The sequence below is a fragment of the Lampris incognitus genome, chromosome 1 (genome assembly GCF_029633865.1).
Source record: "Lampris incognitus isolate fLamInc1 chromosome 1, fLamInc1.hap2, whole genome shotgun sequence".
NCBI classification, from domain to species: Eukaryota; Metazoa; Chordata; class Actinopteri; order Lampriformes; family Lampridae; genus Lampris; species Lampris incognitus.
In genome coordinates, this window is record NC_079211.1 from 141868530 (window position 1) to 142012015 (window position 143486).

The window sequence follows — 143486 nt, forward strand, 5'->3', positions numbered from 1 at the left end:
GTATCTGCTCGACTTCATGTGCCAGAGTTTATATCAGATCAAACGTTTTGGATCACAGTCAGAAATGAAAATAATTCTAGATGTCTGGTTATGTGAATACGTAAAAGTAGACTTGTCTTTTTTCCATTATCATGATGGTCAGTAAGTGTCACGCTTTGCTGACAAAATTAGCTGTGTGCATGGTTATGGGTTGTGTTTCCATTGTGTTGGACCTGAAATGAGGACTAGGAAGTCCCACAACAATGCTAAAATGATGACAACAACAGGTGCCAGACCATATTTCGATCAACACCAGCTACTCCTCCACTGACCAAGACAGATTCAGATGTTTTTGTCGCAATTGAACAAATAAAACATGGCCTCATTGCGATTTCATTATGCGCCATAGGATCAGTGCAGGATGTAGGAATCGTACACTGTACCAGGTGTGACGTGAATTGAATACTGATTGATAGGGCTGCACGATATATCGTTTCAGCATCATCACAATGTGCACATGCGCAATAGTCACATCGCAGGACATGCGATGTGAAGCCAAATTAACTCAAGCACCTCATGCTACAACTTTTTGCTGCTTGATACAAAAAGAAAACTCGCACAGGTCTCATTTTCCAGGACTAATCTACAACAGAAGTCTGTCTGATATAAAATAATAATTCACTCAGTTTTAATGCTTGGAAATTCGTCCTTTCTCGCTCTGTTTGGACAAATGCCACATCGACGTGTTCTTCTACTTCTTGGCTAGTGATTCGCGGATCGCAGTTATATCCGCGAGCACTGCAGTTTATCCGTGGATCAGGTGGATCGAATCATAAAAATTAACATTCTGATGGGTTGGGTGAAATAATACATCATTAATGAGGAAAATATTAATTACATTCTCTAAAATGTGAACATATTTTAAGCTTCATTTTTTTGTCTGGCACGAATTAGCTGACTAGAGTCGTTGCGCCAATTGCGGCATCCATTTGTCTTAAACAGCAATGGAGGCAAAATAGATTCAAGAGAAAATGAAAGGAAAATGAAAAAAAGAAAAAAGGGAAAGGCAATAAATTTCCGTGTGGGAGTGATTTAGTGAAATACTTGAAGAGTCAAGTGCTGGGTATGTCCTATGCAACAGCTGCGCAGTGCTGTATGTATATGATAGCCACAAAACTGGTACCTCAAACATGGTATAATATGTTACCATATCATCACACTTACATATATTGATTATACCATTGAGAAATAATGGTAATGTGTGACCGGGTGCGGGTCTCTAAATCAGAAAAAATAATTTGTTTGGTTGGGTGGCGGGTGGATGATTTATGTGTACATGCAGATTCAGATGGCGTCCAAGCCGACCCAGGCATCACTATTCTTGGCCGTAGCTCTGCGTCGTCTAACTGGCTCCATCTCTGCCTCCTCCTATACGAATTGTGAATAAAGTTACTGCTCACTTTTCACAACAACTCCCCTACAAAATCACCCTAGTTCTACAAGAGTGGTGCCCAACCCTGCTCCCGGAGAGCTACCCTCCTGCCGATTTTCACTCCAACCCTGATTTAACACATCTGATTCAATTAATCAAGGTCTTGGTCAGTAGGTAATTAGTAGAATCAGCTATGTTAAATTAGGGTTGGGGTGAAAAACGGCAGGATGGTAGCACTCCAGGAGCAGGGTTGGGCACCACTGTTCTAGAATGATTAATTCTTTCCAAATACAGCTATTCAAATCATCTGGTGAATTTCTTTATTTTTTCATATCTCAGGAAAAGATATCACAATGTGAGTTTTTTCCAATATTGTGCAGCCCTACTGGTTAAGCCGCCCCACCGGGACGTTCTGGCTGTGTTGAGCAGTTATCAAATGGTTCCGAAAATCCAGAAACGAGCACAGCTCCACTTCCCCTCTCCAGTGGTGGAATTGAGTACATTTACTCAAGTACTGCACTTAAGTACAAATTTGAGGTACTTGTACTTAACTTGAGTCTTTCTAAGAGTCTAGACCAGTGGTGGCTAACCATGTGCCACAGAGAGCCATGTGTATGCAGGTTTTCATTCCTACCCAACTCCACACCAGCTGATTTCACTGATACAATCTTCCTCTTTGGTTGAAGGGTTGCTAATCAGTCAAATCACCTGGTGTGGAGTCCGGCTGGAATGAAAACCTGCATACACATTGCTCTCCATGGCACATGGTTAGCCACCCCGGGTCTAGACTCCACTACATTTTGGATGGAAATATTTTACTGTTTACTTCGATACATTTATCTGAAAGCTTTAGTTACTTTACATTAAGAATTTCGCCTGGTGTGTGAGAGAAGTACCAGCACGTTGCCGCAGCCACTAAAGCATGAGGTAGTCTGCAGCCCTCCCGGATTGGCAGAGGGGGTGGAGCAGTGACCGGGACAGCTCGGAAGAGTAGGGTAATTGGCCAGATACAATTGGGGAGGAAAAAAAAAGTGGATGCTCTAAGGGGTAGTTAAGTTACTTTTGTCAGCCATGGTAAGCGTAATAGTTAACTGAAAGGCCGTGTATTGTGTTAGCTGTCACGGAAGAGAAATAAAAAGTCCCTGTTCACGCAACATTACTACAGTGTCTGTCTTCCCACATTCTTCACAGCAGATTTGTGTGAAAAGCTACTTCTCGGCTATAAGACAGGCTAAAGTAAATTATAATAACCTATATTATAATATAAAAACCAGAGATGTCCCAACTACAGTTTTCTTATGTGATTTTGTTGTGCTGTGGCGGCAAATGTTTTTCTGTGGCAGCTCGCCACGGAAAAACATCACAAACGACAACACTGATGTACCTTGTTGACAAGAATGGACAGCCCCTGGCTCTCAGCCTCCTCATTGACACTTGAGCCTTGCCACAGTATGGATAATACAACACTGCCTGGAGATATCAGACACTTACGGAATGTGGAAAAGAACAAGTTTTGTTATCTGTTTTGACAATGGCTCAGTAAAAGGCCTATTTCACACCGGCATTTGGCTTTGGCAAATCTTTGAGCTTACTGAAGTGAGCACACAAAGATGGTGCCATACTCTATGTCGCTTTTGTTGCACAAAATGCATCTTGTACAATTACCTATGATTGCCATACTTCACTGGACAGAAGATTAGAAGTTCCCAACAGCTAGAAGTTGTGGGACTTGCCGAGAGAGATTACCTACAACAAACAGGTACCGCCATGGAGTAATGGCCGCAGACAGCGCTGCCGAGATGGAGTAAATGAGGCGGCATCCTACCTAGCCCCCGATTCCCAGCATACTGCTGTCTGATGTCCAGTCCCTTGACAACAAGCTGGCAAACTTCATTGCTGAATAAGCTCTCAAAGGGACATGAAGAACTGTTGTGTGTTCTGCTGTACAGAGACTTGGCTGGGCCCTAATACACTTGATAGGGCTGTACAACCCGAGTGTTTTTCTATGCACCGCATGGACTGTTCCATGACGACTACTGGCAAGATAAAGGGAGATGGTGTATGCTTCTTTGTTAACAATTCATGGTGCACTGACGTGGAAATAGTATCTCAGTCCTGTTCACCAGTGTTGGAACAATTAATAATAAGGTGCAGACCATTCTATCATCCAACTTCTCAACCACTGTTACTCTACTGTCAAGGCAGCTTACAGGTCTATCCTACGACCTCACTTTGGGAAAACCAACCACCTGTCCATGCTCTTGCTTACTGCCTACAAGCAGGAAGGGAAGTGTGTGCAGCCCACTGTGAGGACAGTACAGTTTTGGAATACAGAACACGAATCCAAACTTCAAGAATCTTTTGAATCAACCGACTGATCAGTCTTCAAGGATTCAGCCTTGAGTTTGGATGAGTATGCTGAATCAGTCATTGAATATTGTAGGTTCTGTGTGGTTAACTGTATCCCAGTGCTGTCTATTTGCTCCTACCCGAATCAGAAACCCTGGATTAACCATCAACATTCGCCTAAGGTTGAGGGAGTGTTCCACTGCTTTTAAATCAGAGGACAAGGAAAGCTACAAAAAAAAATCCAGCTATGAATTAAGGAGAGCCATCAAAGCCGCTAAAAGACAATATTGGGACAAACTGGAAAATGACTACAGTGGCTGTGACTCGCAGTGCATCTGCAGGGGTCTACGTGTGGTACGGACTATCTAAACCTAGTGTGGGCGTCTGGGTGGTGTAGCGGTCTATTCCGTTGCCTACCAACACAGGGATTGCCGGTTCGAATCCTGGTGTTGCCTTTGGGCGTCCCTACAGACACAATTGGCCGTGTCTGCGGGTGGGAAGCCGGATGTGGGTATGTGTCCTGGTCACTGCACTAGCGCCTCCTCTGGTCGGTCGGGGCGCCTGTTCAGGGGGAAGGGGGAACTGGGGGGAGTAGCGTTATCCTCCCACGTGCTATGTCCCCCTGGTGAAACTCCTCACTATCAGGTGAAAAGAAGCGGCTGGCGACTCCACATGTATTGGAGGAGGCATGTGGTAGTCTGCAGCCCTCTCCAGATTGGCAGAGGGGGTGGAGCAGCCACCAGGACAGCTCAGAAAATAAGGTAATTGGCCAAGTACAACTAGGGAGAAGAAAAAAAAAATCTAAACCTAGTGTGGTTATCAACACCTCTGCCTCTCTCCCGGATGAGTTTAACAACTTTTATGCCCGCTTTGAAACTCACAACTTGGATCCGGTGACAGCAGCACAGTACCCACCCGATGAAATTGATCTACAGAAATCTTTAAATTTTAAAAGGGTTAAGGCTTGTAACACTGCTGGCCCAGATGGCATCCCTTCCTGTGTCCTCAAGGCATGTTACACTCGGCTATCTCAAGTTTTTACAGACATTTTTAGCCTGTCCCTGTCACAGTGTGTGGTTCCACTGTGTTTTAAGAAAACCTCCATTGTGCCTGTACCTAAGAAAACACCTGTCTCTTGCCTTAATGATTACTGACCTGTTGCTTTGACCTCTGTTATTATGAAGTGTCTGGAAAGATTGGTATCATATATAAAATGTAACATTCCCGTTACCCGTGAACCATTACGGTTTGCCTACTGTTCCAGTAGATCGGTGCATGACGCTATCTCACTTGCTCTGCATACTGCTCTAGTACACCTTGAAAAGAAAAATACCTTTGTCAGAATTTTGTTTACTGATTACAGCTCTGCTTTTTAATATAATTGTACCATTCAAACTGATGTTAAAACTTGGTATTGGTGTGGGCAACTCTGTCTGTAATTGGCTATTTGATTTCCTGACAGGCAGGCCCCAAACTGTAAGAATAGGTAGAACATACTCAATCACATTAGTTCTTAGGACCGGAGCACCTCAGGGCTGCTGTCTCAGTCCCCTATTGTACATGACGTTTACACAAGACTTTGTTGCCAAATATGAAAACGGCAGCATCATTAAATTCATAGATGACGCCACAGTGATTGGACTAATAAATGACAGTGATGAGTGGGCCTATAGTAGGGAAGTGGAAAATGTAACCATATGGTGCCATCATAACAACCTCTCTGAATGTCAATAAGACAAAAGAAATCCATTGTTGACACTACTACTATTATTTTCGGCTGCTCCCGTTAGGGGTCGCCACAGCAGATCATCCGTTTCCATCTCTTCCTATCCTCTGCATCTTCCTCTGTCACACCAGCCACCTGCATGTCCTCCCTCACCACATCCACAAACCTCTTTGGCCTTCCTCTTTTCCTCTTCCCTGGCAGCTCCATATTCAGCATCCTTCTCCCAATATCGGCCAGCTCTCTCCCTTTACCAGTCATACTGCCGACATCCAAAGTTCCGACTTTCACCTCCACCCTCCTACCCTTCCTCCTTTCCTGCTGCCTCTGCACATACCTCCCCCCTATCTTTCTCCTTCGCCCAACAGTAGCATAGTTTCCACTGGCACCCTGCTGGCCAAAAGTAGCGGTGGCAGTCGTTGGTCAGCGGGGCGTCGACGGATCTGGTATGGAAATCTGATTTATGATCCGCATATTTGATTTGGCAAAGATTTTACGCTGGATGCCCTTCCTGACGCAAATCCATTATTAACATTAGTCATTATGAATCGTTATCATTAAAGATCAGAAGAAATCACATTTCTATTTCCATCAATGGTTCATCTGTTAAAATTGTGGACGGTTTTAAATTTCTTGGTTTGCACATCAGACACCCTCACGTGGCCTCAACACCAATTGCATCCTCAAGAAGGCACAGCAGAGACTGTATTTTCTGAGGCATCTCAAGACCAAAACCCTTACGAACTTCTCTCACAGCACCATCAAGAGTGTCTTACCACTGGCTGCAAAAGAAGCGCCCAAAACACCAGCCCCCCCCGCTCATGTTCTGTTCTCGCTCCTAAAGAAACGTTACCAGAGCATCAAATCCCACACCACCCGTCTCAGTAAGTTTCTCTCCACAGGCAGTCAGGTCGCTGAACAGCTGACGCACCTATATGTACCTAACATTGTGTTATCGTGTACTGTATACTGTGTAAATAATGTTTGAATTCACTGTGTACATGGGCCTTTTTTTTTCTTTCTGGGATGGCGTGTCCTCGCGTCCCTTGTGATAAGGCAGGGCGAGCCAGAGCACAAGAATTCCATTGTCTTCTAAATATATATGACATAAAATTTGAACTTGAATATGCATCCATCCAGTCACTCACAATGGTCCATTTGTGTATAGATGAGACACGTGAAAGTCATGTTTCTTCCAAAGTAATTGCAATTTAGTTTCAACGATTCGGTACTTTAGCCCGTAAAAAAAGTTTTTGTACCCTGTTCTGGAAAAAATCGGCCCTGTCAGCAAAGCTGTCAAGTCAACATCTGCAATGTGCGACTCGACTAATTATGAAATAAATGTGAAACGTTATCAGTGTTAGCCAAGTGGGCAAAACATGTTAAATGATTACAACATTTGCCCACCAAATATGTTGGCTTGTTGCGAAAGTTGGTCGTGGCCTAGTGGTAATTTTATTTTATTTTTCAAATATTTCAAATCCAGATGAAAATCAGGGCACTAAACGCAGCTCTGTATTCTTTATGGCTTTATGACGAAGCTTGAAGGATAAAGTTAAATGCTGCTAAGTGCTTCTTTTTCCAGTGAGAAGGAGACACGCTCTGACTCACATAATCGATAAACACAGACACCCACCCCCCCCTACACACACACACAGACTGAGTAATTCAGGGATAAGAGTTGGTTGAAAGACACACAAGGTCAGTGACTCAGTACGAAGCTAGCCTGGCGTCACTCCAGTAACCAGTGGGGAGACATCAGGCCACCGCTGCACACATACATTCTGAACTTATCTGTGTAGCACCATCTTTAAACATTTACTCCATACTCATCCACTTAAACCTTGGTGTGTCTAACCCTTTGCCCAATACCCTCACCTCATCGAGAATGTCTCTTGATCTAATACTTCCTCAATATAATCTGATCCTTCTCCAACCTTGTATGATTGGTTCAGGCAGGTTAAGGGTGCCCAGGGTTATCCGGAAGTGTATAGGGTATGGGATTGCCTGGTGCGTGGATTAATGGCAGGATTCCCCCTCAGCTGGATAGCATTACTTGTTGTTTCTCCGCTGTTAATAGTTCAGTCCTGAAACAGTTCATTCTGGTTAAACATCAGTTAGGGTGTCCGGGTAGCGTAGCGGTCTATTCCGTTGCCTACCAACATGGGGATCGCCGGTTCGAATCCCGATGTTACCTCCAGCTTGGTCGGACGTCCCTACAGACACAATTGGCCGTGTCTGCGGGTGGGAAGCCGGATGTGGGTATGCGTCCTGGTCGCTGCACTAGCGCCTCCTCTGGTCGGTCGGGGCACCTGTTCAGGGGGGAGGGGGAACTGGGGGGAATAGCGTGATCCTCCCATGTGCTACATCCCCCTGGTGAAACTCCTCACTGTCAGGTGAAAAGAAACGGCTGGCGACTCCACATGTATCGGAGGAGGCATGTGGTAATCTGCAGCCCTCCCCGGATCGGCAGAGGGGGTGGTGCAGCGACCAGGACGGCTCGGAAGATTGGGGTAATTGGCCAAGTACAATTGTGGAGAAAAGGGGGGGGGGTGTTAGATTTCGTGTGGATGTCTTGGTTTAGTGGTGTGTGTATGTAACCCGTTTGTTTGTTTGACAGGGTAACTCTTGCCTTCACTGGGGTAGGCCTCCTCGTCTTCCTCACCTCTATTATCGGGCTGCTGCCGAACGGCAGGTAAGGCACATCTTTTAATTTCATCAGTTAATTTTGTGTAAACTCGGCTCCTACTCGAGTCGGTAGGTCTGATAATCTGAGGCATTATTTTTCTTCAGTGAATCATCACTGTTCCCTTCTTTTTCCTGTAGGATGAAGAACTTCCTGAGCGAGCAAGTTCACCTGATGTGTTACAGGATATGCGTCCGTGCCCTCACTGCCATCATCACCTACCATGACAGGTAAACTCGCCATCACTTCAGATGCTTTTGACTTCAGCTTCGTGGGAAACAGTACCTGCTTGATTTTAGCTTGCACTCTGCCCACGCTCACATGCAGCGGAAAGAATGTCACTTTAGTTTTCTTTGCACTGAAAACGCTCATTATCCAGTCCAGTACGCTTCCAGGGGGACTAGTCGAGCAGTGGGCACATCACCTTACCCACAGAGACACGCACAAAGACCTGATTCAGGTGTCATGGATCGGTGCGCTGCCGTTTGCTTCAGCTTTTACAGTCAAACACAAAGGAAGTCATTCATGCCTTACAAAATGGTTGACAAACCTCTTTGGTGGTGGTAAACGATGGGGGTCATCAGTTGTTACGCAAGCATTCTGGGTTAAGTGTGAGTGAGCTGTTGCTCAAGGCTAGTCACTAACAGTTTATATTCTTTTCTACTGCATGAGACACTGTAAGCCTAAGCGAAGCAGCAAGTCCTAGTGTTACTGCTTTCTCATACAGAAAGCCAGGTCGGGCAGCGGTCTTCCACAGTGGGGAGGGTAGCCTTCAGAGCCACTGAATCCAAAAAGCCACGACAGAAACTTGAGTATTGGTGTGATAAGTTAAATGGGGTTGTCACTAGATAGATTACAAGCAATCGATAGATGACTTGATTACAAGTCATCTATCGATTATTCTGACTAGAGTTAATCGGTTGAGCAAAAAGTACTTTTAAGTGTTTTATTTAAGATTAACAATATAGGCGTCCGGGTAGCGTAGTGGTCTATTCCGTTGCCTACCGACACGGGGATCGCCGGTTCGAATCCCCATGTTACCTCCGGCTTGGTCGGGCGTCCCTACAGACACAATTGGCCGTGTCTGCGGGTGGGAAGCCGGATGTGGGTATGCGTCCTGGTCGCTGCACTTGCGCCTCCTCTGGTCCATCGGGGCGCCTGTTCTGGGGGGAGGGAGAACTGGGGGGAATAGCGTGACCCTCCCACGCGCTACGTCCCCCTGGTGAAACTCCTCACTGTCAGGGGAAAAGAAGCGGCTGACGACTCCACGTGTATCGGAGGAGGCATGTGGTAGTCTGCAGCCCTCCCCGGATCAGCAGAGGGGGTGGAGCAGCGACCGGGGCGGCTCGGAAGAGTGGGGTAATTGGCCGGATACAATTGGGGAGGAAAAAAAGGATAACATTGTAACGTAAGATTCACTAGAGCCTACAATTTACACTCTGGTTGGCCACTGTCATGTATTGTCATGTTTATTTGTCGTCCACGATCCGGTTTTGCCCCAGTTTTATTACATCTTTGAATGTAAGGTGACCCTGAGTGTAGAGAGATGCACAGTCAGATGAAATTATGTAATTGTAGGCAGGATCCTTTCTGTTAGGTTGCTGCAGTGTGGACTTGGGGCTGTTGTGGTAAAGCAAGTTCAGCCTCGCAATGCTTGCAGACCACTGCGTTTTCTTATAGTCAAAAAATGGCTCCAAACATTGTGGTTATTTTCAGTAATATTTTGGCCCCTGCCTCTTCTTGCACTTCGCTCTACATATCCTGACCTGTTTAGACATGCAGGAAGGCAGGAAACGAAGCTTCGAGGCAGTAAATTTTAATCGAGGATTTTATTTGTATTCGGTTTACTTGATTACTTGTGACAGTCCTGTGGTGGAAACAGAGTGATGCAAACGTAGGATGACTTTCCTCTGTTAGTCCCTGGTACAACTGGATAGCGATGGGGGAGCATTTGAATTAGCAGAGACTTTTTATAGCAATAGGGCGACGTGAGAAACTGATGAAGGCGAGATGTCAGTAGGTGGGATGGCACAACCATCAGGAAGTAGAACAGAATGTTTAGTTTTTTAGAAAATAATCGCCTATCAGTGATCATCCGTACCAACAAACTGATATGGTGGTCAGGACTGACTGTATTTTTGATTGAGTTTGAAGTCGGATTGAATGGGATGTGCCGTCTAATCTTTTTGTTTTTTCCATCAGGGCACATTGTAAGTAAGATTAGGCTGCTCTTTATAAAGCCTGCGTGAAACCTAAAGATCAATGTTATTGATACCGCTGCTGTTAATGTCATGGTGTGTGTTCAAATGTCATGCTGCGTGTTATAACCAGACACCGCCCCGAGCGGGGGTCTGATCTGGAGCACAAAAAACATTTTGCCTTTGTGTTTAGCCCACTTGTTTGATGGTGGAGCTCTTTAAACATTAGAGAAGAACTGGGAAAACATGCAGATAATGGACGACATTTACAAAGTAACTGACTCGCCTCAGTAATCAGAGAACAAGCTTCATTCATGTAGGTCGAGGTCAAGCACTACAAGGCTGTGTCGTCTTCTTGATCCTCGGCTACTAAAAAGTGAAACCATAACCTACGTTATCTGGCATGGAACCGTGACTTCCAGAGCACGGGGCTCAGAGTGGAACTTGTGGCCTGATCCATCATACCTCTTCCTGTTATGAAGTACCGGGCGTGTTGTAGCTTGTGTCCCTCTCTGCTCTGGGAGGGGATAAAAATACACAAGTTTTCGAGGCCCCGTTGCTGCTTCTGTTTTGAGAGCGGTAACTATCTATGGAACTTTAACTGAGCGATAAGTCCTTGCATGCTCAAGGAGTCAAACTTAACGCGGTGGTGGTGGTGGTGGTGGGGGGGGTGTTGTTTCATAAGTACTTCCACTGACTGTCTGTGGCTATTGACCATAGTGTCACCATCTTAACACATGCTGAAGTTTTTTGTTTTTTAGTCCTGTTTGGCCTGGTATCAGCTCTGCGATGCTGTTGTGTCGTTGTGTGTGTTTGCCCGTATACAGTGCCTATAAGAAGTATTCACCCCCTTGGAAGTTTGCATGTTTTATTGCTTTACAACATTGAATCTCAGCGGATTTAATTTGGCTTTTTTTAACACTGATCAACAAAAAACGACTCTTTCATGTCAAAGTGATCTAAATTAATTGCACATTTAAACACAAAATAACTGATTGCACAAGTATTCACCCCCTTAAATATGATTCACCTAAAAAATAAGACACAATTAGTTAAATAGAGATTGCCTGAGTGTGCACTCAAGGTGTTTGAAGCGATTGTAGTATAAATACACCTGTATCTGGAAGGTCCAATTACTCGTGAGTTGGTATCCTGACAAAAACTACACGATGAAGACAAAAGAAGACTCCGAGCAACTCTGAGAAAACATTATTGAAAAGCACAAGTCAGGGATGGATAGGGAAGGTCACTGAAAATCCCTTGGAGTCAGTTAAAGAGGTACTTGACACTTAAATTGTGTTTTTTGAGCAGTAAACTGAATGATACGACTGTACGGTGATGAAACACACAAATGCTGGTGTTAATATTGACATTTCTTACCAAATTTGTAAAAATTGGCATTTCGTGGGTTGAAAATGGCTCAACACGCCATCTACTGTTTTGAATCAGCCTTGAACTTGCGAGGTCAGTACTGATGTGGAGTCGACCAGTTGGACTTATCTACGTAATGAAATAAAAAAGTGTTAACGCCCTTTAATCCATGGTGGGTGACTGACCTCCCCCAGCCCCTGCCCTTGAGCGTGAGTCTGTGAAACCGTGCTCATTTTCAAATATTTGCTGATCGGGACTCATCATTCACAGGAGTTTACTCGCTAGCCTTGCGCATTTATTGAATTTTCTACCAAAGTTAAAGTTATATTATTTCATCATTTTCAATCTTGGCTCAATGGTAAGGACGGCTGTAGATGCACCACTGGACAACTGGGTCAGTCGAGCTGGGCTCGCACCACGGCTGCAGGAGCAGTCGACACGTCACTGGAAAGCTGCAGCCTGTCTCGCGGGGGCCCCTTCCGTCTGGCACATCCGCGTCCCGGTAGTCGGGGCGGTGTTTGATGCTGTGCCGAAGGTGGCTGGTGGAGTGGACTGGGTACAGCAGTGTGTGGCGGTGAGCCGGTGACTTGCACCAAGCCCTTCTCATGGATCTCCCCAGTTGCTCCTGCCTCACACATCCTCAGCCCCTCCCCAACCCCCCTTGCCCATTTTTTAGTATTTTTCAAAATTATGCAATGGGAGCTAGTCTCAGACCTGGGGGAGAAGTTACACTTTAAGTCAATTATTAAGACACAGAAAGAACATGGCACAGCCGTAAATCTGCCGAGAGCAGGCCATCCTCCAAAACGGAGTGATCATACAAGAAGGGGATTAGTGAGAGAGGCCACCAACAGACCTATGACTCCTCTGAAGGAGTTACAAGTTTCAGTGGCTGAGGTGGGAGAGACTGTGCATACAACTGTTGCTCGAGTTCTTCACCAGTGACAGCTTTATGGGAGAGTGGCAAAGAGAAAACCACTGTGGGGGGGGGGGGGGGGGAACTTGCATGCATGCATGTGGGTGACTTTGAAATCAGCTGAAAGAAGGTTCTGTGGTCTGATGAGCCCAAAATTGAGCTTTTTGGCCATCAAACTAGATGCTATGTTTGGAGTAAACCAAAACCACTGCACATCATCACAAATGCACAATCTCCACGGTGAAGAATGGTGCTGGCAGCCTCATGCTGTGGGGCTGCTTTGCTGCAGCAGGTCCTGGAAGGTTTGTGAAGGCAGAGGGTAAAATGAAGGCAGCAAAATACAGGGAAATCCTGGAGAAAAACCTGATGCATTCGGCAAGACAACTGCGACTTGGGAGAAGATTTGTTTTCCAGCAAGACAATGACTACAAGCATACAGCCAAAGATGCGAACGAACAGTTTAAAAAAAAATGTTTTAATGCCCTGGAGTGGTGCAGTCAGAGTCCAGACCTCAATCCAATTGAAAGTTTGTGGCTGGACTTGGAAGAAGACTTCACTCATGATCACCATGCAACCTGACAGCTTGGGTAGTTTAGCAAAGAAGAATGGGGTGGAGGGTGGGGGGAGTTACAGTGTCCAGATGTGCAGTTTTCCTGCCAAAGGTGCATATTCTAAATACTGACTTGAAGGGGGCGAATACGTGTGCACTCAATTATTTTGTTTAATAATTGTAACAAATTTAGACTAATTCGTAGAAATGTTTTCACTTTGACATGAGTCTTTTTCTGTTGAACAGTCAAAAAAAGCCGAATTAAATCCACCGCGATTCAGTGTCGTAAAACATAACATAAAGGGGGTGAATACTTTGTATAGACTGTGTGTGTGTGTGTGCAGCCCGTTTTGGAGGTTTACCCCTCCTTGCTCGCTGTCTTTGTAAAGTGTATTTGAGTCAGTGGTATTCCCAGTCTGTGTATATAGTGTGCAGGTGCCAATCAAAACTTTGTTTTCTCCATCTTTTCAGTGAGAATAAACCCAAGAATGGAGGGATCTGTGTTGCAAATCATACGTCACCCATCGACGTCATCATCCTGGCCAGTGACGGGTGCTATGCGATGGTAACGCCGCCATAGTCCAGCAGAGCCTACCAGAACACTGGCACACATCACTTTTTCCAGAGCAGCTGCTTGACTTGTGTGACAGCATTTCTCTTGATATAGTTGTGCTATTATCTGGACGTGTCTCTGTCAGGTTGGCCAAATCCACGGGGGTTTGATGGGGGTCATTCAGAGGGCCATGGTCAAGGCCTGCCCACATATTTGGTTTGAGCGCTCAGAAGTCAAAGACCGACATCTAGTGGCCAAAAGGTAAACCTACACTTGGGATTCTTATTTCTTCTATTTTCTTTTTGTTCTTTTGCAGGAATGTTGATAGATGACTTTAATGACCTTAATTGACTCGTTTGCCTTGGTGTTCTGGCATGTCCAGAGTAAAACTTGTAGTCAGCGTTTGTCATAAGTCATACACGAGGACCGATGTCTTCAGTGTTGAAGTAGAGCTGCGTGATACTGGGTAAAAGTGAACAGCACTATTACATTAACATGAACTCATTTAGCAGATGCTTTTATCCAAAGCGGCTTGGAAGAGAACCAGCAATTGGCAAATTAAATTTTAGTGTTGCCATAGTGATCGCATCAGTATGTGTGGTGAAATACCATCAATGTAATATTTGTGGTAAAAACAAATTCTGGTATGCTTACTTTCACTAGATACAGACAGTCATCACTAATTTCTGGATTATAAGATACTCACATATCTGTTCCTGAACAATATTATTTTTGTGAACCCATAAGCTCCAACAGCATGTTCCCAAAGCCAAAATAAGTTATGTTTCGTTGACTTTTTAAAAATAAATTAAAAACTAAAATATAGTGCTTGCGTAAGTATTCAACCCCCATGTATCAATACTTTGTTGAGTACCCTATTGCTGCAATAACAGCCACGATTCTCTTGGGGTAAGTATGTACAAGCTTTGCACATTATTCTGGAGTAATTTTTGCCCGTTCTTCTTGGCAGAATTTGTACAGGTCTTGCAGGTTGGTGGGATGGCGCCTCTGGACTACGATTTTCAGTCTGTCCCACAGATTTTCAGTGGGGTTGAGGTCCGGACTTTGACTTGGCCACTCCAAAACGTTCACTTTTTTGTTGCTGAGCCATGCCATTGTTGCTTTAGCCTTGTGCTTAGGATCATTGTCCTGCTGGAAGGTGAACCTTTTCTCAAGCTTCAGTTTTATGGCAGACCTGGAACAGGTTTTCTTCCAATTTCCCTGTATTTAGCTCCATCCATTCTTCCCTCAGTTTGAACAAGGTTCCCAGTGCCTGCAGATAAAAAGCAACCCCATAGCATTATGCTGCCGCCGCCATGCTTCACTGTGTGTGTGTGTGTGTGTGGGGGGGGGTTATGGCATGAGCAGTGTTAGGTTTGCGCCACACATAATGCTTTGAGTTTTGGCCAGAAAGTTCAACTTTTGTCTCATCTGACCATAAAACCTTTACCCACATCCTAACTGGGTCTCTCTCATGCTCGGTAGCAAACTTCAAGCATGCTTTTGTATGCATAGTTTTGAGCAACGGCTTCTTTCATGCCACCCTCCCATACAGGCCAGATTTATGGAGAGCTCGTGACATGGTTGACTCATGCACATTTACTCCAGTTTCAGCCACTGACCTCTGGAGCTCCTTCAGAGTGATTGCAGGATCATCTGTGGCTTTCCTCGCCAGCCCATGTCTTGCTGGGATGCTTAGCTTTGAGGGACAGTGTGTCCTACAAAGCGTCTAGGTGGTGTGAGACAGCTTCCACTTTCTGACGATGGATCCAACAGTGTTCCGTGGGACATCCACACACTTGGATGCTGTTTTGTGTCCCTTTCCCGCCTTCTGCATTTTAATCACTTTGTTTCTTACTTCAGTATTACGCTCCTTTGTCATCATTTCAGATGGAGTTAACGCCCGGCTAATGAACATTACAGAGAGTGCTTTTTATACCCATAAACGAGACCGTTACTTTAATATCTTACAGGTGCACACTAATTATGCCCAGTTGTGTTAACCTGAGTTTGTTTTAGGAATAATCTGTCATTTATGTAAACTTGGAGCTTTCAGAGCAAGGGGTTGAATACTTACGCAAGCGCTATATTTTAGTTTTTAATTTATTTACAAAAATTCCGCGAAACATAACTTATTTTGGCTTTGGGAACATGCTGTTAGAGCTTATGGGTTCACAAAAATAATATTGTTCAGGGGCAGATGTGTGAGTATCTTATAATCCAGAAAGTAGTGATGACTGTCAAGGGGGTTGAACACTTGTGCAAGGCGCTGTAGCAGTGATAGGAGGTTTGAATGGAAGTAAATGCTCAGAATAAGAAATGGAACACACAACATATTCTGAGGATTTCGTTTAATTCCAGCTGGGTGAATGGTGGTTTTTACATTCAGTGAAAGTGAATGAGAAAATATTTGATTGATTATGACAAGACTTAATTTTTGTAACTTGAATTAATTTGACTCACCATAGTATGATGGTAAATATTGAGCTTTCATAGATATTTATATTTCTGTTAGCCATTGACATCTACATACTGCAGATAGGTTTGGCTTGATATGTGCAGTGGTGGGTAGAGTAAACAAAAGCTGTACTCAAGTAAAAGTATAGTAACTGTTTACTCAAGTAGAAGTAAAAGTACTCATAAAAGTAACGAATTGAGTAAGAGTAAAAAAGTATCTCACAAAACTACTCAAGTAGGGGTAGCGTAGCGGTCTATTCCATTGTCTACTGTCGTGGCAATTATTTAATTCCACTCTGACATTACATGAGGAACGAGACAAAAATCTCTTGCAGTATTGTCACACGATTTTTAATATATGTTCAATGAACAGACGCATCCAAGCCCAGGTGCTTGAATGCGTACCGATCAATACAGTACAATCTCTCTTATAGGGCAGTTGTCTATTCTTCCCCTCCTTATCTCATGTCTTCCAGTTCTCATCCACCAAGGCCACTTCTCAAATTAGTGTGTACAGACTTGCTACACTCAGTGAGTCTCCCATACAGCCAACAATTAACAATAGGCCCTTATTTGTGCACCTGGAGAAGACACTTTATAAGACTACACATGGACTTTAAGCATCTATCTAAGCAATGTAAGGTCATGGTAAAAGATTAAAGTAAGCAAACATCAAATATGAAATGCCCTCACACCTACCAACACAGGGATCCCGGTTCAAATCCCCGTGTTGCCTCTGGCTTGGTCGGGCGTCCCTACAGACACAATTGGCCGTGTCTGCGGGTGGGAAGCCGGATGTGGGTATGTGTCCTGATCGCTGCACTGGCGCCTTCTCTGGTCAGTTGGGGCGCCTGTTCGGGGGGGAGGGGGAACTGGGGGGAATAGCATGATCCTCCCACACGCTATGTCCCCCTGGCGAAACTCCTCACTGTCAGGTGAAAAGAAGCGGCTGGCGACATGTATTGGAGGAGGCATGTGGTAGTCTGCAGCCCTCCCCGGATCGGCAGAGGGAATGGAGCAGCGACCGGGACGGCTCGGAAAATAGGGTAATTGGCCAAGTACAACTGGGGAGAAAAAGGGGGAAAGATCCAAAAAAAAAAAAACATTGACTAAGTGGTGATCTGTAAAACCAACTGGAAATAAGTTGCTCCTGACTAACCTGGTATTAAGGTGTCTGGTGATATACACCCTGTCTAGACTGACAGCACTGACCCTGTTCTCTGAAACCTTTACCCATGTGTACTGTCTGGTGTTTGAATTTTTTATTCTCCAAGCATCAATTAAATCAAATTTTGACCATGACCTGGATAAAGTGATGAAAGATTGATTCTACATTTGTCCTGTCCTATCAGTTGTCGTCACTGAGAGCCAGGAGGACGATAGCATCCTCCTGGCTCTTGGTGATAGGCAGGTCCGCTGCCGCCTCCTCCCCGTCACTCTGCACCTCCTTGCCAGCCTTGGCTGCAGCAGCAGCGCCACTAACTCCATGCACAACTTGGTCCCTCTGATACAATCCCCCCTCCCCCCCCCCAATCTGAACCGTCCCCCCTCCCCCACTCTGAACCGTCCTGGACATGCTCCACCCCCTCTGCCGAGCTGGAGAGGGCCGCAGACTACCACATGCCTCCTCCGATACATGTGAAGTCACCAGCCGTGTCTTTTCAGCTGACAGTGAGGAGTTTCACCAGGGGGACGTAGTGCGTGGGAGGATCACGCTTTTCCCCCCAGTTCCCCTCCCCCCTGAACAGGTGCCCCGACCAACCAGAGGAGGTGCTAGTGCAGTGACCAGGACACATAGCCACATCCGGCTTTCCACCCGCAAACACGGCCAGTTGTGTCTGTAGGGACGCCCAACCAAGCCAGAGGTAACACGGGGGATTCGAACCCGAGATCCACGTGTTGGTAATCAACAGAATAGACCGCTATGCTACCCGGGTGCCCCCGATACAGTTTCTACACCATCCACGGCCATTTTGTCTTTCTCCGAATTACTATGGCGTTTAGGAGACTCCAGGTTTACATTTTGTGGGGTTTCACTTGTTTCCCAATGGCCATCGACTTCGTCCCCCCGCTTCAGCCACCTGGTTGGCAGTTTCTGCATCCTCCACTTCCCGCTCTCTATGCGAGGCGCTTGTGTCCCACCTCTCCACACTCAAAACACTTCCTACTACCTGAACTTACATGTACCATTTTGGCTATGAGCTTAAAATGACATTGTTAGCTACACATTTATAAATCATAAAAATATCAGACTATGGAATCAGAATCAGAATATCTGGATCAGTACGTCATGAATTGGTAATGTCAGTCTGATATCTGATGAGTGAATTATACGTCAGCATCGGATCGGTCCCAACTCTAATAAAAGTAGTGAGAAGTGTGTAGTCCAATGTAATGAAGTAGAGGTATATATATTTTATTGCACATGTACCCCAATAAGAGTCGAAACTATTCTGCAAAACAACTACTCTAAGAAGTACGTACAATTTATCAAAAAAATTACTCAAGTACATGTAATAGAGAAATGTAACAAGTTATTACCCACCTCTGGGTTTGTGAATCTATCTTGAACTACTACTTGAATTTACACATTTATTTCTTTTTCACATTTATGTCTTTGATGTGAATTAGGAATTATCAGTATTATGAATATGTTGGTTTGAATTGTGGCTTTTCAAAATTGAAGTATTAGCATAACTAATATTGGATTTGGCTAGGGGGTCGGCTATCATCTAATTTTTAAAATGTATTGTGTGTTGCAGATTGAGTGACCATGCAGAAGACAAATCAAAACTGCCCATTCTCATTTTCCCAGAAGGTGAGTTTATTATTTGAACTACTTAAAATGGAAAGACCTTATATGTTTGAACAGTCCTGAGAACATGTGGCAGAAAGCCCACGAATCTCCACCTTATTCTTGTGCTTTTAACACCCAGGTACCTGCATCAATAATACCTCAGTTATGATGTTCAAGAAGGGCAGCTTCGAGATCGGCTCCAAAGTGTACCCTGTAGCTATTAAGGTGAGGGTGGTGTGTGATTGACGATAGTTTTTCATCTTTTGTTGGTTTGTTTTTGAGTTGGCAGTGATTCTAAGCCATTACCATTCTGGCCCATTGCAGTATGACCCACGGTTTGGAGATGCCTTCTGGAACAGCAGCAAATTTGGAATGGTCAACTACCTGTTACGTATGATGAGCAGCTGGGCTATAGTCTGCAGTGTGTGGTACCTTCCTCCCATGTGCAAAGAGGTGAGTCTTCCTGGTTTAGCTCGGACATGCCTCAAATAGGATCCATGTGGGAAAACAAGTGTTTTGATGCTGTAGATTAATATTTTAGGAGAGATTTGGAGACGTCTTTCTTATTCCGGGCCAGATAAACAAATGCCGTAATGGGAATGCCAGCGGGCTTCCTTGGTAGAACCGGCAATTAGATTTGATTTTAATGTGCGCGGTACCTGTCTTGTTCATAGACATCACAGTGTTTATCTGGTTAACTTAAGTAATCCATGTGATTCGCGTTTGGAGATGCAAATTATACTTGCCTTGAGGTGAGTATTAAACAGGATTTGGATTAATAGGTTAGAGGTCCTGGATCTAAGACAAACCTCTTCAGAGGAGTAAAATGAGATCAAAATCTTGAAACTACACTGACTGTTTTTAACTCGTTACATCTTATCTGTCCAACTGAGTCCAGCTGGTCATTTTACGATTAATAACCACAGGATTTTTCAGGAAAATGCACCGGTGAGTCTTTGTGTGTCTGTATTCAGTTATCCGTGATGGTCAATTGGGTAACTACAACCTGATCAGGGAAAGGGATAAGCGCAACTGTCCTTTTCCACAAAGAGCCTGTGTGATGCTTGGCAGCAGGCAGCCTCAGAGCCGTGGTCATTTCCCCCCTTTTGGATGGCTGAAGCAGACAGAAAGGGAGTTATTCACCTTTTAAATGTCAGAGCTGGATGAATGCGTTGGGCTGTGATCCAGTCGGTCTTCAGAGATGCTGCACCCTTTTGATCCCAATTTCCACTTGGTGGATGGAAATACCATGTGAACCGGAGATGGCTGAAAGGTTGTTTTGCTGTTCACTCTGGTACCAGTGGTTTGTTGATTTTGCTGTGTGTGTGTGGGGGGGATTAATTTTTCATGAGCAGAGTACAAGTGACATGGCAAACAACATTGCTCGCAAAAAAGCAACAGGATACACCAGTGGCATGGGCAGGAATAATGGTCAGCCTCCATACAAAGAGGAAACGTTACTGGGTCAAGCACAACTTCACTGTTCTCTTCACTGTGCTCATTTACACAAGGAAAAAATGACCATCTCTCACCCCTGTATTTGACTATGTAGCAGTGGCGGCTGGTGCTAAGTTTTTTTTTTTTGAGGGGGGGGGGCGCGCAATTTACCTTGGCACAGCACACCTGACAATGTCCACACAGTCATTAAAAAGGACCTCTTAATAACTCTGTGACTGTGGACATTAAAGCAGCTGTCCGGTGTGCTGTGCCAAGGTAAATTGCGCCCCCCCCCAAAAAATTTGTTAGCACCAGCTGCCACTACTATGTACACGTTTTTCTCCTCTTCGTTGAAGTGCTTTTCTTTTTAGCCATCCATTTGTCATTGACTTGATTTTCTCACAGATGTGAATCTGTCAATCTGTGTCAATCTGTGTGAACAGGAGGGGGAGGATGCTGTACAGTTTGCCAACCGTGTAAAGGCAGCCATTGCCAGGCAAGGAGGACTGGTTGACCTGCTGTGGTAAGGCATACCAACCATACAGTTCAGAACAATACTGTCAGTATGCCTCTGAGCTATCTGAAGCATTATCTATGACTTGCACACTGTTTCTCTGCATTTCGTTTTGATGCTTGTCTTGAAAGTGGACCATGGCTTGGCTGCTAAACAGACCCAATATTTGCTACATGAAAAAAGCTTTTTTTTTTTTCTTTTCATAGGGATGGAGGTTTGAAACGCGGCAAGGTAAAGGATACCTTTAAAGAAGAACAGCAGAAGCTGTACAGCAAAATGCTGGTGGGAACCCAAGAGGACCGCAGTCGCTCCTGAAGAAGTTGAATGGAGACTTGACTGATGCGGTTGAACGTCTTGGGGGGACCACTGAAATGACAGCACTGCTCCCTCACCTAGTGGAGTTCCTTGGCAGGAAAACTCCTTTTCTGATGTCAATGATACCCATTTGGCTTCCTCAGTCACTGCCTAAGCCTGGCATGTCCAGTTCTCATCGCTGTTACAGACTGTCGTGAGTCTCCTGTCCTTGGTTGGAATGGTTTGACAGAGGCCTGGCTTGTTACTTAGACTGACAGGCATAAATGGGCATAAAGTTGTTGGCAGTCTTTTAATTAAGGGAAAAAATGTATCAGTCCTTTGTCATTAAGTTCCTGTGTTTGTTTGGTAGTTTAACCTTTTGAGTTCAGTTTAACTGTAATGTCTGTATTGTATTTCTTAAAAGTTAAACATATTTTGACCTGGGAGGTAGGCCAGAGCTATTGTAGATACAACTAGTTTGTTCGGAAGACAAACCTTGTTGACAGAGTTGGGAGTCGCACGACTGGCTTGCACCCAACACGACTTAGGGCACAGTGCCGCAATCTGTTACATTTCAACTTATGGATATTTTTTTTTTGGGTCTCTTTTTCCAAAGGAAAAAAAAAATCCCTACATTTTAAGCTTTGCGTTTTACAATAAGAGTTATATCTGCACATGTCGTTGGTATAGAAGTTACTCTACAGATGACCTGTTGTCTTTATTTCTATGCTATTTTCCATTGAATGTGTAATATCACGTCATGAAGTGGAAAATAAGCCTGTCTACAGTCACCGCGACGGGGGTTGTGGAAATGTAGTTGTTAATCTTGTCCTTGCTTATATGCAACACAACCTCAATTTACCATCCCATCCTTGTCGAGCACTAATTTAGGAGGATCTCTAAGCGTTTAACCCTTCAACACTAGGGCACACATTTAGACGAGTAGGGTCATTTTCATCACATTTGGACTCCACGCGAAGACATTTCCAAACTGCTAATAACTCATCCTCTCACAAACATCATGGAAATGCTTCCTAGAAGGCTGATAATCATGTTTTCATCAGATACGTCCTCAATGCAGGGACATTCTTGCCAAATTTGCTCAAAGTGACCTCTAAGTTATCTACCCCCCCCCCCCCCCAATCATTATCTTCCTCCCACTGGTCAGCTTCCTCAAGGAGGCACCAAGGAGAAACAGAATGCAGCTGTAGTTTTGGCAGACAGCCTTTTTGCTCCTCCCGAATTTAGGGGTTGTCATCCCTCTGGACTTTGCTTTATCAGGGATATTCCTTTAGGTCAAGTGTCATTTCTGTTCACAAAAATAAAAGTTCCAAGTATGTGACCTGATCCATGACGGATGTTTTTTTGTTTTTTTTCCCAGTATTGTTCCGTCGAGTTTGTGGTAAGGCCACCACACACCCGCGCAAGCTAACGTGAATCAAGGAGACTCGAGTCATTTCTATATAATGCCCCACGCTGGCTGCATCTAACCTTTAGTCGATGTGCGTTTACTTGACAAGCTGTGAATTCTCAGGACACTGCTCTCTATTTCCAGGCATCAGTGCTCCTACAGAAGATTTTTTTATTCTTTTTTTTTGCAGAGCAGTCAGATCCAAACCACTTATCCCGCTCTCAGGGTTGTGGGGATGCTGGAGCCTATCCCAGCAGTCGTTGGGCGGCAGGCCATCACAGGGCCGACACACACACACACACACACACACACAAACACACATTTACACTTAGGGACAATTTAGTACAGCCGATTCACCTGACCTACTTGTCTTTGGACTGTGGGAAGGAAGCCGAGCACCTGGAGGAAACCCATGCAGACATGGGGAGAACATGCAAGCCACACAGAGGACAACCCCCAAGGTTGGACCACCCCGGCGCTCGAACCCAGGACCCTCTTGCTGTGACTGTGAGGTGACCATGCTAACCACTGCGCCACCGTGCTTCTCTGTTCAGTGGCGCTTGAAAGTTTGTGAAGCTTTTAGAATTTTCTATATTTCTGCATAAATGCGACCTAAAACATCATCAGATTTTCACACAAGTCCTAAAAGTAGATAAAGAGAACCCAATTAAACAAATGAGACAAAAATATTATACTTGGTCATTTATTTATTGAGGAAAATGATCCAATAATAATAATAATATTAAACTTATATAGCGCTTTTCTAACACTCAAAGTCACTTTACAATAAACGGCTGTGAAACAAGTCAACAGATAAACATAGACATACAGGGGTGGATGGGAAGGGGGGGTTACGAGAGGGAGAAGCAGCAGCCACACACAACGCCAGCAGTACTCTCCCACTCAAACAGATACAAAAGGGCAAGGGGGAAAAAAAACCCAGCACTGTGGACGTTGATTTTCCGTAGGGGTTTACTCCCGTAGCCTATTCTTCTCCCGAGGTATCCACTAGGCAGTGGCACTATTTAACCCATAGCTGGGTTAGCCAATGTGAGCGAGGCCTTTAGTTGCTTAGAAGTTACCCTGGGTTCCTTTGTGACCTGGCCGACTATTACACGCCTTGCTCTTGGAGCGATCTTTGATGGTCGACCACTCTCCTGGGGAGGCTAACAATGGTCTTGAATTTCCTCCATTTGTACACAGTCTGTCTGCCTGTGGAAGGGTGGAGTCCAGACTCTTAGAGATGGTTTTGTAACCTTTTCCAGCCTGACGAGCATCAACAACGCTTTTTCTGAGGTCCTCGGAAATCTCCTTTGTTGTTGCCATGATACACTTCCACAAACATGTGTTGTGAAGACCAGACTTTGATGGATCCCTGCTCTCCGCGCTTCAGCATATCAACTCCCTCACGCCTCCGGGCGCTGGTGCTTCCGATGGCCTCACGGTCTCAACCATCCCACTTCTGACATCAACATACATACATTCAACTGAAAACGGGCTCTAGTAGTTACTTATGAGGAATCCGTGTAGTGTGCAACACAGTTTAAGCATTGATTTCCCTCTTAGGTTACTTGAAGAGTAAGTAGTCACAATAATCAGACCCAAGCCACTTAACCCTGAGGTCTGCGGGGGATTACTGCGTCGTGAATGAAAATTTCAATATTTGACGTGGTTTTAAGTGTGTAATTCCTAAGTAGGAGTGATGTCAAAAACTCATTTAGCACAGTTGTGAATGGATAGCCCTTCATAACTCGGCAAACAGTTCTTCAGAACTCCAGCACCAATGCAAATATCTGGAAAGCTGTTGATGCCAAAGTAGAACTCAACAACCTCCAGAAATAACAATAACTTCACAAAGGTTTAATGTGTGCAAGGGGTTCCTTTGCTTCGAAGCCCAGGACTTTGAGCCTGGTGGGCACAGCGCCTTCGTATTCAATTTATCAGTCAGTGGGCGCAAAAGTCTCCAGAGCAAAAGTCAGGGTGGGCATGGAGAACTCACTTTAGGGCATTCTGTATATTCTGATTTGATCTGAATGACCACACACATCCAGGAACAGTCTGTCCTCCCTCGGCGTCTTTCAGCGAATGTCATTCTGCTTAGACGTCCTCCAAAACACAAGTTAATCCCGGCTGTGACAAACTCTTGCTCACCTTTTCTGAGGGCTTTTCCTTTGAGGCGGTTTTATTTTTCCAACTTGTGGTTGGACAGGGTGACCTTTCTCTACGCTGTTTCGCAATGGACCTATTGACAAGGGTGGATAAAGCACACAATGCCTAAAAGGAAGAGTAAGAGGAAGCAGGGAGTAACCTCAAAAGGTTGGTTGTGTAAATGGTGCCATGGTTGAGCAGCTCTCCACCAGTACTATGGAGAGACACAGTTGGGCCTTTGGCCATCCCCACCTTGGCCCGGGCAAAGCCGGGGGAGGGCGGCCTGCAGAACCACTGAATGCAAACAAGGGAGGGCGGCCTGCAGAACCACTGAATGCAAACAGCCACTTCACAGACTTGGATGTTGGTATAAGTGAAACCTAAGCGGTGCAAATCTAAGATGACCCTCTGCTGTTCGTCCCTGATGCAACTGGATGGTGATAGGGAGGGCGTTGATAAGGGAAGAGACTTTATCGGCCCTGTGCGTCAGCAGGGCTCCAGACAAGACCCCAACCACCTCTTAAGAAGTATATTGTCGAACACATTAAGATATGGAATCTCCTATGCACAGTGGGCAAAGTATGTAAAAAGCATTATTGTGAAATACTGGGTGGATTTATTGTTTTGCAGTTTTTAAGGATTGGAGATTAGGTACTTGTGCCATCTGTACTGTATAGCCATCAGGAATGCTGGGAAGTCGGGATTTTATGCGTTACTGAAGCAGGACAAGGTCCGTTTTACGTAGGAAACCCCCCCCAACAAATTTAAGTGATAATAAATGGGCAGTGGTGTTCTGTCGTAAAGATAAGGCGGTGGGCACATATTTTAACAATTATTCCACAAATGTGGATTTGCAGGTTCGAGTGCAATGCCCCCACCTCAGCTGGAATTTCTTGGCCTGTTTATATATATATATATATATATATATATATATATATATATAGGAAAAAGTTCAGCGTCTAATTCAGCGATACCTAAAATAAGCGGGTACGTTTTCCTTCCTATAAACATTTCTGTGGAACTCGAGCGACAAGCAACAAAGTCAATTACGCCGCGTTGGCAACGAGGAAGAGTTGGTAATAAAACCTGTCAAGATGCGCTTCCCCCCCCCTTTTTTTTTTCTTCTTTTTACTCGCACGGCAGAGGGGCGGAGCTCCCGGTTCACAACATAACATGACTATAAACTGCCCTAGCTGGCTCCGCGGCGTTTCCTTCGCGCGGCAGATGTAAAGGTCCAGGCGTTAAGTCCGCTTAGAGCCCGTAGTCCAATTACCGCCATGAGGGCGCAGGGGAGATCCGCGCCAGCGCCGCCGTGCCGACGGTGGAGGTGAACGCCGCGCCACAACATGCCCGCGCCGTGAAACGACAACCCGCCATCAGCGAACCAGCCGCGCCGCGCCGAGACGCGTAACCGAGAAATAACAAGGCCGGTGTGTTGAGTTCATTTTATACCTTTTATTTATTTTTTTGGCGGGGAGCCGTCCTGGTGTACACTTGGGGCTTAGTACACACGGCAAGGCCCCGGGAGCGGACCAGCCCTCCCCCGGTAAGCCTTTGAAGAGTATATAAGACCTAGACGCGCGCGCGCGCGCGCGCTCACACGCGCGTTCGCGTCATCGGGTGACAGACGGGAGTGTGTGCGGAGCTCCTGCGAGGAGGCCGGCGGTTATTATGGAAACCTACACCGATGTGTTGCTCGTCACCGCCAACGTCGGATCGCTGTTTGACAACGTAAGTAAACCCACGCGTCTCGACCGCTCTCCTCGCCCGTGTCGTTGTCGTCGTCGTTGTTGTTGTTGACGATAACGTTTCGAAATGATGGCAACGGAGGATGGGGGGTAGGGGGGTAGGGGGGGTAGCCCCCCACATGAGTCAACTTCGCTCACAGGATTCACTCAAGATAGTGAGAACAGTGAACCAACGGTTCCAGTCAGACGGCTGATGAGCTTTACGTGGGGGGGCGGGGGGGGGCAAGAGAGTTGAGTTCCTTTACTGAAATCACACTGACCAGATTGGCGCCATGTGAGTGGTGGCCGAACTGGCGAGGTTAATTCCTGCGTTAGCGGCGCTACTTATAGATGAGCTCTATAGTGCGGGTCCCTAAGGGGGCCACACTGTTAAATGCCGCTCTCAGACCTCTTAGTTTCAGATGTCTTTGGCACACGGGGTCGTGGAAGCTACGAGCAGGAGTTGGACTGTAAGAAGCTGCAGCGCTGCCCAACAGGCGCGTTCAAGTCTAGCGGCCGCAAGAACGCAATACTATAGGTATCTCCATTTAGCCCACGGCTCCTTTAATCGTCGCCACATGACAATGGAGCACTGTTTTGTGATCACAGTTGAATTGGCGGCACGTGCCACATTTTTGGACTTTCTTCACCTTCCTGGACTAAGTCATGTGGGGCCTTATCAGATGTGGGTCTACTCAGTGTGGAGCTCGGTGACTTGGCTTGTAAATCGTGGAGTTTTTGACATTAGTAAACTTACAGTGGCACGGGTTATGATGTAAACGGAGCTTTTGAAATGACTTTGGGCCCCATTTCTAAATGAACACCAGGTTTCTCAACTAGTTTTTTTGGACGAAGCCCGGCAGTCGTGAAACTTTCAGGCATTGTGTTGGGGGGAGGAGGGAGCATATACTCATGGAAATTTGGCTCGGGACCATGTTTCCGCTCACCATAGCTGGCACCAGTAAAGACATGTTGGATCCCATTGTGGGAAAAATCTGTAAACAGATGAATATCTTCCCTAGGAGACCAAAGCTTTTCTACTTATTTGGGCCCCCCGGATTTACATAAACAAACACTTGTAAACATTCACCCAGTCTTCAGGATAAGGGCAAGACCTTACAGTACATCACTGTACGAATCCAATTGCTTCACAGTACTGACTCCCTGAGTCTCTTTTATCCCCTACGGGCAAGTTTGACCCATCCAAGATGGCTAATTTTACCCAAATGAGAAAGCTGACCTCTGTTAGAAGTATAGCATATTCTTGAAGACAATATTCTTGCTGATATTAAAGACCTGTAAAATGTATAAAATCGTGCAAGAGCTTCGCCTGCTTCGTCAAGTTACACAAAATTAGTTTACACCATCTTAAGCTTGAGATGGAGAGTACTTGTGTATTTGACAGACCTTTGCCATTACTACGTAGCTAATGCAGCCTAGTACAATCGGCAATGATAGATATTGTGCTTGCCTCCTCAAAAAGAAGGAGGACATTTTCACGTTGTTTAATTTTATTCAAACAAGTTGTGTTCTTTAAAAAATAAACTTAATATGAAAAGTGAGATCGTTATTGGAACAGCTCATTGGCAAACTTATTACGCTGTTATTACAGTTCAGCCAGTTTTGCATTGAATTTGAAATACTGAAGGAAAAGCCCAAACTTAATCACATTTCTGCATCCGGAGGATGGAGCCAGCTTTTACCAAGGCCTCTCTCAAAGGGCATGGTAGAACAGTGTCAGGCATGCTAAGCCAAACATGCCTGGTCTTGCTACTTTAAACAGCAAGCATTGTTTGTGTCTGAGGAAAAAAAAAGAAAGAAAGCACGTTACAAAAACAGAACATATTTTGATTTCAGGCATCACACGATTATGAGGGACACCAGAGGTTTGCAGGTTATGTACTTTCCAAATCTAATGTCACTGTGACTTTTTGAATGGCCAAACATGCAGCATCATGTCTCCAAGTGGGATGTTGATGGAATTTCTTTACGCATGCGGCATGTCACTGTGTGCAGTTATGAATACCACTCCCCCCTAAAAAACCTTGTTTTACTATATACCTTTTGGTCCTTGTTAGAATTGAATTATTCTGTCCCAACAAATGAGATTCAGTTTGACAGGGCTGATATTTTTGTGCATGAAATATTCAAGCACACACATATCATTTTTTTTGTCTTTCATTTTTTGGACACTAGAATAATGCACGAGCTGCCCTTTAGGCCACAGTGGTGGACCTAGCCCTTCCCAACCATACCGTCATGCAAATACATTATGCAAAGCCTCTAGTCCCGTGGGAACCACAGGACTCTGCATGCCCAAGCTTCAAGGATATGACGTGTTCAAATGCCACAGCTTTTCTCAAGGACAACTTGCCGACTTCACGGACAACAGTATGGGACTTGTAATGCTCGGTCAGAAAAAAAGCTTGCTGCAGTATAAGTGAAACATTTTTTTGTAGCAGCGTCAGAATCCACTGACGTTAATTCAGTCAGAAATCACACGGAAAACACTTTGAATGCGCAATAAACCAATGACACAACGCTTTTAGTTGCATGTCCACTGAATCTAGCCACACTCGAGAGAAATGCGGGCATGTTTAATTTTTTTCACAACAGACCTTTGATTGACAAGTTGAGGGTAAATCAAACTGGAGGGGATATGCAAGTTGTGAACAAAGCGCAACCTAAGTGAGAAAAGACGATAGCAAATATTTAACTTATAAAAGCTGGCAGGCCAAATCACGTAATGTTAGCTAAAGAATGGCATGGACAAGAGTTGCTCCATGCTAATGCTTGTTCCATGAATGAACAAAGTATAGGTTGAGCTTTGCAAGATTCAAAGTTTAATCACAGTGAATAAAGTGTTTGTGACTTGCTGATTGTGGCTCACTATCATTAAGAGTTTGAATCTCAATTGCACATACTTGACTCTCACATAATAAAAACCAGAATGCGCTGTTCTCTGGAAATTGAGCCTTATCCAAAATTGCATGGATATTGCATTGTTTTCCTCCCGTAGGGTTTTTGAGTAGGAGTATGCTGTGGAGTTGATGTGGCCTGCGCTGATGGGTGCACCAGGGTCGCTTGTGACCAGACTTTCAGAATGAGAAAAAGGATCCTTTAAGTGATACTGACATGAAAATCTAAAAAGTCTTATTGATAGGCTATGTTCTGAGTTGGAATGTGACCACGGAGAAATTCCGTGGCCAAAACAGCGCATCTGCGGCCACTCGAGAGAGATCTGTGATTGACTGTAGATGGTGTCCAATGTCAAATTGTGCCGGTGGATACGTAATACCAGTTAATTTGCATATAGGGTGTGTCCGTAGCGTAGCGAGATGCTATAAAACCATGGAAAAGCCGTTCTTTCACCCCTTCCTGCTAGCTACTTGGCTCGAGTTTGTGCTATTTTGCTGAAACTTTATTATCGATCTTGCTACGACGTATTGTTATCTATCCATCTATCTAACAGTTATTTGTATCACCGAATCCTCCTCTTCGAAACTGTAATCCTCGCAGAGGATCTCCCTCTCACCCTCCGACATTTTTTGTAAATAACAAGTGACGAGCAGTACCGAGCCCCACCCACCCAGGAAGACAGTAGCCAATAGCTTTGAATTCTTAAAACCACACCTATTTTCGGCTGTGATTCAAACTCCCAATGTTAAAAAATGTGTTCAGATGGGGCATGTCAGTCTCTCTTTAAATCCCCGGTCCTTTGCAGACATGCACAACTGAAGCGTAGGAGACTGCAAAGGCACATACTGGGACGGGGCCCAAGTGGCACTAAACCAAAACCAGTTAAACCACTGATTTATATCAAAATTTGTGTACCACTTAACAATAAGACTACCCTTATAAAGGGTTTATGAATGCTTTATAATTTGTTTACTAATTATGTTTTGAAGCATTTATAAATCATCAATAAGCTCTTATAACAGATTAAGATTTAAAAAAAAGCAAGGGACCTGTTGCTTGCCAAATAGTGAGCCGACATTAACTGTAGTTAAGCCTCTGATCTCATTGCTTCGCTAGCAACTAGCAAGATGAGATTTAACAGAATAGATAAAAAGTGCAGCAGTAACTTGATCTTGCCAAATAGTGATCCTGCATTGATGTATGATAACTGTTTAAAAGTGTTTACAACCTAATTATAAACCATTTATAAACCCTTTATAAGGGTAGTCTTATTGTAAAGTGGCACCAAAATGTGTGATGTAAAAATAACATAAAATTTTACCCATTTCAAAGATAACAATCTACTTCTGCATTGTGGAGATTTTGTCTATACAATGTTTTAGGACGATATCTGAAACGCCAAGACTGTTTTATGACACTAATTTACTTAGCAAATGCCTCCAAACCATCCTGATGGCTGGGAATGGTATTTCTCACAACACTCGCAGTCAGTAAGATGTAACTATGTGTGGGATTTTACTATTAGCACCTTGTCATGTATACCGTTAGTAATTATAGTTTGTTCTCCATATGCATTCATTACATGTCACTCTGGTTTACAATGTCAGCTAAATGCCTAAGGTGTAAATGGAAATATACCTAACAGGATAGGCGTAGTTGGTAAATTTCAACCATGACTGACTTATAGTGGTGTGTAAAGTTTATCTGTCCACTTTCCTTATGCATGTTTTATATGCTGTGCTGCCAAGTGGTCGTGCATTATTAAACTCACTGAGACTGTAAATGAAATTCAGAGCTACACAAATTAACTTGACTAAACCTACTTTTGTGAATGCTAAATTCAAGGGTGGTTGGATTAGAAAATGTAACGCTTCACTTATGTAGATGATTATACCTCAAGTAGAGTCATCCTCTGTCATTAGTGTGCAGAAATGATGGCAGGGCAGTAATCAAAATGTTTGTTTGGAGCTGGGAATGGATGAGGTTTGTGACATTTGACAATGCAATGAGTACTAAAAAGTTTACACAGACAGTCATTAATATAGAATAGAGTGGAATGGAACTTTATGGTCCAATAAAGGCTGGATTTTTTTTCCTTTTGTCTCTCCTCAGACACACTAGATAAAAACAGCAGAAGGACATACATAAAAACCCAGAATACAACACATACTTTACAAAAGCAATCATATACAAGCCACATAAGGTCAAAGGTAATCTAGTTTTGATCAGTTGACTGACTGCCATTGGGGCAATAGATTTCTTATTTAGGTTCTTTTTTTTTGGCTACTGGCACTCTAAAGTGTCAGCCAGAGGGATATGGAAATATATTTTTTCAAGTTTTTTGTGATACCCTATAGACATTATCAGAATTATGTTGGGGTACTCAGCAGGTTGAGATAAAGGCTCACCAGATTGTGTTTCTCAGTATTTCACGATTGATGCTTGAGTGTCATAGCAAGGAGCATTCTTGAAGTAATAAGGTGTGTTTGTCACTTTGCAGGTGGGCGAAATTCAAAATGAATGGCTACGAGAATTTTATAAGGTAAGTTTGGGCTTTGCTTGTCGTCAGCAGTGAGCCTGTGTAGACACAGCCTTTTTTGTAACTATTGCTGAAATGCTTAAAGCTATGCACACAGTGTAAGAGACAGCATACCATTGCGTTTTTTTCCGTTCATTATGGCAGAGTATGATTTATCTTCCCAGTTTGTCTGGTTTACATACACTTAGAAGTATGTTTAGTTACGTGTGATGTGTGTTGTTGAAGCACCCAAACACATTTATCTTGTGCTGGTCCACTCTCTCAAGTTGCTGGCAGGGACGATATTACATTGGCAGGAGGCTCGCATTTCACTCAGCTACTCAGTATTCCACAGCAAGACCAAACGTTGCTGCTACTTCTCAACTTCTGATTTGATACTAGCACGGCGCCATTTTTACCACTCTCTTAGTGTGGAAAAAAAAGCTTATCATGGCTTAATGTACCAAATCCTCAACCAAAGACGGACAAATTTCTCTCATACATTTCTTGTCATAAACACTTCCACCTGTCAAAAAAAAAATCAAAACTGAAATTCTGTCAGAATCATGGTTATCAGCCAAGTAGGTTTGCACATACATGAATTTTGACCCCTGTTTCTTGGTGTACTTAAGACGAATAACACAACAACAACACACAGTATGGATGGATGGAGGGAGTATGGATGTCATCCCAACATTGAGCATTTTCCTCTCCATTATAAGGAAAAAGCTTAACGTGGGTTAATGTTCCAAACCTACTATCAAAGATCACCAAATGTCTCTCAGACGTCTCTTGTTAAAAGCTCTCCCCCATCCTTAAAAAAAAAATCTAATTTAAGTGCATAAAGATTTCTTCTAATGTTCTGAATTAATAATGGGCGTCCATAAAGAGGAAAAAGCTTAAGCTAGCTAACGTCCATACTCATAGGATCTCGGTATTGATTTTTTGACACGTGAAAGTGTTTATTACAAGACACGTGTGAGAGAAATTTGATCGTCTTTGATTGATGTTTTGGTACATTAAGCTACGTTACCGCCTGTTGGTTTGGCACGCTCTTCACAACGCGTTCGTTGTGTAGAGTAGTGTAACGTGCGTGGATAAGAAGACACGTTGGCCGCTGGCTGGCGGGTCTGACCCTTTAGTCGAGCGGTTAGCGATGTCTTCTGCGGTGCGGGCGGTACGGGTTCACTTCCCGGCCGCGGCAGTTCCTGTGGTTGCGTTGTCCCCCGAATTCGCTATATTGGTGTCAGAAGTGGGATGGGTCCGACCGTAAGGCCATCGGAAGCGTAGGTGCCCTGAGGCGTGAAGGAGCCTAGATGCTTAAGCGCGGGGACGCGTTTCCCGAAGGAGGGCGGTAGTGTAACGTGCGCGGATAAGAAGACACGCTGGCCGCTGGCTGGCGGGTCTGACCCTTTAGTCGAGCGGTTAGCGACGTCTCCTGCGGTGCGGGTTCGCTTCCCGGCCGCGGCAGTTCCCGTGGTTGCGTTGTCCCCCGAATTCGCTACAGTATTGTAACCGGTTATTTTCTTGCCCGGTGCGGGATTCGATACGGGGTGTACTGCACCACAAGGCGACATCGTTAACCGCTCGGCTAAAGCGTCAGACCCGTTAGCTAGGGGCTAACGTGTCTTATTAGTAGTTTACAGTAGCATGTTTTTGCGTTTTCATTTGGACAGATTCTTTCTTCTAAACAGTGCCTGTGTCGACGGGATTTAACTTTAACCGATAGCTAATCCGCAGGGCTGAGGGAACATAGGGGCTAGCCCCGCATTGGCTTCAATGCACTGAAAAACGATGAGCTCCCGCGGGACCTAATTCCTCTGTTTTGTTTTTGTTTTTTTTGTTTTACAACAGACTGTACACAAGTACAAGCCGCAGTTCATTGCCCTGCATTTCCAGGAGGTGGGAGGAAAGGACTACACGGTCAACATGGGCCACGCAGAAAGCTTCTTTTGGTAGGATGAAGACCAGATGTTGGGGTTTATTCTGAAAGATTTAGCGCGTGCCGAAGGCGGTCCGTCCATCTTAACTAAACCCCAGTCCTCGTGATAAGAAATGGATGTTGCTTTGTTATTTTTTTTAGTTAGATCAATTTTAGCTGGGACGGCCACCAAAACACACAAAGTTGTTGTTTAGGCCTGCTAGATGTATAGTAGGTTGCAGTATCACGAGGAGGCAAGATATAAGTTTACTGGTTTAACAGAGAACGACTGGTACATGGGTACACTACAATCAGAGGCGCTGTCACTACACTGAGTGCCCTCTAGCGGCAACGTGGGCTTTATAGGCCACTGTATTAATGCGAACAATAAAGTAGTCCCACAACACACTAGATGGCTATTTGGAGAGAAAAAAAAACCAAACACCATTCTCATGTTTTTCGTCGCTTGTATCTTAGTTTTAAACCATCAGATTTCGCCGTTCACATGCATTTCCTAATACACGTGTTTCCTTGTGTGCAGGAGCATTGAGTCAAGTGAAGAAATGAGAGAATTTGACAGAGCCTGCATTTATGTGGACAACCAGTTCAAAGCGGAGGACAGCTTCACGGTGAGAGCAAAAGGAAAGCCGTTCCCTAGCCGGGCTGTTCGCCTCTTCTACCACTAGATGGAGCCCTCCTCCATGCTAGTGGTTCGTCTTGGTCTAATGCACCTTCTAGCTGTTGGATAATCTGCTTAAAACGTCTAAAATAAAATCCAAACCCTCTAGTGTGCATTAGTTGCTGCTGCCTTACGAACATGAGTTCTGCACAAGGAGCAACAGAAAGCCGGGGTGAATGAGAGTTTGTGATTTTCATTATTGTCATCTCCCATTCCAGCCAATTTGGTCGTGGCACGGATCAGGTTCTCACCATTTTCCCCTTCTCACCATCTTCCCAACACATAAAGCCTACCAGTAAATTATCTGGTTAGCCTCTTGCTTTAAAGAAAATATTAAGAGAAAATTATATAAATCCATACCTTTGTGCTCCTCGAAGACCCAGTTTAGGATTCATGTGTCACAGTCACGCCACGTGCTCTTCCCAATGTCTTTAAAAACACCAAATGCTTTGTTTGTCCATCTCTACAGTAATCTGAAGAGCTCTAGATTTAAATTCTGCATGTTTGTACATTTTTTCTAATTTTACCACTAAAGGATTCAGGGTTTGGGCGTTAACAACCGGTTCAGGCTCATTGCTGACTTTTGACAGCCATTGTCGAACAACTGTGAAACAGAGGAACAATGGGATCTTGCCCTAATCTCTTTGAATATTCTGTTAATATTTTTCATATATGTTGACTTATAGCTCAAAGTGTGGGCTGCAGTGGGATGCATCATTTATTTTGCAGAAGGTTTTTAGGTTTGTCCTGTGTGCAGCTGTAAGCCTACTACAGAAAACAAACGTGCACAAGTAAAGCCCCAACCTTCATGCCAGTCACATTGATCTTAAAGATCTAGTAGGATACAGTGTGCTGCAATACTCATAGTTACCTGGTGTGGGCACCAACAGTGGTGAGGTGTTTAAAAGGAGGTTTATAAAGATATTCTTGGCACTACTCAGGTCTCGTATCCTCATCTATCCTTTAACTCCCAGTCTCCTTTAAAGCTTTAGTCTGAGCGTGTGTGTGTGTGTGTGTTTCAGTTAGACGAAACTGCTATTATGGAGTTGCCGGTAGTCCACTCGTGTTATAAGCACTGCCTCAATCTCTGCACCGGTCGTGACAGCCGACTCTGGACTCCCACCTCCTCTCAATGACTTCTTATACCAGAACCAATCTCCAGTTTTATGCCACAGCAGATACGAGCTGTGTCAGCTGGGTTACTTGTGAGCATTGTTCATAACAGGCTGACCGGTGAATGCCGGGGCTCAAACTCTGTCTTGGTAGGGCACATCCCCTAAGTGAAGAAGGTGGCTGAGTATTTCTCAAACTATTAACCCTTACTCCTCCCAGGTGATGCCCACAGACTGGACTTGTGACAGTAGGGGTCAATGGTTGTGTCTTTAGGCCGAGGTGTGTGAAGTAAAGGGGAAAGTCAATGGCCAGGTGTGGAGGAGACAGGGCAAAGTCAATACATTTAACTCTAGATTAAAACTATTGATCCCCGCCCATTTGTACACGATAAATAAAGTGTGAGGGGGGTCGGCAGACAGCTAGGACTGCGTTCCCCCCGTGCCGGAGCGGTTGCACCCTCCATTCCTTGCCCTGAGAGGGTTGCACTCTCCCCATGCCTCATTCTCATTTCGTTGGTGCCACCTGCATTGATTTTCAATTTGTTTCCCCCTGGCTTCGGATCATCAGTTATATGGCCAAGAGAGAGTTTGGGGGGGGGGGGAGCTGCTTTCAGAGGGGCTGCAGAAGCAGAGGGGGGCAGACTTGCATGCATTCTTGGTACAAATGGTGTTTTGATAAAAAATCACTTGTAAGTCAATATTTTTTTATTAAACTGTGCACAAACCTGATTGATGAAGATGGGTGTTTGGCAGAGTATGTGGAGGAGAATAACTATCTGCACCGGAGCACTTGTGTGTGTGCGTGTGTGTGTGTGTGTGTGTGTGTGTGTGTGTGTGTGAGTGTGTGTGAATGTGAGTGTGTGTGCGTGCATGCATTTGCATTAGTATTTGTGAATGGGTGCCTCACTGTGCATCATATATATATATATATATATATATATATATATATATATGTGTGTGTGTGTGTGTGTGTGTGTGTGTATATATATATATATGTTTTTTTTATTATCTATCCATTTATTTATTTAGTTTTCCTCATGGCATAGAGAAAAAAATCTTCACTTCTTATGTAGGAACAGTCTATAGCTGGGTGTTTGTTTTTTAGAGTTAAATACAAGGAACCCCCCCCCCCCCCCCCAAAAAAAAACAAAACTCGTCAGTCACTCATTTCTGGTCACAGGGCCCAGCCACGGGGACTCTTCTCCATCCCATGAAATGAGGATGGCTTTGGCAGTGAAGATGAATGGTCTCTTCAGGGAGAGATCTCTCATGCTGGGGCTGGTTGGGTGCAAAGCGGGCCGTCACGCCCCAGACCCTTCGGGTGTTGGCTGATTTTTCTTTGCCCCCCCCCCCCCCCCGTCACAGCCGTGGCGCTGGCAGACAGGGGGCCTACTGCTTAATACCTTTTAAATTGTTTTAATTTTCTGTCTTTATTGATCTCCCGGGGCATGATTAATCAGATCAGTGGAGCAGGCGGTTAGTACATTAAAAATTGTCAGCCCACGTCAGGGATGATTGGGTGCTAAAGTGTGTGTGATACTGTCTGTGCATGTGTGTGTGTGTGTGTGTGTGTTGGTTGGGCGTTTATGTGCTCTTTGTATGTCTCTAGTTTTTAACTTTCATTTATGTCGGGGACGGGGGAGTTGTGTTCATGCTCTGTTTGCTTAACTCCAGTACCGGGGCTGTTCTTTTAGCAGCTGCCCTTTGCAGCAATTGTACGCAAATAAAGATTTTTTTAAATTTTTTTGCAAAGCTATTGGATTTAGACCTTCGGATTTCACGGCAGATTTTCGCTTTCAGAGGCAATCGGCAAGCTGTGAGAATCAAACAGAAATAAAAGTGAAACTTTAAGTAAAACAAGCAGTACTGCTGCAAGATTATTGCAGGATTAGCTGCACAGCTCACAGCTAGGATGGGTTCATTTGAGGTGACTGAATTTCCCCAAGGGGGTTAATAAAGGGGCGGCACAGTGGCGCAGTGGTTAGTGCGGTCGCCTCACAGCAAAGAGGTTTCTGGGTTCGAGCCCCTGGGTAGTCCAACCGTGGGGGGTCGTCCTCTTGTGTGGAGTTTGCGTGTTCTCCCCCGTGTCTGTCTGGGTTTCCTCCAGGTGCTCTGGTGGCCTCCCGCAGTCCAAAGACATGTCGGTCAGGTGAATCGGCCGTACTAAATTGTCCCTAGGTGTGAATGTGTGTGTGTGTGTCGGCCCTGTGATGGACTGGCGGCCTGTCCCGGGTGTCTCTCCGCCTGCTGCCCAGTGACTGCTGGGATAGGCTCCAGTGTCCCGCGACCCCAATGGCGATAAGCGGCTTGGATAATGGATGGATGGAAGATTACACGTTATCATTTTTCATGTTATAAGGTCATTGTCTCTTCCTTGGGATTAAGTTATTGTAATATTTCCGCTCCTTCTTTCTCTCCGCAGGCTTTGGGAAGCATGTACTTCATCCACAAGGCACTGAAAAACATCTATCAGTATGATTTCACCGGTAAAGTAATCTCCTCCTGACTTGTGTGCCATTTCCATTGACTGTGAATACCGAAACATAATGACACGAGTTTTGTGGCCTCGTGACAGATCAGAGCAATTTTTTGCATTAAATATAGACAATGTTTTCATAACACGAACCAACCACTCCCCTTGCATCCTGTCTCATTATTTCCGTTCATTGCTTACACGACTGAGCGATGTTGCATATCATTGACAAGATCCCCGTTTACGGTTTTTTGATATCAGGCATGACTCATTTTGTTGAAAATCGCAGATTGATCGGTCGCCCCCCCCCCCCCTTTTCGCTCGACATTTGCAAGGAAACTGAATTTAAAGCGGCGCCGTTATCTTCCTGTTGCATAGTCCGGTCACGTTAGACATGAAAAAGCTCCGCGGAAAAGCTTATGGAAGGACCATAAACATCCTGGGCCTGCCACTTTCTGTGTGGCCCGGGCCGATTGGTGCTCGCCAAACGCGGTCTGATGGCTTGCTTATAGATCCTCTCATCAGGTATGCCACTCTGATGAGGTTAACACCAGTTTATTGATTGCTGTTTGCATGTTTTCTCACTCTTTTACCCCTCACGCCCTTCTCGTTCTCCCCCCCCCTCTCTCTCCCCCCCCCCTCTCTCTCTGCTCCTCGCAGTTAAGGATTTTAAGGCAGTGTCAGGGAAGAACAAGTATGTGGGCTCCCTGGACAGAGTAACCACAGCGGAGAAAGAAAAATTCCCAAAGAATTTCTGGCCTGACGTGAGTATATGTGTGTGTGGGGGGGGGGGGTGGGGGGATGGGGTAGGGGTGGGGGGTTTGAGTGGGCCAGAAGGAGATATAGGGACAAATGAGTCTACTGGGGTTGGAGGGGTTGTGTGCCTATTCTGACAAGAGAGATCAGACAGATTATCTCCACGAAAATCAATAACTACACCGGTTTGGCCCTCCGCTGACACAGATCGCTGTTGTTTTGTGACTCATTTCCATCTCTGTGTGGTCTCTTGCAGTTTAAGTGGTCCAGAAAGGGCTTCATGAGGACACGGTGGATCATCCACAACCAGTACGTATTCTGTGCCAGCCATTGCTTTCAACACTTGATAGTGAGACCACCGAAGCTGCACGATTCAGACTTGCCGTAGGTCAGATAGTTGACTAACGAGGGTTTTGGGTGAAAGTCTCGGCAGAACAAGCGGAGTGGAGCATTCGGGTGGATTGAGTGTATTTTGTTTGGCACAAATAGATAAACTTGTATTTTTTTCCCCCGGATCCCCCCCCCCTTTTTCTCCCCAGTTGTACCCGTCCAATTACCCCACTCTTCCAAGCCGTCCCGGTCGCCGCTCCACCCCCTCTGACGGTCCGGGGAGGGCTGCAGACTACCACATGCCTCCTCCGATACATGTTGGAGTCGCCAGCCGCTTCTTTTCACCTGACAGTGAGTTTCACCAGGGGGATGTAGCGTGTGGGAGGATCACACTATTGCCCCCCCCTCCCCTCCCCTCCAAAACAGGCGCCCCGACCGAACAGAGAAGGCGCTAGTGCAGCGATCAGGGCACATACCCACATCCGGCTTCACGGCCAATTGTGTGTGTAGGGACGCCCGACCAAACCGGAGGTAACGCGGGGATTCGAACCGGCGGTCCCCGTGTTGGCAGGCAACGGACTAGACCGCTACGCTACCCGGACGCCCCGATGAGCTGCGTTTTAATGTTTGCTTTCAACCGAGAGCCCCCAGAATTCCTTAAACATGACGTTAAAAATCGTACAAGTGTTGTTTATGACGATTGAATAAATGCTGCACGTTTTGAATTGACTAAATTAAGGGGGGGGGGGGGGAGACCGGACTCGGAACATCCCCGAAATCAAATGAGCGTTTCATCGCCCCTACTCGAGATGTTGGGAGCGCTCACCTAAAATTTCTCACCGTTGCCCGCTGGCTGAAGGTAATGTTAGTTGAGCAAACACCTGGTGTTTTCCCAGTGCCATAATCACTGTTTGTCCTCCTGTGTCGTTTCCGGGGGACGTGAAACAAAAGGGCTGTAAGTCCGTCCTCCCAGCGAGTCTTTCAAACCCAGTCGCCGGAAGACTTTGGGTACCCCACGGTTCTCACACTTCACATGTTAACCCGGCCGAGACGGGACGGCCGTCTGGTAATCAATGAGGCTGCAGCCAGAAGGTCGGAGAATCCCGGCCGCGGACAGCCCTGTCCCGTTCCCTCTGGGTATTTCCCTGCAGCGCTGGAACAAAAAAAAAAAAACGACAGACAATTATTCACCGTGTCTGTAGTAGCTCCCACCGAGGCCGGTCTAGCAAACACCTTATGTTTTCTCAGTCCCCATAGTCACTATTTGTTCGCCCTGCGTTGTTGCCTGGGGGGGGGGGTGTAAGGGAAAAAAAAGAACAGCCTCGAACCCGCGTGTCACAAGATGAATCAACACAGCTTGTGTGTTGGATGCACATTAATTGTTTTGTGGTGACAGCCGGAGAAAAGGAGCGAGCGCTCGGCACGGAAGACAAATGGGCTTGTTTACTGGCAAGCTCTACCAGAAGGTGCACCCACCGATAAGAAGGAAGCGCTTCATACGTGGACACACCTCCGAGCGCAAGCACAGGCACATGCGTGCACACGTGCACACACACACACACACACACACATCGCACCGTACAGCAGGTTTTACTGTTGTTAGCATGCCCCCTGTTTTTTACTTGGTCTGTCACATATCACCATATTGTTTGTGTGTCTGTGTGCGTGCTTGTATATGTGGTGTGCTCTTCGTAGAGGTCTGGACCTGGTGAACGTCCACTTGTTCCACGATGCCTCCAACCTCATTGCCTGCAACTCCAGTCCCTCCATCTACTCGGCTAACCGCGCAAAGGCACTCAGATACGTCATCAACCGGTCAGCTTTCCACCTGTGCACGTCATCGCTGAACAATCAAGATATTGATCCGTGTCAGATTTTACATACAGGCAGATACTGTGGTCAATATCTTGTATAACAGAGCTGTATTCGGAATAAGCTGTTTGTATGTATCTTGATTTCCCCGTGACTTATCCGCGTATGAATCCACAGAAGGTTCTGGATATTATATGGACACGCATAAGCTGTAAACCTGCCCCGGTATCCGGGCAAATGTCCTTAATTATGTCACCTAGGTCAGGTTTCTGTTCAGCGGGGGTACAGGCCTATCACGGCTCTTGTGAAAAAGCGTATCGGAGTGAGCTCAAACCGACTCGTAGATAGAATACTTTTCTGCCCCGGAGTTGTACCCAAACGTCTGGATAATGTGTGTATAAATGTACTGAGGGATGGTCTGAGAGGAGACGATCCCAACGCGGAGCTGCGGCTCATACCAGTTTTATGGTCTTTCCAGGATATCGGACAGCAGCAACACCCCTCTCCCCTTCTTCCTGTTCGGAGACTTTAACTTCCGTTTGGATACGCTCAGTCTAGTCCAGGTAGGCCGTGATCTGTGCACGGTTTTTGTGTGCAGGTTAGTATCATCAGGGTGTGTAGTCCGTTGGTTGTTTGACAGTGAATATAGGAATTGTTGAAAATATTTGCTTCCAGTGTGCGTGTATGCATTTGTTTGATACTATGTAGTCATCGTCTTTGTGAGTGTGTGTGCGCTTGGTCAGTCAAAATAATATCCGTGTAAAATTGTCTGTTGTAATAGTCTCACTGTGTGTGTGTGTGTGTGTGTGTGTGTGTGTGTGTGTGTGTGTGAACAGTACCTATCCACTTCAGCAGACGTGCAGACTGTGAAGAAGGACAGCAGTAACGAAGTGGAGAAAATCATCTGCGAGGCGAAGGACAACGACCACAAGGTGATTTCAGCAGCCTTACCGCCAAGTAAACAACCCCTCTACTGTTTGTTTACCGCCTGGTTTTTTCCACGCCGCAGGTTCTGCTCCATATTGAAGCCAAGCTGTTTGCCTACCTGCACCAGGCTGTCTTCAGGGAGGACAATGGCAAAGCAGTAAGAACATAACCTGACCTTTCCCCTGCTCGAATGATATCAGCTACAGTAACCTCTGAGAGTCTCTGCTCCGACATTGACCCACATTATAGAGACCGCTGGGCTGCGGCAGTAGATAAAACCCGATTAACTTTTAATCTTGTGCAATTTGATCGGCGTGATAGTACTTGTTAAATAACCACCGGAAGTTTTGAAAGCTCCTTTGATATTCCACGTCTGACAGGACGTGGAAGCGGGGCAGGCCCATGCAGACCGGCAGTTCCGACAGTCTGGCTGGCGTTTGTTCCCTTGGACAGTGATTTTTGTTTGTTTAGCTTGGGAATTTATTGGATTTTTTTTTACCCAGACCCCATTAAAACGTTATCGGGACTTATTTAGAATCATCGTACAGACATTTACTTGGTCACTCCAGGGTCGATGAAACACACCGCTTTGCTGAATCTTCTCACCGGGCGTCAGGACAGTCCAGTGAGGCGACCGTTTGAGCATTCAAACACAACGAATGATGAAAACTCGCCGTACAGTCAAATGTATCTTGATTTATTTTGACTTTACTCGGAATACATTTTGAACGGGAGCAAAATATGATTTGGATTTGGAATTATTTTGGAATTATTTGGAATTTGGATTTGGAATTTGAGTTGGAATTTGATTTGGAATGACCTCTGATGACTAGTAGTTCTCCTGCTTTCTTACCTTAAATGCACTTATTGTAAGTTGCTTTGGACAAAAGCGTCAGCTAAATGACTAATGTAATGTAATTACATTTTGTAGGTGATAAAATACACCCCAACCATTTATAAACTTGGCCCTTTTGAGGGCCGAAGTCCTGGTGGTAGCTACAGCCGCGGTGTGGAGGCCGCAGGGAAAACAGATTTGCAGAAGTGAAGAATAAAGTCCTTTCGATTAGATGGGAAAGTATGTTCGGTGACTATTTTGTCAACAGAGCATATTTAGACCTGTCCGTTGTGCTGTGAGCTTCCTGTTTTTGAAGAGGAGGTATGTCATGGCTTTTGAAGGCTCAGGCGACCGCCTCATCGAGCTGTGCTGCAGCCCGCTGAGGAGATGCAGCGAAGTGATAAGCCTCATAATACCGGAGCAACCGGCGAGGTTTTCGTCTGTGCTGTTCTAAATGATACCCGGCAACGTTTTAATGTGGTCTGGGTTGACAAAACGGGAACATGTCCTTTAAAGATATCCTGTCGTTCTAATAAGAAACGTCTTTTCTACCCACCTCCCCCCAGCTTTTGAAATACGACAAAGAAGTCACGGCCTTTCATGATGTGGTTAGAGAAGAGCAAATCCTTTTCCCACCCAGGTAAGCGTCCAAGCCGAGCTACTGGCTTTAAAACCGCCGTGTGTAGACCCCTACACTCATCTCTCTCTCTCCCTCTCCCCCAAACTCTTGTCTCCTTACATCAGTTACCCCTACAGCGAGGAGTACACCAAGCCTACCCAGTACATGAACACACGCTGTCCTTCCTGGTGTGACCGTATCCTCATGTCACATGCTGCCCAAGAGTTCATCCATAGAGTCAGTTCCTGCTGTTTTGTTTTTTTTGTTGCATTTTAACCACTTCAAACTCCTTCAGCTGTCTACCGGCTATAAAAAAGGAAGTTTGCTTTTCTTTGCAGAGGGAGGACGCTGAGAGGAGCGTGGTTTATAACACACTGGGTCCTAATGTCTGCATGGGAGACCATAAGGTAACATTTTGGGTAACAGCAGTGGGCTAACAAACAACAGCTGTACAGTAAACTGATCTAACTTGGGTGTATTCCCTTCTGTTTTTCCTACAGCCTGTTTTCTTGTTCTTCACACTTAAGACAAATCACCACTGACAGGGATCCCTTTAGAAGGTAAGAGTATGTTCCCGTAGGAAACAGAAGTCGCCGACTTCTGCAAAGATACACTTCTGAAAGTGTATCTTTGCACTGCTCAATAAGTGAGTTTGTGTGTTTTCGCGCACGTGTGTGTGTGTGCAAGTGTGAATGTGTCTCTCGGTGTTCATGGATTCCAGTGGGACCGTAGCGCCAGAATGATCACAGTAATCTCGCTCGGCTTCGTGGGTCTAGTCCCCGGAGTGTCATAACCAAGGCTGGCCCAGCGGGTTGGAGATATCTGCTACGATGAAATATTTCCAGGACACAGCCGGTTTCCTTCGTGCATAATGTGGTTGGACCAGCGGTCATCAGCACTTTTCTCTGATCTATGTCTATCGGATCCTCTCCTCTGTCACTGTGGCTACACCGAGTGCAACGCTGGCCCTGCTCTCCATTAATTAGCAGACGGCCGGTCGGCCGGAGAGACATATATTGTGCTGGGCCAGAGTATTGGCATTTTTACGGCAGTGATTTTGTTTTGCTGCCATTGAAATGGCTTTTTCAAAGGCTGTGCAATTTTTTCATGAGCATCCCTGAAATGTATGATGAAATGTATGTATTGGAGGGACACACAGAGGTGTCAAAGGGCTTTACAAATTTAGTTGGGTTTGCTTTGAAGAAGTGATTCAGTGTCCCATAGCTCCCTCCGTGTGTGTATTGGCCTCTTCAGGATGTCTAAGAAATGTTATTCCCGCGGAGACGTCATTGAAATTTTAGTTTAGTGTCATTGACACGGGTCATTGCAGCCAAATGGTCACCGCAAGAGAGCTGTTAACTTCAGAGGAGCGATGCATGTTGTCAAAATTAGCATTTTGCTACTTCTAACTGTTGAAAATGGGAAGTAATAATGAATATGAATTTAAAGGAAACATTGGGAAAAGGTTAGTTAACGTGACTTGTTGGTTTTCAGAACTATTGCAGTGGCACTTCTGTAGCCAGAGATGTCATTGGAGATGTAAAAGAGTAATGGCGTGGTCATTATTTTGTGAGATGGTATGACATAACATCTCATAATATCTCAGTCAACAGACATAACATCTCAGTCAACAGACATAACATCTCAGTCAACAGACATAACATCTCAGTCAACGACACAGAAGGGAGCTGTTATTTTTTATCATAGGAGTGTTTTTTTGTGCAGGTGTCAGTGTTCAGCAACATTTAAAGAGAAATAGCTTTCAGAATAATGGTTTACCTCCGTAGTGGGACAGAATTTATTTTTTCCTTGTGTAATGACTGCTGGGATAGGCTCCAGCGTCCCCGTGACCCTGAGAGCAGGATAGACGGTTTGGATAATGGACGTGTGGATTGTTTAATGATCTGTTGAATAATGGGTTTTCTTCTGACGGGTCTATGGTTCCCCGTTAGAGCACAGCTTGGTATTTACTCTGTGACAGTACCAATACAATGTCAGTGTCCTGTAAACATGAACGTTTTCCTTTACCGTCCAGGTTTGTTGTCCTTTGGAGGACCTGCCACACCACAGTATCGATAAGAGAGGGTCCACGACACGATCGCTAAGCACCGCATCCTCACCTCGTCCAGCCTCGGGGCCTAACTGAATGCCACCTTCACCCCCCCCACACATCGCCGGTGTCCAACATCAGATCATCCTGCAACCCATTGATTCCCGCGGCTGGGGTTGACATCATCACAAGTTTGATCATCACCGGCAATATGGATTTTTTTTTTTTTGACAGACAATTTTCCCGATCTTCCTCTCGGCCACAGATCTTCAGTCCTCTGATGACTCAGTGGCGCCGGAGAGGATGCCGGGACTCCCTTCTTGCAGTCGGCGACTTCTGTTTCCAGCTCCATTGCAAAAAACTGCTCCGTAAATGTGACCAAATGGTTTGTAACTGTGAGTTAGCTCTTGCCCAGGACCCGTGTGAATATGATTGTGCATGTCTGTCGGGTAAGTCGATGGAAAGACGTCAAGTTGCGCACACACCCACCCACGTACATGCATGCAGTCACGTATACACTTGAGTAAGAAGTGTAAACCAATCTTAAAGCAGCGCGGGTGCACCAGTAAATAATGAGCATCACTCCTGCCGACATGCTTGCTCGATGTTATTATCTTTATTTGGCTGTTTTTATTCAGTTATTTATTCTAAGAACACTGTCAATATGAGATTTGTACACGGCGGGTAAAGAGGACACAGGAATGCTGCTATCTCAGTTTGTCGACCAACCTCACACGAACCCACACTCGCTCTAAAAGGGATCTCCCACACACACACACACACACGCGCCATCTTTTATAGTTTTCGCCACCTACTCACAGCTCGTGATGTCTTGGCTGCAGTGAAATTAAGACTGTGTGTTGAATTAGGCTTGTATAGATGTCAACCAGCTGTTTCTGGCATCTGTAAAGCTGTGGAAGGGGTTGTCGACAAGTGTTTCTGGAGCAATTAGACCACTAATGTTATCGCTAAACAACCACAAATACTTTATAACCTCATATTATTGCCACATCACTAGACTGACGGTCATGAAACAGAAGTGTAGAGTCTCGCCCACCTTGACTTCATGTGATATAAGTACAAAGACCATTTCCCGGGTGTTGTAACACACGCCGTTTTCTATGTAGCATGTGGTAACTACTTTATACTGTTTATAACAAGTGCATTATTCTACGAGCTGTAACCAGTCAGTTGTTGATTCTCTTTAATAACACTTTTTACCCTACAAGGTGTACTGACAGTCGAATTTTGTCTTCGCCTCTGCACCGCACGGCGAGTTCCACCGACACGCCCCCCCCCCCTTCTGCTTTGGCTGGTTCCGCGTCGTGTCTTTGCCAAAGGACCGTCAACATGTTTACCACGCCACTGTCACACCGGAATGCGGACGGTTGTTATTGACTTACTGTACCGCCTGATTTCAGAGTGTGCGCACACACACACACACTGATAAAGGCACATACATAAACACTGACACACCACTCAACATGTGAATGGTGCTAGAAGAGGGATTTTTTTTGCCCCCTCCCCTCCCCAATTGTATCCAGCTAATTACCTCACTCTTCCGAGCCGTCCTGGTCGCTGCTCCACCCCCCTCTGCCGATCCGGGGAGGGCTGCAGACTACCACATGCCTCCACCGGTACATGTGGAGTCGCCAGTCGCTGCTTTTCACCTGACACAGTGAGGAGTTTCACCGGGGGTGGGGGTGGGGTAGCACGTGGAAGGATCACGCTATCCCCCCAGTTCCCCCTCCCCTGCTGAACAGGCGCCCCGACCAGAGGAGGCGCTAGTGCAGCGACCAGGACACATACCCACATCCACATCTGGCTTCCCACCCAAAAGACACGACCACTTGTGTCTGTAGGGACGCCCGAGCCAGCCAGAGGTAACACGGGGATTCGAACCAGCGATCCCCGTGTTGCTAGGCAACGGAATAGACCGCCGCGCCACCCACACGCGCTAGATTGATTCCGTAGTTGTGTATTTCTTGATCCGTAGCACCAAATGTGGATTGTGCGTTTGTGTAAGTGCGTAAGTGATTGGCCGGTCTTAATTTTGGATGTGGTTTTAATAATGAACAATTAAAAGACTTGTTAATCGGTATTTTTTTTTTCAAAATCTTCTTGAGGCTTTGCAAGATGCCCCCACACACCTTTGCCACAAAGCACGGTGTTTGCGCACCAGTCCCCAAATATCTGTGCGGAGCTGGGCTCGCGGGCATGCTCGTGTAACGGGCCTGGTCGCGGAGACGCGGAGAGGCTCGTGCGAAAAACACGCGTCCCCAAAGTATTGTGCAGGATCAATAACGCACGTGTCCGAGCGGAGGGCTTAAAGGGCCCCTTGTCAATAGCGGCGCTGTAGCGGCTGATTCATGGTTTGGTCAATGCGTTGTAATGCTCGCCCGTCCGGCGCGCGGAGGGTCGATACGGGGTCAATACGACCATTACTTCAAGCCGGCGCGTCGCTTCTCTGCAGCTCTCATCACACAAACACACGCATGTTCACGGTGTTTTACTTTTGTGAATAAAGTATTTTCTTGGAAAACCCCCCGTGGAACATCGCTCAGCCCCCCCTCCCACCCCCCGGTTTCTGCAGTGTATTTTTCGTCCGCCAGGGGTTTGGGCTGCCTTCTCCCCGCTGTGCGTTCAGCGTTTACTGTAAATCACGAGGTCTCGTGAGTCACGCCGCTTCCGGTAAGCGACACGTGGCGGTGTGTTCTTATCAGCCGTGCCCGTGTTTTACCACCGCAGGAAGCGGGCCTGCGTGTGGAGCCGACATACTTCCTGCCACGGGGGGGATCCTGCAGAGAGGGTTTCGAACCTACGAAACGCTGTTTAGTGAGCCGCCGAGGACCGGGCTCGGTCTCGCTCCCTGAAGGCAGTGTGGAGTCTTGGTGAAATAAAGTCGATAAACATCTTGATATCACCAGCAGTGTCATGCAAACTCATAAAAGAGGAGCGTTTCATGTCCCCTGTGCAGTTCATCTTGTGGGAAACAACTTGAACTTGGGTGTTGCTCAGGTTTCAAAACGTCTTGATTGGGTTTCATCAGCCTAATGCAAATTTGGGAATTTACCCCTTGCAAGCTAACCCCAAGGTGAACTAATACACGTGCATTATATATTCCTATTCTATAACTGTCGGGTTCAGCCATGCATATGGTGAAAAATTCATACACACACACACACACACACACACACACACACACACACACAGACGGGTGACAAAGGCAAAACCAGCAAAGTGTCGTAGTGAGTAACCATTCAGTGACCCCCCTCGTGCCCTGTGGATGGGGGGGGCATTGTCATCCTGGGAGAGACCACTCCCCATCAGGACAGGGACGTTTCATCACAGCATAAAGGTGATCACTCAGAGTAACTTTGTATTGATTTGCAGTGACACTTCCCTCTAAGGGGACAAGTGGACCCAAACCATGCCAGGAAAATGCCCCCCCCACACACACACACACAGCATAACAGAGACCCCGCACCCCCTCACTGTAGGGGTCAATTCATTTGTCACCTGTCTGCGTTTATATTTATATATAAGGACTGCTGTGTTATTTGTTATCATGGCGTCTAGCAACTTGTGTTTTTCAGAGTGATGGTCTTGGAGACCCTAACCATCACCACATACTGAGCAGTTGCACTGTGTGTGTTGATTCAGAGCTTTCACTCCGATGCTGTTTTATGTCTTCAGTATGAGGGTCCCGGAAAAGCACCCAGGAGACAAAAAAAAACTGGTTGTGGAGGAGGGGGGGCTCAACTGTGAATTGGCACTCAAAACAACGGGCATTCATACGAAACGTGGTTGTTTAACGAATACACACATGAAGGTCAAGGGTCAAGGTGGTCAGTCATTTTATTCCCCCGTTAGAAATTCTAAAATAGCTGTAAACGTCAAACGCTTCACTATTTGCCCGTGAAGCTCCTTAAGAGCCTCCAAACACAACGGCGACTTTATGCTGGAAGTACGTTCAGCTGGTTATTTTAGGGAAATTATCCTATCATGTCATTTTTTTGGGGGGGGGGGTCCCCCTTTTTCACCCTAATTGCACCGGGCCGATTACTCCACTCTTCCGAGCCGTCCCGGTCGCTGCTCCAGACCCGCTCTGCCGATCTGGGGAGGGTTGCACCTCCTCTTGTCACCGGTCAGTGCAGCCCGGTATCACGCCAAAACGTTTAATATACACGCTGGACCAGCGGGCGTATTACACGCTTTGGCGTGATACCGGGCTGGTCAGTGGAGGATCACGCTATTCCCCCCCTCCCCCAGTTCCCCCTCCCACCCCGAACAGGCGTCCCGACCGACCAGAGGAGGCGCTAGTGCGGTGAGCAGGACACATACCCACATCCGGCTTCCCGCCCGCAGAAGCCCGACCAAGCCGGAGGTAACACGGTGATCATGCCGGTCTTAAGCAAACAGGTCCTCCTGGACCGCCTTGGGCTCCTTTCTGGGCCCACCGGACCCAGCAGCGGCGCGCTGAACCCTACAGGGCGTGGCTCTGCTCATTGATTTTGTGTGTGAGTAGGTCGATGGCGGAGGGGGGGGGTCGATGGAGGGGGGGGGTCAGCGTTTTCAGTTCAGCCTCAGAACACTGGTAAATCATGCAAGATTTGACCTCTGACCCGTGCACCTTAACTCAGCGGTCGTGCATTTATCTCACGGTGTCACGTTAACCGTCGCTCAAGTCGGCGCGAGGCCGCAGAGCGACGCGCGTTCGTTTCCGCGCGGAAGCGCGTTTGAAGGAGCACGACACGATCCCCAGATGATACGCTATAAATAATACACAATCGTTTATTGCACAGTACCTTTTTTTACACAAATTAAATGCTTAGAGGCTTACCATACGTTTTAGAGAGAGCATACACACACCTGCATTTAAACAACTTAAAACAGCTTGAAACCGCAACTCGGACTCTGTGCACAAGTTCTTGCAACAGGAGCGCCGGTTTGATGTAAAAACCCGATCCAGGAGCGCGGAGAGCCCCGCCGGAATACAGCTTCACCCCATCGCCTATGAATAGATCCAACTGAGCACGCTCGTTTCATTCATGAATTCAACATCAGAAATGGTGATTCTAGGCCTAACACCACGTGACATCTGAATAGGGGTTGGAAAGATATCGTGATGCCATAAAATATATTATTCACGTGTGTGTGTGTGTATATATATATATATATATATATATATATATATATATATATATATATATATATGCATATGCAATGTTTGTAAAACTTGTAAAATACAACTGTACGTTCAGACTGATGGGGCGAGAGGGCCTGTATGTGTTGCACGTGAACTGCACAGTCTGCGAGAGAGTCCGAACAAACACAAAACCGATTAAATCTCGTCGCTGATTACAAACGCAGCCGGCTGTAACGCAAAACGCTGGGGAATAACGGAACCGCTCAGTCACTTCTGCAAGCTCACACTACTTACCCGGCAACAGCTCCCTAAGACAGGTGTGCTGCCCTCGGTGACGCCGCCGTGTCGCAGGGTTAGAAAACAACAGGCCGGGTTTTGGGGGGGACCGGCTCGACAACGTAAACGTCTTTCTAGCTCCCTCCACAGCGCCCACCTTCCACTCAGATTGGTCGTGTCTTCTTCGGCAACGTCCTTTTGTAGGCTAAACACACAGTGGCTTCTTTTCGAACATGCTTAAAAACCTATATTCATACCTTTTGCTATAACATGCACTTCTGATAAGGGGTTGTGTGTGTGTGTGTGTGCGTGTGTGCGCGTGTGTGCGTGTGTGTCCGTGTGTGTGTGTGTCAGACATGGTGAGGTCCAAGGCGCAGGACTGAGAAAGCCCTGCGGTGCTTGCGCAACAGCAGCCGGATCTTCTCGTCGTCGGAGTCTGGGTCCAGGGGTTTGTTGTACTCCTCGTCCTCCACCTCGTTCTCGGAGGCCTCGCCTCCCTGGCCTCCGTGGCTGGCCTGCGTGGAGCTCGGCTCGGAGGCGCTCTTCTTCCTCCACTTGGTACGACGGTTCTGAAACCACACCTGGTCGAAGGATATATATATATAGTCAGTGTGTGTGTGTGTGTGTCTGTGTCTGTGTGTGTAAGCATGAATATGTTTCTTGGAGTTCATGGATTCTCGTGGCACCATAGTTTAAGTATGATCACAGTAATCCTGCTCAGCATGGGTATATGAAGCTGTGTGGTCTCACACACACACACAAGGGCTGCACTATTATGGCCCAAATGATAATCGCGATTATTTATCGCGATTATTCACTTATTGTGTGTGTGTGTGTGTGTGTGTGTGTGTGTGTGTGTGTGTGTGTGTGTGTGTGTGTGTGTGTGTGTGTGTGTGTGTGTGTGTGTGTGTGTGTGTGTATGTGTATTCTGATCACATCCCATCCTGCGCACTCTTCCTACAAAGTGACCCAGATCGTGTTGGCATATTCTATAATTGCTGGTTGCTCATACACAACGAGAGCCCGATGTCAGAGTAAAGGACGGACAGACGAGTAGTTGTGGCGTCTCGCCAAACCCATCCCATCTTCTTGTGATCTTTGCAAATCGTTTGGCGCGTTTGAGCCTGGCGACGGAGATTCAAAGCCTCTCCTACTTCCCCACTTGGGTCACTTTGCAGCAAGAGAAGAGCAAATGTGGATACCCCCGGAGTGTAAAAGCACAAAAAATCCCACCTTGACTTGTGACTCGGTCATGCCCAGGGAGTACGCTAGTCTTGCTCTCTCGGGCCCCGCCAGGTACTTGGTCTGCTCAAAGGTTTTCTCCAGGGCAAATATCTGATGTCCGCTGAAAGTTGGCCTGGTGTGTTTCTTCCGGCCGGACATCTCCCCCAGAGGACCGCTGTCTGAAGGTGTGGAGCACAGAAAACATCACAGAGGTTGTTACACAGGACCGAGCCTTTATCGCCGGAGCGCTCATACGCTCAATGGGAATCACGCACACTTTCTGTCAATAATTGTAAATGTTTTAATTTTACTTTTTTTTTTTGCAATTAGAAACCACCTTTTACAATCCCTTAATGGAAAAGTATTTGTAATAAATTATTTACGTGCCCTTTCCACACACACAATACGAAAGAGTGCCGCTTCCCCCCCCCCCCCCGTTTTCTTGCCGACTTGCATATACGGCTTTTTCTTATAATCTTGTGTTACGTCCTATGCTGGATGCGAACAGCCCAACAAGTCCCAATTCCTCATATACGCAGACTTACCCGGTGGTGGATGAGAAAGACAATAAATGTGAATCTGACGTTAACTTTACTGCTCACTGACAGGGGACTGCAGAGTGATCAGACAAGGACAGTTTTACTAAAAGGATCTTACAAATAGCAGGACCCCAAATGCTCCATTTATAACCAGATACCTCTTTTTTTTATATGCAACATTATTCATTTATTTTTCACTGCATTTTTGGAAATGCCATGAGAGCCCATCATCCATCTTCACTGTAAAAAAAAAAAGATGAAGAAGAATGCAAATAGATATTTTAATTGATAAGAATAATGATCATAAATCTAACCCTGGAACGTTATTGCACTATCATTTAGGGTTTTCAGAGACACACTATGAGGGCAAAAAAACCTTTATCAGACACTGCGGTGCGTCTGTATGCTTGATACATGGTGTAATTTTGTAGCGTTACGAGACTGTTTTATTGCTAAAAGATTTATTTAACTGAACTGAATTAACCCACAGACATTATAGCATGTGGCAATTTCTGCATCACTCATGCTAGGTAGCAGCGTTTGATCACAGGAGTCAGTCTGGAGAGACATCTGGAGATAGTCTGATACAGACACGGTGACTGGCTGGATGCTGAGTTCAGACTTGGGTATTTATACTCACTGTTAGTGCACTGCTGCCTCCCTCCTCTCCAGTCGTATCCGCCCTCTGCCCAGCAATTGACGCTGCGACCCTTCATGGGGCAATCGGTGCCGGGCTTGGCGAAGCCACCCAGGGAAGAGTTGTAGTCTCGGTTATAGTACATCCCTGCACCGGTGACGGTTGGGCCGAAGCCCCCCACGGTGGAGTATCCGGACAGTAGGGTAGTGGTGGCCGTCGAACCCATACCAACCATGGAGCGGCTGAGGATGTCGGTGATACCGTGAGGGGTCCCCGCTGGTAGTTGGCTGTTCAGGCAAGGGTTGAGTTTATAGAAGGAGTTGGGCACGGAGTACTGGCACACCGGTGCCTTGAGATCCGAGGGAAACTGGTTGAGGCCGTTGTTGAACAGGAAAGACCCCTGGATGTTTGGATCCATGGGAAGTGATTCTGCCTCCACGTCTCACCCAGGAAGGTCCAGTCAGGTAGAGCCCCCAGTTGGGCCCCCAGGCGTTCACTTTCTCAGAAATACTAGACTGATCTACGAACACACTCACGGTCTGTCAATTTTTACAAATCGATGAGAACAATCGCTGGTATAACTACTTTTTTTTTTTTTTTTTACCAATTTCCCCTAAGTCCCAGGCATACAAAAGCTGGTACCAAAGCAGTGGACAGTGGTCTGGTAGAAAAGCCCTCCTCACTGCCTCCTCTCACCTGTTCTCAACCAAAGATAATTTTTGGGATAATTCCATGGTTCCAATTACAGCCGAACCCCTCGGGAAAGAAGAATTTGCAGTTGGTCCTGAAGACAGATAGCTCCTCCTTTATCAGATAGCTCTCTCCTCAGCGGTCATAAATAAGCAGGATCTTGAAATGGAGTGGCACCTTGATAAAGATAGGCCACATTAGAATGCCGTCTTGGATTGGCCGGGCTCTCGCAGCTTTAATGCATCTCTATTGGCTCCCTAGTGAAAGCCAAGCCTTTTATTGGAAGGCTGCAGATTAATAGTTTTTTGAACAGGTGGAGTGGGAACAAGTTGATTTTTGATTGCCTGCCTTGGCTGACCAGATGTGGCGGAGCCGAGGCAGTTTGGCCGAGTCTGAACAACACAAAATAAGATCGTTGGGCCGTTTTGCTCCCTAGTTCAGAGCTAAAGAAAGGTAGATGTAAAAACCAGTGATGGTAATGTAATTTGTGTACAAAAGGTCAGCGTTCGCCACATTGCTGTACTGTTTCCTGCTGGCCAATGACGCGAACCCCTCCTTTGATGGATATGCAGCGAATCATAGGTAGGATAATAAGACTTGATGTAACGCTCATTCGTCTTTATTAAGGCAAAGCATCTCAAGTTTTGCACTTTGAACGTGTCATTTTAACCATTCAAGCAGAAAGCGGACCGATTGTTATAACTGGTGAAAACACATCAAGAAGCTGATCGAGTTTCCGGGGCTCGAGAACGCCTGCCTCGTGCCACTCCTAGCACGTGACCTTTGACGCACCGGAAGGGTCGTCTGGAGATCGGCCACGTGATCGGGCCGAGTTTGAGAGAGCGATAGGAGAGAGAGAGAGAGAGAAAGAGAGATAAAGTTTGAAAAGACAAACACAACCGCAGAAAGAGAGGAAGAGAGACGGCGAAGTCCAAGTTTTGAAGCAGTTCTCGTCGCCAAGTCACCCGTTATGTGCATGTGTACAGCCGTCATACATGTAACTTCGATTCAAACAGGGCTTTAAAAGCTGGCGCGCCGTTGCCATGAACTGTCCGGCAGGCCGGCCGTGTGGCGCGCTGACTTGCGTCACACAACGCGTTGTTCTGCCTAAAGGGGACGCGCCTGTGCCCCTCAGGCCCGAAACGCGTCTTTCGGATTCACGTTGACGCTGTAATGCCGAGGGGAAGATGGCGTGTCGGCCGGACAGCGGCACGAGGGCCCTGACTGGATCCACCTCCCGCACATGCTGCACGCGCCGCACGTCGCGTGGGCTTCCAGGCTCCCCCGAACACGTGGTGCAACGTCAGGCCGAGAGGACCCGCCCACAGGTACCCGACGATAAGAAACGCCGACGAGATAAGAACCGAGAATAGATTTAATGAGCAGGGGTGGAAATTCCAACGAGAATAGAGCGCAAATAACTAAGCCGCAGAGTGAAATGACCAACGTGGGTGAAGTAAAGAGGGAGTTTCACAAGAGGCTGGATCCGTTCATCCGGACGCAGCGGTTTATTGAGAGAAATCGACGCAACAGCTCTCAGCACGCCCTGTGTCCGGCTGAACCGATTCAACTCGCTGTGATTTTCTGACCCGGGTTATTGCGCATGCGTGAAGGCGTTAAGAGGGAGCACAAGCGTGTTCGGTTGAACAGTTGCTTTATCGGCCTTCCAGGTGGTGATGTAAATCTTCAAACCATATTTCTGTACGCACATGTTTTTGCACTGCCTATCTGTCGTCTGTCACACTGGACACACTAAACTTTGCACACTGTAATGTGCATGCACTTTAAGATACTCTGTTTATATTTTTACTCTGTATTTATTTACTCGTGCCCACTCGCATAGCTTTGTTATTTCTATATACAGTTACACTGCTATATAGATTTAAGCACTGTATACATACTGTACATTATTCATTGCATACTGTATGTTTATTGACATTCCATATTACAGCTGTTACACTCGTATTCATTTCACCTTGAACTTGAACTTTCACTATTGCACTTTCTGGTTAGATGCCAGGCTGTATTTTGTGGCCTCAGTACATGTACTCTGTGCAGTGGCAATAAAGAGTAATCTAATCTACTCTAATATGATGATCTGGATAACTTGCACATCGGATTGTTATCAAATAACTGTACTGACGTTGCCAAATGGAGAGTAAAATTGTTATTTGATAAATGATCATCAGTTATTTGAGTTGTTTCATAATAATATAAATTAAACTTATATAGCGCTTTTCTCACACTCAAAGTCGCTTTACAGTAAGCGGGGTGAAACAAGACAACAGATCAACATAACACAGACGTACAGGGGTGGATGGGAAGGGGGGGGGGCTACGATAAATGATCTAATGTCTCTGTGCCCCCCCCTACTAAACCGCCACACGGGGGCAGTTGCAGAGGATACCAGGAAAGCGAGTAGTTTTCCATGGGCGGGTAAGGATGATGTCATCTGGGAATTTCAGTAATTTTCCTCCTGGATCGTGGTCAGGACTTCCAACATAGTAAGTTGCAAGTGTCCTTTGGGGGGCAGCAAAAATCTCGAAGCGCTGCTGTCCCACAGACCACTCTTACAGGACAGTAGATGAAAGATTAGCATACGTTCAGTTTTCAAACGCAACCACTTGATACGTTTTGACCAAAGCCGCCGAATTAGTCGGTCTGCACCATTTTCACTTGTGGTCATTTGGAAAAGTATGAAAAAATGTGCAGATGTACTGTTATGGCATGATCTCTTTGCAGGGCTTTCTCCGGTTTCATTAGCTGAGCTATGTGCCGTTGCTTAAGTGCAAAAAGCCTTTTAAATGATTATAACCTGTATGTCCCCGTGTGCACAAAAGCAGTTGCGTGTTATTTTTGGGTTAACGTCACATCAAGGCAACGGAAACGGAAAAAGAAATCCTGTGTGTTGTAACAACTTAGCAGACATATATTGTAATACATGCTGTACATTTTCATACTAACGCCTTAAAATAAAATTAGGTTTCCCGAGGCCTCGAGACGGAAACACGAAAATAACAAAGTGCAATAATGAATGCAAAACTTGAAGTAGTTAATTTGATAAGTCACAGAAATGTGTCCAGAGGAACTGATTCGACGGAAACGTTTGATCACTCATCGGTCATGAGACCTGTTCAGTTTATCAGGAATGTTTGAGCTCTAACAGCTCTAACAGCTCTGATAGCTCTGATTTCAGTTTCAGGATGACAGTCAGTCGCGGTGAAATCATTCAAGTACAGGGTTTCTCTGAACTAATGAGCGTTGATGAAAAATGCCGTTGGCACCGAGCCAAAAAAGGAGGGGGAATTTGTTTCCCTCTCGCTTCTTTTTGGTACTTTTCCTAAAGTCCAGTCTCCTCCCTATGCCCTGCCCCTTCTGCTGCTCACCCAGCTGCTGGTGGAGCATGTTTCCAAACATTGGTCACATGTGCCGAAGTTTTATTGTCTGATTAGGCTTCATAAAAAGCCTGCAGCTACTTCAACCAGAGGAGACGGATGCAGGGGAAGCTTCACTAGAGACACACGAGACGCAATGATGACTGCCAACAAGATGGTGCTCGGGGACCCGGGTGAGAAATCCTTTTTCTGTCACCTTGACTCAGTCCACATCCGTGATATGCAGCATGCAATGTTTTCTCATCCACCAAAAAACAAACAACAAAACTCAGGATGTTCCAAGTTGATGTTAGCTTGCCAGCGTCGAAATAGATTTGAATGTATGACTGACAGAAGTCCGACACCTAACAAGATAATGACATAATTTTCATGCACATATTTGGCAAATGTTATTTATTTTTGCTACGGTGTGATAATAGTGTCTGGAGGCGAGAGAATGTATTATAAATAGAATAGACCTTACATTGCATTCACATGTTTGCCTGATGTGTACTAAGGTATCGTATAGCGTGTTAGTTTATCCGTCCGGTGACGTGCTCAGAAAAAAAAAATGCCCGTTTCCGTGCATTTCTTTAAATCTACCGAGAGCCATGTAAGGCATGGGCGGTCAAGTCGCCAATTTTAGTTTACGTTGTGGGTGGGCGACTCAGAATCTTTCCACATGAATCGGGGATGCAAGGCGAAGGCGAGGGAAGGCTGCAAGCCGGGCGTGTGCCGGGCTTTTAACATGACTGACAGGTGGCCGTGAATCCCACCACTGCAGATGTGTAACAACAGATCACGGATAGTGAAGGAAACTTGGGGGGGGGGGCATTACAGTGTCATAGTGAAAGGAAATGGGAGACGTTTGGAAGCTGTTATTTTTGTCATCATCATCATACGCTGGATTTGGACTGCACTGATGATTAACGCTCGCGCTGTTTGTTTTGCTAATGCTTGTAGTCCCGTCTAAAATAGATCACCCCGCTAAACCTGTTCATAAACCATCCATCATAAAACAACAAAATTCACCTTCTAATTCTGTTGCACTACCTTTGCACCAACCTCACTCCCGCTTATTATCGCACTTCGCCTCATTTACCCAGAAGTACACCACCTGTCTGAGCAAAATAAGCAACTTGTGTATCGTCTTCGTCAAGACCAGAGGAAAACACGCTGAATGATCATGACACACAGTTCCCCGCCAGGATGCCTGGAAGGAAACAGGTCCAGATATTGTAATGGCATCCGCTGTGTTTCCAGTTAAACCTGACACAAACAATTTCATAACCACGCTCAGAATCTGTGCATGTGGCGAGATGGGAGAGACACAGAATACTGCATCTTTTTGTTTTGTTTTTGTTTTGCAGCGCATCCGCCTGCTCGTTTTACCTGCGGCTTCGGCTCCTCCTATAGAAGGAGCGGCGTTTGCTTAACGTGAGACAGAAAACGGCAGCGTTATCTCTGCACGTGAGGCGGGTCGAGACCGATAGAAACCCAAAGTCCAGCGATTATTAGTAAAAATTAAAGTGACAGTAACCTAAGTCTACTATTCTCTCTATTGTGTGTGTGTGTTTCAGGTTTTTCTGTCCTAATGGGGACCAAGTGTCCCTATTAGGATAGAAAAACCTGAGACCACCTACCTTGTGGGGACATTTTATGGGTCCCCATGAGGAAGATGGTCTATTTTATGGTTTAGGGTTAAGATTAGGGTTAGGATTAGGTTAGGGTAAGGGTTAAAGTTAGGCATGTAGTTATGACGGTTAAGGACTAGGGAATGGATGTAATCAATGAGGGGGGTCCCCACAAGTATAGGGTGACACGGCATGTGTGTGTGTGTGTGTGTGTGTGTGTGAGAGAGTTGTTAAAATTGACATATTAATTCAAAATTAATTTAATATGAATGATAGTCTTTTTCTTTCTATCATAACCTCACCGTTCACTTCCAACGGCTGGGGGTGTTTGACTGGCAACACAACGGATGTACGAAATTCAAATAAACACCTGAAATTCAGTGGAAGTAGTAGTAGTTGTCATGTCTGCCATGTAGGATGTCACCAAGTCTTACAGCAATTAGATAAAAAAAAACTATTAATATATATTAATGCAAATCAGTCAAATGTGAGCCATTAATGGTAGTTAACTGTTAAATCCTTTTATTAGCTGTTAGCGGGGTTTATTGGCAATATGGAGCTGATAGTGGTGCCGTAAAATCAGGTTATTGCTATAATAAAAAAAAAAGATTAACAACATGATTTTGTAAACATAGTGTTGAGTTCATCCTTCATCAACACGTTTATTATTGGAATGTATATTTTGACTTTAGCCCGCTTGCCGTTGGGAACACGAAAAAAATGCATTCCAGTTATTTTTGCATGTTTTTGTCCTCCCCCGTCTTCTGCGGGGTCAGACGGTTCACACGGGGGTGGATTTTGTGCTTCTGGTCCAAACTGACAGAAATGATTCCACTCACAAAGAAAACACTTTGACTCATAACTGAACACGGCCGCTGTCTCAGATTCTACCGCCTGTGGCCTCGTCGATAGGGCGGAGGTCTCCGTCCAGACTTTATCCCTCATGTGTTCCCAAATGGTGGAACGAGCCGGATCGATACCTTCATCCATCAAACTTATATATATATATATATATATATATATATATATATATATATATATATATATATATATTGTATGGTCCAGCTAATTTGTAGTTTGAATCCCCTACCATTACTCACACCACGATTGGTGATCGACCTGTTGTGCGTTCACACTAGTTGCACTTGATATGCACTGTCGGCTATGATGTGCCAGTGATGATGACTTGTGGCATCGTCCATCTAATTTACTGTGTGAATCTTCTGTTGCTCGTGTGAATATGGGTCGTCTTCCCGTTGCACGCTTACAATACTCGGATTTGACATAATGTGCACTCTCAGTTGTGATGAGATGAGTATTTAGGAAGGAATCAGGAGCACTTCATTTGTCATTTCCCCTCGTGCACCCGCGCACATGAAATGAAACCAAACACCATTTCCCCCAGCCCACGGCAGTGCAGCACAAAGACAAAACCACACATACAAACACTACAAGCGCCACAAGAACACACACAGTAAAACCAGCACTAATTTAGAGGGGCGGCACGGTGGCGCAGTGGTTAGCGCGGTCGCCTCACAGCAAGAAGGTCCTGGGTTCGAGCCCCGCGGTAGTCCAGCCTTGGTGGGGTCGTCCCGGGTCGTCCTCTGTGTGGAGTTTGCATGTTCTCCCCGTGTCTGTGTGGGTTTCCTCCGGGGGCTCCGGTTTCCTCCCACAGTCCAAAGGCATGTAGGTCAGCTGAATCGGCCATATTAAATTGTCCCGAGGTATGAATGTGTGTATGTGTGTGTGTGTGTGGGCCCTGTGATGGCCTGGCGGCCTTGTCTTATCTGTGTTGAGATTGAATTATTAATCGATGATCATTTACTCCTGGCGGTCTGTCCAGGGTGTGTCCCCCCGCCTGCCGCCCCATGGCTGCCGGGATAGGCCGCAGCATCCCCGCGACCCTGAGAGCAGGATAAGCGGTTTGGATAATGGATGGATGGACGGACGGATGGACGGACATACGTCCAAACCAACCACGTAGTGAACTTTGCTCCCTGCGGTGTCTCTTGTAAGTTGCTTCGCAGGAGCAAAAGTCCGCTAAATGAGAAAACGTATTCAAACTAACACAATTTCTCATTCGCAACCGCTTGATGCGCTGTGGTCAAAGCCGCAGAATTGGTGGGTGCGACGTCGATCGGCGAGGCCATTTTGACTTGCGACGGTCATTCGGAAACTCGTGAGCAGAAAACGCGCGGATGTGCTAAACGATGCGAGTGCAATGATAAGCGCAATAAACGCAACGAACGTGAAACCGAAGCGGTTCGTTTGATGAACTTTACCCAGAAATAACCGCGCTCAAAATCAAGAGCACGTGGCAAGATGGGAGAGACAGAATCCTGCACCTTTTTTTTTTTCTTTTTTTTTTGCAGTCCATCCACCTGCTGCTTTTACCAGCGGCCTCGGCTCTTGCTGTTCGAGCAGCAGCTTTTGCTTAACGAGACAGAAAACACCGGCGTTATCGCTGCACACGAGGCGGGTCACCCAAAGTCCAAGGTTGTTAGTAAAAATGAAAGTGAAAATAACCTACGCAGTCCACCGTGAGGCTTATAAAAGACAGGGTTGTTTATCAGCAAGGCTTTATGATTGAATCCTTCCATCCATTATCCAAACCGCTTATCCTGCTCTCGGGGTCACGGGATGCTGGAGCCTAACCCAGCAGCCATTGGGCGGCAGGCGGGGGGGACACACCCTGGACAGACCGCCAGGAGTTAAATGATGAGGGGGTCCCCACAAGTATAGGTTGATGTGTGTGTGTGTGTGTGTGTGTGTGTGTGTGTGTGTGTGTGTGTGTGTGTGTGTGTGTGTGTGTGTGTGTGTGTGAGTTGCTATAATTGACACATTCAAAACTAATCAAATTTTGAATATGTCAATTTTGATTTGTTTTTGAGGTTTTTTGTGTTTGTCTTTCATTAAATTTCATTGTCCTTCTATCGTAATCTCACCGTTCACTTCCGACGGCTGGGGGTGTTTGACTGGCAACGCAACGGATGTACGAAATTCAAATAAACACCTGAAATTCAGTGGAAGTAGTAGTAGTTGTCATGTCTGGCGTGTAGGATGTCACCAAGTCTTACAGCAATTAGATGAAAAAAAAACTATTAATAAATATTAATGCAAATCAGTCTAATGTGAGCCATTAATGGTAGTTAAATGTTAAATGCTTTTATTGGCTGTTTGCAGGGTTTATCGGCAATATGGAGCTGATAGTGGTGCCGTAAAATCAGGTCATTTCTATAATAAAATAAATGATTAACGACATGATTTTGTAAACAGAGTGTTGAGTTCATCCTTCATCAACACATTTATCATTGGAATTTATATTTTGACCTTAGCCCGCTTGCTGTTTGGAACACGAAAAAAATGCATTCCAGTTATTTTGCCATGTTTTCCTCCTCTCCCGTCTTCCGTAGGGTCAGACGGTTCACACAAGTGCAGAGTTTCCTGCCTGGGCCCTTTGTCCTTCCACAGTCAAGCTTTGGGGACCCAGGTCAGTCTGAGCCATCACAACTGCCTGGCGGAGAGGGCCGAGTCCACGTTCAAACAGGGCCTGGTGTTCAGCAGCCGCCCGCTGCGGGTCAGAGAGCGAGTTCGTCTGAGAGTGGCGAAGAGCTGCAATGGCTGGCATGGAGCCCTGCGCTTAGGGTTCACCACCACACCACCCACGGGCAGGCCTCTGCCCTCTCTGGTCATCCCTGACCTCACAGACGTGCCTGGGCACTGGGCCGCTGCTATACCCGAGGTCCACTGCGACCCAGGTTCCGAGCTGGAGTTCTGGGTTTCTCATGGTGGTAACATGTACGTCAAGTGGAACAACGGCACAAAATACAAACTGCTGAAAGGAGTGGACCTGAGTCGACCACTGTGGGCCATGATAGACGTCTACGGACAGACGAGCTCCGTTCTTCTATTGGGTATGTTTAAAGATGGATTACACCCAATCTGCATACGGCGCATACTTGTACAGTGATTAAGGCAATGAGACTGAACGTGCCTGCAAACTTAGTCTGTGAATCAGATCATCAACCCTTATGTTGTTGTTATTCTCTGCTTCAGGCTCAGCAAAAAAGGAAATGCTTCAAATCAGAAGGTCCTGTCCTGTACCCATTCCTTCAACTACTAAAGCCAATGATCACAACAGTTTGAACGATGTTCTTGACTTGTATTGTGGCTCAATGTGCCTCTGGGAAGATATGGACGACAGCTACCCCTATCAGGCACTCAAACCAGGTAAGAAAGGGTTGGTTGTCTAAAATGCCATCGTTGTCATCAGTCATCACATCAACCGACATTATTGGCTTGTTTATTGGGCGTCCGGGTAGCATAGTGGTCTATTCTGTTGCCTACCAACACGGGGATTCCCTGTTCGAATCCCCGTGTTACCTCCGGCTTGGGAAGCCAGATGTGGGTATGTGTCCTGGTCGCTGCACTAGTGCCTCCTCTAGTCGGTCGGGGGCGCCTGTTCAGGGGAGAGGGGGAACTGGGCGGGGGGGGGGGATAGTGTGATCCTCCCACGTGCTACGCCCCCCTGGCGAAACTCCTCACTGTCAGGTGAAAAGAAGCGGCTGGCGACTCCACATGTATCGGAGGAGGCATGTGGTGGTCTGCAGCCCTCCCCGGATCGGCAGAGGGGGGTGGAGCAGTGACCGGGACAGCTCAGAAGAGTCGGGTAAACGGCCAAGTACAATTGGGGAGAAAAGGGGCGGGGCCGCTCTGATGGCCGAGCAGAATAAACCACCGTTCTTGCAATCCGCTCGTCCTGCGGCTGGGAGGTTCGTATCCCAGACTCGCCGTAACCGGTCACGGCCAGAGCGTCCGCGGGGTACGGCCTTCATTAGGCCACCCTTACCCGAGGGATAGCGGGTGCAGATCGGTGTAGTGTTCGAGGATTCGTCGTTCTCCAGCGACCCCTCTGGCCCATCCGGGCGCTTGCAGCCAAGCAACCGAGAGCATTCTCCCTACGCCTCCTTCGCGGCCTGAGGGTGATGCAATCCATGCGAGGCTTCAGCGGGTAAACTAGCGAGACCAGCCGACTTGAGTTTGAAGGAAGCTGGTGTTACGACTGTCTCCTTCCTGTGGAAACGTGAGCCAGGGGAGTTATTCGACAAGAGCTCCGGCCATATGCCACTGGGTTAATCGGGTGGGATAAAGGGGAAAAACTAGAAATAAATTTATTTAAAAAAAAAAGGGGGGGGGATTGGCTTGTTCAACATAAAACCATGGTGAAGACTAGAGCACAGGTCTAGCAAAACATCGAGAGGAACATTTCACGACTGTTATCTCGAAGCAGCCGGCGTGAGCCAACTGCTGGACGCCGTACCAGTAACTTAGCTCAGCTGGCTACAGTGTGTGTGTGTGTGTGTGTGTGTGTGTAACCCAGGTCATGAAATGCGAACCTTCTCTTCTTATAGATCCGGAAGTCGGGAGGGAGTGTGTGGTGTGCATGACACGCGAGGCCACCCTTACCCTGCTGTGCGGCCATAACTGCTTGTGCCACAAGTGCGGCCATAAAGTCATCCAGGAGTTTGGCACATGTCCACTGTGTCGGCAGAAGATCTGAGTCACACCTCTCGATCTCAATCTCAGGATGTGGTCAACCCGCCCAACTCGCACGAGCCTTCGCTGGTCGTGAGCTGCTCATTGGCTCTGCCCAAGAGGGCGCTTTGGAAAAGGGTCCTCCGAGGACATTTCTCTTGGTTACTTCTGCAAGGTTTATCCATCACTTCTGAGCAGTTGTTCCTGCTGTTAATGGTCTTTAACCGGAAAAAAAACACTATCAGATTATGTGCAGATCAAGAATGGATAAAGTGACTTATTGCTTTACTGATTTTAGAGAACCTGGACGTGCTGTTTAATTAGATATTAATATTGTCAATATTAATTAGATGTTAATATTTCCTCTTCCCTGGAGCTGCCAGGGAAGAGGAAGGCCAAAGAGGAGGTTTATGGATGTGGTGAGGGAGGACATGCAGGTGGCTGGTGTGACAGAGGAAGATGCAGAGGACAGGAGGAGATGGAAACGGATGATCCGCTGTGGCGCCCCCTAACGGGAGCAGCCGAAAGTAGTAGTAGTAGATTGTCAAGCATGTAATACGACATGAAATACCTTGACATACAGCCAAAAAAAGTCAAAGGTAGTCAATCTACCATGCAACTAAAATATGACATCAAAAAATCCTGGACAATGTGATGTGACAAGAGAATGTATCAAATGCTGCACATTTTTGTGTATATACTGTATATATATATATATATAAACTGTGAGAGTGTGTATATGTTATTTTAATTAATCGTGTAGATTTTTTAAAAAGTTCCACATGATTTTGTTTAATAAAATCACAATGTTGTTATCATTGTTTTGCTCTTATAAAATGTGTATTTCTTTGCAAAAACAAGTTTGGGGAAGGTACTGTGGTGTTTGTTTATCACTGCTGTGTCTTCTTTAACTTACCGATTGTACCGGATGTTCAAAATAGGTCTGTATCTGTTTAGAAGAGGTATATATATATATATATATATATATATATATATACGAGAGTACTAGTGCTAAGTTTATGGAGACAATAACTATAACAGTAATACTAATACTACTAATAATAATAATTACATTTATATAGCACTTTTCATGAAAATGTAGAAGGTGCAATATCAGTCACTTTTACCCGTTGTTGGATTTCTACAACTTTCACAGAAAAAAAAATCCACTATATCAATACATCCACCTGCTACAATTTCACACATGGCAGTAGAGAGGTAATATACATTTTATCTGGGCTGATGGGATGTGCCATTCATAAATAATTAACAAACACAAAAGTGCAATGGACTTCACCTTATTCGCCAAGGAAACATATTTCTGAGACACGACTTCATAGACAACACTCAACAAAAAAAGACAAGGATAATTCATTCAATTTAAAACATTGGGTTGGTGAGCCTAGAAGCCAAAATTGGCTTATAAGGATACATCCCCTATATAGATATCAACATACCTCCACTATGTAGCTATCAACATACCTCCCCTATATAGATCTCAACATACCTCCCCTATATAGATGTCAACATACCTCCACTATGTAGATATCAACATACATCCACTACATAGATGTCAACATACCTCCCCTATATAGATATCAACTTACCTCCACCATGTATGTATCAACATACCTCCACTATATAGATATCAACATACCTCCACTATATGGATGTCAACATACCTCCCCTATATAGATATCAACATACCTCCCCTATATAGATATCAACTTACCTCCACTATATAGACATCAACATACCTCCACTATGTAGATATCAACTTACCTCCACTATATAGATATCAACATACCTCCACTATATAGACATCAACTTACCTCCACTATATAGATATCAACATACCTCCACCATATAGATATCAACATACCTCCACTATATAGATATCAACATACCTCCACCATGTAGATATCAACATACCTCCACTATATAGATATCAACATACCTCCACTATATAGATATCAACATACCTCCCCTATATAGATATAAACATACACTCACTGGCCACTTTATTAGGTACACCTTGCTAGTACCGGGTTGGACCCCCTTTTGCCTTCAGAACTGCCTCAATCCTTCGTGGCATAGATTCAACAAGGTACTGGAAACATTCCTCAGAGAGTTTGGTCCATATTGACATGATAGCATCACGCAGTTGCTGCAGATTTGTCGGCCGCACATCCATGATGCGAATCTCCCGGTCCACCACATCCCAAAGGTGCTCTATTGGATTGAGATCTGGTGACTGTGGAGGCCATTTGAGTACAGTGAACTCATTGTCACGTTCAAGAAACCAGTCTGAGATGATTCGAGCTTTATGACATGGCGCGTTATCCTGCTGGAAGTAGCCATCAGAAGATGGGAACACTGTGGTCATAAAGGGATGGACATGGTCAGCAACAATACTCAGGTAGGCTGTGGTGTTGACACGATGCTCAATTGGTACAAAGGGGCCCAAAGTGTGCCAAGAAAATATCCCCCACACCATTACACCACCACCACCAGCCTGAACCGTTGATACAAGGCAGGATGGATCCATGCTTTCATGTTGTTGACGCCAAATTCTGACCCTACCATCCGAATGTCGCAGCAGAAATCGAGACTCATCAGACCAGGCAACGTTTTTCCAATCTTCTATTGTCCAATTTTGGTGAGCCTGTGCGAATTGTAGCCTCGGTTTCCTGTTCTTAGCTGACAGGAGTGGCACCCGGTGTGGTCTTCTGCTCCTGTAGCCCATCTGCCTCAAGGTTCGACGTGTTGTGCGTTCAGAGATGCTCTTCTGCATACCTCGGTTGTAATGAGTGGTTATTTGAGTTACTGTTGCCATTCTATCAGCTCGAACCAGTCTGGCCATTCTCCTCTGACCTCTGGCATCAACAAGGCATTTTCGCCCACAGAACTGCCGCTCACTGGATATTTTCTCTTTTTCGGACCATTCTCTGTAAACCCTAGAGATGGTTGTGCGTGAAAATCCCAGTAGATCAGCAGTTTCTGAAATACTCAGACCAGCCCGTCTGGCACCAACAACCATGCCACGTTCAAAGTCACTTAAATCACCTTTCTTCCCCATTCTGATGCTCGGTTTGAACTGCAGCAGATCGTCTGGACCGTGTCTACATGCCTAAATGCATTGAGTTGCTGCCATGTGATTGGCTAATTAGAAATTTGCGTTAACAAGCAGTTGGACAGGTGTGCCTAATAAAGTGGCCGGGGAGTGTACCTCCCCTATATAGATATCAACATACCTCCACTATATAGATATCAACATACCTCCACTATGTAGCTATCAACATACCTCCACTGTATAGATATCAACATACCTCCACTATGTAGATATCAACAGTAATACACTGTGAATGAAAGGGGTGGATAAGAAATTAATAGAAGTTAATAGAAAGCAAATTTAGGGCTATGTCACATCAGATGCAAATTCAATGTATAATAGCTTTAAACTCCTGCTTACCATGTCACAAACCATGAATTCAGAGTCAGTTGATGTACTCCTGGGTCATTTTAACTTGAATATTTTGAATGTCATGGATGTTGTTGCACTGGTAAAAGTCAAGAAAACTCTTGAGCAAAAAGAAGAGAAATACTATGATGGTAAAAGCCCTGAAAAGAGAATGCAGGAAAGCCGAACGCAAATGGAGGAAAACTAAACTTCAAATCTGCTACGACTTGTATACACAAAGCCTTTCTAATTTTAACTATGAGTTATGTAAGGGTAGACAGCTACATTTTTCTAACTTGATTAACAGGAACATCAATAATAGCCGCACTCTATTTGCCATGTTTGACAAGCTTACAAACTCTCCAAATAAAATAGTCCCAGAACTCCTCGCCACAGAGTAATGTAATGAATGTGCTTGCATTTTTGGTGAAAAACTATTAGACAGACCATCAACGCCACACACTCAAGCAATAAAACTATGCAGTCTCTACGACCGCCTAGAAATAATCTGGTCATTATGTCACAATTTAATACCATTGATCAAGAAACTCTTGTGAAAACAGTTCGGCATCTTAAATCATCAACTTGTTGTTTCAACACACCGCTGTCTGATTTTTTTAAAAACTATTTTTAACTCTGTAAAAACGGAGTTACATCAAATAGTTAATAGCTCACTGCTATCAGGCACTTACCCAAATACACTAAAAATAGCTGCCATTAAGCCACTCATAAAAAAAAGAGAACTCTGGATACCTCCGTGTTAAATAACTATAGAACAGTTTAAAATCTTCCTTTTATGGCTAAGATCATCGAGAAAGTTGTTTCTAATCAACTCAGCAAATTCTTTAACTCATTTTGACAGATATCACTCAGGTTTCTGACCTAACCACAGTATTGAAACAGTTCTTATGAAAGTGTTAAATTACATACAGCTGAATACTGACTCAGGTAAAATATCTGTTCTGGTTTTACTTGATCTCAGTGCAGCATTTGAAACTGGATCACAGAATACTGTTGGACAGGCTGGAACATTGGGTAGGACTTTCAAGAGCAGTCCTTAATTGGTTCATGTCTTATTTAGAAGGCCGGAGTTACTTCGTCACCATTGGCAGTTATGAATCTGATAGAGTGGCTATGACATGTGGAATCCCCCAGGGATCAGTTCTCGGACCTCTCCTGTTTAATCTTTGCATGCTGCCTTTTAGGCCAAATTCGTCAGAGCAACAACATGGATTACCATAGTTATGCATATGATAATCAGATATATCTGGCTCTCTCACCTGATGATCTCAGTCCAATAGACTCACAGTGTCACTGTTTGAAGCAGATAAATAATTGGCTGAGCAAAAACTTTCTTCAATTAAATGAGGAAAAACAGAGATTATGGGTGTGGCAACAAAGATAACTATTATAAATGAACAACTCAAGTCTTGAGCTTTAAAAACCAAAGACCAAGTCCAAAATCTTGGCGTTTTAATAGACTCAGATCTCACGTTCACTAGCCATATCAAAGCAATCACTAAAAAAGCCTTCTATCATCTCAAAAATATCACAAAATGACAAAGAGAAGCTCATCGATGCTTTTATTTCCAGTAAAATTGATTACTGCAACGGTCTCTTAACTGGTCTTCCCAAAAAGGCCATTAAACAGCTGCACCTCATTCAGAATGCTGATGCTAGAGTTTTAACCAGGACCAAGAGAACAGACCACATTACTCCAGTCCTGAAATCTTTACACTGGCTTTAAAGTGCTGCTGCTGCTTGTCTACAAATCACTGAATGGTGTAGGCCCAGAATACATCACTGACATGCTTGAAGAGTATAAACCGGGTAGGGCTCTAAGATCCATGGACTCAGGTCAGTTAGTTCAGCCCATAGTCCAAACCAAACATGCTGAAGCAGCATTTCGCTGTTATGCTGCATGCAACTGGAACAAACTACCAGAAGATCTTAGATGTGCCCTGTCATGTCTATGGTTACCACGTCCCTCAGGGGGGGGGGCATTGTGGGTACGCTCGTGCCAGTTCGGGCTCTCTAATAAGGCGTGCCCAGCAAGAGACCGCAAATTCGATGCGTCGTCCAAATTATTGAGATTAAATTCTGTATAAACTGCTTAATTCGGTAGTAAAGTAGAGATACAACATTGGCGACGAGGATTAACATGCATTAGGTAGTTAAAAGAGTCAAGTTTAGCTAGTTAGTATGGAGAAATCCGGGATTCAAAATGTCGCATGCTACACAGGGCCAGCCACGTTAGGTGCCAGATGGAAGCGGTGGCTAACATCGTTCGAGCTACTATATGCTGACGGAAAAGGGCTCACCTTGGCTGACGATTCACCTGAAGCTACAAAGCAAAGGAGACGTGCACTATTACTACATCTAGCTGGACCAGACGTTCAGGGCGTTTTTTCAACTTTACCGGACACTGGTGATGCAACGGACTACAAGAAGGCGGGCGAGGCTTTGAATGCATACTTCGTGCCCCAAGTCAACACAGCGCTAGCAAGGCACGCATTTCCAAAAAAATGCACCAGAACTCAGCTGAGACAGTGCAGCAATTTGCTGCACGCCTGAGACAGGCCGTGAGAGACTGTGGATACGGGGGAGATTCTGATAACCAAGTAAGGGATGCTATTCTAAGTAAGGGAACATCGGAGCATGTGCGCAGGAAGCTGTTGGAAGAGGCTCGTGGGCTGACGCTAGCAGTAACACTGGACATACTAGCTGCTCGTTGTGGGAGCATCGAGGAGCAAATGGCTAACATATCGTGCACATCGACCGGAGCTACCCCCAGGCGCGGATCTACGGGGTGGCAACAGGGGTGGCAGCTGCCACCTCTGGGACACAGTCTTGCCACCCCTGTTGCCACCCCATTTATAAATCAGATAATATGTTTTTAAAGTATATTTTATGTACATGCATGGTGAAGGTCAATGAGACCCGCACCAAACTCATCTCAAACAGTAGAGAACAAAATACATTCGATGAAATCCGAGTTTTGAGTAATAATACGTTTAGAATAATGTCCATTGCCCCCCTCCTTGAACCTCATGCCACCCCTTTGCCACCCCAGGAAAAAATCTCAGATCCGCCACTGGCTACCCCGGAGACTGTACACAGAGTTGACCATAAAGGAAAAAAGGGAAAGCACGGAACAAAAGGTAAACCGAACAGAGACAATAAAAATGATGTGGAAATTCTGATCACATTGGCCGAGATCCAAAATGCCGCGCACGTGGCCAGACATGCCACAAGTGTCAGGGTAAGGATCACTTTGCAAAGGTATGCCGCAGAGAAAGCGACACAAAACGTGAACAATGTTGACGAACAGGAGGACTTTGCATTTGTCATTGATTACAATCACATGTCAGAGAGACTGAACTTCTGTGTGTGTGTGTGTGTGGGGGGGGGGTGAATATGAAAATGCTCATTGACTCTGGCGCAACAAGCAATGTGATGGGAGAAAATGTGTGGGGAAAATTGAAAGCAGAACACATTAAGTGTCATTCCTATGTCCCTAGGACAGAGAGGAAATTGTACTCATATTGTTCCAGTGAGCCATTAACTGTCAAGGGTGCATTTACATGTGATGTGTCAATAGGTAACAAAACTGAATGTGCAGAATTCATTGTAATCAGGGGAAAAGGTGAACCACTGCTGGGAAAAGAAACAGCGATGCGACTGGCCGTCCTGAGAATAGGTGCCGACATTGCTGCCGTCACAGAGATGAAGCAAACGCTCCAGCAGCAGTACCCTGAAGTATTCAGTGGAGTTGGGAAACGGAAAACGAGACAGGCCAGTCTACACCAGGGCTGGGTAACCAGGGGCCATGGAGAGCCATGTGTCTGCAGGTTTTCATTCCAGCCGGACTCCACACCAGGTGACTTCACTGATACATTCCTCCTCTTTGGTCGAAGGGTTGCTAATCAGTGACCTCACCTGGTGTGGAGTCCGGCTGGAGGGAAAACCTGCATACACATGGCTCTCCATGGCCCCTGGTTACCCACCCCTGGTCTACACGTTAACCCAGAGGTCAAACCAGTAGCCCAGCCACTCAGGCGAATTCCATTTAACCTCCGGGGGGCAGTAGAGTCAAGAATAAAGGAATTGGAGGATTTGGACATTATTGAACCAGTGAACGGGCCCACCCCGTGGGTGAATCCGGTCGTGATTGTCCCAAAACCCGGAAATGATGTCCGACTTTGCCTTGATATGAGACGGGCCAACGAGGCCATAGTGAGGGAACGCTTCCCAATCCCCACTGTGGATGGGCATGGAGCTGATGAGTATGTGAGGTTTGTGGCGGTGAACGCAACGCCGAGAGCACTCACCACCCGAGAAGTGGAGGAAGCGTCTGCCGCTGACCCAGAGCTTCATGAGGTACGCGAAGCCATAGCGACTGGACACTTTGAAAAGTGCCAACCGTATGCTGTCATTGTAAAGTGAGCTATGCACAGTGGGACATCTTGTTCTGAGAGGCACACGCATAGTGGTGCCAAAAGGCCTTGCGGATGCGGGCACTTGCACTAGGCCATGAGGGACATCTGGGTATCGTGGGAACAAAGCAGCATCTCAGGACAAAAGTGCGGTGGCCTGGCATGGATAGGGCTGCGGAGAGACACTGTAAAGCCTGCCACGGATGTCAGATAGTGGCTAGACCTGACCCACCTGAACCGCTGAGACCCACACCGCTACCTGATGGACCCTGGCGGGATGTCGCCGTTGACCTACCGGGGCCTCTCCCGTCTAACCACTCCATTTTAGTGGTAGTAGACTATTTCAGCCGGTATTACGGATATGACGTCATGACCACCACCACATCAGAGAGGGTCATAGACAGCGTGGAGTAAATATTCAGTCGACATGGACTGCCAGTCACAATCAAGTCTGACAATGGACCTCAGTTCAGATCTGAACAAGTTAGACTGTACTGCGAGGAAAACGGCATCACACACATGAAAACCACACCGAAATACGCTCAGGCCAACGGAGGAGTTGAGCGTCAGGACGCGTCACCGCTGAAGAGGATTGGGATTGCTCAACCAGAGGGACCGGATCGGAAGAAAGAACCGAGGAAATATGTGACAATCTACAGGGGCATCCTCCATCCCTCAAGGGGTAAAAGCCCTGCGGAAATGCTTTTCAAGCGAAAGATGAGAGGAAAGCCAGCTGAACCGACTGAAGGGAACACAGGTCAGGAAGTGCGCGACCGTGACGCCGAGCAAAAGGCTGAGAGTCAGCTGTATGCAGACCCACGCAGAGGAGCGCAGAGGTCAGAGGTCAGTGTCGGTGGTACTGTTCTCCCGAGACGGGACACAACTGACAGGTTCTCCACCACATTCAACGCCACACCGCACAAGAGCATCAGCAGGACCGGAAACAACGTGGTGCGGTGGAATCACCAACAGGAGCACGGGATTCGAGAAACAGCACCTTCGTTAAGAGATACGAAGGAAATAGACTGAAACGAGGGACATTTCAAGAAGAGGGGGAAATACAGGAAGCCGAGGATACAGAAATCAGAGGGGCAACAGAAGAACACACACACGCCACCGATACTCAAGAGTCCACAAACCCAGCAGGGCTCTGACGTACAAATACAGGCAGGCGTGCCAGACAGGCCGCCGAGGATCAAGCCAACACCCAGCAGACTGTCTGACTGGGTTTTAAAGTGATGAGGGATTCTCACTAGTTAATGTGTTCGGGGAAAAAAAAGAGTTTCTACAATGTTTCTGATTTGAAAATACTGTAAGGATACGCTGATTTATAACGTACAGGTAATAATTTGAGGATACAGTGATTTGGTTTCTTAAAATAAAAAAAGTTATCTGATGTTATAACGGCTATGACTGCTGCGAGGTGTCAAACGATGTTTTGAGAACTACTGTAATATGGTTTAATATGCAATAGCTGCATTAATGTGTGTACAATCCTCAGCTGTACTTTTTGGCTAATTAGAGTGTAATGCCAAGAAAAGGGGGGCTGTCATGTCTGTGGTTACCACGCCCCTCAGGGTGGGAAGGGCATTGTGGGTAGGCTCGTGCCACTTCGCTCTCTAATAAAGCGCGCCCGGCAAGAGGCCGCAAATCCGATGTGTCGTCCAAGTTATTGAGATTAAATTCTGTATAAGCTGCTTAATTCAGCAGTAAAGTAGAGATGCGACATGCCCCAAATATAGCAATTTTTAAATCTAGGTAAAAAAAAAATTTCTTTTTTTCTTGTGCCTATGGTTGAGCATTCAAACTTGCACCTTATTCCTACTGCACTTTAATTCTGGAAGTAGATCTGTAGTCACTCCCTGTGGGCAAGTGACTATGTTATATATATATATATATATATATATATATATATAGATATAGATATAGATATAGATAGATATAGATATAGATAGATATAGATATATAGGTATATATAGATATATAGGTATATATAGGTATATATAGGTATAGGTATATATAGGTATGTATTTTGTTTTTATGGTATCTATCTTTTAATCTTTTAATTATATTACTCTTTTTGATTACTAATTCAAGGTACATTTTATGTACTTTGTGCTCTTTTAATTATATTTTATATACGGTTGTTTTTATTTACTCTCTTTTAATTATATTTCATATGGTTGTTCCTTTTCTGGTTTTATTTGTGTAAAGCACACTGAATGTCCTTGTGTACGAAATGTGCTATATAAATAAACGTGCTCGCTTTACTGAAATGCTTTACTGAAGCGCTTAAGTTCACGATACTGGATTTGGTGCAAGTACTCCTGCGGTGCCTGCTATTCAACGCACTTCTTCTTGGTAGCCACAGGGGGGCAGTGTTGCACCGCTGATTGTGGGAATACCGTGCTGTCAAAATGACCTGCAATGAAAAAGTGGGATAAGCTGGACCTCGTTCACTAATGTGAGTGCAAGATATTTCAGTTTGCTGCAGGTGATGTGTACTTATATTTAGAAATGTTTTGGTAATGGTACTCAAACCGCAACAGAAGCGATGATCCGTTCAGCGCCACTACAAATGGGTCATTAGCGGCCCGGTGAATGTTTCCCAAAACTAATTACATCTCAGACAGCTTCACGAGCAGGAACAAGGTCGCTGAGAGTTTGTTGGACTGATTACTCCCCCCCCCCCCTTTGTGACTGGCAAATCCACAGCTAGTGATCCAGGGCGCTCTCGAGGTGTTACTGGCTGGCAACGGATTGTCTTCCCAGTCCTAGGTGGAGATGGACTGCGTTAGGTAGAAGGGAAAGGCGGGGTGTGACCTTTGGTTGTTGCTCTCGCAGCCAAGCTGTTAAATATTTATCTTGGATACACGGCAAGAGCTGAGAGCGGTCTCGGATCCCAGAGAGGCGGAATTCCCCAGCAGGCCGGGAGGATATCTCGGGCACTTTGGGAGTTGAAACGGACGGACGGGCTTCTCACTTATCGGGGAGTTCGACGGAGATGACCGTCCAAGAAGAGACACTCGCTTTACAGTAAGTGAGCGAGACCTTGAGTCATCTTAGGTAATGGTAACAACGTTCCTTTCATGCAACAGCGACAGTGAGATAGTGGGATACCGTGGCGCTGAAGTGGAAATCACCGGTAACTGGTTAGCCTGTTATCTCGTCTTCCTTCCTTTGCGACCATTTTTCTCTCTCCCCGCTGGTTGGGTCATGGGAATTTCTTTGGAACAGAACATGGAAACATTGATTCTTCACCGAGGTCCTCGAATGTGTGTGTGTGTGTGTGTGTGTGTGTGTGTGTGTGTGTGTGTGTGTGTGTGTGTGTGTGTGTGTGTGTGTGTGTGTGTGTGTGTGTGTGTGTGTGTGTGTGTGTGTGTGTGATAAGTCTATGAATAATTATCTCACCTACATGGACAGATGGACCTTGTACAGTGACAGTGCATGACGCTAAGTCCATGAGTCACGTGGCGCTCATGGAAAAGCACCCCGGGCCTCGCTTTTGCATCTGAAATAAAGGCGGTAGAGAGAGAGAGAGAGAGAGAGAGAGAGAGAGACAACATCTGGGGCTATTGTTTCGCATAAACCTCAGGTATTGAGTGAACAAATTTATTGAATGTGTGTCAAACAGCCCTGTTTGTTTAGGTGGCTATGGAAATGGCCTCCCTTCTTTCCTGCTCTTAAAAACACTCAAGGGCGGTGCCACAGGGCCTGTGCCTGTATGGGAATCTCTATTATTTCCAGCTGTGGATGGAAACTATTACAGAGTCCCCTCTCCCAGATGAGCTTGAGCGTGGAGCCGTGGGTGGTTTTTTTTTTTTTTTTTTTTTTGCAGGACTTGCATTGTGCATGCATGCACAGACGCAGACGTGTGCACAAAACACACATGTGTGCACATGCGAACATACACCGCACACACACACACACATATGCGCGCCCACACATGCAGCCGAAAGTTCAGACGCGAGCTGAATCATTCGCTGAGGATAAAGGACCCCTGCTAGCCTGAGTCAGAGGAAAGATAGAGCGAGAGGGAGGGAGAGCGAGAGCGAGAGGGAGAGAGCGAGAGGGAGAGAGAGAGAGGGAGAGGGAGAGGGAGAGTGGGCGGCAGCAGTGGTTCCCTGTGCCTTCCCTCCTTTCTTTTCATTCTCTTCCCGTCTCTGTCTAGCTGCACTGAGGAGACCTCATTGCTCAGCCGGTACTGCAGTAAGTACTGTATAACTTGTGCTGCTACTTCACGCTATTACAGCCAGGGCTAGGCTCACGATTAACCCAACCACAAGATGCTCACAATTAACCAACCTTGGACAGCCTTCTTTTTTCTTTCCAGCAGTAGAATAAAGCCTCTGTTGTTGCTATTGTGAGTTGGCAGAGGTATGAAGTGCTTGTCTGAACTGATGTTTTCTCAGCTGTCTGAACGTGAACGTGAACTGACCGATCAGAGCACGCCGTCGGTTGTCTTTTAGCCGCCTCTCGGCGGAGGCAGAAAACTCTGGGGAGAAAGTCAAGTGCATTGGACATTAACGCCCTAAACGCTACCACCTAAATGAGGACGTTCAGGCTAAAACATGTTGGAGGCTGTCTAGAATCCACGAAGGTGATCTAACGCGTTGCTCGTCGGTGATCGCTCTGAAATGTCTGGGGTATTCTGTTGTTGTTTTTTGTTTTTTTTTGCCCCGGTGTTGTTTGGCAACAGTTGAACAACAGGAACTTGAGGGGCACCAGATCGGAGGGAGGATGAAAGGAGAGCCACCTTAGGGTAGATGTCAGTCTCTCGCTGTCTGTAGTTCAGAAAGTTCTCATCATCAGACCGCCAAGGTACCGGTCCCTGTTGTGTCCGTGTCTGCTTTGCTAACCGTATGCATGTAATGGATGACTTTAACCCCCCCCCCCCCACGTGGGTTTTGGGCTTCACCTGCACACATAGTTGTGGCATTCGAGGTGGTACCCGAATAGCCTCGGCAAGTCTAGGATGGCCTCCTGGGCACTCGGCCCGTTGACATCCACTACGCTGCAGTGAACGGGAAGCCCCCTCGTAACTTATCAGCATCCCGGGAGCGGCGGGGGAAACGCCACTACACCCCCCCCCCCCCGAATGTTTGTCCTCATCAGCCGGCGGGGTGACCCGGAGGCCTGGGAGACGGACCTGCGGGCAGAGTTTTGTTTACCGGTGAAATAAACTCTGGCGCTTTTGTGTCTCCCTGAAAGGCATTCCACCAGCGCCACCTCAGAGCACGTCCCACGATGCTCCTGTCCTACATGACAAAGGCCTGTGCGGGCTCCTTTCTCCGAATCAGTCGACACGCTTTCGCTTACGTGCATGTCCGGCGTTTAATGGTCAGCACTGCCGGATCTTGTTGAAGGAGAACTTTCGTTTGTTAATTCGAACACCGCCTGACTTGCTCCCCGGCTTCCTGCCTGGCAGAGGGAAAGCTCTCCCTTGGTAGTGGGTGAAGCAGAAAAGGGAGAAGAACAACAGTGCTATGGTGAGGAAGTGGTGTATTTTTATGATTATGTAACAGATTTATGTCGTGGGGTATTCAGTCGTAAGGATCTTTTGGCCGCCGGGCTTCTAATGAGCCTCACGGTTGCTCCGTAGTAACATCCTGGTACATACCCCTCACTGTGTCGGGACAATGGACCGGCCTCTGCAATGAGGCCACGACATAGCATCGGCCTGAGCTGTGCTAATTCATTTGTCATGAGCGAACCGAGAGGCACACGGAGTCAGGCGATGCGATATACGACTCTCCCCCTCCGCCCTAGATGATGTGGTTCCTCGGCCGTAGAGGTGACGGCGGAGGGGGGAAGCGTGTGTCTGTGCGGTCAGGAGAACGAGACGAGGGGGAACGGGTAACCAGTGTGAGAGGGTTTGTGTCCTGGGCCAGAGCCGCCATGGCCTCTTGCGTGGTTACCTCGTTCAGCTGCAGAGTGACAGGGTGTCAGATGTGGTCACAGCAGGACGGATGTCTTGTTCATGTGGCTACAGACCCCGATAAGGACTCGGCCCCTGCGCAGCTCCCGACTCGGTTTCGGTGTTGGGTAAAAACAACCCTGTGAGGAGGCAGCGTACATGCTCGGTAAACGGATATGGGCATTCTCCTCCTGCGTTTCACTCCAGCCGAGCCAGACCACTGAATTATTAAAAAAGTTGACTCCTTCGATCCCAAATTGGAACTGGCCAGGGCACATAAACTGTCTCACTCTCTCTCTTAACACGCACACACAAACACTTGTTTCACTATCCTTCTGAGGACCCCTCATTGACTACATTCATTTCCTAGCCCTTAACCCTAACCTTAACCAGGCAAACTACATGCCTAACCCTAACCCTTACCCTAACCTTAACCTAACCCTAACCCTTACCCTAACCTTAACCTAACCCTAACCCTTACTCTAACCTTAACCTAACCCTAATTCTAACCTTAACCCTAAAACCAAGTCCCAACCCTAAAATAGACCCTTTAACTTGTGAGGACCTCTAAAAGGGCCACACAAGGTAGGTGGTTTCTGGTTTTTCTGTCCTAATGAGGACATTGGTCCACATTAGGATAGTTAAACATGTGTACACACACACACGCACACACACACACACACACACACACGTTATAGAGACGAGAGCAGCCTTGAACTTGAGTAAATTTGAATCGTGTATGTTGTTATTTTATAACTTGTGTAATCCAGTTAGCTCTGTGAGGCCCTGTTTACACTGGGCATTAACATCCATCTTGGGCGTCCGGGTGGCATGGTGATCTATTCTGTTGCCTATTGGGTCTATTCGGTGGTTCTAATCCCCGTGTTACCTCTGGATTGGTCTGGAGTCCCTACAGACACAATTAGCCATGTCTGCGGCACTAGCACCTCCTCTGGTCGGTCAAGGCCGGATACAATTGGGGAGAAAGGGGGGGGGCATGCATCTTGGGTGATGTGTTAGTTCACACCTGGCATTAGAATGTGTCTCCACAGGCGTCTCGAGTGGCCACATGTGTTAAGAGCTCACTTCCCCACTCTATATGCACATAAACATGTACACCATTTCTGTTTGCAAAGACCAAATGCATTGTTGTTTTTAACCGGTGGGAGGCCGCAATGCACTTCCCGTGCCTAGGCTGCTGGGAATTAAAAGAAGAAGAAGAAGTTTGCAGTGAACTTGGCGTGCAGGCAAAATCAAAACAAAACAGACCAGGTCTACTCCTTTCCGTGTTCCAGCCAAACCAAATCTCCCAAGATGTGTGATGCACTCGTGTATATCTCTAGGGGCTTTTCAGAACTTTCATACTAATTGACGTTGGCGTGAGTAAGCACTTCGGCTAACGCAGAGGACGTCAGTTGAGTCGGTGGTCCTTCAGTGCGGCCCAGGACACGTTCATGTTGTTGTTATTCGTCCGTCGCAGCAACGAGGACCATATAGTCATCCTGTGATGGATGACTGGTGACTTGCACGATGATTAAAGTGAGGAAGAGTTGCGCATCATCAGCCTCACTCTCTCGTCCGAGACCACCTTGCTACCAGTGGCAAGACTAGCGAGACGACTGGCAGTGCTAAAAGAATGTGGCCGTATGTGGCCCAAACCACCTCTGAATGTGTTCTGGGCGACTGGACCTCAATGCACCCTCGATGTGTCTTGGGTGTATTCATACCTGTATTTAGAACTGTCCACTTGTGACCGGCTCGCTCAAGACGCATGTTAATACCAGGTGTGAACAGGGCCCGAGTGAGTCGGCAGTCTATAGGTACGAGGTTGACTACGGCTAACTCAACCACTCACCTGCACCATGGAAATGTAAGTCCAGACACCTGACACAAAACCAAAACATTGGCTTGTCAGCACGTTGGAGTTCAGGTTGTGCATTTTTGTGTTTGTCTTCGTTGGCAAGGACTGTGGGCAAACCGGAAATCCTTGTTTCGTGCAGCCAGAACTCCAGCGCGTCACTCCTTGCGCCTGACTTGTTGTTGGTTCCGTGGTTTTACTTCTGTTTTGTTTTAGCGCCTCGCTTGATGCATCAAGCTGAAGACTTTGAATGTAAACTCTTACCCCGCGCATTCTCCTATCGTCTGCTTTGACTATTTCATTCTGATAGTGCCATCGAAAGGGCACACAGAAACACGCGCCCGTCTGCCATTAATGGTCAAAGTCAAACAGCAGCGACTTCCTGTAAACATCACACCTCATGGCACTGTAGATATGTTACAGCAGGAGGAGGGGCGGGGGGGCGGCAGGGGAGGTATGTGTGTGTGTGTGTGTTTGGAGGGGAGGGGGGGGGGGGCAAAGACATGTCTGAGTCTGAGCAGACCAGTCCTGGGTCCACTCTCTGTGGTATCCATGGGGGTGGACCACGTCAGTGACTAACGCCTTGGAGAAGCTTCAAGTGTTCCCAGAACAGAGAGATCTCTTATTCTCTCCCCTTGTCCCTTTGACTAGCCAGGGACCTGGCATCTGTGCACCCCCATAACACACACACACACACACACACACACACACACACACACACACACACACACACACACACACACACACACACACACACACACACACACACACACGCATACAAACATGCACAGGCCTTTGCACAAAGGAGAGGGGAAACATGGGAGCGAGAAAAAGAAAGTTAAGAGATGTGGGTGTTGGGGAGGTAGGGTGGTGGTGTTTTGGGGGTGGGGGTGTCTGAGTAGTCCAGTCTTTGGCCAGTGTGGAGTCTTTGGGAGGTGGAGGTGATGAACTATTTGCATTTCCCGTTCGTTAACCCCGCTGTGTGAAATATCACCTTATCACAACAATGGGCCTTCTTCATTGAAGAAGGTGCCCCGCGCTGACGAGCCAAGAGGAGGGTGCCTTTTGAACAGGGCCTTAGAGGTTGCTATGGCGATGCCTGTCAACCGGGAAGTCCTTCACAGGCGGAGCAAGCACTCTGTATATGTGTGTGTGTGTGTGTGTGTGTGTGTGAGAGAGAGAGAGAGAGAGAGAGAGAGAGAGAGAGAGAGAGAGAGAGAGAGAGAGAGAGAGAGAGAGAGAGAGAGAGAGAGAGAGAGAGAGAGAGAGAGAGAGAGAGAGGGGTTGTGTGCTCTGGTTAGTTTCATGAAAGAGAGAGCACGGACAGGATTACTCTCTGAAATATTACATTATCATACACCACTGAACAGGCCAGCGCCGGACAGACGTGTGTTGTGTGGTTGCTGCCATTGCCCTCGGTGAGTACCAAGTTCTTCCGCAGTCGTGCGTGCGGTAGATTAAACTTATCAGATAAGGACTCTGAACGTTGGACGTGCGTGGTCCTATGACTGGCAGGTTGTGCCGCTGCAGTCTGTTTTCATGTCAGGGTTGAGTAACCTGCCTTGACTGCTTAGTGGCTTATGTGCTAATTGATGGGATTAGTGCTACAGGCTTTCCCAGGAATTTGTCAATGCCCTAAAAAAGAGAGGGAGGGAGAGAGAGAGGGAGAGAGAGAGAGAGAGAGAGAGAGAGAGAGAGAGAGAGAGAGAGAGAGAGAGAGAGAGAGGAGAAGAAGAGGGCAAGTCTGAGGATGAAAACATACAGGAGGGCTTTAAAGTCTACCTGAAGACAAGCCCCCTTGGTAATCACTGAGCGGTGTGATTTGTACGGCGTTGATTGGGTGGGTGGGGGGCAGTCCAGGCCCCACGGTGAACGAAGCGGGTTTTGGCTTTTTGAGGCAAGTGCAGAAGAGGGCAGCTCACGGGCACACCCTCATGTTCACCCACAGGAGCAGGAAGGGAAGGTGCTATCGGCATTGTTACTCAACATGCCATGTCTCGTTGCCCTTCCCCGCTGGTACGGCCCGCCACACCGGCAGCTTCAGCGAAGAGGTTTTCTAATGAGGCGATGGCAAACTATGTTCCCCGCCGGGCCGGTTTCCCATCCTGCTCCAGAAACATCACGCCCCACGTCCCCCTCCCCCCCCCCCAGGTTCGCCCAGTCGTCACCTAGAGACCCTTTCTGCCGCTGAGATCATTTCCACACCCTGCTCTGATCCCCTTTGTGATAAAGCTGAGGGCGCCCCCCACGATCTCCGCAGGCTTTGCTCGAGTTTGAATATGCAAAATGACAGTGTGTGTGTGTGTGTGTGTGTGTGTGTGTGTGTGTGTGTGTGTGTGTGTGTGTGTGTTTTATCATAGTGTGCACTTCCTCGCAGCATCTCAGGCAGATTATGATGACTATTTTGCACTTGATCATCCACCTGAAATAACGAAACAGATTCCCGTGACGTCATCGTTCCTTTTTTTTGGCTGCAGCGTATCCCCGCGGGAAATCGAGCTCCCCCCCGATACTGGATCAAAGCTCACCTCCGGCGTCTTCATTGACAAGGAACGCCAGGCTCCGGCTCCGGCTCCGGCTGCCGAGCAGATAAAGGGAGCACCATACATGGAGGTGAAGCAGTTGCCTCCTGATAAATGTGTGTATCCCCCAATAACCGCATATCGTAAACTTGCGGCTCCAGGACCTTGTATGGTCTACGCCTGCGTTCTCACATCTGCCAAGTTGCAGAGGGGACGGACTCCGTGATCGCCCTCGCAGGACCTCTCGCAAGCTCTCGCATAGCTGCGCGGTGACTCACCAAATATGTTTGGAGATAAACGCCGGTTTTTATTTATTCACCAAATGTGTTCGTAATTGCCCTCGTCGCAGTTTCTTCGGGGAGGGCCGTTTCCCCGTTTAGATGTCAACGGTTTGTGTTTCTGACCAGGGCCTCCCCTGCCCATCTGTCATTCTTGTGGGGGGGGGGGTAGAAGATGGTGTAACCGGTTATTTTCTTGCCCGGTGCGGGATTCGATGCGGGGTGTACTGCACCACAAGGCGACATCACTGACCGCTCGGATAAAGGGTCAGACCCGTTGGCTAGGGGCTAACGGGTCTTATTAGTAGTTTACAGTCGTCACCCTCTCCCGGAAGCGCGCCCTCGCGCTTTGTTATTCCCGCGCTCCGGAGAGACTTCTGAGGATCTGCACGCTTCCGGATCCCACCGCTGCCACCAGTGTAACCGAGGGTTTGTAGATGTCGCCTATACTGTATGTATGAAACTGTAACATAACAAATACGGAGGTTCCACTTTCACTTTATTTGCATTCTTCCCCCAACAGAACTCCGCAGCAACAACACTGCGTACAGCACTTCCGCTCTCTCTTCAGCCTTCAAAATAAGAGCTCAAGGCATACGCTGCGGCAACAGCTTATAACAGGAACTTAAAATCACTAACAGGCAAGTCCAGAAAAATAGGTTACAACAGTAATCGCGGAGTACTTTTGCTCTCTTTTTCAATCGCTGTGCAATACGGCGGCCTCGCCTTCTGAAGGTCAGGTTTACAACCGCGAACGCAAATAATATGGCCACCTTGGACAAACGAGAAGCGTGTGTGTTTTTTCTTCTTTCCCGCGGGTTCTCCTCGTGTACACAAGACACACGTGTGTAAGACACGGAGCGGCTCACTGGACTGTGCTCAGCAGCTCCCAACTCACGCAGTCGATGATTAACCCGGCCTTTCGGCTCAGCACACCGCTACACCGCTGACCGCAGGTCGTCGCCGGTCCCGGTGGGTGCACTAAACGTCTCCATCTTACTGCGTTTGAGATAAAGAAGTATATTTTTGACATGCCGGCTCGTTTTCCCGTCGGGCCGCTCGTTTGTAACCCTCCCGACGCACCGCCGATTACAGAAGTTCAGGGTTCACCCGTATGACCATGAGTCATCGGGCTTCTATGCGTGGCCCTCTTGACAGTTTTCTTTCCGGCACGAACAATGCGAGGAGCCCTTTATGTGGGTTAGGAGGAGGTCTGCGGCCGGGGCCGGCCCCCAGCCGCAGAGAAAAACCTGACCACATCCCTCATGGGAAGCAGGGCAAGAAGCGAGCGAACGGACGGCGGGTAGAGAGTCACAGAATACCCAAATCATTTGATCTTATCCCAGCTCTGGAAAAGAGCTCGGACACAGGGGACCGTCTAGAAAGGTAATTTAACAGCGATTAACGGCGAATGGACCGCATGATATAGCGCTCTCCTGGTGGACCGACCGTGCAAAGTGCTTTACAGCGTTATGCCTCACAGTCACCCTGTTATGTATGCACACATCGACAGTGCTGCATTTGATTTGGTGCTGTTCTATTGTGCTGGGATCGATTGGTGATGCCTGCGGGCTCTGGGTTGTTTGATCGGGTCTGCCTTTGATGCTGTGTCAGTCTAAATAAAGAATGCCACGGAGAGGTTGTGTCGAGCGACAGCGCTGTGTCCTGACGTGATTTCTAAATACAATATTGGCGACGAGGATGGCTGATATCTCTCTCCCACCACCTGCCCCCTTCCTGGCATTACCTGGCGAGCCTCCGGTACCATGGACTCGCTGGCTACATAGTTTTGAAAATTACATCATCGCCTCAGGGCTCGACGACGTGAGCCAGGCTAGGAAGACGGCTCTGTTGCTTCACTGCTTGGGAGCAGAGGGTCATCGTGTGCTCGGGACTCTGGGGAACGTCACAAGCTTTGCCGATGCTGTGGGACTTATGAGCACCCATTTCGCTGCTCCACAGAGTGCCCTCCTTCGGCGATTTATATTCCGTCAGCGACACCAACTGCCTGGTGAGTCTGTGCGGCAGTACGTAGCTAATTTGCGAGGGCTAGCTAGCTCATGCAAGTTTGGCGCGCTTCAGGACGAGATGGTTCGCGACCAGCTAATCGAACACACCAACAACGCAAAGGTGCGTGAGACTCTCCTGCTGGAAAAAGATGATCTGCTGCTGTCCAGAGCAATTACCATCGCACTACAGGTTGAGGGAGCAGCTGAGTATGCTGCTATGCTAAATACACAGCAAGTGGCTACCTCCAGTCAAGCTGCCAACGACTCCTCCCTCTACTCACGGCTGCCCCTCGGGACGCAACCCAGCCAGAGCGAGGCGGGCGCCGACTCCACTGGGGACGTCTTGCAACTGCAACGACGGCGTTCTCGGCCCCGCCCTCAACAGTCCTGTGGTAACTGTGGATCTCGGTCTCATGTTTCAAGGGCTCAGAACTGCCCTGCCCGTGGCCAGACATGCCGTAGCTGCGGTAAGCACAATCACTTTGCCAACGTCTGTCGATCTTCCCCGGCTGGGTCAGAGGGCCACACCCCCCAGTCTTCAACCGCCGTCATTCACAAGGTGAGCTCTGGGCCAGTGTCATTCAAATCATGCACAGTCAACATTAATGATGTGTGCATCCCCCTGCTGTTGGACACCGGTGCAAGTGTGTCTCTCCTGAATGTTGATACCTACAGTCAATTTTTCGGTTCACTGCCACTGTCCGCACCCTCAGCTGTCCTCTGTGGGTATGGTGACTCCAAAATCGATCTGGTTGGCTCTCTCCAACTGACTGTCCGCTATGGAACCAAGCTGGTGCCCAATGCAGTTTTTCATGTGGCACGCCGTGGGGCCAACCTGATGGGCCTGGACCTGTTCTCCGCTCTGGGGTTTTCCCTCTTAGACACAAGGGGGGCAGCAATCCTGACTGTCGCCACACCTTGGCAGCAGAAGTGGCCATCGCTGTTTATGGGGCTGGGCTGCCTCTCTGCCTTCACCCATCAACCTCTCCTCAACCCTGCTGTGAAATCTGTCATCCAACCACTGCGCCGCATCCCGTTGGCTCTCCGTGATGGGGTCTCCGCCGAGCTGCAACAACTGCTGGAAGCTGGCATCATTGAACCGGTGGACGCGTCACCTTGGGTCTCAAACCTCGTGGTGGCTAAGAAGAAGTCGGGGGGCCTGCGTGTCTGCGTCGATCTACGTGCAGTAAATAAGGCAGTGGTCCCTGATAAGTATCCACTGCCCACCTCAGAAGAACTCACTGCTCAGTTCTATGGCTCTGAGGTGTTCTCCAAGCTCGACCTCAGACAGGGGTACTTACAGGTGCCCCTCCACCCCAGCAGCCGAAACCTCACAGCCTTTGTGACACATGCAGGAGTGTTTCGCTACACCAGGATGCCTTTCGGTCTCAGCTCCGCCCCTAGCTGCTTCCAGAAAATCATGGTCTCCGTGCTGGCTGGCATACTGGGCGTGGCCATTTATCTGGACGATATAGTGGTACACGGGCCCACCAGTGAAATCCACGACAAGCGCCTTAACATGGTCTTCGCAGCCCTGTCCAAGCACAAGCTAACTCTCAGTGCTGAGAAATGTGTCCTCTCTGTACCAGCCATCGACTTCGTTGGGTTCCGGCTGTCAGCGAGCGGTGTAACTCCACTACAATCCAACGTGGACGCCATTCAGGCCATCCCTGAGCCCAGCTCGGCCGCCCAGGTCGCCTCCTTCCTGGGTATGACAAGTTACTACCTGAGGTTTCTTCCCCAGTACTCTGCGACCACAGCCCCCCTGCGCCAGCTGCTGCGTAAGGACGAGCCATGGGTGTGGTCAAAGGCATGCAGTGACGCTGTGCGTGATCTTAAGACTCAACTGACTTCACCACCAGTGTTGGCTCACTTCGACATCTCCAGCTCCACCTTTGTGACCTGTGACGCATCAGCCACAGCGATAGGGGCCGTGCTGTCTCAAACCCAGAACGGTGTGGAGAAGCCCATTGCCTTCGCCTCCCGTGCCCTCAACCTGACCGAGCAGCGGTACTCCGTGGGTGAGCGTGAGGCGTTAGCCTGTATCTGGGCTTGTGAAAGGTGGCACCTCTACCTCTATGGCCGCTCCTTCACCCTCAGGACAGATCACCAGGCCCTGACAGCGCTGCTGTCCACATCTGGGACAGGCCACAAACCCCTGAGGCTGCACCGCTGGTCTGACCGCCTCCGCCAGTACAACTTCAGCCTGCAGTTCACCCCAGGCAGAGACAATGTTGTCGCCGACCTGCTCTCTCGCTCTGTCTCCACCCCAGCTCCACAGACGGACACTGACTGTGTGGAAAAGGACATTGTCCAAATGCTACACACACCCCTCCAGGCCACTGTCTCTCTGCAGGAGCTGAGGGCAGCCTCCGAACAGGACCCTGTCCTCTCCCAGCTCCGCACCTACATCCAGAACGGCTGGCCTCACAAGGTCCCAGAGGAGCTGGCTGCGTTCGCCCGAGTCAGACAGGAGCTCTCCTGCTGGAACGACACCTGCGTGGCACGTGGGTTTTGCACAGTGGTCCCAGCTGCTCTCCGTGCACGTGTTTTGAATACGGCGCATGAAGGCCACCTGGGCATTGTGAAACTGAAACAGCGCTGCCGAGACCTGGTGTGGTGGCCGGGGATAGACAGAGATATTGAGGCTCTGGTGAAGGACTGTTCTGCCTGCCTTGTGAGTGGCAAGACTGGCCACCAGGCTCCCCCACCCCTGCAACCTCTCGCCTGGCCCTCTCAGCCCTGGGAACACCTGCAGTTGGACATTTGTGGTGAGATCCATGGAGTTCCCCACCACCAACGCTTCATGGTGGTCGCCTACGATCTACACTCAAAATGGCCTGAACTCACCACTTCCGGCACTGTGACCTCACAGATCATCATCGACTTCCTGGACTCTCTTTTCTCTCGCTGGGGCCTCCCAAAGGCCATCACCACTGACAACGGCCCTCAGCTGGTCTCTGCTGAGTTCACTGCTTATCTCGACAGCAAGGGCATCCGTCATATACGCACTGCGTACTACCACCCCCAGGCCAATGGCGGCGTTGAACGTTTTCACCAGTCACTGAAGAACGGCCTCAGAGCACACATGGCCCAAGGGTGCTCTTTCACGCAGGCCATCCGTCACACTCTGCTGCACTATCGGGCCACACAGCACTCGACCACAGGCGTCTCCCCAGCCTCTCTCATGCTAGGCCGGGAACTGTGCATGCCCCTTGACAGGCTCCGCCCCTCCACACCTCAGGCACCTCCCTCTGGGGTCAGAGCCTCAGTCACTCGTCAGCAGACGCGGATGAAGCAACGGTTTGACCAGTCAAAACGAACCAGGGTGCCAGACATCAATGTGTCAGACTGGGTCAGGGTCCGCAGGCCCCACAGGGACAATAAAATGGCTTCATACTGGTCCTCTCCTCTCCAAGTCACCCGTCAGCTGGGCCCAGCCACTTACCTCCTCAGCGATGGCACTCGGTGGCACTCCAGTCGTCTACGGAAGGTGTCAGCTCCGCCACACACAGCTGGTGACACAACCATAGCCATTACCTCAGCATGGCGAGACGCCCCGGGGCTTCATGCAGCTCCTACACGGGCCCCAGACATTTCTGGGCCTCAGCTTCCCCTGCCATCTCCCTCCCCACCTCGGCCTGACCAGCCTCAGGCCGCCCCGCGACCTGTTCGCACACGTTTACGCCCTGGCCACCTAGAGGACTTTGTGTCAACCTTTCATGTTTGAAATCCTGCCGGGGGGGGGGGGAAATGTTATGTATGCACACATCGACAGTGCTGCATTTGATTTGGTGCTGTTCTATTGTGCTGGGATCGATTGGTGATGCCTGCGGGCTCTGGGTTGTTTGATCGGGTCTGCCTTTGATGCTGTGTCAGTCTAAATAAAGAATGCCACGGAGAGGTTGTGTCGAGCGACAGCGCTGTGTCCTGACGTGATTTCTAAATACAATACACCCGTTCACACGCACGTTCACACGCACGTTCAAACGCACAGATGATGGCGGAGGCTGCCGTGCAGGACGCCAGCCTGCTCATCAGGAGCAGTTAGGGGGATCGAACCAGCGACCTTCCCGATTACTAGGCGACCCGCTCTACCTCCTGAGCCACGACGACCCAGCGATTCATGAGCTCTGTTCGTAGATCTATTTGCAAGCATTGCTGTTTGTGTTTTCCTTTGCACTTGTTGCTGCTCTGGGCGGGGGCGGGGGGGACCCGGTTTCGCTGATTTCAGCAGAAGGTTTCTTCAGGGTGACGTTCGCCGAACCCGCGCTACCGAGCAAGTCTTATCTGACTCAGCAACTTGACAAACAATAGTCTACTTCCTAATTTTCCCCTTCCAAAGGAAAAAAAAAAGGAAAGCATAGCCGTTGTCCAAACTGTAAAATAAGCTCCTTCGTCAACAAAATCACAGCAGCTTTCTGACCTGAAGAAGCTGTTGAGTTAAACGATGTTCCACTGAGAGGGGTGGGGGTGGGGACTTGTGACGTCATTGGTTCCGTTCATGAAGACAAACAGCTGGCCCAGTTCCTCGAGGGACCACATGAATCCTCTCGTGGCGACGATGCGCAGAGGAAATGTTCCCCCAGACAAAAAAATCCCCCCCAGCCACATTTCATGTGCTTTTATGTCTCTGGCTTTGTCCCTGTTGTCCCTTGGACACCGGCCCACATGGGGCGCTGCGGGAAAACACAAAGAACGCTTGAAACGTTTACCCACAACGTTACGCAAGATGCACCTGAAACATGAAATGCTGAGATGAGAAACGCCGAGATGCGGTCATGTTAGAGACGAGGTCACATGTAGGTCCTCCGTTGCATGCCACACTGGTCCACTATGGATCGCTCGCCTCGTAGGCGGATGAGTCATGTAGTGCTCGACCTGTGTTGACGCTACGCCAGGCTACTTACTACGCCACCACACTGGGCTGGAGCGTGCACGCATGTGAGAAACGGCACCAACTGTATCAACTTCCTCCTCGTCAAGGCGGATGAATGTACCGCTGAATCTCTAATCAGATTAGCCCAACCCAGGAAGAGCCAATGTCCCGAGCATGGATTTTTCATCAGAAATGTCCACCGATTTCTCCTTATTAGGAAGGATCGTGTCTCCTCCTTATTGAGAGGCGATGTCCGCAGCACTGGAGGGTTTGGCTGTAACTCCCTAAACAAACTTTGGTATTTCGATCCCCCTGACAAATGTGGTATTTAGGTACTGACTAAGTCATGAAGACGCTACCGCTGCACAGTAAACATATTCTCTTTTTTTTGGGATTCCCTCCCCCCCCTTTTTCTCCCCAGCTGTATCCGGCAAATTACCCCCACATTTCCGAGCCATCCCGGTCGCTGCTCCCCCCCACTGCCAGCCCGGGGAGGGCTGCAGACTACCACATGCCTCCTCCGATACACGTGGAGTCACCAGCCGCTTCTTTTCACCTGACAGTGAGGAGTTTCGCCTGGGGGTTGTAGCACGAGGGAGGATCACGCTATTCCCCCCAGTTCCCCCTTCCCCCCTGAACAGGCGCCCCGACCGACCAGAGGAGGCGCTAGTGCAGCGACCAGGACACATACCCACCTCCGGCTTCCCATCCGCAGACACGGCCAGTTGTGTCTTGTAGGGATTCCCGACCAAGCCGGAGGTAACATGGGGATTCGAACCGGCGATCCCCGTGTTGGTAGGCAACGGAATAGACCTCTACGCTACCCGGTAAACATATTCCTGTCCATTAAAACCCCGTCAGGGTGTAAGAAATGCCGCTGTATGCAGTCAAACTCGATCAGTCAAATTTGATGGATGTAGCACAGACGGAAACGCATAACAATGCAAAAGAGAATAAGAAAAATTAAAGTTTCCTGTATTAATCCCCTTGGGGAAACTCAATTACTGCAAATTAACCCATCCTGGCTGTGATCTGTGCTAGGAGCAGTGGGCTGCCGCCTTCAGGCTGCGCCCGGGGACCAACCCCACTGCCTTGCTCAAGGGCACAGACAGGAGTATAAACCCTAACACGCATGTTTCTTTCGATGGCGGGGGAAACCGGAGTGCCCGGGGGAAACCGGAGGGCCCGGGGGAAACCCACCACAGACACAGGGAGAACATGCAAACTCCACACACGGAGGAGGACGACCTGGGATGACCCCCAAGGTTGGACAACCCCGGGGTTCGAACCCAGGACCTTCTTGCTGTGAGGCGACGGGGCTAACCGCTGGGCCACCGTGCCGCCCGTCAGGTTTCAGTGACGTCTTAACAAATACTCTGCTCGTGTCGTGTGGATTTATACCGGAGAGCGTGTCAGAGATAGAATTTGCTCTCGTGAGAAGAGCATGAGGCCTCACAGTCATACTCGCATGGCGGACGGGGATTTCTGGCCCCGGTGTCTCTTCGACTGAAGCCAGTCCTCACGCCTAACTCAGCGATCGGAGTGTGTTGATATTCTATGTATCATTCATGATAAATTCTGCACATACCTTCCTCGTAGCCATGTACGCTGAGATAGACATGGTCAGAGCCAACAGAGGACAGCTGTCTAGCTCGCCAGTGTTCGCTGTTGGGCTTTGAAAGGCAGCAGTCTGTGGGTGGAAAAAGGAGCTCCATTGTTCTGAATTAAACAGGCCTGTGCGGAAAGACCGTTTCGTCGACGATGCCAGTGACTTGCACATCTAGTTATCTGGTTGTTATCAGTGAGACAAGATGTTTTAACTGAATGACGGGGCTCAGATTCTTCGGTGACTGGGGACAGTGCAGTCTGAGGGCACAGAGAGGTCAGCGTGCCGGGCATATTGTACATCAGATTACATTGAAGCAGGTTTTGCGAATTTGATTTATTTGCAGTGGTTATCGTTGGGGAGCGTGGGTTTGATTGCTCTCAGCAAACGATTACGTCGCTGCTGTGCCTCAGCAGTGTTGGGTTTGTTTTAGGAATCCATCGGTTCCCATATTTTCCCTGTTGTGTAACACTGTTTATTGCGGAGATGATGACTCAGAGAGGATGCCATTGCCGCCTGGAAGCGGGAGCTCTGATTCTATCACCAAATGTTGTGTTGTGTTCTGCTGCAAAAGAGTCACACAGTGTGTAGCCGCCTCGGTCGCAACCACAATGATTACAGACTCGGATGCTCTTTGTGCGAAGGCCACATGGAAAACTCATCAATTCAGATACCCCTGGACAGCCCACAGCCTTGCAGCAGCCTGGTCCGCACTTGGTCATTACTTTCTGGGCAAGCTGCAGAACAAAAACACATGATTATTTTCACCAAAAAAGAGCCCGATGCTTACCTTAACCCTATGGTTATCCTTGTTGGAAACCTTATTACTAAGACCAGCCAGTGTCGCCGGGAGACAACACTGCTTGATCACTGATGGCTGAAGCCATACTGTAGCAATTTGTTTTGGACGCCTAGCGTGAAAATTGAAAACCCCCGAGACTCAGAACACAGAAGGCGACCGACCCCAAATGGAAAGAGTTAAAGTCGCTGAACAATTCTTTGTTCCTGCTGCAGTGGCCAAGTCCCAGGATGTGCCGTTGCAGGCCTGTGGTTTCCATGCCAACCTCTGTTATTATGGACCCATTTCGCCAATGTGCATGAGGGGGTTGACTGACTCATACATGAGCAGAAATGGCCATCCCTCTCAATCCTCTGTGACTTTGACAAAGAAAGAAGTTCATCTTATTTTCCAAGGTCCCACTGATTAGGCTCTGCGAGAGGCCGGCTTTCTCCATCTTCCACTCTCTCCGGTCTGCGTCCTTTCTGCACTGTTTGACAAGGAAGGAAGGCAGACACCTGACTCACTGTCATTGTTTTGAGCCATCTTCGCCTTGGTAACAGGAGGAGGTTGCCGATGCAAACTTTCCCTCTGTTGAACGCTGGGGGAGTGGAATAATGGAAAAAAAATTTCCATGCAACTTTTTTTTTAAAGCAACATACGATTTCATTTATGATAAAGGGGTGGGGTGTCTTTGTGGAAATCTAACTAGGTACTAAGACATGGAGTGAAATGTTTTGCTGGGAAAGGACATCTGAGAATGGATTCATTCTCAGGGATTAAGAGATTTACCAATAAACAAAACAACAAATACCTCTCTCCGGGACCAGAGATTCAAAGATTCAGTTGGTAAATGGCCAGTGAAATGAATTCTAGAGATCTCAAAGTCTCTGCGGTGAATGACTAATATGACAGCCTCAGTAGCCTTGGAGCAATTCATCATAAATGGAAGCGCTTGCAGCTAGCGAGCAGTTTCTTGAAAGACTGCCTGTCAGTTTTTTATTTTTTTGCAAAACATCAGAGTCGTTTTGGTGGTGATGCAAGACGCACGTGAGGAAACGATTCGACGAAGGCAAGACAGAGAGACACGTGTATAGAAATAACCCTTTGCTGCTGCAAGGAGCTCCACACGAATGAACACCAGCGCAGATTGTCGAAATGTTCTGGCGTTATTATAACCAACAATTTGAAACTGGTTTTCCCTTCTGGGTTCGAGAAAACGACATCTGACTTGTCTTTCTTTGCAGATCCTTTTGATGCTGGGTGCAAAACTTTAGACCTCTACACAAGGACCATAACGGATGACATGCAGTCACAGGTAAAGCCATTTTGCTATGGTTTTGGTTGTCTTGATTTCAACTGTTCAACAAATTGCACCTAAAAAAACACTGTGAGAGTCTTATAAGACGAGGGAATATTTTTATGAACCTGATATCCAGGCAGGAAAAACAAAAGTAGAGTACAAAGCAGTTCAAACAAAGGGAAGATAAAGGATAGAATTCCCATGTTCCAGTGTCACAGTATTTGTAGTATGACTATGGTTAAAATAGGTACCTTTCAATGCTGAGCACAAGGCACAGGTGACCCTGACACCTCCAAAGAAAACACTCCCAACACTCACTGAAATCCACATAATTTAAATAGAGAAGGCATGCGGGCCATCATGAGGGGTGGAGGAATCACTGTGGAGACCAAAGGGGCAGTAAAAGATTTCTGAACAGAGCCAGCACTGCTGGACTTTGAGGTTGACATCAGCGACCCTTTTCCGACCCCCTTTTGCCCCGGCTCCACCCCCTGGCCTGAGAATAGGCAGCCCCACTGAATAGGTAGTTAATGGGCTCGTAATGGGCCTCTCCTGTTTCAGAGCCCCTGCTTCCATGCCTTGAATGAGGCCTTTCTCCAGCCGCTGCAAGAGAGACGATGAAGTGGGTGGAACGACACTTCCCACCGGCCCTGTTTTAAATAAATTAGAGGCCTTCTCATCAGAGGCTACCCCACAGGGGCCAGTTATTCCCCCGAGCTGCATCTCCGACAAGTTCACATGACCCTCCAGAGAGAGTGTGAGAGAGAGAGAGAGAGAATTTACCCAGGGACAACACAGGGACACGACAGGAGCACACATTTAATCATGCACATTACTTTTTTGAAATTCAACAATGCATTTCATCTTTACTTGGCAGCAGGTGGACGTGGTGGACCGTGTAAATGGCTCCCGCATCATCCGCTCCGGAGATGGACTTTCCTCAGGTCAGCAGCACTTCCTGACATCTCCTGAGCTGAACCAGGAGGTAGTCATCTCTCCTGGACTCCCTACTCCTCCACGGAGTCCCTTTCGCTCGACAAGACTGCCATCTGGAGAACACAAGGCAAGCAACGGTTGTGGTTGTTTTCATGTTGGGGTCCGTGGAATTTGATGTGCGATGACGCCCTCATGTGGCAAGATTCTGCAGTGCAACTGAAATTCCTGTAATAGGTGTTAAATGAAACCGCTTCCAGAACAGAATACTTTGAACTGTGATGCATTTATTATTAGATGCGACGTACCACATGACCTAACTTCTAACTAACTAACTCGGTCTTTTTATGATTTAACAAAAGGATAGTATACCAACAATCCAGTAAATATCTGACAGCAAAGACAAGACTAAATTTAAGCGACAATTGTGTAAGATGAAGAGATGATAGTTGAAAATTCGTATATTACAATTTCTTGCATAAAAAAAGATAAACGACAAAAAGAAAAGGGATAACATACACAGAAGACCCAATCTTTCAGTCAGAGATTTCCAGAAGCTTTTTTATTATTATTTGATAAACTGAACGATTTATGAGGTGAATTCAGTTCGAGCAGAAATGGAAGTGACTTCGAACATTTCTGTATGTGAATAAACAATTTACACACAGAAGAAGAACATTTGCCACATATTAAAAAGGCAATATAATCTGGATTATTGTAATAACAGATAATACTTTTTAAGGTTAAAGGAACAAAAAAATGTGAGATTTCAGACCTAAAATATTTCTCAATCGAAAACTGAGATGAGATGGTTTCTGTATTAAGCGTTAATGTAAACTATATAAATTTCTCTATAAGCAAATTCTCAGTCGTGAAGCAAATCTCAGCAGTTGAAATACAGTTCATCTATGCTGTTGAAACCGGTTATTTTTTTTGCCCGGTGCGGGATTCGATACGGAGTGTACTGCACCACCAGGCGACATCACTAACCGCTCGGCTAAAAGGTCAGGCCTGTCAGCTAGGGACTAACGTGTCTTATTAGTAGTTTACACTGTTGTGAGGCAGTAGAGATTTTGAGTATTTCTGGATTGCATTATAATATTTATTGGAAAGAAAAATGGCAAAATATTGTAACGACCGCAGATGTCCAGACTCGCTAACCCTTGTCTATCGGGTCGGACTCTTTAGTCGAGTGGTTAACGTAGTCCCCTAGTGGTGCGGGAGACCCGGGTTCGCGTCCCGGCTGCGGCGGCTCCCGGCTGCCCCCTCGCATCCACAACGGTATTTCTGTACTCCCTCCACTATTTGCTCCTGGGCTCTCCCTCGTATTCTGTCACTTGCGGTTTCATTCAGGTAGGATTTCACTGAAACACCATCGACGCAGAAAGACTGCTAACACTGCTACTGCTAGCTTTAATGTACTCAAACAAATCAATCTTCCAAGTTTTCAAGTGTTTCTGATGTGTCAGCTTGCTTCTCTGTGTTGTCGGTCAGCTACGTGTTGGCTACTAACCGGTTAGCTAGCTGTCGGTTAGCTGTAAACATGGGTCAGACAAGCTAACTTTAGCTCTGTTGAACCGGTGCGAAAACGTTTGTTTTCACAATTCTAAGCAGATGTTATGTGGATGACATGTTAGCTACTCCGTTTAAAATGTGCTGTTAATATTACTCCTGTAACCGGTTATTTTCTTGCCCGGTGCGGGATTCGATACGAGGTGTACTGCACCACAAGGCGACATCACTAACCGCTCGGCTAAAGGGTCAGACCCGTTAGCTAGGGCCTAACGTGTCTTATTAGTAGTTTATACTCCGACCTCCAATTACAAACGTATGTCGTTCGTTCACAACAAAGCGACACGACAGTTCTTTGCATCTATGACACGGTTCATATGTGGACTAATGGGCATTCCTCCATGCTCAAGGTCTCGGGGGTAAATGGAAGTGGCCCCACCAATCTCAGCTTTGGATCCTATTATGGCCCCTCGGAATCGCTGGGTAAGCTCGTATATTTTCAAAATCTGTGTTTTGCATCAGTACTTTAAATTTACAATCACGCTTAGTTTATATCTAGTTCTTTTTACGGGCCAGAGGAGCAGTGAGTTAGGACATTAGGCGTCCAGGGGGTTGCATGATAAATATGCTGTTTTCACCCTTGAAGTGTTCATGCGTAAATAAACCTGAATGTAACCCTAAATGTGGGGTCATAAGACAATGCCTTGGACTTACTGAGTTTTCCAGTAAAAGTGGTTAAATGTGTTGTAATTTCCTTTTGCTGTTATCCACTGTCATAAACAAATGCCTTTACAATTGATAAGCTATCTCAGTCAGATGAAAGAATGTATTACACTGTGTACACACAGTGTGTTTTTACAGACTATGTGATATTGTACGGCCAGCCCACCTTGTGACCACAGATAGAAACAGCTCAAATGCTTTTAGCAGACCTGAAAGTGATGAGCCGAACAGCTCGAAACGCAAATGGCAAAATAAACTTTTATTTTTTGTTTTTTTTTGTTCATCTACATCAGGTGGGTTGCCCAATGGCATCCAGACTGGGGGCTCTGCCACCCTGCCACGCAGGTCTGCTCCCACCAGAGAGGAGAGGCTTATCAAGTTCTCAGGGATTGGTCCAGTGGATGAGACTGGGATGCCTATAGCCTCAAGATCAGTAAGATGAATGGATTTCAGCTGTTTAATGAGCAGACAATATCATACGGTTTTCATTACCTTGCTCATATCATCCACAAACATTACAGTTCTATGTCAATTTGAGCAAGCCTGTCATGGCCCTTATATCCAGTGATTTCTAGTAGTGATCCAATACATCAGGCCTGTTTACTTTGAACAACCCCCTCACCTTTCATACAACAGAGCGTGAACAAGCCCAGAGACTGGTACAAGAGCATGTTCAGACAGATCCACAAGAAGCCAGAAGGTAAGGGCTCAATTCATCCCTCACCTCTCACACACTCACTCAGTCTTCCAGAGAGAATTCCTTTCCATCAATGTCATGAACTGGGGAGTTGATCCAGCGAGCAGATATTTCAAGAGGCAAAATAAGACTGAAGGGAAGGGGGAAGTGTGCCAGAGTCTTATGTCAGTTCTACTTGTTAACTCCCACTGTTCTTCCCTCTTATCCCAGCCCATCTCAAACCAAAACATACATTTATCGTCATTATGAGTTGCATAAGTGGAGCGCATGCCTTGTTATTTGTGTGGTTAGTGGTACCATCACAGCACTAAAGTAATTTCTTTGGACTAATCTGAATTAATCTGCTTTAGAAATCATGCTACAGTTGCTTCGTATTAATAAACAGCCTCTGACATTGATGTATTAGGCCTCAGTGAGCACTACAACAACTTGTCATGTAACCAAGCCTGTCATACCTAATTTTACCACTAACCTTATTGATGGATATATCTTTGGTAGAATGATAGAAGTGAAGAAATCATGAGTCAAATATGATAGCACTGGAATGCAACCACCAAATATAGCATTACAATCCATATTTTAAGGTCTGCGGTTAAGACAAACTGAATATGGCTCGAGAAGGGTAGCCTTGAATCCATCTGACATTACTGCAATGGAGTAGAGTTGTATGTAGAAGAATGAGTTTTAACATTGGAATCATTTCGTGTGTATTCAACTTCTCAAATGTTCTGTTACATGGCTGAAATCCTCCTCATCTTGTGTGATTGATTACCAGAACCAGACCTGAGCGATTCAGAGCGTTGGTCAGATGAACGTAAGTGAATTCATCAAAATCCAAATTCAGCATGATTTCTTGGCTTGGTTATTCTGTTTTCACCAAAACCTTGCCCATATTGGTCCAATGATCCTCAGGGATCCAGCCATCTACCACCGCAAAGGATGGAAATGAAGCAGACGATAACCTATTTCGACTAACCCCATATGGAGCCCTTCCAGACTGGTGAGTTTAAATGGATTCAGTTCATTTCATTTCAATTCATTTGATTTCATCAGTTTAGCTCAGTTTGATTTTATTTGGTAAGATTTGATCTGATAATATTTGACAAGATTTGTATTTAAAAGATTTGATCTATTTTGAATGAATGAATGCCTTGATTTGTTGTTGCACAGTTGCACAACGATATTTAAACCAATTTCTTCAATTCAAGTCAAGTCAAGTCAAGTTCGATTCAAAACATTTTTGTCCTGATCAGGAAATTTTTGCAGACAGGTTTTTACAAAAAGACATAAAACAAATGACTAAATTATGGAACCTGCAACATCTATCAGGTAGTGAGTTCATACTGTTGCTAAAAAGTCACTTGCCTACCTCAACTCCGGTATTCTTAGGAATGCACAAGGTTTTTTTTATATGCAAGATTCGCAAAATTATTAAAGCAGTATTGCAACAGTTCCTTTAATGAGGGAGTAACTTTTATGTTGATGAGCGTTGACTTTCAAATTATTCTTATCATAATATCTGCGGATGAGACAAAATATTGTGTAATAGACAAGTTTGAATTTGCTGTTACAAGCACTGACAGCGAAACTATGATTTAGTTGCCCTTCATTCTGTGTGTGTGTGTGTGTGTGTGTGTGTGTGTGTGTGTGTGTGTGTGTGTGTGCGTGCGTGCGTGCGTGCGTGCGTGCGTGCGTGCGCGCACGTGCGTGTGTGTGTGTGTGTACTGGGGGATTGTATTTCAGGAGTGAAGATGTAGCTAAGCTATCAGACACAGGGAATCATCACCCTCAACCCAAGAGCATATTTGACTTTGAGCCTGGCCAGAGCACCACCACAAAAAACTACAGCCAGGTGAGGCATTACACACCAGTTTTGTGGCACAGTGCTTGCACTGCTGCCTCACAGCAAGAAGGTTCTGGGTTTGGTTCCCGCCTGGGGCGGTGTTGGCGGGGGGGGGGGAGTTTGCATGTTCTCCCCAGGCCTGTCTATGTGTACTCTGCATGTTCTCCCCATGCTCAGGTGGGTTATCTTTAGACCAGAGGTCTATCTGTGTGGAGTTTGTATGTTCTCCCCAGGCCTGTCTGTGTGCACTCTGCATGTTCTCCCCGTGCTCGGGTGGGTTATCTCTAGACTAGAGGTCTATCTGTGTGGAGTTTGCATGTTCTCTCCAGGCCTGTCTGTGTGTTCTCTGCATGTTCTCCCCATGCTCAGGTGGGTTATCTTTAGACTAGCTGTCTATCTGTGAGGAGTTTGCATGTTCTCCCCAGGCCTCTCTGTGTGTTCTCCCCATGCTCAGGTGGGTTATCTTTAGACTAGAGGTCTATCTGTGTGGAGTTTGTATGTTCTCCCCAGGCCTGTCTGTGTGCACTCTGCATGTTCTCCCTATGCTCGGGTGGGTTATCTTTAGACTAGAGGTCTATCTGTGTGGAGTTTGCATGTTCTCCCCGTGCCCACATGGGTTTCCTCCAAAATCAGAAAGAACCCCAATAAAAACATGCAGAACACTCTCCTGTCCTGTCCCTAATCACGACATGGGTGTCCTCCTGGAGTTGGTCCCTGGGTACCGAAAAAAAGGCCCACTGCTCCTGGCTGTCCCTGGAGAAAGGACAGCAGGGTGGGAAAAATGCAGAAGGAACATTTCTTCAGCCACCACCCCCTGCGTGTGTGTGTGTGTGTGTGTGTGTGTGTGTGTGTGTGTGTGTGTGTGTGTTCTAGTGTGCTGCTGTAAACGAGTAAAGTCGCTATTCATATACCCATGATCTAACGCTCCAGATGACCACAGGATATTTTCTTTTTGTCTTTCATGGTGACCTCGAAAAGATCTTCCACTGCAATTATTATTTTGTTTTCGAGAGACTTTCGAGAGACAGCAGGTTTTTTTTTTTTAGATTTGTTTTTGTACAATTTTCCAAGTTCTTTGCTTATTAAGCGTCGTTGTCGGACTTGATCCCTGGAACACTTTGGATTGTGTAACAGTCCCAAGCGTACAGGTGGGAGGGCAGCTTTGATAGCAGGTTTGAGGATGGGCACTTCTCTCTAAGGATTAAGTTGTGTCAGTAGCCTCCAAGTCTCTCTTTAGATAACTCATATCCTAATGTTATGTCTTTTCAGGTGGTTAATAATTTGCACGTCCTCTCATCCCACGATGTAGTCTTTTTCTCACCAGGTGTGCTAGCTTCCGTGCCGATTCGAAAGGCCCAATTTGTAGCCTTCTTCCATAAAATTATCTCCATAGACATGTAAAGACACGAGCTAAGTATTTCCTTAGTCTGTGGTGAACAACCTTGAATCAGTCATTTATAGCATGGTGGCAGTGACACATGAGGTGCTGTGTATTTATTTGCCACTGGGGCTGTCACAGATTAGCTTGCGTCCCTTGCACTGTCCATGTGTGGTGGTGATTGAGTGTGCGGTTTTCTGTGTACGCTATCTGTCTTTGTGTTTAAATCACTGCAGTGATTTAAAAGAGGGATGCAGTATTTGTCGGGGCCGGGTTTCTGAATGGATCTGGCCACAGTGTCCCAGATCTAGTGCAAGTCGAGCCTTGCATCTGTGCGTGTGAAGAAAAGGAATCTTTGTTTTCAAGCCCCCATGGGAGCTAAGGCGTCTTGTGATCCGCATTACGGCGTTAACCTCATGTGGAGTATAATGGCCTGCAACATGGAGGCTTATTTTGTTTCCTCTCGATGACAAGGGCCTTTCTTGAAAAAAAAAAAAAAATCCCCGGACAGCAGTTTATACAACTACCGAGCGCACACACCATATCAGGTGCTGTGCTCCTTTACAGCAACGTCATAGTCTGATTGTGGTGTAGATGACTTATGGCAGAGGGGACGGCCTTGGCTTTAAGAGTTACACATTCGGCCAAGGTATTTCAGGAAACATGCAAAAAAGAGGAGGGAGCCTGTGGTTCTTTCTCTCTAACCTAGCCTTTTAAAGTATTACTTGATTAAAACTACGGGAGTTATCGGACCCTAAGTCTTTGTGCAGAAGGGGTGGAAGAGGTTTGGCTGGCTGATATATGGATTTTGGCTGGCTGTCATAGCATTTCCGGCTTTAGTTTGTATAGATCCAGACTAAATTATGCTGACTGCAATTTAGACCAAAAACCACACTTGTGGGTGTTTAACTAGATTCTTGCCTAGATTGACATTTTACATTCAACCTGTGCTTATGTACAACTTGACAAATTGGTCTTGTTGTCTTTACTTTTCCTGCTCTCTTTTTTCAAGTTTTTTGCAGATTTTGTGTAATCATGTTTAGGCAATCATGATATCAAATATGGGTCTTTCTTTTTCTTTTTTCTTTTTTTTACTAAATGTGTGCTCATCTGTCACATGATGTCAGCTCTTACTACTATCTAGTATCTAATACTCAGTAGGTCAGCTTGAGGGTGAAATAATGTAATCTCATATTTGATCAAATTAAAGGTATGACAGTTTTGAATATGGGCCGCCATACAGCTATAAAAGACTGAAGTACAAAACAATACTGTCGTTGCCATTTTTCACAATAGCCAGCAGTGGCTCGATGCACGAGCAAGCAACCTGAATTCTGGTGGAATTTAAAAAGATCCTGCATGGACGGTACTCTGAAACAATTAGCAGGAAGTTGAAGCTTACAAATGAATAAAAGGCAGGGGGGGGGTACACAGATATGCTCCTTTGATTGTTGTATTCTCGGTCTTTAGGTTCACCAACCCCAAAACAAACAACCAGAGAAACCCCGCTCTCCCTCATTGGAGGTAAGGAGCTTGTATGTTGTACTTGATCAGTTGCATTTCTCCTTTCTTTCTTCTGTTTATAGAGGTTTTTTTTTTTTTAGTAGTTTCAGGTTTTTCCCCATTCAAATGGGACATCATTGGCTTCAAGTGAATTGGAATCTGTGTCAGTGTTTTAATTTTACCCTTCCAACTCCATCACTGCTCTGGCTCAGGCCAGTCTGGTCTCTGAATTGAGTCGATATGAGGCAGAGCTGGACTTGGAGATCCAGGGCCTGGAGAGAAGGCTTTCCCAGAAGAAGCAGCGTAAAGGCCGGGGTGAGGTACTGAGCCCTCCTCCTCCTGACTGTCTCTGCTGCAGCATCCCCCCCCACCCCTACCTCCCATCCAAAATCTCACCCTCACTCCCCTATCCCCAAAGAAGGCTGGCCTTCTGAGAGAGACCACCCTGCTTGCTAGCTTTGACCGTGTACATTGTTTTTTTTGCTGTGACCTGGATGACAGCCCCAAGAACCACCTGCCTGCCTTGCACTTTGATGAGTCTGCTATTCTAATCATCTGCCTGCAATCCAACCCACACATATACACACAAACACGCACACACACATGACATATATAAATCTGCCTGCAAATGAAGACTGATTGATTTATTGATTTGCCTCTCATCTCTGAGTAGACTGTGTAGATCATTACATTGCACTTGCAAGAAGGAGACTTCAATTCTGACTTCAAACGATGTGGTCGGTTCCCACATCTGCCTTGTGTTGATTTGTAATGTGATTAAATCAGCTTCACGCACTGCTGATTTTTTTTCTTTCTTTAGTTTCAGAGAGATCTTGGGCTCTTGTATTCAAAGGAGCATAGGACCCAGGGGATTTCTTGCTCCTTTGGGAGTGGTCAACACCTCTATTCTGTCTAAGTTCTGAGATTTCCTCTGTGTTGAGATACTGCGAGCAGTGAAGTACTGCGGGGAACAGCATTTTAATGTGGTCTGTGTTTGCAGGAGGCCAGAAGCACAGATCCAGGACGCGCCTCAGGCATAGGGACAACACATTCCAGGTAAATGAGAGCACTAACCATTTCTTCATATAACAAAATTATAGTGTGCATGATTATGTAGCTCGGGCATTTAGGAATTTTTAATTAGGACCTCTCTCACATTGTGGTTGTGTTGTTTAAACTGAGAAAGCCGGAGGCGGTGCTTGAACATAGTTGTCATTTGAAAGTCAAGGCACTCAGTCTCTGTTGTAGGCCTGTAGCATTCTGTGGTGGAGAGGGATATTGCTCTAAGTCACTGTTATTATGTTATTATTTGCAATAGCAGTCTGTTGTAGAGTCGAGAGACATAACTGTCAAGAAGACACTCAGTAAGATGGGCATGTGCATATTCTACTTCGTAAACAAATGCAAACTTGTAACTTCTTAGGATGTTTTATTGTTCCAAGTGGATTTTTATGGGTGTGCATCCTGCTAGCAATAATAATTGTTGGGTAATACCAAGGCAGGTTAATGGATAGGTTGGGGTTAATCACCACATACCTGACCTCCACTGAGGCCAGCTCCCGGCCTCTTAATCCACTGCAATATTGCTTCATCAAATATGAATACCTGAACCGTGGCCATCCTGCCCACTGCCTCGTGTCGCTTTAAAGACAAGGTGTACAATGATTGGAAAACACAAGTCATTATAGCTTCTGACAAATCAGCTGAGAACCCCCCCGCACACGTTGCAGGGTTATCTGTTAGCTGGTTCAGTGATTTACTGCACTGGACTCCTGCCCTAATGTTGCTGAACTTTAACAAGTTCAATTCCAATAATTGTTAGTTCAAGAGCATTCCAGTTTTCTTACCTAGCGTGCAATGCATCCTCGGATGATTCCCCCTCAGTTGTTGTTTGCAATGTTGAGTTTATGTGTTTTCGCCTGGCAACCCCTTGCCTACCGGGGGGCCTTTTAATGTTCTCTTTGTAAAGGAGTTGCAAAATGGAAAAATGGAGCAAGGAGAATGTGGTAGTTTTTTTTTTTTGTGCTTCCTGTCTGTTGGACCACTACCATTTCAGACAGATGCCGCCAGCTGCAAGCACTAGAGAGGAACACAACGCTGATGCTTATCAGTATGTGCTCATCAGTTCAGGCAGGAGTCATCTAGGTCATCACGTTCATCACATTGTTGAACGATGTCTCTTTGCCATTGAGGCAATATTTTATTGAGTCTCCTTCCCTTATTTAAACATGACTCTGGCAGCTGTAATGATGGTGGGCCTCTCAAGCATCAGGACATGAGTCAGACTCTCATTTGTTTGACCTTCCGCTAATCATTTGCAACATCTGTCTCATCTCGGTCTTGTTCATTGTGTGAAAACCCGCGACTCAAATTGAACGCCTGGCCTTTATGATGAGTGCTGTATACTTCAAAACACAACATATGGTCTTTTAGCAGAGTACGACACTTGGGTCTGCATGCCTTGTAAGGACGGTCTGCTGTCTGAGACGATGTTTGAAAGCACGGCGATAAAAAGTTTCAGTTTTACTGCTTTTTTTTCTTTCCAGCTCTTTGTCGGTACCAAAGCAGCCCGCCGGTCATTCTGTTCGCCCACCGCCAGCCGCTGCTCCGAGGACGGCGTCTGTTCCCTCACACGGTAAAGATGTTTTCTCTTGTCTTGTTGTGCAACGTGACACGCAGGCCGCTATTTAGCATAATCTCTGCCATGACTGGGCCTGTCTTTATAGACTCCAACAAGGCTAATAATTGCGGTAGCTAAATACCATGAAAAGCGCATTCCATTACTGTTAGTCTATATTGCAGATACATTGTAGTGTCTGAGGTAATAATGAAAAAGGCGAATTCTGGAACCCCACATTTCTTCACATGTAGTCAGTCTTCTGAAGGCAGCAAATGTACAGTAGACTACTGATCTAATCAGCAGGCAACGTGTCTGATGAAAGCTTCCAGTAATTCAATTCAGGTCCCATGATTCTATTTCATCTTCTGCGGTGTCTTCTGGCCTGGTGTGGCATATTTCAGAGGGAGGTTGATGTGAGCATGGAAAAGCCCCCTCGGTATCAGTGGAGAAGGAGAGGGTAGGAGGGTGTGGAGGAAACACAGAAAAGAAGGAAGTGGAACTGTGCCGGAAGACCTGATTATAGATTAGCTTCATCCAATTGTTTTACTTTGGAAATTAGTCCAGGGTGAGCCAGAGAAAACTTTTGTCTTCTGTGTCATAACATAATGTACAGAAAACAGTTTCCATGCTTAGACCCCCCCCCCCCATCCCATGCACTTGTGTGCGCTGTGGTTGCTGTTTTAAAGGCACGCTGGCTTGTGTCCCTGTTATTCATTAATAGTCCCTTGACTTCTAACTCTCTCTACCTGGTTGTGCTTTTTCCCTCTTCACTGTAATTTACTCTGCAGTGGATCGCCTCTCCCCTGCATGTAACGCTATGGAGCCCCCACCTAAGCGAGAGGAGAAGAAGGTAAGTTCATAATGATTTCACATTTATACATATGTGTTTTATAAATATATATATATGTGTATATATATATATATATATATATATATATATATATGTGTGTATAAAGATAGATGTAAGAAAAAACTTTAATTCATAGCAGTACAAGCCTGTTCATGCATCGCACACTCATCAGCTGCCAAGTTGGCTATCAAGTTGGCTGTATACTATTGACGGTTTCTGAACCCCCCCCACTATATATATATATATATATATATATATATATATATATATATATATATATATATATATATATATATATATATATATATATATATATATATATAATCCAGTGAGTCAAGTAAATTCTTTATGAAACAGTACAAGCCTGTTTCATGCCCATCAGCTGTCAATAATAATATTGATTATTATTGATTATTGACAGCTGATGATTGCGTATGGCATGAAACAGGCTTGTACTCTCTCATAAAGAATTTACTTGACTCACTGGATTGTTTTGCTCCTTATTTGTTTAGCACTTTCCCTACTGTTGAGTGTTTCATTTAACAAAGTTATACAATATATATATATATATATATATATACACACATATATATATATATATATACTATACGTAAGACTTATTAGGATTTCACATGCTTGTAGTCTGAAGGAAATTTTGATAGCATGGTCATAAAGTTCTTGATGAGTGTGCAATAGCTTACTAGTATGGCTCGACTGGCATCTACACATTTGAAAAAGCTCCAAGAAATTATTTAGGAGCTCTTTAAAAAAAAACTGTTTTGATAATTTTGTGTGATTGTTTGTCCAGATGAAAGCAGCGAGAGCCAAGTTCAATTTCCAGGCTCAGTCACCCAAGTGAGTTACAGCATTCTGTTGAACTGAAAAAAAAATGTTTTTTTTTTCCGTTTCTTCCATGCCAGTTGTTTGGAGAGAGAAAAAACCGCACAACTTTTAGCTCTCAAATCAAATCCAAAAATCTTTTTAACAGAATGTTTATTAGAAAAATACCAAACTATCAACACTTGCCCTGGTGCAAGGTTCACTACTACTGCTCAAACAAAAACATTTTCCCTGTAATCTAATGGAGTTTTCCTTCAGTATCTTATTGTCTGGTTCTCTCCCATTTTGCAGGGAGCTGACACTGCAGAAAGGGGATGTTGTTTACATCCACAGGCAGGTGGATGCTAACTGGTTTGAAGGAGAGCATCATGGGAGAGCTGGCATTTTCCCCACAACCTACGTAGAGGTATGTTTCTATGATCTCTCTTTTTCTTGTTTGTGATTACGGGGTTGTCTTTTACTTTTCCAGTGTTGTTTGTCAGCTCGGTCGTACAGCGTCCTGATGAACAGGGAACAACTATCCCTGAACCGAAGGGGGGGGGGGGCTAAGAGTACATCTGTCGCCATTTTACAATGCTGTGATTGCAAATATTCCCCAATCCTCTGTGAATAGTACACATGGCCATTGTAACTCTAGTTAATGGTCACGGCAGTTTGCATATGAAACTGACCGTTGGTTTCGATGGTTATGCCACTGTATTGTTTATAAGGGTGGGGATACCTGCAGTCAGTTGAGACGGAAGACGTCACTTAGATGAGGGATGAAACGTTTCTCTCAGTAAACGTTGTGTCCAGATGAGCTGATCCATCTCTCTGTGATTTACTTACCTGGATTATTGAGCATGCATCAAGACAAGTTTGAGAATTTCCCCTCTTCCCGTCATAGATTCTGCCCCCTACGGAGAAGCCTACACCCATCAAGTCTCCAACAATCCAGGTGTTGGACTATGGGGAAGCTGTGGCTCTTTATAATTTTAACGGAGACCTACCTGTGGAACTGTCTTTTCGTAAAGTAAGCATTGGTTCGGTTCATTATCATTTTATGACCTGTCACAGTCCTCAAACATTTCTGGTACATGTCTGAGGTTTGCAGGAAAAGGTGATGCTGTTGATCTGGGATTAGAATTGTAGCACAAGTTTACTTTATGCACTGATACCCATTTTGAGTTCTGGGTGAGGCCAAAGTTAAATTGTCAGAGTTCTGTTCTATTGCTTTGTTTTATGTCTGTGCTATTGCTCCTCAGGGTGAAGTGATCAATATAACCAGGCGTGTTGATGACAGCTGGCTTGAGGGGAGGATCTCAGGGACTAACCGAGCCGGCATCTTCCCTGCCAACTATGTGCAGGTCAACAAGATGCCCCGTACCAAATACTCCACCGACGACTACATGGCGGGCCCCACTTTGCCGCTCTCGCCTGGACCCCAGAGTCCAGGGCGTCCACTCCACTCACCCTGCCCACGATCACCACTGTCACCCTTCACACCGACCTCCCTCAGCCCAGAACCCGAGCACTCCCCATTGAAGTCATCCTCGCCTTTACCTTATGGCAGCACAGCCTCACAGCCACACTCCCCCACCCAGACACCCATATCCAAAGAAATGAACAAACCGCGGCTCCACGGCACTTCAGACCCTGCTTCACCTTCCAGCCAGAGCAGCCACTGGGGTGGCACATATTCAGCTAGCCCGAACCCATCAACCACAGCTGTTTCAGCAGTCACCCAGTCATCAGCGCTGATAAATAGAGCAGGAGCAACCACAGTGAACACCCCCAGACACACTGAGTCCACACAGGTCTGCAATCACCGCAATCTATTAGGGAGGCACTGCTTGACTGCATGCTAAACTAGTATAATCGTTTGTTTTGCCCAAGTGGTGGATGAAAGTGTTGTTCATAGCATCTTATTTCTTAATGCCTGACATGAGGTTTCCATTTACTTTAGGGTGGAACTATATACCAGGCCACTCCGTCTAATCCACATTTAAATTCCTTGCCAAACAAGCCTGGATCGACAAAGGTGCAACGTCAGCCGTAAGTCTACACCCTTGAGGTTTTTTTTTAGATTGTTTTAAACACAAACTGTGTGATCACTCGGTGTTCTTGTCCGTTATTTTGTAATGCATTGCAATCGTATCTAATCCATGTCTCAGACCATACTGTGTGTTTTGTTCCTTCTTCTCAATTTCAGCTATAAAGCTGTTTATAACTACAAACCGCAGAATACGGATGAGCTGGAGCTGAGGGAAGGAGATATTGTGCAAGTGATGGAAAAATGTGACGATGGCTGGTTTGTAGGTAAGGAGCTGACTAAGCCTTTCAAGTACAAAAACATCTAGGAGGGCACCCTCTACTGGATTTGACGACATGTTACACATTTGACTGTGCCGGCATAATCAGTGGAGATGGGTCTGGCGGCGGACTGAGGACACCTCAAATTTCACCTCATATCCTCTAACTCCTCCCCAGCTCATCCAACACCTCCCACCGCAAACCCTCACCCTAACCCTAACCTTAAGCGAATGCCCAGAGTGTCATCAGCTGCCTGACAGCGGAACAGCCAAAGTGGGTGGAGGAGGAGTTGGAGGTGTCCTCAGTCTGCCACCAGTCTCTGTTGGATCAGCCTGATCCAACAGTCCTGATTTACAATGCAAACATGTAAATCCTTGTCCTCTCTGAAGCCTTTCTATTGCTGGTGTATTTAAGAAAACTAATAAATGAACCTCCACATCGTGAACACTTTATACTAGTTGGTCATTTCATTGGTCACCATCAGGTTGGACTTTCTCACGTAAAGATTATTCGGCACGTAGTGTTTTATGATTTTACAATCATAGCAAAGCGCAGAATAAGAAGGCAAAAAAGAAGATGTGTCAGAACAAGCTGGAAAAAATTACCCTTAAGAACAATTGTACAACATCAACAGCTAGAACCAGATTCAACCATGCATTATTTATTTATTTGTTTTGGCTTCGAGCACGGTGCTGATGCAGTAGCATCTGTTTTGTTTTGCACGAACCTATGGGATTTAGACTGGTCATAGTTACTAGAATCACTGTACTATGTGTTACAGTTGGTCGTATTACTTGATGGTCTCAGCATGTGCTCTTCTGCTCTTTATAGGTACGTCAGAACGGACACAAGCCTTTGGGACTTTCCCTGGGAATTATGTGACACCCGTTTAACTTCACCTCCTGCTTGCCAAAAGCCACCTGGACTGTTATGGTTTCTATTGTGAGCAGCTTGCTTTAAACAGCACCGGCAGTAGCTCCAGCCGCATGACCGATAGCCACACAACCAGCTCCAGCTCAGACACCATCGCACCTCTATCAGTTGCCCAACACTCCAAAAACCCGGTTTAGTCATTGCTGCATGTTCACTCTGACCAGAGACCGACACAGCTGTGCTGCTCTGTTTCCCAGAACAGAGGTGAAGGCAGGAACATTTTCTGTGGTTTCTCACCTCACCTCCCTGCATGTGTGTGTGTGTGTGTGTGTGTGTGTGTGTGTGTGTGTGTGTGTGTGTGTGTGTGTGTGTGTGTGTGTGTGTGTGTGTGTGTGTGTGTGTCCGTGTGTGTGTGTGTGTGTGTGTGTGCGTGTGTTCCACTGACGGAGTATTTTCACACATTCCACTTGAGAGGAAAAAATGAGTGCTGATGATACTGTTTCAGAGGCAAAGACATTTTTTTGTGCTCCACAGTTATGTGCACTTTTGGAAAATTTTTATATTCCACTCCACTGAACAACACTGTTGTTTCTGAAGTCCCACTGTATGTTATTTCCCTACACCGTATAGCCGTGCCCCCATTATGATGTCACAGTCAGCTTTTCATCACACGTGTGACATCACACATTACATACACCTAAGAATTAACAAACAAAAAAAAAATTGTGATGTTTTGATGTCATAACGCTATGATGGATTTCACCTCAAAGTGTCTCCCCCAAACTTTATTTCAGATCTTTGAAAATACCCTGCGTGAGTTTGAGGCTGCATCAACGCAACTATCCATAGACAACTACATACTTGAAACACTGAAAGCAAAGAGAGGGCTCAGACATGTCTGTTAACTTAAGAGGTCTCCCTGTCACAGCTGATCAGACCAGATCAGACCAGATTAATTCATGCATTAATGTGTGCAAGTTATTCATTGTGTCATATCTTAAGCCTTTTTTGTTTAAGTCTGTGCAAGGATGTCGCTCTCCAGCAGGGAATGTTAAGTGAAAGCTGAATGTAGAACAGAAGGACGGGAAGGAAGTGAAGATTGGAGCTTGTTTTCTGTGTTTTTATTGTTTTTGTGTGTGTGCTGTAACCAGACACTGAATCACTTTCAAACATCCGCCAGAGCAGACCTTACACCGTATCAGCTGCGTACCGCATCTTCATCTACTTTGTGTTCATCCACAGCCGATGATCGACCGGTTTCTCAATGGTAGTTTTTGATATTTTCTTATCGTGTTGTGCCAATGCTATAACGTTTCATGAGGCGACTTTAGGCGGGGACGCTCCGATGAACAGTCCGACCAGCTGACTATATTCCTGCTGCGAGCTGTACTTGCCATCTGATTCTACAGTATTTTTCATCGCTTGTCATGTTGACATTCACAATTTAAACACCGCATTCATAAATCAGTTAGAGTGTGTTTGTGCAAGCTTAACTGTCAAGTATGACGACTGTAAAGCTCTTTCGAAATCCTTGTCATGAAGTCAAATGCAATGTCATTTCAAACGTTCATGTTGGGGGGGAACATTTTAATTTCACCACACAACAAAGATGATTGTACAGAGTGTAACCTTTTATCAAATTAAAAGTATAATATATTTTCCTTGTAAAACAATGTAACTCATTGTATGGTACGCAGACTTTTTTTAATACGATTATAAAAATTACGGCGATATTAAAAGCGGCTTTGATCTCACCCGTTTTGTTCATTTTGTTTTTACTCTGTTTCTGTTACTAGCTTAAATAACTTGGCAATTCTCAAGGGACTGCGTTTATCAGACGTTTGCTCAAACATACAACCGTGCCTGTACACCATATCTAATAGTGTTTCATTGGCATATTTTTTAGTACACACTACACAAGCACAAATATACATGCAAAAGATACCTGCAACACATAGAAACACAGATAGATGTGTTGGTAGATTCTTAGTTGTCCCTCAGGAGGAAATCTGTTGCCACAACTTGTACATTAAAATGCCAGCTTACCTCCATACATAGTCACATATTTACATATATACAACACACATGTATATACACTCACACATGAGCACAACTACATACTACAACATACAGTGAGACATACAGACGGGTGACAAACTGAAAGAAAAACCAACATAAAGTGTCTTAGTGAGGTGTTGGTCCACCAGGAGCCTCCAGAGCAGCTTCAGTGCTCCTTCTCATAGATTCTACAAGTCTCTGAACTCTACTGGAGGGATGCAACACCATCCATCCATTCATTATCTGAACCGCTTATCCTGCTCCCAGGGTCACGGGGATGCTGGAGCCTATTCCGGCAGTCATTGGGCGGCAGGCGGGGAGACACCCTGGACAGGCCGCCAGGCCATCGCAAGGCTACAACACCATTCTTCCAAAAGACATCCCTTCGTTTGGTGTTTTGGTGATGGTGGTGGAGAACGCTGTCTAACACATCGGTCCAAAATCTCCCATAGGTGTTCAGTTGGGTTGAGATGTGGTGACCGTGAAGGCCATAGCATATGATTTACATCATTTTCATCCTCATCAAACTATTCAGTGACCCCCCCCACCCCCCCTCGTGCCCTGTGGATGGGGGCATTGTCATCCTGGGAGAGACCACTCCCATCAGGATACAAATGTCTCATCATAGGATAAAGGTGATCACTCAGAATAACTTCGTATTGATTTGCAGTGACCCTTGGACAAGTGGACCCAAACCATACCAGCAAAATGCCCCCCCCCCCCACAGCATAACCGAGCCCCACTGTAGGAGTCAAGTGTTCAGCTTTTTGGTTTTTGCCCCCCCCCCCCCATCTGTACATGGGGAGACAGACTATTGAAATTACACCTGCTTATCCGTACGTCAGAGGTATTCAATTACCTGCATACCTGTGGGTATGCGGGTTTTCGTTCCAACCCAACACTACACCAGCTGTTCTCAATGATAAGTCCTCCTGTCTGGTTGTTGTGTTAATCATTGAAAACAGCTGGTGTAGTGTTGGGTTAGAAAGAAAACCCGCATACCCACAGAGCTCCATGGCACACAAGCCAATATCACTGACTTGGGCTACTGAAGTTACACCTGCTTACCCATGTCTGCCGAGTACAGTCAGGTGCCGAATTAAAATAAAAAAGCTGAATGCTTGACCCCTACAGTGAGGTGGGTGGGGGGTCCCCGGGGGGGCTCTGTTATGGTGTGTGTGTGTGTGTGTGGGGGGGGTACTTTCCTGGCATGGCTCCACTTGTCCCCTTAGAGCAGGGGTTCACAACCCGGTCCTCAGGGACCGCCAGTGCTCCTGGTTTTCTATTCTACCGGGTAGTTAATCACGTTCAGCCATCGTGTCAGGAATCCCAGCCAGCTAATCACATCAGCTGAGCGTAGTAAACTAGCCGGTGGAGCAGAAAACCAGGAGTACAGGGGGGGGGGGGGGTCCCTGAGGACTGGGTCGAGAACCACTGCAGAGGGAAGGGGGACAAAACTGGGGAGACAAGGGACGAATAAAAGTATCCCCAAAGTAAGCACAAATATCAGAGAAAAAAAAACACGAGTGGTTAAGCTTGGGTGACACGACGCGTGGTACTTTAAAGCGAGGACTCCCTCGGCGTTAAATACTTTAATAACAATACTACGCATGCGCCGGTCATTCGTTCGTACGTACAAGTTTGCGCTCACACACCCATGGGAAGTTTTAGCTCTCATTTGGGTCTGACAGGCAGCACCGAAGCCCGGTGGTTATTGGTAATCCCCCCCCCCCGACGTCTATCCGTCTACCTGTGCAACGAGCAATCGCCCAGGTGTGCGAAGACATCGGCGTTACCCGACTGGTGTCTAAAATCAGGGGTTACCCCAGGTACCCCCCCCCCCATAGCGGCCTCCGAGACAAATATCAGGGCTGATAAATCCCATGGGCCCGTAAAACCGAATCCGTACGCGCGAACGACTGACGAATGACGCCCGTTGCTGTCGCCGAACGGCCGGACACGTTTGGTCGTCACCCCCGGGGAGGCTGCAGTGCGCCCCCCGCCGTCCGGTAGATGGCGCCCTGACGCCGAAACGCCGTCGGTGAAGTTGTTCAAGCTTGGGCAAAACGGGGCAAGCGGCTCAATTACCGCCGTGACGCCCTCCCCCCTCCGCTCGGCCGACACGCCCCCAAAGCCGCGCGGTCGCTCCGTCCGCGCCTTTATTTTGATAGCGGCACATGGCAACGGTGACCTCACTCCGCTGGGTGCGCGTTCACAGGTGGCACCTGGAGTCAGTCGGCGTCCTGTCGGATCACCAGCAGCGGAACAGTGGACGAAGGTAATTTCTGGTTTTTTTTATCCGCTCTGGGAAGCCGGCGAGCAGGTTCGGGATTTGCGGTCTCTTTTGCTGGCTTTCGTTCGCTCGTACTCGCCGCGCATCGCTCCGGGGTAGGGGAGAGGACCCGCAGGTGGGGAAACGGAAAGAGGCAGAGTTGAGTTCGCCGCCGTAACGAGCGCTCGGCCGGGTAAAGCGGGCACCGCCGTTACCAAAACCGGCCGTTTCAGGGGGAAACACTTGTCCGGTTTTACTTGTTTCTTGTACCCCGTCGCCGCTTAACGACTACGCGAGAAAACAAAACGTCCTGAAACAACGCGGGGAGGGAGGAGGACGCCGACCACAACAGGTCAGAGCATCGGTTTGGACCTTGGGCGCGTGCTCGCTCGGCGGGGGGTTGATTGGGTGCCCCGTCGAGGGCGTTTGAAGATGCTGACGGACCAAGTTTCCCCTTTTATTCTTTCTTTTTCTTTTTCTTTTTCCTCGCTGGAAAAGAATTGGCAGCATCTCGCAGTATCGAACTCCAAGTTTCCAGCAACAAGAATAATTACAGAAGAAGAAGAAAAACCCACCCCTTTGCTAAATCCGTGTTCAAGACAGACACTGGCTTTCGTATTGTAACGTTTGTGGATAAGTAGACACGCTGGCCGCCGGCTGGCGGGTCTGACCCTTTAGTCGAGCGGTTAGCGATGTCTTCTGCGCTGCGGGCGATACGGGTTCGCGTCCCGGCCGCGGCAGTTCCTGCGGTTGCCCCCCCGAATTCGCTACAATGTTGTGCTATACTAGAGCGGCTACACTCGGCAGGCAGTGTGATTTATGAATGGGCCGGGCAAGGTGGACTCGCCAGCGGAAAGTCGGTATTAACGTCACATTTTATTAATCGGCGCAAACTCTGGTTGACTCTCGGATGCGTTGAGTCATTACGGTTCACGCCAGCCCTTTGAACGCGTCGTAGTTTCCCTGGCTTGTTTAGACGTGGCTATTCCTCCAGGTCACATCGTCAAACCTACAGAGTGTTTAGGAACAAACAGACTGCTGGGTAAGGGGGCAGGTGGGAAAGTACTTAAGGTGGGTCTCAGGACCTCCGCTTCAATGAAACCGCCTGCTCCCAGCCTCACTGACTGCTGTTTGCGCACCTCTCCGTTGTGATCATGCCCTGCTGCCTTCCATTGCCCCCTCCCCATTCCCTTTCCAATTGTGTTTGTTTCCTGATGCCTTTGCTTTTTTTTTTCTTTTTTTGTTGTTGAATGGACTACGCTTTTATTCACACAGTCGCGACCCAAACCCATCCAGGGATCCAAAAATAGATTTTATTCTGGATGGTGCAAGGCACAGTAGCCTGTTTAAATTCAGATTTTTATTTTTTGCAAACTCATTACATTGGATTGAAGCACTGGCACTGCTTCAGCCCTGCTCCGCTGTCACCTAAAAGTCCAGTCCAGTTTTGTTTTTTTTCATTTTGGGTCCAATACCAGATTGTGCGGGAAGTTGCATCAGTCTGCATTGTCTATGTAGTCTGAAAGATAAGTCTTTTGCTGCATGCCCTTGCCTCCTTGAACAGTCTCACCTGAGGTGAGCCGCAGTCTCACCTGAGGTGAGCTGGCACAAAACCCCCAAGTGCTTCACTTTGCTTAACCCAGGTGTTTTGCGAGCAAGTATCAAAGATTCTGAACGTGCTTAGGTGAGTTGTCGTAGCAGGATGCCTGCCGGATGTCTTTTTGCATGTGGTGAACTTGAAACGAAGTGGAAATTGGTGAACTTCCCCCTGTCTGCCTCTTCTGAACCGAGTCAAAGGGCACATGCAGAGGATGTGGTGAAAATGGCCTGATTGCTCAGCGGCGGCATGTCGAGTCTGTTTAGTGTGAACGGCGGTAACACGACCGCTTAGAAAATGATGCTCGGGAAATAAGTGGAGCCAGTGCTCCAGTGTCCTTGTCTTTAGAAAGCACACTTCACAAAGGACATAATCCAGCCAGTCCACTGTCAGTGCTTCTGCAGGTGATGTTAAGTGGCGAGGAGATTGAAATGATAAAAAAGGGTCTGTGAATATAGGAGAGTTGTGTTTACAACTGCATTTAGCCATTACTAGAAAAACCTGTACATTTCACTTCAAGATTGCTCTGTGATGGCCTGGCGGCCTGTCCAGGGTGTCTCCTCACCTGCTGCCCAATGACTGCTGGGATAGGCTCCAGCATCCCCGCGACCCTGAGAGCAGGATAAGCGGTTTGGATAACGGATGGAATGGATGAGGAAATGAAGAACTACAGGGGCATGTAGCCTGGCATTTTACTCACTGACTAGGGAGGGACCCACTGAAATTAGGTCTCAGATTGTTATGACGATGCAGGCTATTAATAGTCAACAGGTTATCAAACTTTAATCACGGGACATCCCTGTTAAAGCAACACCCTGTGTGCTCTTTTGACCGTAATCTGTTTTTGTTTGATGTTCCCATCACCTTAGCGACGTCAGCCATACTTGACATCAAATGGGTGTGATTGGAGAATGAAGACAATGTTATTCCAAACCGTTCAGGCTAGGGAGAGGCTAGCTATTGCATTCTTGTCTTTTTATTCAGCGGGTGTGTTTGTCCAGCAGGTATGCGTACCTCAGACACGGCGGCCCATGTGCAAGGCAGTGTTAACCTCTACGACACGCAGGGGAGAGCCAGACAACATCACGCACACAGGCTGTGGAAAGTTCACACTGCTTCAAAAACCGCAAATGTGATTCATATCAGGAGCATTCCTCAGCAGCCACTGTGATGGTCTTGAGTTTTAATGTGCGTCAAAAGCTCCGCCAGACCTTTCAGTTGAATGAATTGCATCTGCTAGGTTAATCAAGTAATTCGCTCTGTATTAGCATACGAGGAGCCAGTTCTTGTTCGTTTTTGATCCAGCGGGTTTTGCCAAAGTTCAGGGAGAAGAAAAGCATTCTTTATAACCAGACTAAAAATATGCTTCTTAAAATAATCAGAGGAAAGGTGAGGCCTCAGAGTAGCCTAAGAAAGCAGACATTGTTATCTAGGGCTATAAGGTCATTTCTTAATCCTTATGTTTCTGGTTTTGCAAGCCCCAATGATGATGATGATGATGCCTATTTTCTTAGGACACTTGCATTTCAGTTGCCTATATATTGCATCACATCGGTACACAACTTTTTCTTCATTTCATCTGCCTAATAATGACGATTATGTTATTCTTGCCTGGAGACATATCATGAATTTTGAATTTAACCAAAGAATTTCTTGGAGGATCAATTAAGCAAGGCGTTTCTCGTAGCATGTTGTTCATCAAGCCATCCATCATCTTTTTGTATTCAATCCAACTTTAAGTACTTGTAATATAATATAATTATCATCAATTTTGCAGACACACTCTTTGCCATAATTGTGGTGTGGTGATACACAGTTTAACCAGTGACTCGCTAGGGGTGTGTAAGATTTATTTATTTATTTTTTCCTGACTCGCCTCGAATATTGCGCACATTTTGACTTGTTTTATCAAGTTTCACTCATGTGTCCAAAATTATGCCCAGTAAACAAAGTAGATTAAAGATAGCTGTCGGGCCACCTCACCCACGTGTTGTCTTGTCAGAAGTTGGGAATGTGAAGGTTTTAAGCTAATCTCAAACCGTCGATCTGAATGACTCACTGAGCTCCAGTAAGATACAGTAAAGCCTGTGTCACCTGCTTTCTCCCACTGGAGTCGAGGAAAACTGGTCATTTTCCCAGAATACTGTATGATGGAGCATCTTTTTTAAGTTTGAGTTCACAGCTGATCAGGGCTAATTGACTCGGGCCATCCAGTCTGTTTTGAAGGGGCCTCATTTGCTCGTTGTTTGGCCTGCAAGCACAATTTTTCAAAGAAACAACTGCCTTAAAGTAGAGATGAAATGAAAAATGCCTTTTTGACCCTTTTATGTCACATCTCTCCACCTATTTATTTAACAATATATGCCCAAAAAAAATCAGTTTTGTTGTATTTTTATATCAAAATCCAATCATGTTTTCTTCCTGTAAAACAAAATATGATGCGTGCATATATAGGCTTCAAACATCCAGTGTCAACCTATGATATCATAACATCTACCCCTCAGTCACTCTTCAACTTTTAGCGGCACAGAGCTAAGAGCTAATTAGTTGGCTAGCTAGCAACACGCCCATATTTCCATGTTCAAATCAGATTCCTGTCAACGTTATGTCCCGCCTGTCTATCCTGTTTCACTCGGAAATATGATGCGGAAATCGGATACACTCATTGTTGTTTCAGCTGCACTTTAAGGCTTTTTAATGTGTACTATACAAGCATGACTGGCTTAAACGTAATGTCACTTTGATGTGTTATCTTTCTTTTCATCAAACTCTCCATTGCCTATTAACCTTTGACCCTCTCGTCAGCTATCTGATGTGGCACTTTTTATAGATGCAAGACTCTGTGGATGAGTATCGCCTCACATGAGAAGGTGGTTAACATTGCATCACAGAATGTAAAGGCTACACGTATGTGGAAAAGCAGTCCAATGTGGTGACTGGAATGAGAGTATTTCACTGGACCCACCAGTATTGAAATCCCGCTGCAGGTCTCCTGCTGTGCAGCAGATGAGTGCTGACATGTGAGCCATTGGAATGACTTCATAACTAGAATTCTTCCCTATTGTGTGGGCATGTTCAAAGCCATGGCTCAATTGGCATGGCAGCAAACGCAGGTCTAGATGTTACCAGAACAGGATGCTGTTTTATTTTTTGTGTGTGCGCATATCGGCTAGCACTCAGCAACAGAAATTTCTCATGCATTTGTGTTCATTCTTAGTCCTTGGCAATATGCAGGAGTCAAATTGAGGGGTATGTAAGGGGATGCCACCTACCCTGTTAAAGTAATTATCGTCTTTCCTCAGTTTTGGTGGATTTTAGCATCATCTGGTGGCAGGCCCACCCACAGAAATGGCTGGGCCCCTGACGAGGTCCAGTGAATCCCCCCCCCCCCGCCAAAAAAAATCTGCTTTACTCAGATCAGCGCATGCTCTCTCTCTCTCCTACTAAACGCATACATGTAAACTGAGAGAGACTTATTCAGTAACGGGGGCCACACACACACACACCATAATGGAACTCTTTGACACACTTAAAATGCACCAAGGTCAACAAAGATCTGCTACAATTAAACCACAGTCCTTGTAGAAAATGTAAATTCTTACCTTATGGCTTCATCGCTGCCTCTTATACAGCCATCTTCCTTTCTTACTGGAGCAAAGTCCTTTTATAATGTGTTTTTAAAGTCCATATGTTTAGCCAGTTCACACTCAAGGGCAAGTATTGCCATTATCATTGCTTATATTTAGCATGAATCCGGTCCTTGTATAACCAAACTGAGAGCTGTGTCCGCATTTTTGGCACAAAGTCATACACGTTTTTGGTGGGTGTTGGACTCCGCCAAGGTTGTCCTTTGTCTCCGATTCTGTTTGTGATATTCATGGACAGGATCTCGAGGCGCAGCCAAGGTGAAGAGTGTGTCCATTTTGGGAACCTCAGAACTGCATCTCTGCTCTTCACAGATGATGTGGTTTTGTTGGCTTCATCAGAATGCGCGCACTGGGGCGGTTTGCAGCTGAGTGTGAAATGGCCGGGGTGAGAGTCAGCACCTCCAAGTCTGAGGCCATGGTACTCTACCGGAAATGGTGGATTGCTCCCTCCGGGTTGGGGATGAGTTGTTGCCTCAAGTGAAGGAGTTCAAGTATCTCGGGGTCTTGTTCACGAGTGAGGGTAGGATGGAGCGGGAGATTGACAGGCGGATTGGTGCAGCATCAGCAGTAATGCGGACGTTGTACCGGACCATTGTGGTGAAGAGGGAGCTGAGCCGGAAGGCAAAGCTCTCAATTTATCAGTCTTTGTTCCAACCCTCACCTATGGTTATGAGCTTTGGGTAGTGACCGAAAGGGTGAGATCACGGATACAAGCCGCTGAAATTAGTTTCCTCTGTAGGGTGCCTGGGCTCAGCCTTAGGGTGAGGAGCTCGGACATCCGGAGGGAGCTCCGAGTAGAGCTGCTGCTCCTTCGTGTCGAAAGGAGCCAGTTGAGGTGGTTCAGGCATCTGATTAGGATGCCCCCTGGGCACCTTCCTTTGGAGGTTTTCTGGGCATGTCCAACTGGGAGGAGACCCCGCAGTAGACCCAGAACTCGCTAGAGGGACTACATGTCCAATCTAGCCTGGGAATGCCTTGGGATCCCCCAAGAGGAGCTGGGGAGAGGGACATCTGGAGTGCCCTACTTAGCTTGCTGCAACCGCAACCTGACCCCGGAGAAGCGGCTGATGATGAGATGAGAGATGAGGATGAACATGAGCTGGCCTTCATGCCCCCCTCCCTCCCCGCCAGTGGTGGCTGGGCCTCAGAGACCTTTCCCCTCCCCTTATGTGTGGCCCTGTCTGGTGGTCACAATAGTCTTTTCATACTGCAAATCCCAGTGTTAAGTTCAAAATGGACGCGATCTGAACGCACAGAAAGCATTCACGTGCAGGTCACAATTTCCGATGGTAGCAGATTTTGGTACATCACCGGCAAGATAATCCAGTGGTAGCATGCGTACATTGGAGAAAAGCGTTCACGTGCAGGTCACAATTTCTGATGCTGGCAGATTTTGGTACAACACCGGCAAGACAATCCAGTGGTAGCATGCGTACATTGGAGAAAAACGTATCGACGGTGTCATCCGACATAATACTGAGCAACATGTCAAGCTATATCAGACATTTAAGTCAACCTAATGAAATGTTAGGTAATTTCGCTTTGTATTTTCTCTTCCACATAAGATATGCAAGTTCCTCTATCTTCTTTGCTTAATTTTGTGGCAGATGGCACATTTCCTGTATGGGTGCCATTACATTTGCAGAAAGGAGGGGGAACTAGGAGGAATAGCGTGATCCTCCCACGTGCTATGGCCCCCTGACGAAACTCCTCACTGTCAGGTGATAAGAAGGGGCTGGCGATTCCACATGTAACGGAGGAGGCATGTGGTAGTCTGCAGCCCTCCCCGGATCGGCGGAGGGAGTGGTGCAGTAACTGGGACGGCTCAGAAGTGTGGGGTAATTGGCCAAGTCCAAAGGGGAGAAAAAGGGGAAACCCCCCCCCCCCCAAAAATAGGGGGTTGCAGGTGTCCGGGTGGTGTGGCGGTCTATTCTGTTGCCTACTAACACAAGGATTGTCAGTTCGAATCCCTGTGTCACCTCCAGCTTGGTGGGGCGTCCCTACAGACACCGTGTCTGCGGGTGGGAGGCCGGATGTGGGTATGTGTCTTGGTCACTGCACTAACACATCCTCTGGTCGGCCGGGGTGCCTGTTCGGGGGGGGGACTGGGGGTAATGGCATGATCCTCCCACACGCTACATCCTCCTGGTGAAACTCCTCACTGTCAGGTGAAAAGAAGCGGCTGGTGACTCCACATGTATCGGAGGAGGCATGTGGTAGTCTGCAGCCCTCCCCGGATCAGCAGAGGGGGTGGAGCAGCAACCAGGATGTGGAGTGGGGTTATTGGCCGGATACAATTGGGGAGAAGAAGGGGGGCGGGGATGCAATTTAAAAAAAAAATTTAAACGATAGATTCTCATTCTTATCATTAATTAAGACCAAAATTTATGTATCATGTCATAATATTTGTATTTCATCCAGACACAATATCACTGAAAGACTATAAATGATGAAGATGAATTGTATAGCTCACTGCACTTTGTATTTGTTGTCCACAGGCGACCCAATATAAGACTGTCAAGATCTGTTTAGGTCATCCTTTCTAAATCCCATAAATGTTTTACAGTCCGTCACTGATGGCTGGAATGTGTCGGGTCAGCACCTTACTTTTACATTGACAATATACCACACAAAGTTTTATGGTACAAGCTGTGGACTTGTATAATGTTATATAATCCAAGTGGATTTGGATTATATAATATTTTTTCCCGTCATTTGCAGGAATGTATTTACCCATTGAGGAAGGCTGATTCAAGTCTTTATCCACATGAGAAATTTCTCACTACTTCTACTGATGGGCGCAGCGCTTTAGATCAGTTATTATGTATGAAAATGCACATTTTGTTTTGATTTAGAAAGAACAGCATCAAGTTTTATGTGTTTACAGGTCTAAAAGCCATGATAAAACTGTAGTGCTGTACCACGAAGGTTTGTGTAGTGATCTAGTCAACTAATGAGTGTGTATTTTTTTTCTCTCTCAGAACTCACAGTGCACATTAGGCAAATGTCTAGGAGGAAATGTGATGACAAAAATATAGACGTGTCAGCTTTTTGATTTTTTTTTTCTGCCTGTGAACCGTGTGTGTTAGAGCCGACAACGCACTGCTGAGCTGTCTGTCCTCTCAAGCTTACGTAAATGACAGCCTTGAACGATACGAAGGACAGTGTCTTGATAAAATGGCAATCTGAATCGTAGCTCAAAATCACGGCACCGAGCCCAGGTGATTGTGACGGTAGCGTTCATTGCTATTATGAGTCGGAGGGCTTCGCAGTCAAAATTTAAACATTTTTCTTTTAGTCATAATGGTCTGTCACTAATGTGGACCACATTCTGACATGGTTTTGGACGGCATCTTGTAAGGCACCACTTCCAGTTGAGGAGAAATGCATCACGACACGTTGGCGATCACACAACACATGTTGGTAGCGATTCAGATATAACTGGCTTTGTTGGGCTTAAAATAGACCACACTGATTTTAAAATCCTATGAGACGGTGGTTTGAGGCCATTTCAAACTAAACGGCTGTATTTTGTGCGGCGTTTCTTTTCATATCGTCAGGATGGTCGGCCAGCCGGTAACTTATTGATGGCCGTGCACCATTCACACCGAACGACTTGTCGGCGGGAATTCTCAACGCGGCCTTGACACTTGCATAGCTTTGTTATCACAGGACAGTCGAAATCAAACAAAGATTTGTGTAGCCAGTAATCATAGCATTCAACAGAGATATGCTTGTTGTTGCACAGAAATTTCAAATGTAGATCTCCTTGTACATCTGCACAGGAAGAGGCCATAGCAAAAAGATACGGCCCATAATCCTACACGAGGCTGTGCAGATCCCTGCAGAGTCTTGAGGTTACAGTAGCCGTCACAGCTCTGCTATCATCTCTAATTATCAATTTCCCATGCATAATTTTCTGCTGGCCAAAATCTCTGGGTTGTTAATGGTCGTAATCTGCAGAATCCCATGCCAAGCGTTTGGCTCTCCTGAGGCCGGCGGACTCCAATATCTTTGCTGGATTTGAAGGCATGAGGTAATCTTTAACCGCGTTGTGCCACATGTTTATCTGCGTTCACTGTTTGACCCAGCCCTTTTAAAATACTGTTCAGACACTGATTTATACCGATTTAGACCACGGCCAAATCATGACTGAAATAGAATAAACAGAGCTTTTTGAGCTTTTTCTAAAAACATGTTGATTTTCATTTATAGTTGTCTAAATGTGTTCAGTCCATACCAGAAAATCCCCTGAAATCCCCCTTTCTCTTTGGTGGTGCTTTATTTTGGCATCTTTTTATGTTTTGGCCATTCCCTCTAGTCTCGCAGTCCGAACGGAGTCGATGGGAGCAAAAGGGGTAAATTTATCGCAAACGTATAAATCTAAAATAACCCATAATAAGCAGCATTACTTTAGGTTTTACAAGGCATATCAACTGAAAAACCTTACGCTTTGCATGCCATGCTAACACCACTTTTTGGCTTGCTTCCCGCCCCCCCCCACCCCCCTTTGGGTCTCAAAAGGACATTTGGATTTAATGAAACTTGGTCTTTGCAAGCGCTTTGGCGATGTTGGTCATGTGTCTTTGGTTTCAGATTCCTCCCATTCCGATTTGATGTGGTTACAAAATCCGTGTCAAGAGGGCTTAGGCCAGTGGAAGTGAGGTGTTTCAGGAGATAAAAGGCAACTCGTGCAAAAAAAACATGTTTTCTTTTCACCCGTTTGCTTTTGCGTTAAGCTGGACTGAAAATTAATGATTCTGATAAGGAAAACCCCACCGCACGCACACATGCTCACATGGCATCTGCCACATTTCCACATATAGGCCCATACATTCCTGTGCTCATTACTTCTCTTTGTCTTTCTGCAGGGTGTGGACTCTGTGTGCTGACCTGATCACTCAATGGCACTGACGGTAAACCTGATTGGTCCTTCTCCATGGGGCTTCAGAATATTTGGCGGCAGGGACTTCAAGAAGGCCATAACAGTATCAAAGGTACTCCTTAATGGCCTCTATGCCATTGGGTCTCGTCACATCTTATCACACCATATCCCCGGTTTCTGTCAAAACATAGCTGGGATGTCATGCAAAATCGGATTCCTCAGGCTGGGCACAGCCACTCGGTTCATGTCCTTGTTTGTGTCTCTCGTCTGCCGCGTACCTGTTTCCTTGACTACTGAACCGGTGGAATGGAAGTAAAGCACACTGGAAGGAAACCAGTGATTACAGTTATGGTGGGGGGGAGAGATTCCTAATTCCTGACTGTGGATGGTTTTGTGTGTGTGAGAGAATGTGTTATGTTTGAACCTGGGTGTGCCTTGTTGTTGCCTGTGCCAGTATGTGTGCAAACACACGTGTATCTGAGAATTCGTGTCTTGGCACGTGTCTCCCACCCCCCCACCCCCCCTCTTGTTTTTGGTTGGCTTTAAAGAAGGACAAGACAGAGCTGAAGAGGGGAAATATTACCATAGGGAGCAGTCAGAATTACAGTAAACATCAGCAGGAAACCCAGGGTAAACCAGCCCCTGCCTGCCAGGGACACCCTGAACTGGTGCCAGCACATCCTGGTCCTACATCACCACAGCCTGGGATTTTCCTATTAGAATTCCCCAATGGCTCTTAAAAAAAACCAAAATGACAAGTTATGTCTAAGCCCATGGCAGGGTATCAGTGTTTCAGATGAAATGAGGTTTAAAGCCCTGCCGACTTCAAACGCATTTATTGTCTCAACAGGTTTTGTTAATAAAACGGGTCATCTCATGAAAAATGGGCGTTCCATCTCATTTTGATGCTGCTTTGCAGTAAACAACACCAGCATACTTTCTCTGGGCCGGGCCAAACATCAAATGGGCTCTGTGAAGTGACAGGGAATTAAATTGTGAGAGGGAAACCTCATTATTGTGAGCGATTTGTAAAACCCAGTTGGAAGAAGCATCATGTCCCCTCCTGCCATCCCGTTTAAAGCCTCCACTCGCTCCTTGGATTGGGTAGCCACTGGCTTGCAACATCTCAAGTTGTTGTCTCTTGGCACATAAATGATATGGACGCCTTCTTTCTATCCTGCTGGCCTCTAAGATAACTTGCCCCCTGCTTCTGCTGGGGTGCACTCCCTGGAAAAAAAAACAGCTCTGTTTATGTGAAGTCAGCCATGTCCTGATCAGGAAAGGCACGCACCATTGTGGGTCACCACAGCAACGCTTAATTGCCTCTGGAGTGGGTCCACAGACATGGCACCTCTGCCCTCATAATTTGCAAAAATGACAAACACCCCTGTTGACTGGCTTTCTATAGGAATTCAGCTATTTTCCCTCATGAGATGTAGGAAGGTGACCCTTTTTCCTTCAACTGATTGGCGCTTTGTCTTGTTCGGGGTTATTTATTTAATAAATTGTCTCACTGTTTTTGTTTGAAACCTCGTTGATGACCTCTGTCTCGACAACAGGAGTCTCCAGATGGAGTGTGCTGGGGCTTTTGTGTTGGGATGGACGTGTATGCCTGGAGCAAACTTAGCGATGTGGCTAGCATATTGTTTTGATCCATTAGTGTGGAATTCCCTCTGATGTAGGCAACGTTCCTTTGACTTTGACATGTGGCGAGGTTGGCGGCAAAGGTCAGGTTCGGTCATACCATTAGGTCTGCCCTACTGAGGGCTTCTCCCCCTAGGGTGTCATGAATCCCCTCCATCGTTGAATGATGCTATCATGTTCCAAGTGTGAGGGGCTTCGGTGTCTATTGGTATTTGACAGAGAGTGAGAGGGATTACATTTACGAGACGGAAATATTGGGTTACGATTATAGGGACCTTGATGGAGACTCGTCCCAGCGTTGTTTATTGATCGATCATTATTCCACCAGACACTGAAATATATTCCACATAGTCAGAAGAAGCGCAGCTGTCTATGCTTGTCAGATAATTCGTTTCCTCTAAATCATTGTCGTTAGACCAGGTCCTGGGGGCTAATACAACCTAACTGGGGCTCATTACTCTCCCCGACAGGTCAATGGGGGCAGCAAGGCAGAACAGGCAGCCCTGCAGCCTGGCGACATCATCTTGGAGATCAATGGGGAAAACACTTCCGACATGCTGAATGTGGAGGCCCAGAACAAGATCAAGAACTCAAAGACCCAGCTGCAGCTGGTGGTGGAGAGGTACGTACTGTAGGGCACGCTGTTTTAAGTGTAGTGGGGGGCATAGTTGTTTACGCGTCAATTCCTGCCTGCTGTTAGCATCCCTAATTCATCCTGGGTGCATGAATGAGCTGCTTCACAGTACAAATGGTCCTTGACAGTTTATTGTGCTGTGGTAATGACCAGATCAGCACCAGATGACCTATGCCGAGAACATCCCATGTACCTGACTTTCTGTTGATTGTGCCAAGCCTCCGTCTTTTCATTCTGTATCAAGTCGGTCGTCTTGTTGATTTGTGGGGAAATGTCAGTGTGTACCAGCTATGCTGCCATGCATATTTCTGTTCCATGGTCCCTCTTAAAACTTGCCAAGATCTTCTTTGGATGGCAGGAAGGTTGGCCACTATTAAAGTTTGTTTACGAAACGACAGATTTGGCTGACATTTTGATTAACAGTCCTCTTTAAAGTCTTTCTTACATGCCCCCCCCGCCACACACACACACACACGCGCATACACACACACAGTCTTACACTTCCTCCTTGGATGTCCCATGTCCATGTGAGTGGATTTTTCCCTGCTGACCTCATGTCTCCTCCAAGCCAGAAACAACACCATAACTCCCTGCCTACCCAGGACAATGGCACTGTGTAGTTCTGCTACATTCTTAATCCAACCTGTTTACAGTAGACGGTTTCCCTGCGTAAATGGCTGGATTTCCTCTTAATGTCACTCCTAATGCAAATCACCCAGTGAAGATGGATCAATCTAGGGGTAACGTCCTACAAGGTTTGGGGTCTTTTTGGGTTTTTTGGGGGGGGTTTTTGTGTGGATGAGCTCTCCCCCCTCTTTTTTTCCAGTGCCTTGCATATTAAAGTAGCTGGCTGGCAGTCTGTCGTCATCAAATCAGCTGTGATGTGGTTGCTGGCCATGTCCACAATGCTGGTATTGTGCAGCTGGTACTGGAAGAGACTGCATCAGCCTAACCTTAGAATAGGAAAGTTCTGGTTTAAGGGGTGTTGGCCCCTCTATACAGAGGCAAAGCTTTTTAGTTGTGATGCGTCCAAACAGTAATATGGTCCCCCTAGACTTCACAAGTTAGATTTCTTTATAGTATGAAAGAATTGCACCATGGCTGTCATGTCATTGACTCCTTGTGTTTTACTCCGCTTTTGTGCCCAGCTACTACTTTAGGCGCCATTGTTTGTTGACCCCTTTTTGTACAGTGTGATGGGATGATATTCTCCCTCCCTGCTCCTATTGCGCCCTGTAATAAGATGGCTCTGAGCGGCTGAAATGAACCGAAGAGCCCCTGGCTTGGCTTTACCACAGTGCTATAATTGTACGACAATTTCCTCTTTTACACGGTGGCACTCTGCTGTGTTCGCATGTCTCAAGTATTGAGCATGTGTACAGCTTAAACAATCTCTAGTGTTTTTGTTTTTTCAAATTTTAAATCTGAGGAAAAGAAAAGGGACCTTAAATGATCTACTATTTCGGTAATCTTTTTGGTTGGGTCTTTTGGATGACAACAATGAGCAAATATGGCTGATGTGAGCTATGTTGCTCAACATCTGATCTATGTCTTGACTCTGACAAGTAAAACCATTATTCTTACCTCTCCTTCTTTTTGTAAATGACATTTCTTTCACTCCAAACCAATTCACCCATCCTCTCTTGTACAGGAGTCCTGGAGCAAGAGCTCATTGTCTGACCATTTAGAAATTTCTCATGCCATACAGAGTAGTAACTAAGATATTCCAGTTACTACCCTGAAGTTATGCCAGGATGAGCGTTTTCCAGCTAGCCAGTCCATAATTCAGAGCAGTCAGTCCTCCAAGTCTGCTGCTTTAATATCTCTTCCAAGTTATGTCTCATGACTGTTGTTTAAGGAGTCAGTTTTCCTTGTCATCTCCCTCCTGCTCGCAGGCCACAGGAGGTGTGTTTCTGGGCGATTTACCGCAGGCATCCAGGCCCTTCCTGTGTGCCTCATTACCCCCAGGCTCAGCCAAGAGCCAGGCAGCCTCCAGCCTTGTAACCGAGGGGGGGCACTTTACCGGCCACATTTTCCCCTCTTAACTCAACGATTGAGTTGCATAAAGAATATTTTTGAAAGAAAACACAGAAAAGGTCATTTCCTAGAAAGCTGATGATTCATTTGGAGAGTATTTCTAAATTAGTTTTTTTTTTTTTTTTTAGATAAATAAATATGGGATTCCTCTGCACCTGTCAGAGAGAATTGCCGTATCAGTAATGTCTAAGTATCAAGACGATATTTCCGGAAATTTTACTTAATTGCACATCAGCCAAACACTGATTGGTTGCTCATGTTTTGTTTACTGGCACTAAAGTTGTCGTTGTTTTCTCTTAGACGTAACTGGTGACACCCAAGCTCTGTAATCCTCAAGATTCAAAAAGTTGTTAGTGGTTTCAGTTTTGAATTAACAAATCGGCACATTGCACGTATTGGTTGGGGTAAAAAAAAAACATAAAATATTTGATCAGATTTGTCTGTCAGACTGGTCTGATTGTATCCCACATTCTGCAGAGATTGTGAATAATACTGGTTTCTTGTAGTGTAGTCACGTATTGCCCATGATGATGGTCTCCGTACTGGTTGTGTCTCTGCAGACCCGAACCACCCAGCCCTGGACAAACCAATGGCATCAACACTGCAGAACAGCTAGTTGGACGCTTTCAGGTTGGTGCTGTTTTTTCACGGTCTGTACTTCTCAGGGGTTTGGCCTCCAGGGATATGGTCCTTGATTACTGTCGTTCATTAATGATCGCTTGACTAACTTTTACATTTGTCAATGTGCACCATGATCCATGTCCTATCTTCTTTGTTTTCTAGTTAAATTGCCATATTTATAGGTTGTTGTGGTGCTAATGGTAACTTTACTGTCCAGGGGCAGTGGGAGATGGGGTGATATAAGAAGATGTTGTCAATCTCTTGTGGTTCTTGTGTTTTACCCGAGACGTGAAGCTGCTGCAAAATATGTAGGCTTGGCTCTTTAATTTAGCCTGTCGTCGAGATAATGCTGACATTGAATGAATTACCTTTGGACATGGAAGCTCTTTTGCCAGGATAGGTCACATATCGGTCTTTTCCTCCTATCTTTGTCTCAGATTGAGAGAATTTCACAAGGATTTCTGCACTACTTATAGATATAGAAATGACTTATCTCTTTCACTGTTCCATTTGTCAAATATGTGATGATGTTCCTCTACTTGGGTTTTTTTTTTAATAGGAAGCAGTGTTGGTGAGTAGAGATGAGAACCAAAACTATAGAGAGTATACCATCTCCAGTCCTACTTCCCTGTCCCCTGGACCCTACTCTCCAGAACCCCCTGCCAGCCCTGACGGCAAAAGGCTGCCGCCAGCCAACAACAAGAGGTACACGGCGAGCTTGCCTGACATCTTTATATCCATCTTAAGTACGGAGCTGTCATGAGTAATCGATTAACTCGATTACAAAAAAGAAATCCTTGATTGCAATTTACTGCCTCGCTTCATGTCATCTCTGTGCTATGCACGCCTGGGCATGGAGAACGACCATGCAAGGCAGCAAAGCACTCAAACGATCATTACTGTTGAACGTAGATGACGCAGTGGATTATTTGAGTCGAGAAAATGGGGGGAAACATAGATGAAGAAAAGGAAGAGGAGGAAGCCAAAAAAACGATGGAAAATGGTCCAATGCTGGGACAATTTTCAACAAAAACAGAAAGAAAAGGCGGTGGTCTTACAAGCATTAAAATGCTGAACTTGCTTACCACAGCAGCACAATGTCCATGCAGCACAACACCTCAACAGACGGCGTTCTGCATACAAACGTATCATTTCATTTGACTTTAAAATTTCATTTGGCTTCACCTTATGTTGAAAAATAAAACGGAAGGAGCGTCTGGGTGGCGTGGCGGTCTATTCTGTTGCCTACCAACACGGTGATCGCCTGTTCACATCCCCCCGTGTTACCTCCGGCTTTGTCAGGTGTCCCTACAGACACAATTGGCTGTGTCTGCAGGTGGGAAAGCCAGATGTGGGTATGTGTCCTGATCGCTACACTAGCACCTCCTCTGGTCAGTCGGGGCACCTGTTCGAAGGAGATGGGTGGGAGCTGGGGGGAATAGCGTGATCCTCCCACGTGCTACGTCCCCCTGGCGAAACTCATCACTGTCAGGTGAAAAGAAGCGTCTGGCGACTCCACATGTATCGGAGGAGGCATGTGGTAGTCTGCAGCCCTCCCTGGATCGGCGGGGTTGGGGTGGAGCAGCGACCAGGACGGCTCGGAAGAGTGGGGTAATTGGCCAGGTACAAGAAAGGGAAAGATTAAACCAGAAGAGGGACAACATAAGAGGATGGACCAGGGAGATATTGCATTACAATGGGAAAGTAGCCATTAGTGACAGTCTGACTTGTGTACGTACAGCATCACCAGGACAAACGGTGTGTATTTGTATTGGGTGAGTCAGTGCGAGGCATTTTCAAACAGACAGCTGATGACTGGAGAGGTCGGGGCCGGACAAAGGGCTGTGATAATTGCTCCCTTGACTTCAAAACAGAACAAGAGTGAATAGGCATCAGAATAACAGACAGAAAGTGGAGCCCTGGGATTGTGCTGGCGTAACAAAGCATATGCACAGGATATCACATTCCACCGCTTTTCATTCACTCGGACAAAAGACCAGAATGTGGAACATTCACCACGCCGTCTCTCTGCATGCCTAGTTGTAATTCTCTTGGGCCACTTTGTAGGTCACAGTTCAGACCCGAATCTACTCCCTTGTGTGGACGCATCCACTTCCTTGCGCCGTGATTAAGTTAAACCCTGTCACGGTGACCATACAGGATTCTTACACATGTATTTTAAATGTGTCTTGGTAGCGTGGTTGCTTAAGCATGTTGATTTCTAGAAAGTTATGATTCTCTGGTTGCTATATTGTACATTTTCATATAAATGTGTGTATATATATATATATTCTTTTTTTTAGCCATTCATAAAGAGTGACTTGTAATGGCTGCAACAGTAGAACAACCTCTTCTGTATCAGCAGAATCCCAAATCAGAAATCAGCCTCACTGAAAAAGTCAGGATCTTTTCTAATTTTAGTTCCCTTATGATTTTCCTGATGGACATGGAAAGCATTTCTTTTACGTTGTTGAGCGAATAGAGATGAGATATTGAGGTGCTTTTTGAAGAGATTAATTTTGGAATTAAAATAGGTGGTTAATGACAACACTTCTTTTTCTATTTTATCTTTTAGTTTTTCATTTAAACCACAGTTGTTGTTCTGAGTTGCTGTACGGCACTGAGACATGGTTGCCTGTTCATTTTCTAGTGTCCAGCTGCGCTCATGGTCCCCAGAAGAGAGGAGTCGCAGACTATCAAGACCACTTTCACAGGTTGGTCTTTTTTTTCTTTTTTTTTTTTTTGCAGGGAGACCTGTTCTTACCAGCTAAGACCACAATACCCTTCTTTACCATTTCTGCTAATGAAGCTCCCCAGGATCACTGAGAGGGATATCCTCGACTCATAATGGTCACTTAAAAATGCCATTGAGTTACAGATGCTATGTCATGATTTTACATGAGGACATGGTCTTGGTGAACACCAGTATTATCTACCACAACCAGAGAAAGTGTTTGTCCACACCTATGTCAGTCTCCCATTTGGTGGATTGACAATTGTTTCTTTTTTTTTCTTGTTTTGTTGGTCTGGGAAAAAGCTATTAATTTTTACTGCATGATGGCTCTTAAATCATTAAGAAAAACAATATTAACTGATTGTGTGCTTAATCAATTTACAATTTCATTTAATCAATGTGTTGTTTTGAAATGTGATGGAATGTTATTTTTTTTACATTTTATTTTACTAATTTACACTAAACCAATGGGTGATGCAGTGGTTAGTGTGGTCGCCTCACAGCAAAAAGGTCCTGGGTTCGAACCCTGGGGTTGTCCAACCTTGGGGGGTCATCCCAGGTCGTCCTCTGTGTGGAGTTTGCATGTTCCCCCCTGTGTCTGCGTGGGTTTTCTCCGGGTGCTCCGGTTTCCTCCCACAGTCCAAAGACATGTAGGTCAGGTGAATCGGCCATACTAAATTGTCCCTAGGTGTGAATGTGTCGGCCCTGTGATGGACTGGTGGCCTGTCCAAACTCCAGGGTGTCTCCTCACCTGCCACCAATGACTGCTGGAATAGGTTCTATTAGCGGCTTGGATAATGGATGGATGGATGGATGGACACTGAACCAACATATACATGGAATTGCTCAGGTTGCTGGCTGTGACTTGTGAAATGTTTTCGTACTCCTTCATTGGTTGTTGACTATGTGACACCGGTCTGAAGCATCCCAAACACACTCAGTGGATGGCATGTCTGAGGAAATAGGCAGTGGAATGTCTTGGACATTTTCAACTTCTAGAAATTGTTAGAGTGCTTTTCAACACAAGACTTATCAGGCTGAAACACGTGATGGCAGTCAGTGGGCTGGCACAGGAGGCAGCGGGATCTTGTCACAGGTTCTGCGGGCATTCAAAGTGCCAACGATGTTCATTCTGTAAATGCAAATCTTGGTGATGAGTTGAACCTTCAAAATCTCAATAGCGTGGCGTGATGGTGTATTCCGTTGCCTACCAATATGGGGATTGCCGGTTCGAATCCCCGTGTTACTGCAACTTGGTTGGGCGTCCCAACAGACACAATTGGCCGTGTCTGCGGGTGGGAAGCCGGATGTGGGTATGTGTCCTGGTCGCTGCACTAGTGCCTCCTCTGGTCAGTCGGGGGGACTGGGGGGAATAGTGGGATTCTCCCACACGCTACGTCCCTCTGGCGAAACTCCTCACCATCAGGTGAAAAGAAGCAGCTGACGACTCCACGTGTATCATAGGAGGCATGTGGTAGTCTGCAGCCCTCCCCGGATCGGCAGAGGGGGTGGAGCAGAGATCGGGATGGCTCCGAAGAGTGGGGTAATTGGCTGGATACATCCATCCATTATCTGAACCGTTTATCCTCCTCTCAGGGTCGCAGGGATGCTGGAGCCTATCCCAGCAGTCATTGGGCGTCAGGCGGGGAGACACCCTGGACAGGCCGCCAGGCCATCACAGGGCCGACATATACACAAACACACACGCACACAGACACATTCATACCCAGGGGCAATTTAGTACGGCCAATTCACCTGACCTACATGTCTTTGGACTGTGGGAGGAAACCGGAGCACCCGGAGGAAACCCGCACAGACACGGGGAGAACATGCAAACTCCACACAGAGGAGGACCCAGGACGAGCCCCAAGGCTGGACAACCCCAGGACTCGAACCCAGAACCTTCTTGCTATCAGGTGACCGCGCTAACCACTGTGCCGCCCTGGCTGGATACAATTGGGGAGAAAAATGGGGGGGGGGGGTCTCGGTAGCATTTTGACCGTGTCTGCAGGGCTACATGTATAACCAGAGCTGACTGGCTGAGCAGGCTATTTGCTAGCCTGACATCAAAATACAGAAAACTAAACGGCACAGACAAAGGAACTGGTGCAAAACGGGGTGAAACGACCCATCCAAAACAAATCAAAAAGTGGATAGAGGGTTTCCATGCTCTCTATTATGTTTATTTTCCTTCTTTTCACTTCCAAATTTTTTTCGGTTTCTCTTGTGTGATTTTTCTTTGGTAAACGCAATACTACCCTCAAGGGCACATCTAGGCCCTGCACTTTACTATGTAGCCACATCGCACACGTCCAACCCCAACACCACCGCTGACCATGCTTTACACACTTCAGCAAACCACTTCCGTACACTCCATAACACGGTCTGATCTGGTTGGTGCAGTCGAAACTGGGGTTCATTCGTGAAGAAGCCATTGAAGGCGAGGGTCAAGAGCTCACTGAAGTCTGTCATGAGGATAATCTGAAGAAGCCAAGTGTGAGAGGTTGTGAGACCTGTTGGACATGGTGCCAAGTTGTCTGAAACAGTGTTGGATGTGGCGTTATGATGAAGAAATGAACATTCAGTCACTGTGGCGGCAGCTCTGGTGGGTTTCCTGTGCTCAGTGCTTTAATTTTTTTTTCAATTTTGATATACTTTATTAATCCCCATGGGGAAATTATGCTCTGCATTTAACCCATCCTAGCTGTGTAGCTAGGAGCAGTGGGCAGCACTCGGGGACCAGCTCCAGTTCGTCTTGCCATGCCTCGGTCAGGGATACAGACAGGAGTATAACTCTAACGTGCATGTCTTTTTTGATGGTGGGAGAAACCGGAGCACCCGGAGAAAACCCACCACGGGTAAAACATGCAAACTCCACACAGAGGACGACCTGGGATATGACCCCCAAGATTAGATAACCCCTGGGTTCGAACCCAGAACCTTCTTGCTGTGAGGCGACAGCGCTAACCACTGGGCCACCGTGCCGCCCAATTCAGCTTATGGCCGATTGTTAAAAGCTTGAACTACACATTTTGGAGTGACTGTAAATTTGTCTGTGTGTTGTTCATGTTTCTTAATCAGCATTATGTGATGTCATACCTGTCAGGTAGACTTGATTATCAGTTACTAATAGGAATGTAAAGATATTAGTGCACAAATGTAAAAGTAAAATGAGCTTTATTTAGGCATTTGAGAATTCTGAGATCTTATTTCGGTTCAAGAAACATGTTATTTTGTGTTTTTGTTTGAATTCTTCGGTATTCCCGTTAAATTAATTAGTCCTTGTACCATGAAGAATGCCTTGTAAAAGGACTGGCGGCTGCAGTGTATTGAGGTTTTACAAGAAAGACAGGATGCAAACATGTCTGACATTTTTAAAGCAGGGTGTGCATAAACCAAAAGGTCATTTATTTATTTATTTATTTATTTGTCTCTGACATTAAGCTGAACAACTGACTGCCAGGGTTTAGTTCAGTGCACACTGTCAGAGAGAAAATGATTAGTTCCAGTCAAAACAATGGCCTTAACCTTTTAGTTGTTGTGTGGAAAGTGACTCATTAGTCTCTAAGTGGTAAAACATGGAGTTATCGGCAGATTGCTGCTCGACTTTGCTACGCTTATTTACTGTTCCAGCAACAAAACCGAGAGAGGGGGGAATAGATGCCTGGAAGGACTTCAGGGAGTTGGTGCGAGAATAATGTGGGAAAGTTCATTGTGAGATATTTCAGCTATGCCTATGCTAAATCTCAAACGCTGGTCCCACTGAAGATGCAGCATGGGAGATGACCGAGCAAGAAAAAATACACAGGGCTTTTTAGTGGGTAAAGGAATTCCAGTCATTTTTGTTAGTTGTGTGGAAGTTAGATAAATATGCCCTTTTTGGCCAGAGGATTGTTCTTCCAAAACATCCAAGCTTTCCTTCTAAGGAACCACTGGCTTAGAAGGCCGGTTTGAAATAACCTTTGTTTTTTTTTTCTCTCCTGTTTACACACGATAAATTGGATTCAGATCCAGTATCGTACACTCTACACAAGCCAGTCTCTGAGAACTTTTAATTTGTATCATGTGTGATTTGGATCCCTGTCACATTGGAGAGAAAGCTGACCAGTTTGAAAACACATACCGATGGCCAGCATAATTCTCAAATGTACTTGCAAATACCTATCAATGGCACGTATCAAGATCCGAAAATTATTTTGGATGTTAGTTACATGTGCTAATACACAGTTTGGCCAATTTTTGGGATAATTTTAGATTTATGCAAAACTGCATATATCCATTCATCTATCCATCCATTGTCTGAACCGCTTATCCTGCTCTCAGGGTCGTAGGGATGCTGGATCCTATTCCAGCAGTCACTGGGTGGCCGGCAGGGAGACGCCCTGGACAGGCTACCAGACCATCACTGGGCCGACACACACACTCTCATAGCTAGGGGCAATTTAGTATGGCCGAGTCACCTGACCTACATGTCTTTGGACTGTGGGAGGAAACCGGAGCCCCCGGAGGAAACCCACGCAGACACAGGGAGAACATACAAACTCCACACAGAGGACGACCTGGGATGACCCACCAAGGTTGGCCTACCCCAGGGCTCGAACTCAGGACCTTCTTGCTGTGAGGCGACCGCGGTAACCACTGCGCCACCGTGCCGCCAAAACTGCATATACTCGGATGTAACTCATGACTTGATTGAGCAAGTCCAACAAGTTGGCCTTTTGAAGTCATGACCATTACTTAGTTAGCTATCAGCTTGTTCTCCTTTAGGAGCCCCCTTAAATATGCTGTCAGCCGTGATCTCTTGGGCTAATCTTGGCAAGGTAACCTCTTTTGTATGGTTTTTAAAGCCTATAATCATTTATATTTAGTCTCTCTGACATTTCCAAGACTGGCAGTTTGTGGGGGAGAGCTGTGTGCGCTGACATGAATCAGCTTTTTGATCCGCTGGCACTGTAAAGGGATCCAGATGACACAAACGGATTGTGTGTTGATCAGTGAGACGCACTGAAGCGCAACATCCTATCTGAGCCAGGCGGCCCGGGGCTGGCAGCACAGCAGAGACTATTGCGTTGTCTGGTGGCTGAGAGTTTTTATCAGCAAGCCTGCAGGAATGCAGCGCCTAACTTGCGCCTTCGTCATGGCCGGACATCTGGCGTGACCTTTACATGTTTGTGGTATTTATGGAGGCAGGTGGACCAAAGGGACTTGAACCTTTGCTCATGACTCTGAGGGAAATCTGCTATTCCTTTTTCTGAGCCATTATGGAATTCATTCCATATTTTCCCCCCTCATTTTCCATCTGAGTTGGAATCCATACCCCCTACACCCTCTGGGAGACATAACATTCATTCCACCTCATTTGCATCCATGGTCAACTTGAATTTGTCTTTTTTTTTTTTTTTGACTGTTTGATTCAGTGGCTTGGAATTGATACCAAGTTGATATAGTCCTTTTATGAAAGTGGTAAGCCATTTCTGTATTGACGTACAGAGTTAACCCAGACTTGCTCAAGAGAAACGATCACAATGTTCCACCATCATCTCTGTATATATGTTGTAGGGATAACATTCCATTTATAGCCGTAATACTGAGCAGTCCTCTGTCTGTGAAGTGCGCTACTGAAATTTTGCAGAAAAGTGTCCTCCGGGGACAATATGTGAATGTGAAAACTACACCCCTTATTTCCTGGTGCGCCATTACTTTTAGTGGGCTACATTGAAAAAGGCTACATTGGACTGTCCTATAAAGACTGCAGTTCAGATTGTCTACCAGTGTTGTCATTGCTGGATACTTTTCCCCACAATTTCAGGGATGTTTCAGAAACGCACGGCAGACTTCTCTGTATTATGGCTGCTAATGGGAGCGTTATTCCTGCCATGGGTCTGTTTGTATTATATATATATATATATATATATATATGAGAGAGAGAAATACATGATTTAAATTGTGATTGTTTCGGTTTAAGCAATCTCGGAACCTAGAGGCTAAATGGTCTGATGACGATTTAGCTCTGGGAACAGCGGCCAATATTTCGGGAATTCCCGTGTCATTGCTGGCTGCTCGTTTCCGTTTCCTATGAAGACTTCCTCTTCCACGCGCCCATCATTGTTTACGGTCGGATTAACAACTTGAGACGCTAGAATGGAGTTGGAGTTGAGAGACGACGTCTACGACCGGATTGTTTGACAAGTAGTCGACACGAGTCGAACATTTCTCCACTTAATGCACTAACGTCGATGCTTTTTGTAGGTGTTTTGGGTACAGACGTCATTTCAGCCGATGCGTTCAGCCTCGTTTGCTCCCCACACGGACTGGTACCAACATGCAACCAAAGCATGTTCCTGTAGAAATTGCCGCCTTCTCAAAGGTGGTTGGTCAATACTACATGGACTAAAACAGAAACCAGAACACTTCCAATACCACCTGCCTTATATTGTGTAGGTCCCCCTCAAGCTCCCAAAAAAACTCTGACCCGTCGAGGTAAGGACTCCACAAGACCTTTGAAGGTGTCCTCTGGTATCTGGCACCAAGATGTTGGCAGCAGATCCTTTAAGTTGTGAGGTGGGGCTTCCATGGATGGGACTTGTTTTTCCAGCACATCCCACAGATGCTTGATCAGATTGAGGAATTTGGACCAAGGCAACACCTCAGTCATGTTCCTCAAACCATTCCTGAACATTTTTTTCAATGTGGCAGGGTGCATTATCCTAATTGAAAGAGGCCACTGCCAACAGGGAATACCATTGCCATGAAGGGGTGTACTTGGTCTGCAACAATGTTCACGTAGGTGGTATGTGTCGAAGTAACGTCTACATGAAAGCCAGGACCCAAGGTTTCCCAGCAGAACATTGCCCAGAGTATCGCACTGTCTTTACCGGCTTGCCTTTTCCTCATAGTGCATCCTGGTGCCATGTCTTCTCGAGGTAAATGAAGCACATGCATCTTGCTGTCCACATGACATAAAAGAAAATGAGATTCATCAGACAAGGCCACCTTATTCCATTGCTCCATGGTGTAGTTGTGATGCTCATGTGCCCATTGTAGGCTCTTTCAGCTGTGGACGGGTCATCATGGGCATTCTGGCCGGTCTGCGACTACGCAGCAGGGTGCGATGCACTGTGTGCCCTGACACCTGTCTATTATAGCCAGCATTAACTTTTTCAGCAATTTGAGCTACAGTAGCTCTTCTGCAGGATCAGACCAGACAGGCTAGCCTTCACTCTCCATAGGCATCAATGAGCCTTGGGCGGTCATGACCCTGTTGTTGGTTTACCGGTTGTCCTTCCTTGGACCACTTTTGGTAGTTGCTGACCACTACATACTGGGAACACCCCACAAGACCTGCCATTTTGGAGATGTTCTGACCCAGTCATCTAGCCATCACAATTTGGCTGTTGTCAAAGTCACTCAGATCCTTATGCTTGCCCATTTTTTCCTGCTTCCAACACATCAACTTGAAGAGCTGACTGTTGACTTGCTGCCTAATATATCCCACCCCTTGACGGGTTCCATTGTAATGAAATAATCAATGTTATTTACTTACTTGTCAGTGGTTTTAATGTTTTGGCTTATTGGTGTATATAGAATCTGTTAATGGAGATTACTGTTTAAGGAACCCAACACCCTCCCTATCTTCCCTTTTTCTGGGCTTCCAACTGTTTTGGAAAGCTTTTTCTTCTTCTCTGCGCCTGACAGCCCTACCGTTTGCCAATATGGAGCCCAGTGGATTGGACTTGGTCCTAGCTCAGCCTCCTTCCCCCAAAGATGTCTCTCCTTATTTTAAAGTGGTGAGGAGCCTCGCACTGCTGTAGTGGCATTAAAGAGTGGAGTCCTTACAGAGCGGTGGGTTAGGGAAATTACTGGGAAGAGGTATGCCGTGGAGACTTTCAGTTGTACTTCCCTGGCAGGGACACATAAGCTGGGGCCTCCATGACAAGGCCCTCTGTCCTGACGGAGAGGTGCAGGGTGTTGTTGTATCAGGTGATCAGCCTGTCTGAAAAGCCCCTAAAAGCTTTTTTAGCCCCTGTTTTGGCTCCTTGAGTGAGGGGAGTGGGACACGCAACAGGATCCTCCATTTGCTGGGGTGTTGGGTGTCCTGAGAAAATGCTTCTTTACAATGGTGGCTATGATGGCAAGGGCTCTGCAAGGCTGCTTTCCCTTTTATGCCCAGTGTCACAAGGCCTGTTGTGTGACGGGAGCTGAAGGAAATGGGATTTTGGGGGGTTGTGTTGGTGGGGTGTGGACACCAGGGGACCCTCTCGCACTCCCTTACTGCTCTTAAGTCATCACGTCCCTTTACAGCTCCTCTAAGGCTGATCTAGCACAGCAATGCCCTTTGTGCATGTCCCCATTGACTGCAATGGGAAAGTGAGCTCAGTATGCAGTATCTGCCTTGCCCTCTTCCCTCACACACATGCTCGCATGCACGCACAGATAATGATGGCAGAATGTGACGTATGACTGTCTATTGTAATAATGAATTTAAAGGTATAATGACATGGTAGCATGCCCTTGTGAATTTATTATACACAAATATAAAAAGTTCCTTATCTTAAATGCACTTAATGATACAAATTGAATTCATGCCCATGTGGATTTACTCTATTTGTTGGTGATTTGTGTCATAGTTTCCATCTGCATTTGGTGTACCTAAATTGCCAAGGATGTGTTTGTCCTTTTGTCAAACTGTGAAACTACCCTGTCACACCAAGCTAAAACCTTGGGGTTTTTAATGGGATCGGCTTTGGGTGAGAAAGTTAGTGACTCAAAATTCTTGGAAACCGGCCCTGGGTACATCACGGCAGTCTTCATAGGCATCGGCACAACATTCTCCTGGTTTAACGTCTAGCTAGATGTGACCAGCTATGTTTATGGGCTAGCATATCTGTGGGATCACCATAACAAAAGAACAACGGGCGTCCCACAGTCACTGAAGTCAAGCTAAGGCATTGCATGTTAGCAGGCAGGCCATCATCAGATTTCAAAGCAGAGCATCTGTTTGACATCAGGAATAGGCCGTAACGGGATCCCGGTTGGGTTGAGCAGGGCCAGAACCAACTGCTTTTCACAGGACATAGGCCTGTTGACTGGGCCATTAGGACAAGACTCCCCGGGATAGGTTTCTAGTTGCTGCACTTTGAGGTTCCTGAGGGTTGCCTTGTTGGGATGCCTCATCCTGTGCTTTGGTTTGGGTGGTTGCTGTATAAATAACCATCGTAAGCCAGAATGGCCAGCTGGTGCAGGGTGACGGGCAGTGTGGGGCATGTGTAGGCCAGTGTGTTCCTCTCTACCAGACTGGGTGGGGTGACCTTGGCTAGCTGACCTGTATCACTGAGCTCTTTATCCAGAGATGGCAGGGCAATTATCCACCCATCCATCTCCTATCCGTCTGTCTCTACATCTGTCTATCCATTCAACTACCTCAGCAGTCCAGCCTGCTCGCCTGCTGTTGACTTGATCCTATTCTATTTTGGAGGTTGTGGTAGATCGGAGTGCAAAGCTGCGGTCACAGCCATGGAACTGAAATCGAGGCTTGGCATTCTGAGATGGTAATCGGTCTATTTTTCTTTCTTTTTTTTTTAAATTGACTTAATTTCTTATTTTGTATAATATGCTCTATTGGAGTAAAGTAAATTAAAGCATTATCTTCCAGATAAATGACTCGAAGAGTACCCCCACGGTGACTTCTATGTCACATAATACACAGTCATGCACAGTCGTACGAACGGTGAAGATGGAAGTTGGGAATGATTTGCTATTTCAGGTCTGACATGAGCAGAGCTGTTGTTTGGCTTGGCAGGCCGGTGGTGTGCTGTCTGTCAAGGGCAGTCTGAGGCAGTGCAAGGGGGGGGGTGGCTGTGGAGAAGTGTTTTCTCTTCTCCTCACAGTGGGCTCTGTGAGTGGACAGAGCAAGGCCTTTTCACATGGACTTGTAGCCGTTAAACCTGGTGTCCATTGTGGCTGCAGGACAGGCAGCATGCCTGTCCTCATCCCCACTGATTGATCAGCGCTGCTGTTTTTCTTTCCCCTGGAGTGGAAAAGCAAACTGGGGCTCTTCTGATTCCCCTCGCTTCTCAGGCCCTCTGGATGCACTCATGGGGACGCTCCCCCTGTTAGCTTTTATAGGGGAATGTTGGCCAGGAGAGACGGGGCCTTTTCACCAGCAAGGGCTGTTTACGAAGGCGGGTGAATGGTACTGTGTGTCAGCATTCCAGAAGTTGTTAAGGGAACTGGATAAACTGCCTCTTAGTGTATTCATGCCAACAAAAACGGATGCATCAACATATATCCCCCCCAATTTTACAGAAGACAATGCCGCCAATCTGGAATAATGGCTAATTTTTAGGGGGGGGTGTCATAAATCATAATTGCTAAACTTGTTTTTGCTTCTCCAGGTTCCACTGACGAATAATTCTGCTGACGTCAAACACCATAAATGCGCACCCTTTGACAGTTTTTTTTTTGAGATTTATGCTTTAGCCGTGAAAGAAAAATGATTAATAGTAAGGCTATACCTAATCATACTGTTCTATATATTAAGCTGTCATGCTGCACAGTTACTGCATCTTTGCGTGAAACCGGAGAACAAGAAAGACAAGGTGGCCTCTGTCGGCTTGTTTAAATATAGTCCGTGTTCGTGGAAATGAGATCCTGTCTGGTTCATTAACTGCCAGGTAGTTTCAGACTGATCTTCAACACCTTTATGGATGAATTTAGACAGATGGGCTATTAATCAAAAGTGGACCTTATAATTGGGCCATACCATGTATGAATCCTGGGTGTTTATTTTTCCATTTTTATTGTTGTGCAGTACATTTTAAAGGGTGGATGCAGAGGGTCATGAATTAAACCTATCGTGAAGTCCAGCAATTTTTTTTTCACCTAAAACCGAATGAACTCCAGATGTCTAATTAAGCTTGATATGCCAATCCACTCGGAGCCTGGTGAGGAATTTAATAGCGATGAAAAATGGGTTGCTCATAGCACCCTCCATGGGTAAATAAACACCAGCCACTACCCGAGTATTCATTTCTCATTATACTGTATCTGCCCTTTCAAGCTGAGCTGCTGGGTTCGGACCACCTACACTATGATCTCCCACTATCACATGAGACGGCTTTGCCTTGTCACGGGAGCTATAAGATACTTAAATGTATGGGTCTGGGTGTGCATATTCACATGTGTGATTTAGGTCTCTGGAACAAGTAGCTTCTCATTTACATTGGCACACTCGTAGAAGTTCAGAGTTATGGCGACAAATTGGTATCATGGTACAAACGTTTCCTGTGTAGCTCACTTCCCAGCTCTGTCAGTGGACACCTTACATGTTCACTTGCACTGATACGGGGGTTGGGTATGTGTTCCCCAATTGTACCCGTCCAATTACCCCAGTCTTCCGAGCTGTCCCGGTCGCTGCTCTGCCGATCCGCAGAGGGCTGCAGACTACCACATGTGGCGTCGCCAGCCACCGCTTTTCACCTGACAGTGAGGTGTATCGCCAGGGGGACATAACACGTGGGAGGATCACGCCTTCCCCCTCCCACCTGAACAGGCGCCCTGACTGACCAGAGGAGGCGCTAGGGCAGTGACCAGGACGTATACCCACATCCGGCTTCCCACCTGCAGACACGGCCAATTGTGTCTGTAGGGACGCCCGACCAAGCCGGGGTCAACATGGGGATTCGAAGCGGCGATCC

General features: G+C 46.4%; 6 protein-coding genes across 13 annotated transcripts in view; 5 read left to right on the forward strand and 1 right to left on the reverse strand.

Moving 5' to 3' along the window:
* LOC130126634 (glycerol-3-phosphate acyltransferase 4-like) overlaps positions 1-22691 on the forward strand; it is a 28494-nt gene extending 5803 nt beyond the window's left edge. For both annotated transcript variants that reach the window (XM_056296276.1, XM_056296348.1), the window contains exons 5-13: positions 8104-8178; positions 8310-8399; positions 13676-13769; positions 13903-14018; positions 18977-19032; positions 19151-19236; positions 19336-19464; positions 20892-20971; positions 21169-22691. In XM_056296276.1, the coding sequence (XP_056152251.1) occupies positions 8104-8178; positions 8310-8399; positions 13676-13769; positions 13903-14018; positions 18977-19032; positions 19151-19236; positions 19336-19464; positions 20892-20971; positions 21169-21277 (835 nt within the window). In that variant the 3' untranslated portion in view covers positions 21278-22691. The remainder of the gene's footprint in view (positions 1-8103; positions 8179-8309; positions 8400-13675; positions 13770-13902; positions 14019-18976; positions 19033-19150; positions 19237-19335; positions 19465-20891; positions 20972-21168) is intronic.
* Positions 22692-25993: 3302 nt separating this feature from the next.
* Positions 25994-48080, forward strand: inpp5l (inositol polyphosphate-5-phosphatase L). The gene is made up of 16 exons (XM_056288943.1): positions 25994-26546; positions 31962-32003; positions 33834-33934; positions 34442-34529; positions 38114-38177; positions 38825-38928; positions 39177-39229; positions 40946-41065; positions 41541-41625; positions 41899-41994; positions 42072-42146; positions 43391-43464; positions 43569-43680; positions 43782-43850; positions 43944-44003; positions 45479-48080. The coding sequence occupies exons 1-15, from the start codon at positions 26487-26489 to the stop codon at positions 43983-43985; spliced, it is 1185 nt and encodes a 394-aa protein (XP_056144918.1). The 5' UTR covers positions 25994-26486; the 3' UTR covers positions 43986-44003; positions 45479-48080.
* Positions 48081-50755: 2675 nt separating this feature from the next.
* On the reverse strand, positions 50756-54854 carry nkx6.3 (NK6 homeobox 3). Its single transcript, XM_056282744.1, has 3 exons — positions 53322-54854; positions 52152-52321; positions 50756-51499 (listed from the first exon to the last, which is right to left on the reverse strand). Exons 1-3 carry the CDS (start codon positions 53734-53736, stop codon positions 51269-51271), a joined length of 816 nt encoding a protein of 271 aa, XP_056138719.1. The 5' UTR covers positions 53737-54854; the 3' UTR covers positions 50756-51268.
* Positions 54855-55047: 193 nt separating this feature from the next.
* Positions 55048-65377, forward strand: LOC130114806 (E3 ubiquitin-protein ligase NEURL3). Its single transcript, XM_056282736.1, has 5 exons — positions 55048-55336; positions 57399-57576; positions 62430-62930; positions 63073-63246; positions 64428-65377. The coding sequence occupies exons 1-5, from the start codon at positions 55196-55198 to the stop codon at positions 64574-64576; spliced, it is 1143 nt and encodes a 380-aa protein (XP_056138711.1). The 5' UTR covers positions 55048-55195; the 3' UTR covers positions 64577-65377.
* A 9963-nt stretch (positions 65378-75340) lies between these two features.
* On the forward strand, positions 75341-111409 carry sorbs3 (sorbin and SH3 domain containing 3). Of its 7 annotated transcripts, none has more exons than XM_056275560.1 (21): positions 75341-75483; positions 93542-93612; positions 94475-94660; positions 96453-96525; positions 97059-97198; positions 97402-97465; positions 98238-98276; positions 98375-98462; positions 99206-99314; positions 102154-102207; positions 102399-102506; positions 103187-103242; positions 104733-104821; positions 105595-105656; positions 106465-106511; positions 106788-106902; positions 107383-107508; positions 107741-108292; positions 108442-108530; positions 108688-108794; positions 109620-111409. In XM_056275560.1, the coding sequence occupies exons 2-21, from the start codon at positions 93601-93603 to the stop codon at positions 109679-109681; spliced, it is 2178 nt and encodes a 725-aa protein (XP_056131535.1). In that variant the 5' UTR covers positions 75341-75483; positions 93542-93600; the 3' UTR covers positions 109682-111409. The 7 variants fall into 7 exon arrangements, with proteins under 7 accessions (XP_056131535.1, XP_056131534.1, XP_056131538.1 ...); XM_056275559.1 differs by lacking the exon at positions 75341-75483 and adding an exon at positions 76487-76656; XM_056275563.1 differs by lacking the exon at positions 75341-75483 and adding an exon at positions 76487-76656 and having other exon boundaries at positions 110456-111409.
* A 2462-nt stretch (positions 111410-113871) lies between these two features.
* pdlim2 (PDZ and LIM domain 2 (mystique)) overlaps positions 113872-143486 on the forward strand; it is a 42325-nt gene continuing 12710 nt past the window's right edge. The window contains exons 1-6 of the mRNA XM_056285911.1: positions 113872-113997; positions 124107-124232; positions 126235-126386; positions 128996-129065; positions 129616-129761; positions 131707-131770. Coding sequence (XP_056141886.1) covers positions 124140-124232; positions 126235-126386; positions 128996-129065; positions 129616-129761; positions 131707-131770 — 525 coding nt within the window. The 5' untranslated portion in view covers positions 113872-113997; positions 124107-124139. The remainder of the gene's footprint in view (positions 113998-124106; positions 124233-126234; positions 126387-128995; positions 129066-129615; positions 129762-131706; positions 131771-143486) is intronic.

Coding starts and splice junctions, on each gene's coding strand:
- inpp5l (XM_056288943.1), top strand. CDS start 26,487: ATGGAAACCTACACCGATGTGTTGCTCGTCACCGCCAACGTCGGATCG. Junction 26,547..31,961: donor TCGGATCGCTGTTTGACAAC/GTAAGTAAACCC, acceptor GTCACTTTGCAG/GTGGGCGAAATTCAAAATGA. Junction 39,230..40,945: donor CGGTGGATCATCCACAACCA/GTACGTATTCTG, acceptor TGCTCTTCGTAG/AGGTCTGGACCTGGTGAACG.
- sorbs3 (XM_056275560.1), top strand. Junction 102,208..102,398: donor CCCGCTCTCCCTCATTGGAG/GTAAGGAGCTTG, acceptor GCTCTGGCTCAG/GCCAGTCTGGTCTCTGAATT. Junction 108,293..108,441: donor GACACACTGAGTCCACACAG/GTCTGCAATCAC, acceptor CATTTACTTTAG/GGTGGAACTATATACCAGGC.
- nkx6.3 (XM_056282744.1), bottom strand. CDS start 53,736: ATGGATCCAAACATCCAGGGGTCTTTCCTGTTCAACAACGGCCTCAAC. Junction 52,322..53,321: donor GAGGCAGCAGTGCACTAACA/GTGAGTATAAAT, acceptor CCACACCTTCAG/ACAGCGGTCCTCTGGGGGAG. Junction 51,500..52,151: donor TGACCGAGTCACAAGTCAAG/GTGGGATTTTTT, acceptor TCCTTCGACCAG/GTGTGGTTTCAGAACCGTCG.
- LOC130114806 (XM_056282736.1), top strand. CDS start 55,196: ATGGCGTGTCGGCCGGACAGCGGCACGAGGGCCCTGACTGGATCCACC. Junction 55,337..57,398: donor CCGAGAGGACCCGCCCACAG/GTACCCGACGAT, acceptor CTGCTCACCCAG/CTGCTGGTGGAGCATGTTTC. Junction 63,247..64,427: donor CTATCAGGCACTCAAACCAG/GTAAGAAAGGGT, acceptor CTCTTCTTATAG/ATCCGGAAGTCGGGAGGGAG.